The 144,179-nt window shown below is 45.9% G+C and overlaps 2 protein-coding genes across 3 annotated transcripts; both read left to right on the top strand.

The window, feature by feature from the left end:
- The first annotated feature begins 26,279 nt into the window (after positions 1-26,279).
- LOC119384913 (uncharacterized) lies at positions 26,280-35,114 on the top strand. Its single transcript, XM_037652547.2, has 6 exons — positions 26,280-26,389; positions 29,020-29,123; positions 30,060-30,199; positions 32,094-32,161; positions 33,155-33,235; positions 34,857-35,114. Exons 1-6 carry the CDS (start codon positions 26,368-26,370, stop codon positions 34,979-34,981), a joined length of 540 nt encoding a protein of 179 aa, XP_037508475.1. The 5' UTR covers positions 26,280-26,367; the 3' UTR covers positions 34,982-35,114.
- A 29,851-nt stretch (positions 35,115-64,965) lies between these two features.
- LOC119386633 (glutathione synthetase) lies at positions 64,966-139,648 on the top strand. Of its 2 annotated transcripts, XM_037653919.2 has the most exons (12): positions 64,966-65,180; positions 66,921-67,101; positions 73,135-73,210; positions 78,683-78,837; positions 86,799-86,841; positions 91,545-91,618; positions 106,085-106,243; positions 108,798-108,864; positions 116,924-117,115; positions 124,181-124,262; positions 127,352-127,541; positions 139,337-139,648. In XM_037653919.2, exons 1-12 carry the CDS (start codon positions 65,087-65,089, stop codon positions 139,458-139,460), a joined length of 1,437 nt encoding a protein of 478 aa, XP_037509847.1. In that variant the 5' UTR covers positions 64,966-65,086; the 3' UTR covers positions 139,461-139,648. The 2 variants fall into 2 exon arrangements, with proteins under 2 accessions (XP_037509847.1, XP_049269160.1); XM_049413203.1 differs by lacking the exon at positions 106,085-106,243.
- The last annotated feature ends 4,531 nt before the right edge of the window (positions 139,649-144,179 follow it).

Below are 144,179 nucleotides of genomic sequence, written 5' to 3'. Positions count from 1 at the left end.
GTGTGCGTTAAGAAATGCAATAAGCAACGCGATTCATAATGGGGAAATTGTGGCGCCTAAGCCAGTGGCATTTTTATATTTTTACCTCTGTTTATTATCACCTTTATATGTAATAAACAATATAAATTACTAACAAAAGGAACTGAAAATTATGTCCTGCGAATATAGTAACTCTTTTAATGCAGCAAATTCAGTTGGTTTGTATTGCCCCCTCAGCAAAACAATGCAATGGTGGGACTCAATTTCAAAAATAAAATTTCTCGACTAAAACAAAAACTACTTTGATTAAAATCTCTCTGGACAAAGGTGTTATGATTCTCAATCGTATGCGCTTTTCCGCTTATTTTTTCTTGGACCACATAAGGGTGCTACAGACGTCTTAGCATAGGCCAATGTAGCGTTTTTGCAAGTTCAGTATTTTATTTTTGAGCCTATGAACCGTACACAGGCAAAACAAAAAAAATTTAGGAGATAGTACGTTTTATGGTGAGTTTTATCAAAATAATTTCTGCGGTTGATAGATAATTGTCTTTTGCAAAAAGAAAATCCCGAAAACACGAAAATTCACTCAATTTTACCCACGCTCTAAGGAGTAAAAAATATAAAGCTACTATAAGGAACTGTTCTATAATGAAATCACGATGCTCGAAAAACAAAAAAAGCAAGTGTTGAAAGAATGCCTGTAACGGTCGATTTATAGCAAATTTTCTTTCGTACCTGGTTGTCCAACATGTCGTGAAATTTAAATGGCACTAACGTGCCCAAAAAATTTTTGTCGCTCAAATTATTTTGGGAAAATACCGTAGAACTAATGTCTAAATGTGTGTAATTTTCGCAGATTTTTTTCAGAGAAATTGGTTTTTCTCGAGCGCCACGACTGGGGCAGTTGGCGTGGAATGACCCATAAACAACCACTGAGCAGGAACTGAGTACCGACGCTGCGTCTTACTATACGCCGCCCTTTACGTATCAAACTGCAGACGATACGTCTTCTAAGCCTGCGTAGTGCATACCACGCGATTAAAGCTGGGTTCAGACTACAGACGCATCTGTCACAAGTGTCGTATCGCGTAACGCCTGCATCGTCCGTTTGCGTTGCTAACGACCTAGTATGTTCACACTGAGCTTTTCGGTAAGGTACGTTTTCTACGGCGCGCCAATCACCGTTTTGGAAGTTCGTTGCGTCCTCGCTACAATCGTTGCAGCCTACCAAGGTTCGCGTGTTTGGCCTTGGCTGGGCTGGCTGGGCTAAAGGGGATACGTGATGTGCACTCTCATTAATGCATGTCGCGTCTCCCCTCTGGTCCTGCCGAGGTGTGGCTAGAGCGGCCACTTTGGCTTCTGTGAACGCCTGTTCTTCCTTCATGAAGCAACTTCGAACATCGCTATACGAGTGCACAAAAAAATCACAGCATATCCACGGAGTGAATGATGATGAGTGGGCGAAGCTGCGGAGGTTCATCGGTAAACCGTGAATCTTCCGTGAATTCTGCCCAGTACATCATCACCGACGTGAGATCGGGCGCGTTTATACTAAAGGTTCGATCAGTTATGACGACTTGCAGCTCACTTTAATTTTACATGTACGCTGTGAATTTTCATTGTTTAGAAAACCATTGCTTTAGAAAACATCTGGCGTCTTTCGTTAAGCAGCTGGCGTCTTTTCATTTTGCTTTAGAAACATCTGGCGTTCTTTCGTTTTGCTTTTACAAAACATCTGGCGTCTTTCGTTGGTTTATTTCATCAATCAACGGCGTTTTGAACAAAATTTTTATTGTTTAATGACGCACAGGAGAAATCTCACCAGGCACTACCTTGGAGGTAAACAATGGCTGCTAATGGGAATGAGAGACAGAAGAAGTCGGCTTTTGGCTAACACTTACACTTCTACTTCTACTAACGTTTCCTACTGGAACATGCCAATGGCTGCTAATGGGGAATGAGAGACAGAAGAATTCGGCTTTTAGTTAACGCGCACGCTGCGAATTTTTTATTGTTCAACAACGCACAGGAAAAATCTCCCACCGGCACCACCTTGGAGGTCAAAGCGTAAGAATGGTTACGCACTACGACTACTACTACGATTACGAGGGACGAACGGGTGCCGCCTTAAGGAGCTTCGCCCCTAAAATAAATTCTAAATTGAGCGACAGCCAATAGATTTAGTTGGGCGTACGCAGCAGCCCTGCGTACGCAGGAAACGGGCCGAGGCGTAAGTGCGCATGCCCAGTACGCAGCACAACGCACGGTTTCTTGCGGGCATCCGTAGGTTCTGAGAAAAAAAAAAACTGCGTAGCGTCTGTTGCTGGCTCTGCGGGCTGTGCATGTTCTCGCGTCTTATCGCGTCTACAGTGGGCGTCCGCAGCAGCTCTGCGTACACAGGAAACCCGCGAAGGCGTCAGTGCGTATGCCCAGTACGCAAGACAACGCACGGTTTCTTGCGGACGTCCGTAGGTTTTCAAAAGCTGTGTAGCGTCGCTTGCGGGCTCTGCGGGCTGTGCGTGTTCTCGCGTCTTGTCACGTCTCCTCGCGAGCGCGAGGAGACGTGACATTTTTTTGTTCCTTCGATAAATCGTATTTTCAGTTAAAAGAACAACGCATAACGGTAAAACAACCAAGCGATGCTTAATTCAGTGCGAGCCTGCAAATGTTTCTTCTCTAAACATGGAAGCTGACGATAGACCACACTGTCCGCATAAACGCAAAACTGCGTTTCGTACGTGCGAGCACTGCTATCATTCTAGAAAAGTACTTCTTTCACTTGTTGCTATTCCTATCGATGTGGTCCCCTTGTGCACGAGCCACAAATACGAATACCTTGAGGTGATATTCGTAGAAATGTTTGTGGTAAAAATGCTTACGGGCTTATGTAATTATGTAACTGCAGCAGAAGGGAGAGTTGGGCTAGTTGGTTTGCGTTGGGCGTAGTTGGGCTTATGTAACGACTGCGCTATTGTTTATGTAGAAGACATGGCAAAGGTCGTTCATCCAATGGGTCATGCCATACGAGTGGCGTATCACCGTCGCAGGTGCAGTCGTCTTCATCGTTCACCTGATGGCGAACCAGACCTTATGTAAGTGACGTCGCACGCCATTATATTGCTTTCTTTAGTACTAACATAACGTGATTTTATTGAATTACTTGAGCAATAAAATTTCGCCTCGCTGACCCTAGGCCGTTAAAAACGTTGGGGTTCTTCATTGGCACACCTATTTTTACCACCGAACACTGCAACAGCGATAGTCTTAAAAATTCACTTCACTTGCGTGAACATATCAAAATGGAGGGGGGTGCGCTATAGGGGGATTAAGGAATCATTGCACTGCGTACGCAAACGCCTGCTTAAATATATTCCATCTCATGATAGCAGATATCTGCTTGCGAAGCATATGCTTGCGACTCATCCAATTTTCAACACTTGCAACGATAACTGTACCTGATCGCCATTCAGAACATTAATAAATTAAGCTACGTTGTGTCTCGTGTCAGAGACACGAGTGCACAATCACCGTTGTCTTTAGCACCATTTGCTTCATTAGCCGTTAGCGCGTTTCAGTAGAGCGCCAGTGCAAACGATTTCGGATAACTTTTGAATTAATGATACTAAGGTAACGCGAGCTCCAATGTTATGTGCACAATTAACGCTAATGCACAGCACACTATATCATCACTCATCATTCATCTGCCTTGACTTATCTAGCATTGAAACCCTATTTTCTAGCAAAACAAGGCGCGCATATCTCGAATGAGCTTCATAGTTAGCTAGTCCAGTTGTCATGACAACACTGGCAAAAGAAAAAGACGCAAAAGTAGTAGCGGTTCTGATGGTCAAAATAACTTATAGTGTGCACAACTCCACGACTAAACAGCACTCAAAGGGTGGACGAACTCATACGATGACACACACAAGAGCATCAGTACGTGTATGCGTCATCTTATGTATCTGTCTATTTTTTATGCGCTTTTTGCAAGATCGCCAACAACGGTCTAGCCCGAATTACCGCTATTTTTGTGATCTTCTCCGTGCGTGCACACCTAACTGGGTCTTGAACCGCTTTAATGTTGAGAGCAGGTTTGGAAACTGCTATGTATTCTAAATACGTACTGCCGATTATACATATCGAAAAACTGACTGGCTTGTACTCATTTGCAAAAAAGTCGACGCAGAATCGCCTTTGGGAGCTGTCTAAGAGGTGCGAAAGGTAGAGTATTACCACAGGAAAGCGTGTAGTCGTGGCGTTAGGCCGTGGGACGGCCTAACGAAAGGCCCATCCTACAGTCCAGTAATTGAAACGCGTGTTTCATTAAATTTCTGCTAGTTCGGCATTTTTCTCGTATGTGCGATGATCGATGTCGACCTTACACGTTTACATACCCAGGGAACGCACCGTCATGCATTATTTCGACTACAAAACTATAGGTAGACATACTATAGGTATGGGTGACTAGCCCAGTCGTGACGATATCACCTTTTGAGCTTGTGGGACTGGGTGCAAACGGCTGTCATGCAGCCGTCAGGCAATAAAGAGGGTGATATAGTGAAAATTAGCAGCCAGAAAAGGTAAATTTCTTCTGCGTTAATTTCTGATAATGCCAGCGTTGAAATTTAGCAGGCACAGTGTGTACATTTTTTTCTTTATAGCTACGATAGTCTTGCTCGGCAAAGGGACGAACGGACGAACAGTATTCTAGTCGGATTCTGCATACAATGCTTTTGACATGTGTTTTTTTTTCTTTGTGCAGGTCCTCTCGTTGCGATAGCCGAGGGGCTTCTTGCGGCTATCGACTTCGGCGTTATGATGTGCTGGGTTCAGTGCCATAATGGCTCGGACTCTAGCGGTGTTCGAATTTGTGAATAAACAAGTGTAACCGGCTAATTGGTATAGATCCATCTTTGTAAGAAGCGCAAAACTACACACAGTAACAGCAAGAAAGAAAGACACTACACAAGCGCTTGGTTGCAGTCAAGCGCTTGTGTAGTGTCTTTCTTTCTTGCTGTCCCTGTGTGTAGTTTTGCGCTTCTTACAAAGATGAGTCGCATTTCTGGCTGGCTCAGGCCACTACTCGCGAGTAAAATATTCAAATAAGCAAGGGCAAAGATGATTACGTTGTCTAGCTGTTCCGTGGCGAGCCTCGCGCCCACGTAGGTTGTACTTACCGCTGGACGCGTTCTTACGAAGACAAAACACAAGTAAGAACACACACCGGCGGAACACAACTTCAAAAATATTTTTCTTGCTTAAAACAAAAAGTAATTTGATAAAGCTTTCTCTGTCAGTAGACAACTAATGTTGCTAGTTAATGCGTTATTTAACATAATTTAACTAGGACCACCTCAATGTTAATTTTACGACTAAACACGTGCGAAGATGAAATTTTTTGTAACTTTCTCGCCAGCTGTACACACCATTTCACGCCATATACGTCTCAAACTATTTTTCGGCTAAAGTAAAACTTCCTGGCGATCAGGTTATACAAAATATACCATTTCATTGAATGTCGCCTTTCCATGAAAAAATCCTCAATATGGGCCATATTGTCTATATATAGAGCTGCATAAAAAAAAACCACGAAAGCGTAAACGTTCGGGAAACTTATTTTAACCCTTTATTGCAGAATTTTTTTTTCGTCATAATGTCATTCGTGGAGTAGCACGGAAGCATAAGAATAGCCGTACTATCATCGAAAAATGAATTTTATGGATTTTTACAGTTTGTACAAGCAGACAAAAAGTATGTTGCAAATTTGCAACAACGAGCAAGTAAAGAACAAGTTGAAGGGGAAAGATACTCAGTGCGATTCGAACTTAAATATTTTTTTGTACATGACAACGAGTGAGTGCACTCATGATGTAGTGTGGTACAAACGAAAGCACTTGCTCTTGCTTGTTAAACAAAGCTCGTTCCCACACTCCTATAGCAGTACGTCATGGAGATTTCCGTGCAAAAACTTGCAGCGCCTTTCCACATCAGGTTGAACATTTGAAGGAGAGAGAGTAAAACATCTTTATTATTAATATTGGAATCGAGCGAGGAGCATGGGATGAACCCCTAGTCCGGGGTCTCTAGGATGATTCCGGCGATGTGTCGAGGTCCGTTGTATTATGGCTTGGAGGACCTCGGGAGGCAAAAACAGATCGCAAGAAAGCGAATAAGATTTGTGGCAAAAAAGAGCTAAATGCAGCTACAGACTAAACAAAGCCAGAGCAGGCAGAGCTACTTTTATTACACGTCCCGGGCTCGGTCAAGGAACGAAGAGGCAGAGGATCGCGAGCACACGGGGACGCTCGGAACTGAGGGCAGAGTGGAACGTGTTATAAACACCACCACGAGGCACAGTGTTTTAGCGGTACGGCCTGAAATTTAGACCGTAGAAGCAGAGACCTGAGGGTACACTCAGGACGAAGCGGCACGGTATAGAGCTGAGAAAATTTGGATATACGAACTAAAAACATGCTGCGCACATGCTGAATCGAAGTGGATTTACACTCGCGGTCATCGTCAGTCACGGAAGGTCACCGTCTTCACTATCAGAAGGAACCACTCCTCCATAGAAGTATTTTGGGCTCATTTCCATTTCTCAGGATTATTGACCCCATGTACACGTTGTTGCATTTGCGCAACATAGCAACGTTCCGTTGACAGGAACAAACTCTTACGACATGGCAATGTTTTAGGGGCGAAGCTCCTCAAGGCGGCACCCGTTCGTCCCTCGTAGTCGTAGTCGTAGTGCGTAACCAGTCTTACGCTTTGACCTCCAAGGTGGTGCCGGTGGGAGATTTTTCCTGTGCGTTGTTGAACAATAAAAAATTCGCAGCGTGCGCGTTAACTAAAAGCCGAATTCTTCTGTCTCTCATTCCCCATTAGCAGCCATTGGCATGTTCCAGTAGGAAACGTTAGTAGAAGTAGAAGTGTAAGTGTTAGCTAAAGGCCGACTTCTTCTGTCTCTCATTCCCATTAGCAGCCATTGTTTACCTCCAAGGTAGTGCCTGGTGAGATTTCTCCTGTGCGTGATTAAACAATAAAAATTTTGTTCAAAACGCCGTTGATTGATGAAATAAACCAACGAAAGACGCCAGATGTTTTGTAAAAGCAAAACGAAAGAACGCCAGATGTTTCTAAAGCAAAACGAAAAGACGCCAGCTGCTTAACGAAAGACACCAGATGTTTTCTAAAGCAATGGTTTTCTAAACAATGAAAATTCACAGCGTACATGTAAAATTAAAGTGAGCTGCAAGTCGTCATAACTCATCGAACCTTTAGTATAAACGCGCCCGATCTCACGTCGGTGATGATGTACTGGGCAGAATTCACGGAAGATTCACGGTTTACCGATGAACCTCCGCAGCTTCGCCCACTCATCATCATTCACTCCGTGGATATGCTGTGATTTTTTTTGGAATCTTACACAATCAGGAGGATGTGTAGCAGAGCCTAAGAAATTTTTCCGCGCTTTATAGCGTTAAGCAATGCACTTATAGGTGGCAAAACTTGCTTGTATCACTGCACGCTGGCGCGTACAACGTCTGCCGCGGATGTTTTCGAAATAGCTGCGTGGGATTAGCACTGATGGCAACACAAGACGTCGCCTTTTTCAAGGCAATACTGCAGAAATGCAACAACGTGTACAGCGACTGAGCGGCGGGGCCCGCGGCGATCGAGCGGCACCAGGACGCTCGGACGCGGCTTCGTTTCACATGCACCGCTCTTGCGCGGCGCGCACCTCTGCGATGCGCAGTGATGGTTGTGGAAAGCGCCCGTTACCCGCGGGTTTCCTTTCTCCGGGTTCACTTGTTTTGGTGCGCTTGGGTTGAGAGTTTCACCAGCCTTCTACTTCGGTGCTCGATTTTAACGCACCTAAACTTTGAATGATGAAAATGTGCAGTGTATCAGAGCGCAATTAAACAACTTCAGTAGCCACGTTTATTTCTGTGCCAGCTTTCTTTTTTTACCACGCAAGTCATGTTGCACGGACATACACTTGGCCATGGAAAAGCAAAAGAAAGAATTTGTTTTTGGGGTTTTAAGCTTTCACAGGGCTTTCAGTGGCTTTTGCTCTCGAATGCCGCAAGGCGTTGGTGCGCCGTATGGGCCGGCAAGCGGATGCAAGCGGCCCAGTCGACGACATTGTGGGTTTGTGAAGAAGCTCGTCTCTTTCTTTTGCCTATGGGCGTTCTGCAGTAAAGAGGCGGCGGCATTTGTCGTCTTCGGGGTAAGTGACCACTAAAAAAAAAGAGAAAAAGAAAACAGTAAACTATTCGAACGTGCTGCACCAGAGTAGTAAAAAAACCTGAAACATCTGCTGCGAACAAGTGCGGAGTGTCGTAGGTTCCCCCTGTCCGGACCTATGTTGGTGTCACGATTCGATAAAAATGCAAAAGAACAAAATGACACGTGCAAACGATTTGTCTGCTTTGATGGAAGCGCAGTAGAGAACAACAAAAGGAAAAGAACGGCGTTTTCTACACTGATGATGATGATATATGATGTTTATTGGCGCAAGGGCCATTTGTTGGCCAAAGAGCGCCAGGACATGGCAAAGAATGTGGACAATGGTTATGGTAAGTGGCTGTAAATGGGCCTTAAAATTCGTCGCGCAAAACGCGGGTAAAACGTATAAGAATTAAAACCATGAGAGTGATGCGAAATGTGTGTTATGAAAATTAATGGCGAGTGGTCGTAATAATAAGATTGCGGGTATATGGCATGAGCACGAATGCCTCGTCAATGCCCTTGAGTCCAAGGGATGCGAGGAAGGTGCTTTTGTTAAGTGTAGCTACCGCAGCAGCAGCCTCTCTTAGGAGGTCATGCTACGTATACCTGGGTAAATGACGTAAAAGTTATCCACATCTTTTAAAAACGAAAACAATGACTGATGTTTAAACAGCGGCTCCCGACCTATGAACATCGACGGGTGGAGTGGTACTTGTTGCCGGTAGGGCAGTGGAAAGTGTTTCCTTCTTATAGCGTCTAATTCTTTGCATTGCATCAGAATATGAAGCACGGTAAGCGGTTCACCGCACCTCTCACACATGGGTGGATCATTACGGGACAAAAGGTATGAATGTGTGCTGTGTGTGTGTCCTATCCTTAATCTGCTAAGTGTGACTTCTGTGCGGCGTGACTTCGATGCTGGTGGCCAATTTCCAAGACACGGTTTTATTACATGTAGTTTATTGTGTATTTCACCGTCCCATAACCGCTGCCAGTGCGCCCTGAGTGTTTTCTTCAGCAGGGGTTTCAGGTCCATTACAGGAACAGCTATGGATGAATCGGTGTTGTTTCGAAGGGCGGATGCAGCCAGTTCGTCCGTTAACACATTACATTCAATCTCGCGTAGCCCTGGCACCCAGCACACCACCACATGCTGTTTAACTGCGTAGATTGTGCATAGTTATGAGTAGAGCGTGACGACGACAGGATTTTTGTGTGTTTTGAGAGTCCTCAAAGCTTTCACAACACTTAAGGAATCCGTGCATATAACTGCGTGGTGTAATTTGGATTCTTTAATGTGTTTAATAGCAGCAAGTATCGCATAGGCATCCACTGTGAAAATGCTCGTGTTGGGGTGGAGAACACCAGCATCTGAGAAGAATGGACCGACTGCGGCGTACGATACACCTTCGTCAGATTTTGAAGCGTCAGTAAAAAATGCAGGGTAAGGATATTTCTGTTGTAGTTCGATGAAGTACATGCGGATGTGTGTCACTGGTGCATGCTTCGTGACTTCCATAAAAGATACATCGCAGTCAATAATCTGCCACTGCCATGGCGGCAGCTGTACAGCGCGAGCCATCACGCGGTGCACAAGGAGTGGGACTCCCACTTCCTCGGCAAGACATCGTACGCGCAGTGAGTAGGGCTCTCTCAATGCAGGACGGCTACGAAAGAGACGAGAACTAGACAGATCATTTACAACACAATATGCGGGATGTTCACTGTTAGCATTGACTTTCAAAAAATATGCGGACGAAATGTAGGCTCTCTGCAAATGAAGCGACCACTCGTTTGATTCCAAGTATAGGCTTTCTACGGGGCTCGTCCTAAAAGCACCCGTAGGTAGGCGAATGCCTAGATGGTGGACAGGGTCAAGCATTTTTAAACTGGTTGGTGTCGCTGACTGATATACCATGGCCCCATAATCTAGCCGTGTGCGTATGAGGCTCTTGTATAAATTTATAAGACACTTTTTGTCACTACCCCATGTAGTGCGCGACACCTTTAAAACATTCATCGTTTTCATGCACTTTTCCTTAATGTATTTAATGTGTGGCACGAATGTCAGTTTGGCGTCTAATATTACCCCTAGGAATTTGTGTTCCATTTGGACAGGTAGCCGCTGACCATACAGGTTAATGTCCGGATCAGGGCGCAGACCTCTCTTTCTAGAGAACAGGACGCATGTACTTTTTCGTGGATTTATATTGAACCCGTTCTCGTCTGCCCATTTGGCCACCTTGTTCAAGCCAAGTTGAACCTGCCGCTCACACATTGGAAGATTACAGGATTTAAAACCTATCTGTACATCATCCACGTACACGCAGTAAAACATGGTACGCGGAATACACACACGCAGGGAATTCATTTTTATCAGGAAAAGTGTACAACTGAGGACACCACCCTGCGGCACTCCTGTTTCCTGAACAAATGTTCGTGATAAAACATTTCCCACTCGGACACGGAAAGTGCGATCGGACAAGTAGTTTTCTATTATAGTCAGCATTCTGCCTCGCACACCTAAATGTGAGAGATCTCTGAGTATTCCAAAGCGCCAAGTCGTATCGTAGGCCTTCTCCATGTCGAGGAATACTGAGAGAAAAAACTGCTTATGAGCAAATGCTTCACGAATTTCAGCCTCAATGCGTATTAAGTGGTCGGTTGTGGATCGACCTTCTCGGAAACTACACTGGTACGGGTCAAGTAATTTGTATGTTTCGAGGAAATGTATTAACCGGCAGTTTATCATTTTTTCGAAGACTTTACACAGGCAACTTGTCAGCGCGATGGGTCTGTAACCAGTCACCGAGGATGGATCCTTTCCCGCTTTCAGAATAGGTATCACAATAGCTTCTTTCCAGGAGGTAGGGATCTCGCCGGAAAACCATATAGTATTGTAGAGGGAAAGGAGTGTTTTTTGTGTTTCGTCCGAGAAGTGTTTTAACATATCGTATACAATACGATCAGAGCCTGGGGCAGACTTGTTGCAAAGGTTCAGTGCTGCCTGTAGCTCCGCTAGGCGGAACGGTGCATTGTATGCCTCATTTTGTATAGATTTTCTTTCCAGCCTCTCTCGTTCCAACCTTGTTTTGTGCCTTTGGAAGGTTTCAGAGTAATGTGTAGAACTCGATATGAATTCGAAGTGTGCTCCCAGGGAGTCAGCTTGGTCTTCCATGCTTTCCCCCTGGGTGTCCACTAAGGGTACCGAATAAGCTTGTAGACCTCGTACTTTCTTTACGCCATTCCATACCTTGGCCTCATCTCTATAGGAGTTTATGCCCGATATGAACTTCTGCCAGCTCTCCCGTCTAGCCTGCCGGCGCGTTCTGCGGCCTTGCGATTTCATCTGTTTAAAATTGATACGATTTTCTGCTGTGGGAGAATCGCGCAAAAGCCCCCACGCTTTATACTGTTGCCTCCGAGCCTTGCGGCACTCGTCGTTCCACCAGGGAACACGACGCTTGCTTGTTCCCCCAGTTATTTCTGGTATACATTTAAGAGCAGCGTTAATTACAAAAGCGGTAAAATACTCAACAGCAGCGTCAATACTAAAAGAAGAAATGTCTGCCCACGAGATTTTAGTAAGTTTGTGGAAGTCCTCCTAATTGGCTCTGTCAAGCTTCCATCGAGGAGCCTGGGGTGGAGCTTCATTTTGCTTGTGTGTTTTGAGGATGATTGGGAAGTGGTCACTCCCATAGGGGTTTTTTACCACTTCCCAGTTAAAATCAAGTAAAATGGATGGGGAGGTGATGCTGAGATCGATGGCTGAATAGGTTTTGCTCGCGAGGCTAAAAAACGTGGACTCCTTCTTATTGAGTAAACATGCGCCTGTGGAGTACAGGAAATTCTCAATGAGGCGGCCTCGCGCGTCGGTGCGGGAGTCGCCCCACAGGCTGCTGTGGGCATTGAAGTCTCCAAGGAGGAGGTAAGGCTCGGGAAACTCATCTATAAATGATTGGAATTCATGTCTGTGTAGCTGGTAGTGCGGGGGTATATATACAGAGCAGATAGTAATGAGTTTATTAGCGAGTATAGCTAGAACGGCTACTGCCTCCAGTGCTGTTCGAAGTGGAAAGTGCTGGCATGCTACGTTTCGGTCTATTATGATTGCTACACCGCCAGATGATGCGAGCCCATCCTGGCGGTCTTTCCGAAAAACAACATATTGACGTAGGAAATTTGCGTGTTTCGGATTTAAGTGTGTCTCCTGTACACACAGCACCTTTGGACACAATTTACTAAGGAGTACTTGTACATCGTCGAGGTTGTGTAAGAGCCCTCTGACGTTCCATTGTAATATTGTGTCCATGTTGGTAGTGTACGTGTGCTGTGTGTCACAAAGAAAGAGTCAATTATTTTACAGAGCCTTTGTCAGGCCCTGTGATTGGGGTTTCGTCTTTTTTGGAGCGGTCGAGCGATGCTCGCCGCTCCTTCGGCGCTGCCTGCGCCGGTGGACCAGTAATGTCCATCGCCTCTGGAGGGGCGACAGACAGTCGCTCTACCAAGCGGTGTTTGCTTAGTGAAGACTTCGCCACGGTTGACGAAGCCTTGGCCCCCACCAAGCCGGATGTCGATGGGACCCCCTTGGCCTCTTCGTTGCCCCGGCTGCTGCCAGAGCCTGTCGAGGCCACTGGTGTGGACTGATTGGGAGTGGGCGGGGCAGCACTGGCTGCTCCCACCGTAGGGGCAAGTGGCGTTAGCCTGGGCACGCTACGCGTGGTCCGGGCTACCGCCAGGGGCCGTTGTGGTGCTGCCCCTCGTTGCACCACTTCGGCGAAGGATGTTGTCTGTGGAAATAATAATGAAATCATCTGTCTAGCTTCGCGGAATGTTATGTTTTCCTTTACCTTTACAGTGATTATTTCTTTTTCCCTCTTCCAGGCCAGGCAAGCTCTGGAATATGCGGGGTGACTGCCATCGCAGTTTGCACAGTGGACCTCATCATTTCTGCAATCGTCAGTACTGTGGCCGGTGTTGCCACACTTAGCGCAAGTAAGCTGTCCTCGGCAGCTCTGAGAACCATGACCAAATCTCTGGCACTTAAAGCAACGTCTCGGGTTCGGGATATACGGTCGGACATTAAGTTTCACATAGCCGGTTTCAAGATTCTCGGGTAGTGTGGTGGAACTGAAAGTGAGTATTAAATGCTTCGTTGCATTTTCTGTGTTCTTAAGTCTGATAAGGATGCGCTGCACGTGCGTTACACCTTGGTCCTTCCATCCATCAAGGAGTTCGTCTTCATTCAACGCCATCAAGTCTTCGTCGGATACTACGCTCTTCACTGTATTCATGGCAGGGTGTGAACTCACCGAGACGGGAATGTTGCCAAACGCTACAACGTGTGAAAGTTTGTTGTATTGTTCCAGGTCCTTTAGCTCAAGGAGCAAATACCCACTTGCCATCTTTGTAGCCTTATAACCTGTTCCGATGGTCTCTTTCAGGCACTTAGTCACAAGGAAAGGTGAAATTGCTCTTGCTTTCATAGCAGATTGTTCACAGTGGAGGACATAGTATTTCGGGAAAGTTTCTTTGTTTTTAGGCAAAAAGAGAGAGGCTACGTCGGTGCGTACCCTTTTTGGGGCACGATCGGTTAGAGAAAGGTTCGGAGGTCCCATTAGAAGAGTGAGTTGTTCGGCAACGGCGCCTACCACCCACCACGGAGCCCAACAAGGGGACGTGGCAGAACATGTGAAAAGTCTGCACTACGCCAGCAGTACGCCGTTAATATGACCAAATATGGTTTATCCTAGGTAGGATAGCCACACAAGGTTAACCCTTCCCGCCAGGAAGAGGAGGAAGTAAACAGAAAAGAGAAGTAGACAGAAAGGATTTAATGCGGGAGGGAAAGACGAAGATGAGGGGAGAGAGAGATAGGAAAAGGCGACTGCCGATTTCCCTTGGGTGGGTCAGCCCAGGGGTGCCGTCTACGTGAAGCCAGGGCCAAAGGGGTGTGCTGCCTCAGCCGGGGCGCCTTATAGGTCCAATCACCCGGCGTCGGCTGAACCCCCAGGATCCCCTTTTCCCCGGACACGGCAAAGCCACGCACGGCTAGGCGTGGGAGGAGGTCGAAGCCCCCCCGTTAGCTCGGGTCCGTGATGTCGCTACACACCAAACGCCTGCTTCCGCAGACGCCCCTGCGGGGGTTTTCTACACTGCCAGCTCGTTACAGCAAATGTCGTCTGATAGGAAACCGAGTCGGAGCGAGTTCCTCCCGGCGCGCGCGGCTGCTCTCGTCTCCATCCCTACAGTCACGTGCTTCCCGCGTCACTGCTCCCCTATTGGTTGACCTTGGGCAGACGCTCTAGACGCTCTGCCGCGAGCGAATTTTTCCAAATGGAGCGAAGAAGATCGCAGCGTCTTTTGGTCGCCCTTAAAACCTGTTTTTGGGCTCCCGCGACAGCAGCAGCTCCGCTCTTGGAGCAAAATCGCTGCATGTGAAACAGGCTAAACAGGCTTAAAGCCTGTTTCACATGCGAGCGATTTTGCTCCGAGAGCGGAGCGGCTGCCGTCGCGGGAGCCCAAAAACAGGTTTTAAGAGCGACCAGTGGACGCTCGTAACGCCAGCGATCGAGATCGCCGGAGTTGGAAAAATTCGCTCGTGGCAGAGCGTCTGCCCAAGGTCACCCAATGGGAGAGCAGTGACGTGGGGAGCACGTGATTGCAGGGGCGGAGTCGAGGAGCGGGCGCGTGCTCCAGGGGGAACTCGGTTTCCTAGCAGACGACATTCGCTGTAACGAGCTGGCAGTGTAGAAACGCCGTTTTTTTTCTTTTTGTTGTTCTTTACTGCGCTTCCATCAAAGCAGACAAATCGTTTGCACGTGTCATTTTGTTCTTTTGTATCTTTATAGAACCGTGGCACCAACACAGGTCCGTACAGGGGGACCCCACGGCACTGCGCACTTGTTGGTCGCAGGACATGTTGCAGCTTTTTTTTTTTGCTACTCTGGCCCAGCACGTTCGAATCGTTTACTGTTTTCTTTTCTTTTTTTTTCAATGGTGACGTACCCCGAATACGACAAATGCGAGCCCCCCAGACGACGACATTGTGGGTTTGCAATGGTTGCCGGCCCAGACGGCGCACTAACGCCTTGCGGCATTCGAGAGCAAAAGCCACCGGAAGCACTGTGAAAGCTTAAAACCACAAAAACCAATTCTTTCTCTTGCATTTCCATGACCAAGTGTATGGGCGTGCAAGAAGACTTGCGTGGTAAAAAAAGAAAGCTGGAACAGAAATAAACGTGACTACTGAAGCTTAATTGCACTCTGATAAGCTGCACATTTTCGTCATTCAAGGTTTAGACGCGTGAAAATCGAGCACCGAAGTAGAAGGCTGGTGAAACTCGCAACCCAAGTGCACCAAAACAAGCGAACTCGGAGAAAGGAAACCCGCGGGTAACGGGCACTTTCCACAACCATCAGTGCTCATCGCAGAGGCGCGCGCCGCGCAAAAGCGGTGCATGTGAAACGAAGCCGCGTCCGAGAGTCCTGTCGCCGCTCAATCGCCGCGGGCCCCGCCGCTCAGTTGCTCGCATGTGAAACAGGCTTAAAACGTAACGAAACGCACCTGGCCCTAAAGTGAATAACGTGAATATAAAATTGTGTGCATAGATGCTCTTAGTTCATTAACCAATTAGGCGCAATATAAAAATACCCAACGAGCGCCACATTATGTTAAACCATATGTCGTTCAGATAGAACAGTCGTACAAAGATACAGTGCATCAAGATATCTCCTGTCGCGTAAAGGCTTGTTCTATTGCATCTGCAATCACCAACAGTGGTGCGATAGTTGTTACGATCTCATTTGCATATAAGTGTAAGTCAAACTTACATCCACGAGTTCTTTGCAATCGCTGATGTGTAAAAGCAGCGACGCGCAAAACAGCCCCATTCTTGCATTCTTCAGACTTCGTAACGAAGCACCACACAAGAGAAACTTCGATAACGACACTATAGACGTCAGACTCTGCCCAGGCGGCGCTGCGAAAAACACCGCCACCAGCGCCCTCGTCGTAGCCCTCGCCCTAACTGGGTAGTGCAAAGAGAGCCGCCCGCAAGCGAATGTGCATAGGCCGCAATATAACCCTCCTCTTTCGTTGGTGTCGAGGCGCGGTGTCCTGAAAATCAAGGACCTGGAAAGCTTCTTCCGCCAATCCACGCTTCAGAAACAAAGGAAGCTGATCAAAGCGAACTGCGAGTACGATGCAAAATAAGTTTTAGTTATTCCCGCGCGCTGCAACTCGCAAGTACAAGCGAGCATCACACGACACCGAGTTCGAGGCAAGCCCTCCGACATCCGTTCTCTAGAGCCTAAATGCGTTAAAATCGGGTATATACGTATGTCACAGCGATAAAGTACCTACATACACGATCAATTTACTTAGCTATGCATCTTACGATCAGTGGTACAAAACTCGGTTCATCAGGGGCGAATGGCCCCGGCGATTTTCGCCTTTTCAGTTGCATTCTCCCTTAATTCATCTCTCGCTTCCTGTGCATTGGAGTGTTTTATTACGCATCCTCAAATGGTCTCTTGATGGTCGTCTTCCGTTTGTATGTACTGCAAATGGGGATACGTGCGTGTCCACTTTCGCGGGGTGCAACCAAAGGCAAAACCGTGGCCTCCGAGATAGCTACGGCAACCGCGGAGGACACGGGCGAAACAAACCTGAAGGGGGTCACGACCAACATTCTGCGATTTACTTGTATGACGCACGTGGTGTTAGCTAGTTAGAACAAGAACTCTGAGCCTTCAAAACGTACATACGTCTGCGATGCTGTGTTGTGACGACCAACTCGTCGCGGTGTGCGTATCACGCGTCTCCAGTCTGCCTCTAGCTGCTCACTTCGTGTTACACGACAAGCACCGCGGTCAGAGCCTTTGCTGGGCTTCATAGTCAAGGTTACCACGGTTTTGAATCAGGGCTACGCAAAACAACAGCAGAGCCACACATTCATGCCACCGGCTGTGGAGAACGCGGGTACTTCGCTTACCCAACACGCTCGCAACGGCCCGTATCAAGCGCTCTCGCCTTTCTTCTTCGTACGGCAACTATGGAAATCGGTAAAACTGAACGTTGTTATTCAGTCTTTTACGTCCGTGGCAATTCACAACGCAACAGTGCGTCTTTTGCGGAGTTTCTTCGTAGCGTGCGGAGGGCTCTCTTCTGCTGCTGTTTTCGCCATCGTTCAGGCGAATTATCCAGCAAGCACTTCACGACGGTTCGGTGGCGCGTCCGACTAGCGGAGAGCAATTCACAGCTCTCGTTCTGAGTGCTAAATGCGCAAACACACGCGATATTAAGCTCAATCGTTGTTTCGCACTCGCTAGTTGCACCTGGTCCCATAGCAAACTATGCGAGAGAGTCGGTCTATGCACTACTCAATACTTCTCCGACAGGTGGCGCCACACATCTTGGAAACTCCAGAGTCTGACGTCTATAGCCGCATCAAAATTTGCGCGAAAGACGCCACACGCATTGGAGTATGCAGCACAGTACAGTGGTTATGAGCAAGTTTCATGGCACCGACATAACTAAAAAGAAAGAAAATATCTAGAAAAGAAAAGGTCGGCTGCGCTAGACATTCGCGAGCTTGTTTTTGTCGAGATGGCGCGAGCGCCACCACGTGACTCTGCTCCACTACAGGAGGCGTTGGCTCCACCATCAGGGACGCGCGGGCCTCATCGCCTGCCCTGGCTGCAGGACTCTGGCGAAAAGATAAAAGATAGTCACTGTCTTTAATTTTATTCAGGTGGCTCAGTGGCAGCAGTATCAACTTAAGAAGTGGAGTTCAGCCAACGTTTACTGTTTCGCACAGTGTATTTGTTATAGAAGTATCTTGTATCTCAAGATACACGATACATTATTGAATGTATCGGAAATGCAGATACTCCTTTTGCTAGAGGTATCGCGATACAGATACAAGATACCCAAGAAGTATCCAAGATAGTATTAAGATACATGTATCTTCGATACTGCCCAGCACTGCCGGACAGCGCCGACAGGCTGATACGGCCACATTTGATCGCAGGTTCGATAGCGACGTAGTCTGAGGTGCTGCTGCATGGTCTCTTAATCGCGATTTGGCTAACCTCCGCGCCAAACTCTATCGGTATCGGCCCCGATCACCTTCGAAAGTGCCCGTGCGATACCGGTATTATGGCGCCGTGTGAAAGCAAGCTCGACGGCACGCAGAAGTTCGAGCCGTCGGGGTGACGGCTGTTAGACGGTGGATACGCTGGTCGTTGGAGGCTCACGTAATATTTTTAAAGATCTTGTCGTGATCGATTTCAAACATAAGCCTCCTGTGTTCCCGAAGAATCTGTCTTGGAAAGCGGACACGCTTGAGTGCTGGCCAGACGTCAGCTTAGTTGAGTAACGAACTCCGGAATTGAAACTGCTGGACGACTTGCTGGGTGAGTGGAGTATTAGTTAATGCACGCTAAAGATGCTAGCATTTTAATTAGGCTGCGTCCAATGTCGACCACATCCTCGATTAAGCGTTGTATCTATACGACATGACCTTGGCTGTCGTTAAGTACCAGACAGTACTTGGTTGTTTTGATATAAAATACTGAAATGGTGGCCCGCGGGCTGGTCGTATGTCGTATCCATTCTTTACTCGCGCGTCGCAGGCACACGAACAATAAATCGAGCAATGTTGCAGGAACAAAAGCAAAAAACCGTGTATCATTGCCGTGTATCATTGTATCATTGCCACCGTAATCAGGGTTGCCAATGCTGGCTACTTTTCGCCAAATTGGCGAATTTGAGAGGCCCGTGGAGACCTAAAATTATGAATGGCGGCATGGCGAATTTTTTGGCGATTTTCGGCTTAGGTCTTCACTGAGTTATGCATCCTAAGCTCAGTGTCTTCCAAACGAATGAACGGCAACATTCTCCGTATTTTTCTTGGTTTTAGACCCATGAGTAGAATGTGCACATTACGCGTCATTCGGTATGTCCGTCCTGTAACTCGCGTGTATCTCCTCAATTCATCTGGATGCGGGAAGTACTGGAACGTCCCCCAGCGACATTCTAGCAAAATGTAAGTCAGCGGACTGCCTTGCAAACCGCGAGGGGGCAGGTTTGACTATAAGTTTATGTGGCTTTAGGTGCTTTAAGCTTCTCTAAAGTTTCGCTTCTGGAGGGGCTAGACGACAGGTTGGCCGCGTGTTCCAACCATTTGTTCCGCCAAAGCTCCAACTGTTCTGAATAGCTTGGCGACTTATTCACTGTGGCAGTAACCCCAATTCAGCTCGTAAAGACTGTTTTGAAATAGCGAAGCGAGCCGGATACGCGGCTATTCGTGCAATAAAAAAATATTTATTGAGGTATTTTCCACTGTTCTCGGTGAGCGTGTGCAATGAAAACAATTGCTATGTAACGTTTTACATTGTCTACCCGATCATTAATAACGCATCAGATTGACGGGTGTCGATATAGCTGACTTTAAGAAAGGGTCAGTGGCGTCCGGTATCATATTAGTTCACAATGAAAAGGTGTAATACTCACTAATGATCGGTTCCTGTAAGAATTCTGTCGTGTTACCTTCAATAAACATTTTAATCCTTTTACTTCATATAAGGGTACGTAAAGCTGTCTACAAACAACGCTTTCACGGTTTTCGTCCAAGGTTTATCACACTCTTACCTTTGAAACGAGCGGACAGGGAGGGAAGGATATCATGAGCGCTTCATTCATTCACCCTTGCGCCGCAACGCACATCTTGCGGTTAGTCGGAGAAGCAGCACCATACACTCCCATGGTGAAGCGGACGATACGACAGGCATTGAGAAACGTCAATATAATTTAAGGGTCTTGGATGGTACTGTGTTCTACGGGGCTATACTGGAGTGGAAATTTTTATTACTAGGTATGCCGCACATATCTAGAATTGCGACTTTTTGATGAAATTTGTAAAAAAATGGCTACTTTTTGCTCGTCGTTTGGCGACATTTACTCCAAAGTCAGTGGCAACCCTGGCTGTAGGCTACGTAGTTTTTGCCCACGCGTTTTTCTTCCCACGGAGACGGCACCGTTGGGGGGTAGAGGTATGCAGCTTCGCTATAAAACGGCGTTAGTAATATGCGATGGTTTAAAAGGACAGGCTGGTGGACTATTTGGTAGTGCACAACTCGGAACAGTAGCGCAAAAATTCACACAGAGGACGACAGACTCCCGTCTGCTCTGTCCCGGGACTGTGTCCCGTCTTGCTCTGTCGTCGTATGTGTGAATTTTCGCGCTATTGTACCGAGTAGTATGCGAAAAACCTCTTGAATTCAACATTACGCCATTCGACTTCTGCAACGCGCCCGCCACATTTGAACCACTCATGGACAGCATTCCGCGAGGTCCAAAATGGAAGAAATGTATGTGCTATCTCGATGAAGTTATTAATTTTTGTTGAACATCTGAGGAGAACTAAAGACGTTTCGGCATTGCCCTCAGCTGCGTACAGAAGGTTTGTTACATGCTCCACTCCAAGAAGTGCCTTTTCGGTTAGCGCCAAGCCTTGGTGTTGGGAAATCCCTTGGACAAAGACGACGTCAGGCCCGACGTCGTCTCGCTTTGCTGACGTCGCTATTACCTTGGCAAGTCTTCTGCACAAGAACACCCTTTTCGAATGGACGCACGAGTATTGTTTCCATTCGACAGCTGAAGTTTCTGCTGACGCCACAGCCGATACTCCATCACTTCAATCCTTCAGTTCCAACAGAGGTCCACAGAGACGCGAGTGGTGTAGGTGTTGGTACTGTACAGGTTCAACGCTTGGATAACAAAGAACACGTCATCGCCAACACAAGTCGCTCAACACGTAAACCCGAGCTTAACTACACAGTACTGAAAATGAATGTCTGGCTGTTATTTTCGCTGTACAGCGGTTTCTGTCGTACCTGTATGGGCGTCAGTTTACTATCGTCACCGACCATCACTCTCTGTGCTGGATCGTCAATCTTCGTGATTAGTCCGGACGCCTTGTTCGATGGGCCCTGCGTCTGCAAGATCGCTTCACAATCTCCTAGAATAGCGGCCGACGACATGCTCACGTCGGCTGCCTTTTCAACATGACCCTTCATGCAACAGAATGTGACGCTGACAGTTCAGACTACTTAGTCGCACGCCTACACCAGGGTTTTCGAGATGTCGCAGCCTTTGCCAGAGAACAGCGTGATGATACGAGTTTAGGACACTTTTCTCTACCGCGAAAGAGTCAACAGCATGTCGTTTTTGTGTTTGGGATGGGCTACTGTTTAAGAATTGCTACGAGACCGGTGCACAGCTTTTTTCTGGCAGTGCTGAAACCTTCCGCTCTTCCGTTTCGCGTGTCGTGCAAGACGGTCAACTTCAGGTTACTTGCAATCCACGCGGACACTCCATCGTGTCAAAGAAAAATTTTACTGGCCTCAATTACGCAAGAAAACCAGTTGTGCCGAGTGCAAACGTCACAAGAGACCTACAAAAGCCCCATTCGGTTAGCTAAAGCCTATGGCGCCTCCTAGCTCACCTTTTGAACTAGTAGGCATCGACGTGATAGGAACGTTCCCAAGTTCGTTGAAAGCCAAAAGCGGGATCATACGTGTAGTATGCGCTGACTGCCTCACTCGGTTCTGCGAGACGGCACCACCATCTGCAACTGCAGGCGAAGTGTGAATGTTCACGCTACATTCCATAATATTTCGTCATATTCCCCCTCACGTCCTAATTAGTGACCGATGCCACTAATTCACAGATCGTTTAGGTATTCTTGATTGTGGCGCAAAATACATTTCGGAAAAAAGGCGGGAAGAGAAAAGAAGAAAGTAAAGCGCTGACTACCGACTGTTTAATGACACTCCCAGGAACGTAGAAGGAAAAAGAAAGACATCTTCCGTGCATGCGTGAAGAGTTCACGTATGACGTAGAACGGCGTCGTCAAGATGGCATGTTATCAAGGAAGCGCATTTCTGATTAATACAAAGTTCTAGCTGTGTCACTGACACAGTCAGACCCTTTCTTTTAACAAAGGAGCTGTACTAGCTCGGCGCAATGTGTAAGCTGGAACACCTTTGCTGTTAAAACAGCACGTCTCCTTGGAATTTGAGACCGTGGAATTTGAGATTTCCTTGAGCACGGCGCGATAGAAATAGTTCTGCATGATACTTCGCACGCAAGGGTAAATCGATCCGCTGGTGCTAGTGGGGCGAATTGTCTTTTTGAAAGACAGGACACTGCCGCGACACGCCTTCATTCAAGGCTGCAACTTCGTCACGGGAAATTCCAGTCTGGCATAACGCAACAGCTGCCTCTCCTGAGCGCCTGGAGCGTTCGTTTTCAACATTGGAGCCTGAAATCTATTACTAATGTCCTAAATCACGTGCTCTATTTCGTAATACAATTCCTAGGGAATTGCGTGCCAAAACCATGATATGATTATGTGAGGGATGCCGTAATGGAGGACTACGGAGATTTCGTTTACCTGAGTTTATTTCACGTGCAACTCAATCGAACGAAGTACGCGGGCCTCTTGCACATCGTCTCTAGAACCGAAAATTTTTCGTGTTTCTAAAAAAGGTGTGTGGCGTATATTGTGACGGCCTACGACTTTTCTGTATAGCCACTGCCCTCAAGTTGCTTAGTTAGCAAGTTGTTAATTATTCGTTCCAGGTTATTTTAGCAGCAGCAAAATCTTTCCGCCTAGACGAAGGGTTCGTCTGGGAAGACCCCAGGTGCCTTAGTGTCACATTATTTCTGTTAAAAGTATGTGTTGTCTAAAAAAGTGTTCTGTAGGTTGTATATAGAGTCGTTACATTTCACTTGGATCACATTGTTTTTACGAAACTTGAAATAGTTTGTAAGTGGCGCCAAAAGTGGCAGATGACCAGGAACTTCGGTAAAACAGTTCTTTTGTCATTTTGAAAGCGTTATTATACGTCCGATTATACATACTCTCATTCCAACCACTCCTTGAACAACGTCGAGAATATAAAAATTTTACATTGGTCTTTTCGCATGATATGCCTTTGTCTTCGCGTAACAAGCTAACAATTAAAAACTCACAGGGTCCCTTATGCATTTTCCTAAGACGACTCGAAGGCGAAAGCCATCTTCTTCTCTCTTTCTTCTCAGTCCATGTATTCATCCTCCCCCGCCCCCTCCAAAACCTTTCTGCGCCTAACGTGGTTTGCACTGCTTCCGTGATCGGCCCACCTTTGACCAATCGACGGTATCATGTGATGACGTCGCATATTTTCTAATCTGGGACGTCATGATGACGCCATATGGTGACCTAATCACGTTATGATAGTTATTTGCATCACTTATGTTGACGCCGCCGACGGTCAATTTTCGTGTTTTATGAGGCATCTAAGGCTTTGGGCTTAATAAAGCGCCTCGGCGACTGTGTTATTTGCAGTGCGTTTTACTTCTCCAGAAAACACACTAAACTTTTAACCTATATAGCTATAATATTTGATTCGATATGTAACCATTCGGACAGATATTTCTTGCTCCCTTCAAACCTTCTCAACCTGAATTTAACTCCTTTTCATAATGTTGTCACTTTGAACATTGGCGTGATATTACCAATTTGACACAATGCTGTTCACTATATTCTACAATGTTCCTTCTTTCGGTACATTCAACGACTATACAATACTATACTGTCGATATTGTGCCGTATACTTCTGGACACGTTTCTTTTGTTAGACACAGCCTAATGAATCGAGTAGACAATTAATCCAAGAAATTGACAGGGGGACATTTATTAGTTATTTTTAACTGGAGTGTGGTAATTATGACATAAATGGGAATAAAATAAAGCAGACAAAAGAAGACCTTTGCCATCGGTGGGGCCCGAATCCACAACCTCTGAATTACGCGTCCGATGCTCCACGAATTGAGCTGCAGCGGCGATCGCTTGCCCATCCACTTTATTGGGTAATTATGTGCGTGTAATCTAGGAGTGCAGCCCAGCGAGGTTATTGACACAAGACAATTAGAGAAAAAAATTCAAGAATAGCTGAATCGGTGTGAAATATTCATGAATAAAAGCCCTTGAAACAAACATAAATCAGGAAAAAGATACGACAGGTAAAATTTAAAACAGGAAGGAACAACAAGGAAACAAATGAAATAAATATCATTATTCAAAGCGGGCTTGAAACGTTGATGGCCTGCTATATCTGCAGTGAAGGCAGGAAGGGGGTTGCAATCCTCACAGGTTCTGGGAAGAACTGACTGCGGCAAAGTGGCAGTACTGCAGATGGGATTCGTAACCATAGACGGAGATGCGTTTTTGGAATACGTAGCAAGCGACTGCGCATTGAAGCACGTCTTTTTAGTCACATCATTTCAACGTGTATGAGTCATTGCGAAATCGCACATCGTATGCTCACATGGCCATATATGTTATTTTCAAAACAGCAGCAAGTTGTAAGTAACGCTTCTCACCGCCGTCTTCTTTCTTTGGTCTCTTGTATCGCTTCGTGTTGTTCGAATTGTGCTTTGGTTCATGACGCCAAAGACATCATAGAGCGATGTAGGATTGCTGTTATACGCAACGACTTTCTGTGCAAGCGCACAGACACTCACGAGAACAATGTTCCTGAATGTGCGTTACTAAGTCAACTATTTTACACATGTTTCTGGTGGCTTGGGTTTCAGTTTACTAGCATGTTCAGCGCATTACCGTTATTTTATTCGTAAATGTCTTATGTGAGTTTTCTCGTTGTATCACACCAGATGGCAATTCTAATGTGTATAACTTTTATCAAATTTGAGAACAATCATTGATCATATTTATGAATGTGGCACTTACGGAGCAACTAACATTACCGCTCACGAAGCTGGACCTGTATTCACAAAAGTGCCTTGCGCTAACATTTTTGTGAGAAAATATTTCGGCCAGCCATGATGAGGAACATATTATTAGCGAAACCAGTTGACCAGTGTGAAAACGAATTCACGAAAGAGAACCCTTGTGAACTCGGCCACTGTTCTCTAAACCGCTTTACCTCAAGGTCTCCTCTGAGTTTACGCTTATCTTGCTCGTTGTTTACCGTAATGTGCAAAGATCCACAATGCATTATTGTTCTTGGCCAAGCGATATAATATTTTCAACTGCGAAGTGGCCCGGAAAGCACTTTTACTAATTAAGCAGTTTTATATCGAGGAATCGTGGGTCACCCTATAACTGCGCAATGAAAAATTCTTAGTAAAGAAAACCATTTCATAAATTTTACGGCTATACCAAATCGGCATTCTCGACTGCCCGCCTTTAGGTACGCAGCAACTTTCTCAGCAATTCCGCCGGGCTGGCAGCGGACCAGTCGACGTCTTCGGGCCGCAGCAATGCAGGCAAACGTCAACTACACTGTTTTTTAAGCATCATAAAGAACGCTCTGAGCCTTATTCTAGGGAATGTTTTCAACTACTACTGCGTAACATCAGTACAGGCAAGACGCTATGAACCGCGACGTAAGGAAACAACAGAGCAGCAAACGAAGTAAACTCCCTCCTTAATCCTGTGTAAGCCAGTGAAAACTGCCCACACAATACGTTTGGAGCTTGAAAGAGCCAGACGGTCATGCAGCCTTGACGAAACAAACTACCCGATAGGGTAATTATCCGTGAATTACAACCATGTAGACTTTCCCGTGGACTGCATTATTTGTTTTGACTGCATGCAGCTCCGAGACGACTTTCGCCAGACAGGGAAAGTCGTTCAAAAACTCACGGTGACACACTCCCCAGCCTCACGACCTTGGCGTTTCTCAGTCACTCAAGCAGCTATCAAAACGAACCGATCCGACTACCGGCCAAGAGGCAAGGAAAAAGGCGTGAAGTTTCCTTTCGAACCACCATTAACCACACCGGAAGAGCTAATCTGCCGCGGACAGGCATATGGGATGTCTCTGTTTCGCAAACTCCGAGATATTCCCCTTCGGTTCGGTGGCTCGAAAGCGATAACATGAGGTGTCACTGGCAGATCGTACGGGCGGATTCGCCGTCAGAACAAAAACACAAATAAAAACTGGCGCTTTCCGTCTTTAAAAGAAAGACTGAGCCCTGGGCGAATTCATACCTTACTCGATAAAACAGGGAGTCCTGTTCACCGCCGAACTGCTTACCCAGGCGACGCTTCGTGTCAGCAACCACAGCTACAGAAAATGGAAGCCAATCGCATCTACTGTAAGTTCATCATTCCTCGTTACTCCCTTAATTATAGATACTGCGGTCTCAATAGTAAGCTTATAGCAAGAGGTACAACTTATATTAAATGTAAAATAATGTGGAAATGACGTAAGTAATTGCAACTCACTTTGAAAAAGTATTTAAAATATACTTCATAACATTGTTATCAAGTTATACGAATAAACACTCAGACAGAACACTCAGACAGTACAAATCAACGAATCATTGCGCGCGGAAAGAAATATTATTTTTATAGCTGGATCATTTGCTTTAAAGGACTGATTGTGTTCGAGTACCTAATTCTTGGAGAACACCTTGTGGAGGAAAGGTTAAATATTGTACTTCATTGATATATCAGTGATGATTCTCGGTATATATATTGCTCGATCCCATAAGCACTATTTTTATACAAGTAAATTGTAGCAAAGGGCTCTTTGTGATTAAATTCCGCTCTAATAGAACTCAGGTCATACAAGCTATAAATGCACCTAGAGATTTTTCTTTATGCCTTCTCATTTCTTGATGTTGCATTAATAAACGCGTCGTAAATTAAAATACTACAAATACAAAAAGCTTTATTTCGTTTCACAGTATGCACTGCAGACCAAGGAAGATTGGTCTAGAATTGTTTTAATGCACATGACGAAGGTCAAGACCCTCTACAGCAGTTTAGGCACGTGCAGTTGCAGCATAAAATTGACACAAGTGTTACACAATGTGTTATACAGTGTGTCAGTTTACAATATTATGGAGTGAATACATGCAGTCATGTCTCATATAAATTATTATAGCATATTCTAAGATACGTCCTCCTTAAAATGAGCACCGCGTGAGGAATTAGCTACGACTCTGGCTATACGTCTATTCCAAATTAGCTGATTAGTAATCAACAATCCTAAATAGTTATTCTACGCTGCCTCAGAAAAAGTGAATCAAGTAACTTCCACGCATTAAAGTGAATGATGTACATGTGAACTTATATTTCTTTGCTGAACAAGCGCCCTAACCATTGTGCCATCATCTATTTCACGCGTGCCGTAGTCTATTTTCCTTACCTTTACCTCAACTCGTGTCCAGTCTTCGTGACTCGTGTACTGTTAGAAAGTGTTGTGTTTGCACATTTCGTGTTGTTCTGGGTGACATATTTGCATAGGTCGGCAAACTCACTCGTGAGTCGACTCACTCAGACTCAAATTGAGTCGTGACTCTGAGTCGCAGTGAGCCCAGGTGAGTAATATTTTGGTGAGATTGAGTCCGAGTGAGTTCGGTTGAGAAAATTTTTGTGACTCTGAGTCTCAGAAAGTCTGGTTGAGGGAAATTTTGGTGAGTCAGAGTCCGAGTGAGCCCTAAGCGCAAAATATATTTACTGAGTGAGTCTCAGTGAGCTCCGCTTTTTTTGCCGGCCTATGGTGCTATCTACTCAACTTGAGCATTTATTTCAGCCCTATGTCGGCTCAAGTCTATATATATATATATATATATATATATATATATATATATATATATATATATATATATATATATATATATATATATATATATATATATATATATATGTCCACGTCTACTCACACATATTCCTACGCACTAGCGCTGATATGCCAGCTCAATATTTATTCACCAGACGCGTCAATACGGCAGGGGGGAGGGGGTCCCTGAACCCTCCCCCACCCCCCGCAAACTATTTCGCGGTAAGTTCTTGATAAAATATCTCGTGCGAGTCATATGTCGTTCAATAAAAATGTGCTTACTGGATTGCAACTACTGATAACTCGTATTTGAAGGTACGAGACGTCATCACACAGTCATGCGACCTTGCAACTAAAGATTCTAACTTTGTAACGTGACTGTCGCATAACGCGACCACTTGGTCATGTGCTCGAATTGGATTAAGTCAAGTTGAAGGGCTGGCCACCCAAATTTCAATTGCGATACAAGTGAATTCTAGCATGGAAAAGGTCCGATTTGATCGTGGGTAAAATGAATTTTCTAATTTGGCCAAGTCAATTTCGGGAGTCACCCAAGGGAGTACTGCTAGTGATTCAGGTATGTTGTGAAAGTATGTCAACTCAGTTTTCGGATTCGGCGCCAAGACCGATGGGGCGTCATCATCTGGTCACGTGCGTTTCTTGCCACCAGGCCTTCATGTCTACGCTCACCGGGTGGACGCCTTATTTTTTGCTCCATGGGGCATATAATCATTTCCCATTAAAACCTACCTGCTTAATGAAGGATTACTCGCCGTCATGCTAGGCAACTCTAGCTGGCGCCATCGCCAGAAATATGTTTCCTTTGTAGTGTGTTTCATTTTCACACAAATGAGTGGCATGCTTTGTTTCCTGTGCGTGGAATTTTCACCTCTAAGATCGAAATATACCTACAGTTTACTTCGCCTCTTGGTTGAACGAGCCGCCATTGGTTATATCTCCTGCCACGGCGGCCGTATTTTCGATGGAGGGAAAAAATGCTAGTGGCCCGTGTACTTAGATTTCGGTGCACGTTAAAGAACCCCAGGTGGTCGAAATTTACTGAGCCCTCCACTATGGCGTCTCTCATAATCATACCGTGGTTTTGGGACGTTAAACCCCGACTACTATTATTATTATATTGGTTATATATCTTCGCAGTGGCGGCGCTCTTTGTCCTGTGCAACTCTGCAATGGTCTTTGGCCGCCTGGCTCCTCCTGCGGGACCAAGGAGGCTGCATCACGATGTGGCAGACAGCTTCAAGGTGCGTAAAAGCTTCACATTTTTTAGTGCGCAACTGCTAAGAACTCACCCAATTATTTCCCCAGCAACTGGCGAATCACTCTTGTGAATGGAACATTTGCCGAAGCAGCATTCTGGGCGACCTCGGATATACGTTTGTAGTTGAACTTATTTATAGTTATAACTAGCAGTAAAGCTATCGCAGTAAGAGTGTGCAGATTATGTCTAGATACAAGGCAGATAATTGCAAGACTGTTGCGCCATTAATCTCATAAGCCAGTTTAATAAGCTAAGCAGAGTGGAACTTGTTTACAAAAAGACGGTGGCGCCGGCCGCAGGTAAAGCTTTATACGGCCTGCTACTCTGCGTTGGAGAAGCGGGAAAGGAAAGCAGAGTGGTGATGACGTTGATGATGATAAGAAGTTTGTGTTTACAAAGGACCACACAGTGTAGAATATCTTAAGCCGTTGTCTAGCCTATAGTGTCTGGCGAGAAGGCTGGAGCAGTCTGTAAGCTGGGCTGCACTGTTTGCTTGAACTCAGAAAGGTGCATTTCTTTTCACTTAAAACGGAGACGGAGGATGACTAATTTCCAATCACATTTGAAAGAGCCTAGGCCCCCCTTGAAGCCGGTGGGGAAATTTTCAAAAATAACTTGGTTGGGACAGTATGTGTTTGTTAGCGTCGGCCACAAATACGATTGACAATATTAAGAGACCTAAAATTTTCATCCACATGTTAGTAGGCTTCGACTGAATGACAGTTGTTCCAGTTTATGAACCTTCCTCTAGTTTTCGTATTTGCTTAGAACTGATTTCGCATATTGCTCAATACTTGAGCGCTAAGATACCCATCGTTAACTATACAGATAGTAGGCAACCGATTGCCACACACGGACATTTTACAGAATTTGTATCCAAAATAAATACGCTAATATTATTGCGTATATCTTTCCCAAGGTAATCCAAAGCTTCTCGTATGCTGTGGCGGTCGTCGACTCTGACAACGACACCTTCTTCAACTGCTGGACAGCGGAGCGTAAGGCAATCAACAATGACGCAAGAACGGCAACATATGAGGCTCTTTTTCCAGTGGCTCGGTATGTTGCGTCGCAATATGGCTCTAACGTTATCGGACGGTATCAGACGTTTAACGTTATCTGCTTCAGAATTCACTTGTGTTTTCCTGCTCAAAAGGATGAATATGAATAATGCGTTATTTTCTCCCCAAACATGCAAGCAGCCTGGGGCAATGATCGCTTTTCAACATCGGCTCATTTTACCGGATGGCATATCATATTACAGGTCTGAAGGCACGTTTTCGTTAAAATATTTGCGTACGTAGAGTAGGCGACTTGACCCTGTACAGAGGGCACCCACTTTCTCCTAAAACTGCCTGTCGTGAAAGCGCATATTGCTCGCTCGACGCAGATATGGTGGTGCAGCACCGTGTGATATGTTGACAACTTGACGCTAAGTACAAAACTCCCAATATTTGAAGTGAACTTCACAACTGGTTTCTCCCTTCTGAAACATCTCTCTCTCTCTTTAGTGCACTTTTGTGCGTGAAAAACAGGCACAGCCTGCCGGTCTCACATAGTGTGGTACTCTAAATCATCACTTTTTTTTTTGCTAATCTCTCTCTCGCTCTCTCTCTCTCTCTCAAACACACACACACACACACACACACACACACACACAAGCCCACACACGCAAACAATTGTATTTCGTTGTCAACGACCGCATAACATCCTAAAACAAGCTAAAGTCAATTTCGCTTATTCGCAGAAATATGCCGAAAATCCTTCTGTAAAGTTTCGGACGGACACATCATCATCCCGGATTATTCAGTGATGATATTGTTCTCCAGCTATTTATTTAAAAACAGAAAGTAAAAGTGATTATTGTGTGAAGGGTAGCATACGCAACATAAAACGGAGGCCATTTGTGCCATTCATGACTGTTTATCTTAAAATTAACATGAATGTCTAAACGGTCGCTATAGCTGTGTCTTCCTTTAGAACAAAAAGCTGAGGTCAACAGTCAAAGTTTTTGTATGATAATAATAATTTCTGGGGTTTTACGTGCCAGAACCACAATATGATTACTACGCGCACTGTAGTGGGATATTCCGAATTAGTTTTCATCCCGTGGTGTGCTTAGACATGTACTTAAATCTATGTAAGTAAGTGATTTCACCCCTGTCGAACTACGGCTGCCGTGGCCGGGAATCAAACCCGTAACCTTGAGCTTAACAGTGCGGCACCACACTTTAATGCCAAGCTTCCACGACGAGTTGGCTTTTATATGCTTTAAGATCTCAAATATTTGCAAACATTCATCCCGCCAAAATAGTAGCGTATTTATTAACTATTCAACCTCAACCACCGTGCAAATTCTTGCGATGTACCTGCCCTTTGTATCTAACACGGGACACCCACCAATAATAAACGCGAGCAAAAAATTTGCAAATTTTCAGGTATTTTCCCGGCTCTTATATATATACTTCGAAAGCATTAGAGTAGAAAAAACTTACTGATATAACGCATTCGAAGTCATTGTAATATGCCGTTAAATCCCGAGCAAGCGCCACCCCTACTGTGAAATATATTCCGACAAGATTTGGAGGGGGGGGGGGGGCTTGGTCCCGGATCAAAATTCAAGATGGCGATTCAAGATGGGAATTGGTGGCTGCAGCCTCTGTGACTGGCAGGAATTACCAACGCGGCGAAATTCGCCAAGCAAATGCAACGAGGTAAAATTTCACAATGTCCATTTCTCAATGTCCGGAGCAGCACGACCTAATGCAAAAAGTACGCCCAGTGCTAACTGGCAAGCGTACTATGTCTATTACTGTAACTACATTTCCCAGTGCAGATGTGGAACTGTGGTGTGCTTCAGGTAGTTTGTTTGCGCTTAATCCACGAATATTTTTAGCACTCTTTCTAACATCAAGAGATCGTTCTCAGTCTTTCTTTGTCAATTTTTGTACAGAAGAGCCGTACCGTTCTACGTGAAGGCTGAACAGAACTCGCCGAAGTTCACTTTCACCCTCGACGATGGTGAGTTGAATTTCAGGAAATCCATGACACAAGATAATGTCATTTAAGGCATAGACACCTTCTATGCAAATTTTCGTAAGGAATTGATTCCTTTTGAAAATTTTATTCTTATAGCTGTTAAGCAGGACGATTTCACAATACACAAGTGGACAAGATTGCAGATAAAACCTATATAGTTAAGTACCATTATTGAAGAAAGAATAAAATATTATTAATTATCACTATTTCTAAGCATTAGTACCCGACATTTTGAGTTCTGCACTTTCTGACTACGTTCAACTTGGGCTTTCTATAATCATTGGAAGCAACAAAAATCGTCACTCTTCAGAAATTATCAGGGCAGCCGGTGGCTAAGAAGGTAGTGGGATCTAATCACATGACACTGCTGAGTGTCATTTGAATGAAATTTATTGTTCTTATTATGCAACTGTTAGGAAATACTTGAAGCCGGAGAAGGTACAATTTACAACGATTTAGGTCTTGGAGCACATTCCAACTTGTCTCAAATCGAACGAATTCATTTCCTCGAATACCACGCGCAATCTCATGAAGCAAAAGCCAAAAACAAGTTGCCAACAACAATGTATGACTCTTGAACAGGGGCTTGTACTGTTTGTAAGCTCAGATAGAACCTAGGCGTGCGCAGGGTTCCCCTTCAGGGGAGGGGGTGCGAAGGGCCATCGCAGCGCCTCCCCCCCCCCACCCCATTAATTCAAAGTATGAGGGACCTTTGCGACCCCCTCCCTCTTAGGTGGCTACGGGGGGCGCCCCCCCCTGCCCCCCCCCCTCCCCATGCGCACGCCTATGATAGAACGTTATGTTTGCGCTACAATCATGTTTCTCTTGCGACAGACTTAAGAGTATTGCACTCTACATGATGTAAAAGCTTTAGGGGTGCTTTTTACAAAAGTGCGCATAAAATACAGGTATTTGAAAACAGCTGTAAACTGCTCACGCTCAAAAGATTACCGTAATTGCTTACGCACCTTCCAGATCCGACTCCAAAGGAAGGTGTGTTCCACTACACCGATTACGAGAACTGTGTCGTCGAGGACATTGAATACCACAAGCATCGTAAGTTGAACAACAGCATTTATGTGTTCTGAGGTACAGATTATCTCGGAAATAACAGAGTCACGGCGACATGTGTGACGACTGAGACGCTGAACAAGGGGTATTTCCCAATATTTGGACATTAAAACGCACGTTTTTATAGACATGCGCTGTTGTGTGGAATATCATTCTGTTTGCTAAACCCAAAGCTTGCATATCGCCATAAGACGGAAAGGCGGGCTAGTTGGTTTGGCTGCATTGTGGAATATTTGCGCACACCACGCGAAGACACAACTAAAAAACTTCACAAGGACCAGCGCAGTTCGCAAGGACTGCGCTGTGAACTGTTGTGAACTGTTTTCGTTGTGTCTTCGCGTGGTTTGCGCAAATATTCCACATTGCATATCGCGTTAGTAAGCGAGGTTTTCGTCTGAATGACCATTCATTAACAAAAGATATAAGGACCACCGAATGAAATTTTTATGAGCTGAAGTGGGAAAGAACAATACTCTGGCATACCAGAACATGACGCTCAAACGAATTACTAATAGCAACGCAACACGAAAACTTATTCTGTTTCGTGCTTCAATATCTTGTGAAGTTCTTGTCTCATTAACAAAATTCTTATCACCGCCGTTATGATGAGTATGTCAGTGAACCCAATATGCTACGCATGTTGTATAGACGCTACTTTCATTAGATGCGGACGCTCCTATTTCACCATTGACAACTGTATCATATGCATCCCTAGATTGAAAGACTGAACACCAGAACGGGATAGTGAATAGATTTCAGTTATTTTGATGCAGACTCTGGAATGCTGATCAATCGTTCTTTCTTTTTGTGCTTCTTATGTACATCTGTGTATGTGCTCAGGGCCAAAAGACGGTTTCAGAGAGCGAAGTGGTCGCAGCGTTTTCATACACCATACGCAATATGTAAAGAGCGGAAGGAAATGTGATACCAATACAGCAAAGAAACCGCAGCTAGCTGGTGCTTCGAGTAGAAACTAAGTCTTTAATTGATTGGTGTAGGTTGGCGGAGCTGCTCATTTTGAGCACAGATTCCGCTCGGATACGGTTTTTTTTTCTGCTTCTTATGTGCATCTTTCTGTGTGCTCAGGGCCAAAAGACGGTTTCAGAGAGCGAAATCGTCGCAGTGTTTCCATATGCCATGTATGGCGTATACGCAACATGTAAAGAGCGGAAGGAAATGTAATACCTATAATGCAGACATTACTCTGCACCATCTTTTTTTTTTTTTTTTTTGATGCTCCAAGACGCTTAAAAATACCGCCTTATTATAATTTTCCCATCATTCACTCTATCTCGCCATGCTCTACACTAGTCATCTGCCGCCGCACCGTGGCCTACTGGTTACGGTACGGTTAGTAGGCAACGGTGCTCGCCTGCTGACCCGAAAGACGTGGGTTCATTCCTGCCCGTGACGGTAGCACTTCGATGGAGGCGGAAAGCTATAAGTCTGCGTGTTGCGCTATTTCCGTGCACGTTAAAGAACACCAGGTGGTCGAAATTTTCGAGAGCCTTCCCGTATGGCGTGACTCATAACCTGAGTCGCTTTGGAACGTCAAACCCCGTGAGCCCAAGTGTACTAACATATTTTTCTGACTTGTATATTTCAGAGTGCGTCCTCTGGGTCAGAAAAGAGCTGAAGAACTCGGTGCCTCAGAACTGCATTGACTACTACGTCGACATATGTGGTGTTGGCGTTCCTATACACAGCAGAGACCTTTGCAGGGACGAGTGACGTGGCTGCTGAAATCAAACGTATATCGGCTCAGGCCTTCAGAGTAACAGGCCGCTGGTAGTAAACATTTCCTTGTTCACCACTGGCGTCTCGTAAACTTGAATTCCCTTTTAAACCGATGCCTTTGCTCCACTGCTTTTATTTTCCAATAATATTTATTTCAGTCGCCTGAGTTGTAACCTTCTCACCTCTGCAAATACCATCACATGGTCGACAATAGATATTTGAACTAATCCTGCTTTTTTTTCCGAACATTGACAAGTGAATTCGCATCAGCTTTACAAAGGCGCTCATTGAGCTCACGGTATCGGTCCGTTTTAAACAATCGAGATATTAGGAAAGATGACAAGTATAAAGATTTTGGTGTGCACGTTTTCTGAAAATGGAACGTGGAAAAAGCAAATAAACAATGTCGTTAGCAGGGCCGAGAAATCAATTAGTTTAGTAAGCCAACATTTCAAGCGTGAGTGCAAAGAAGTAAAACAGACTGCGTACCAAACCTATGTGAAAGCTGTACTGCAACATGCTTCGCCTTGTGGGTCCGTTTCACGAGGCACGGGCTCGTCCGCCTTTAAAGGCACACTAAAGAGCAAAAAAGTTTTTCTCGTATTAGTAAACACTCCTCCACGATACCAAAAACACCGCGGCTGCTGCGAGAAGACGCTTAGTAAGGGAGAAATCGCGCAAAAGGGAAATGTGTGTGGCAACGCCACCTTGAAGTTTCCGCAACGATCTCCGTGATATCACATATTTTGACGGCGCCTACTAGGGCCTACGTACTTCCTAAACGGTAAAAACGAAGTACACTGTCCTCTGAAGGGGCCATGTAGTTAACATACCAAGTTTCAGGAAATTTTGTTGAGCCAATGCTCCAAAATACGATAAATACACTTTGAAATCCGTGACGTTAGGCGTGGAGGTTTTGGCGCGAAATTTCAGAATGAGACCTTGAGCTTCATTTTCTCCTCTAATAATACACCAATGATGGTGAAATTAACGACATTATAGTTCTCAAAGTATAATTTACCAATCTAAACCGATTCATTGTTTCTCTTTAGTGTCTCTTTAAGGTGCTAAATGAGTTTATTGCCTCATGAATTGACCATCACTAAAATTTTTAGAATCCGTCAAGCACGAGCGGAGTTACAGAGATTTGTGGCACGCTCTAATTGCTTTCTCTCTTCTCTCATCCCGACGAGCGCGCTGGAAGCTAAGCAAGGAGGGATGGCACGGGGGAAGAAGGTACGACCCGCACGCTTCACGACCTGGAGCATTTTCTCTTTTTTTAGATGCAAAGCAGCTTATGAACGAGGCCTGGAGCCGTGCTCCCAATTAGGGTTGCAGAAGTTGCGCCTTTTCCTTTCCTCAACCTCTCCTCCTCCTCCCCGGCGTGACCAGTGCCCCGCGTGCCACTAGATGCATGGAAGAAAGAAGAGAACGAAGTGCTGGCACGAGAGGAGAGCTCGCGCATGGTGTGCAGAAAGGAATGTTTGCCTGACATATGGACGTGCGATAGAGCGCTCGCTCCACTGCGGCGCGTGCTCTAGTATAAATCATGCAAGGTACCCACTACGCCATAAATCATCGTCATTCATGCAAGGTACCCACTACGCCATAAATCATGCAAGGTACCCTTAGGTGCGAAGCAGCTTATGAGCGAGGCCTGTCTCCCCGGCGTCGCGTCGACGTAGCCAGTGCCCCCGCCTATCCGGAGCGGCGGGCTCGCGAAGGCAAAGCGAAACGGGCGCGTTGACATCGCATTTTCAAACTTCAAGCTGCAATTTTTGCAGCAAGAGCCATTAACTTTATACTTTACGGACCGCAAGGCCGTTATACTCAAGGGAAAACGTTCCCCTGAGCTTAAAGTCATATATGACGAGTAACAACATCAGGGGAACCTCGAATAAAAGGACCATGAACAGTGATGAAGAAAATAAAACATTTGCAGAAATCTAAGTCGACTCATGGCTGCTTCGCATACTACTCAGGGTTCCCTTTACGGGGAGATGGCGGGAATTTTTTTCTTTGAACGCGCGGCTAATCTTCAGTGAGATCGCGAGAGTGCGCGCGGGCACGTGGCGGTCTCCCGCGGCGGGTGCAGTAACTATGCAGTCCAACGATCAAGTCAGCCAATGGCCGTGAATTTGGGTATATGGCGTGGTCATTTGGGTATATGACATCATTTTTAGAGAGAAGAGGGGGCGATTTTTAGCCGACTTTGAGAATTAATTGTAAATTCCAGGCCACATGCTGCGCTAAAATGTTTGGCTCACGTGTTTTCAGGAGCCTCGACTACCGTTTTCTGATCGTGCTGAAAAAGTGTTGCAGGGCCCCTTTAACAAAGCGCCGTCCTCTATAGTCCAGCGACTCCCGACGGCTGCTGGCGCGTTCGCGTTTAAGTGGCAGACAGTTTCACTATTTTCAGCCCAACGAAGTGCAATACTCCAATAAATATTCACGCTGGGCAAAAACTGTCTCCCTTTTGCTTATTTTATTTTATTAATACTGGACGCCTTCAGTGGCTCTTAGACAGCAGGGAACCAAGATAACAAAAAGTACAGTTGTTAACAATACATCCGATCCAAGAGCAAAACATCAATAAATAAGAATAAATAGGAAAATTGGGGCAGCTACGCACTAGTGGTGCGAAGACTGAGGAAACAGCGGAGCCGGTGGCCTTTTCCTCCTCCTCACTTTGACTTCCATTTCCCACCTCTTGCCATACTATACTGCACAAGACTATGGTATGCTCTACCCTCTATCCTCCTAGTTTCCCTCCTCCTCACCCTCACTTTCCTTTTCCACCCTTTTGCTATAGCATACTTTACATAGCCATGCTACGCTTTACCCTCTCCCCTTCTACTTTTCCTTCTCATCCACGCATCACTCTTACGCACCCTCACTGCCCTTTCCCACCCCCTTGCTGTACTATGGTATACAAGGCTACGCTATGCTTTACCATCTCCACCACCTCCTCACCTTCACATCACTCCTCACCCTCACATCCTTTCCTACCCCCTTGCTATACTATACTATGCTCCTTTCTTGGTTTTGCGTGCCTTTACAAATATACCTAGGCTGGGCTCCCTCCCTCCCTCAACACCTCCCTCAAGCAGTTAAAGGGGTATTCAGACGGGGGAGAAATGCTCGGGGGGTAAAGGCGGAGCCTAGTGACGTCAACTCGCGAGGAGAAGCCTCCACAAATGCCACCCACTCACACGGACGAGGCAAACGGAGGGGGAGACCAGTGTTACTAGACTACTCTGGTGGCTTGCACCAACCGTTTGACGAGCTGCTGACGACGAGCTGCAGACGACCACCCAGCTGCAGACTGGACACCCACTGCCGCTCTCTGCAGAAGCAAGTGCAACAATGTGGCCAAACAAGAGCCCGAAATTCCGCCATATCCCCCACCGCCGGGGCATTGTTTGTCCTTTCGGGGAAAACGTCCCCGTCTCCTCCGAGGAGGCGCGGGGGGGCCACGCCCACTCGCTAATCCGTGACGTCGCGGTCACGTGATACGTAATCCCAACGTCTCCCCCGAGCATTTCTCCCCCGTCTGAATACCCCTTAAGGCGGGATAAAAGTGGAGTTTTGGAAAGCTTAAACAGCTCCGCCGTTAAAAATCAAAACAGAGCATACCGTACCTAAACTGAAACGTAGGCTATTTGGTTGTGCTTCTAGATTGAACGGCAGCGCAGCAACACACAGAAAATGAAGAAAAGTGCCACGAACACACAGCGCCGACTGACTACAGATTTTTGTAGCTAAAGCTGATATGAGCTCACAAGAACAACCGATTTTGATGGCGTAGTTGTCCGCCACTAAAGCCGTCGCCGGTGTCCGTCGCAGCTATCGCGCACAACAAGAAAAAAAAAGTAGGGTTCAAGTGGGTTTTGAACCCGTACACTGCGGGACAGTCGAGTATTCTACAACATCAACCACGGCGGCGCTTGAAACTTTTTCGCAAAAAGACCCTATACAGGCGTCATGTCGGGCGAAGAATCCTCTTAACAGATGTAATATTCCGTGTCATAGGAGTAAAATTGCACCAAACGTCACACAATGTGAACTGCGTAACCAGTGGGTGGTTTAAAGCTTCACATCCATTACAAAAGGGTTAGCCATAATTCCTTATCATCATCAGCCACAGCATCAACAAAGTGTGCACACACATAAGAGCGTTTAATGCCTTATAAACGCGTCGTGGGTAGCTCTCTACTTCGCAAAATGAGGAATTACGGCATAGTGAGCACTTCCTTACTTCGCAAAAGGATCAAGATCTAGGGCGTAGTGGAACAGAATTTGCAGTAGTCGCCCAAAGAGAGTTTACAACGCGCTCTAGAAAGGCCACTCCTCCAACCTTTGCTGTGACCGGTCTGCGTGTTCACCCGCCGCGGGGGTGTAGCGGTACGGTGCTATAGGCTGCTGACAAGAAGGTCGCGGGTTCGATACCGGCCGCGGAGGTCGTATTTTGATGGAGGCGAAATGCTAGAGGCCAGTGTACTGTGCGATGTCAGTGCGCGTTAAAGAACGCCAGATGGTCAACATTTCCGGAGCCCTCCACTACGGCGTGCCTTTCAATCATATGGTGGTTTGGCGCGCAAAACCCCCTTTATTATCATTTTGCTGCGTGTTCTGCGCACGTCCGGCGTTTGTTTTTATTCGCGAAACAAAACAATGTGAACAAAAAAACACAAGTTACCCGCACACCAAACTGAAGGAAAGCAATCAACCACCATAAACCAACAAAAAACACAAAAACCTCTAACGCCACATGTACAGGCATGTTCAAAAGTTCCCAGGCCACTATCCAATGTAATCCTATGGTAGCATGCCCTGGGAACTTTTGAACATCCCTGGACAAATCCAAATATTCCAACTCACAATCATGCTTCACATCCATGGTTCACCGACATGCAAACCTGAGTGTTTTCTGACGTAGTACGCCTCATTTATTTATCTAGGGAACTGGTTCTTATGTCTCTTAAAAATGATGACCTCATTAAATTTTGGCACACACCCACATTTGGTGAGTTAAATGTGGCGTACTACATCAGGAAACTTTCAGGTTCGTATGTCAGTGAACAGTCGGTCCCGATGCATGATTCTGAATTTATATATTGTAAAGGAAAGACACAGAGAAATAGACACAACGTCTGTTCACAAGGCCGGCTGTTCTATTCTCTACCTTCGACTTCCACTGCCTCACGCTAGCTGCCCACGCGCCATAGCCCCGGTGTTCTTCGTCGTCACACACGGCCATGACTGCAAGCGTGCGGAGCTGCCGGCAGTGTCTCTGGAGGGCGACACTGGCCGATTTCGGCCACGTAACAACTTGGTTTGATGAGGTGTCAAACGTACGGCGGGCGGCATTGACTGTTCCGCGGTGGTCGTTGTTGTGTACGGCGCGGCTTGTCCTGCCGAGCTGCCGAGCATTCTGGTTGGCGACATTGCCTATGTCGGGGTGGTCGTTGAAGGCCTCGGTCACGCTGTGACCTAACGCGCCGAGCGGCAGCAAATGGCGCTGGTGGATGACCCTTGTTGCGCGACCTTAAAAGTAGGTTCAGCGCTGCTGAGTCGTCAATGTTCACAACTTTAGCGCCGCACAGAGGGGACAGATGCGTCTTGCATAGAACCTCTCGCGCTTTAGTTGTCGGAGACTGACACTTAAATCGCACAGGCATGTCTTCGATGTCTGCAGCTGTGTTGGTCTCCCAGGCCTCCATGAGCGAGACATTGTTGAACGGGATGGGAATATCTCTGCCAAAGCGTTCTGGTGGCCGTCTGCGAGATGCTGGAACCGTCGTATGAGGAGTCACGGTTGTGGAGACATGGCTTCAGAAGCCATCAATGAAGCCATCAGCACACATGGGCTCTACTGACAGTTCTCTTGTGTCAGCTGTTTGGTTCCCACTCAGCGCAAGGTGACCATCTGCTGTCATGGGCTCGTCCGATTTCTGGACTGCACGCGTGTCAGTCATTTGAGGAGCCAGCGTCCCCACGTGTCCAAGTGATGATGGCCCTGGGGTCCACGTCATCGGCTTCGATGACCCGCAGGTGGTCTTGGTCTCGAGCAAGGAATGCCGTGAGGTGGGTCCAGACGCGGAGTCGGAGGTCTGGAAGGCGAAGCCCGCCCTGCGGATTGTGTCTGGTCGATTCCACGAAAGATCGAAAAACGGTGTATATTTGATGTTTCCGATTTTCCTGATAATTTTGTATGTTGTGCACATATGACTGCACAGCACGAAATCGCAGTTCGTTTTCAAATAAAAATTTTTTTCAACACAGCAAAATTCGACAAGTGTCGCCGGTTGACGACGACCATTTTACGAAGAGTGCGTTTTCGTAAATTCGGAACCATGCTGGCAGCTACTCAAGCTCTATATTACAAATATCTTTCTTTTGAGCGGAAGTAGAAGTAAAGAGGAAATAGCTCTTATCATTTCATGGAATTCTGAGTAAATTATGTATTTTAAAAAATTCACGAAAAACGCTGCGTTTTTGAAAATTAGTCAAATTTGGGACGCTACTTCTGTGAACATCTTGGCTTGTTCATATTTGCAGTATGAATAGGCCTTTATGTGAATAATGAACCTCTGCATTTGTATTTCTCTAATAATTTTCAAAGTAGTAAATTTTCCTGCTCGAAACACCAAAAAGAGAAAAGTGCTCCTCAATTCGAAAATCTATAATAAAAAAACCCAATCTCAATTTTGTTCAAAGTCCCCCAAAATGTTCTCAAAGGACTGCAGAATGATATGATGAAAAAACATGTTGCATCATTTTTATTAGAACAAAAGCATAAAATGTCAAACATTGTGTTTCCAGAGCGTGGTGGCTACTGCGTAAAGGACATCTCTAGTAACAAGAAAACACGGTAACACGTCTTTTTTCTTCTCTGAGCTTCGCTAAACAACAGTAATGATCTATGGTCGGAAATTGGGAACTGTTTTGTAAAGAAAAAGACCGTTCCAATTAAATGCATTCGCGTGGTTTGCGACTTCACGCCAGTGTTAGACATCCCTCAGTCCACAGTAGGCACTTTCAGATGTAGCCTCCTTTTCTTTCATCTATTTCAGTTGAGTATAATTAATATCTTGAGTGCTAAAGGACGCATTCCCTCCATGCGTCTCTTATGATGATGTGCTGTGCCAGAATTGAGAGATTGGTATAAAAGGCAAGGTCTCTTCATGAATGGAAATGAATTTCTGGAGAGCGCGGTCGCCAAGAGGTGTGGTTTTTGTTGGCCCAAATGTGTACGTTGTCAAACCGTATGTGATCAATGCAGAGTTTAAAAAGAATCGATTACGTGAAGATTGGTGGCAGCAGTTCTGGCCACGGACAAAACACGTTTTGTTTGCATTGCATCTGCTTTGTTTTGCATCTCCTCGTATCTCTTGAAGCAGTGCTGGCAGATCTGGTCTCCCTCTTGAATTGAGCGCGCATTCTACTTCATGACCCTCCGCAAAAGAGTCTCGATCCGATATCTTCCACATAACGAAAATTCCACTGCAGCGGAATTTTCTTTTTGTGCACCATGAGACAGTCCGTACAAAATATCGGTCATGGCTATAACGCCTACCCATAGCCACCTTCAGAGCGTAGGACAGTGATGGCATCAAAGCGAAGCACAATTTGGATGCTTAACTTCTATCTCAGGTGGTGTTTGGCTGACTGGCACAGCCGTGCTCGTTGCTGTCGTCTGCTCACGCGGGCGTCTATCGCGCCGCCCTTTGCACCTGTCCGCGTAACGCATGCTACTCCGTTTACACGAAGGCGTGTAGCGTGGGCCACTCGATCCGCCGCCCGATCCGCACGGTGCGGATCCAGAGACCGGGCGGGAGATCGACGAGCGGTGAGAAATGTATCGTGTAACCAACGCAATCGACACCCCAGCATTTTCTCGTGCAGAGCGACAAAGCCTGGCAAACCATGTGTGGCTGTTGTGCTTATAGGTTGCACTGGGGTACTCGCCGTTCACCACTGTCGCCATTTGCGATTTCTCACATTCTTACAATGCATGATCGACTCAGCTACACAAATTTCGCGTTTAGCTTTGTTGCTTTTATATAAGTGCATTTACTCAAAAAAAATTATCTAGAGAAATCAAAATGTCTGTGCTGCCCGTCGACGAGGAATATAAGTGGTGTCGCAAATGCATTTAATTGGACCGCTCTTGTTTTCTTTACAAAACAGATCCCACTTTCCGACAATAGATCATTACTGTTGTTTAGCGAAGCTCAGAGAAAAAAAAAGACGTGTTACTGTATTTTCTTGTTACTAGAGATGTCCTTTAAGCAGTAGCCACCACGCTCTGGAAACACAATGATTGACATTTTCTGCTTTTGTTCTAATAAAAATGATGCAACATGCTTTTTCATAATATCATTCTGCAGTCCTTTGAGAACATTTTGGGGGACTTTGAACAAAATTGAGATTTGGTTTTTTTTATTATAGATTTTTGAATCGAGGAGCACTTTTCTCTTTTTGGTCTTTCGAGCATGAAAATTTACTACTTTGAAAATTATTAGAGAAATACAAAAGCAGAGGTTCATTATTTACATAAAGGCCTATTCATACTGCAAATATGAACAAGCCAAGATGTTCACAGAAGTAGCCATAGCGTCCCAAATTTGACTGATTTTCAAAAACGCAGCGTTTTTCGTGAATTTTTAAAAATACATAATTTACTCAGAATTCCATGAAATGATAAGAGCTATTTCCTCTTTACTTCTACTTCCGCTCAAAAGAAAGATATTTGTAATATATAGCTTGAGTAGCTGCCAGCATGGTTCCGAAGTTACGAAAACGCACTCTTCGTAAAATGGTCGTCGTCAACCGGCGACACTTGTCGAATTTTGCTGTGTTGAAAAAAAAAAATTTTTGAAAATGAACTGCAATTTCGTGCTGTGCAGTCATATGTGCACAACATACAAAATTATCAGGAAAATCGGAAACATCAAATATACACCCTTTTTTTGATCTTTCGTGGAATCGACCGTCTGTGTCTGTGGCGGTGCGTTCCGCGAAGCATGCTGTGAATAAGCTGCAAGACACAGCTGTACCAACGGTGGTTTCTTGGCGCGCGCTCGCTACAACTTGCACCGTCACGCGCGCCAACTGGCTGACGCGGGCCAAGAAACCACCGCCAACTTATCAGCCTACCGCTGTAACGGAGCCGGCGAACCGCGGCCGCAGCTGATTTCGTTCGCTCAAACCACGGCTGAGAGCAGCATGTTCTCTGCGCGCGAATGCGCTAGTCACGTGGTTCTTTTTATATTTCGTGGGCTTTCTTTGCAGCTTGGAAACAATGGTATACGTGAGACTTTCTTTGTCGCAAATAATGCAATGGGGGTTTCTAAAGATACTCTTGAACTTTGCAAGTCGCATTTCTTGCTTAAAGTCAATATTTAGCAATTTAGTTACATAACCCTAATTAACTATTTAATTCATTACAAAACAAAAATCGTCTGTAGTGTGCAAGGTGGCTGTCAGCAATTTGCAACTTATTGCACTCGCCTGCCTCTAGTATTGTATTTTTTAACCCTTGGCTAAAGATAGTGTGTGAAAAAATCCGCAAACAGGGGGTGTGGGCTCGAGCTGACGTTTCGACAAGTAAACTGTCTTCTTCAAGGTTCCAGCCTTCAAGACAAGTCCATTTGTCTAGACGTCGGCTCCAGCACACACCTCTTGTTCACGGATTTTTTCACCGCAAGCTTCATTTTTCCTTTCCTGCCGTTGTTTTTAGATATATACATTTCATTTTGATCTAGAATGTTTTTTTTTGTTATTTGTTGGTTTGTGATGATTGATTATTTCCCTTAGTTTGCGCATGCAGGAAACGTGATTTTTCTTCTTATATTATGTTATTTCTCGAATAAAAAAATACTGAGCTTGCACCGGAGGTGCAATGTTAAAGAGACAGCGGAGCTGATGAGCACCTAAGTAGTCCTGGCTGTTGCTGTTTTGCTAAGTTTCGCAAATGTTCTCTTCTTTTCTTCCTCTGTTTCTTTCCTTTCACAGCAGAGTTGTTATGGTCGAGGTTTGCCATGTGTCGTAGATTGAAAATTATCATCATCATGAACCGGCACGCGCTCAATCACCGCCCAAGCACTCTGTACAGATGCTTCACAAGAGAAGCTGAAACGTGCGTCCCTTAATCGGTGTTTGCCGCCCGTGTGTTCCCTTGATCCATAACAGCGAAAGCCGTCGTGAGATCACAACAACAGTGCCGTAGTTCTCCGCTGCCATCGTCCGTAACCGCTATCGCGCGAAATAAAAAAAAAAGTCAGTTTCGCCGCAAGGGCGAAGCAATGAATGCGACAGCAAGAAAAGCAGCCCGTGATGGACGCGCTGCTACGCTGCAGAAACATCTGCCCCCGGCAGCAACTACCGCGCGAGCAGACAGCGGAAGGGCAAGTTTCTCCCTGCGCAAATATTAGAAGAAGCGAGCGAGCTGGCCGACGACTTTTAAATGCGCCCGTTGCGCTCCTCGCGCCATCTCGATGGTAATGAAGAAACGCTTATAAGCGCCTGCCATCTCCGAGTCCTGCCAGCGGTAAAAGGTGTGTATATAACGCTCGCCGTAAGCTACCTAAAGAATCTGTGTTTTTTGGCGTAGTTGATAGCCCCACGCGCTGCGGAGCCAGAGGTCGCTGGTTCGATTCCGCGCTTCGGAAGCATTTTTCTGAATTATTTTTCTTTGGGACTTTTATATATATATATATATATATATATATATATATATATATATATATATATATATACATATATATATATATATATACATATATATATATACATACATACATACATACATACATACTTATACATATACAGTGCATGATGACGGCGACGGCAAAAACCAGCCGAGACTGTCCATATAATTGATAAAAAATGAAATAAATAACAATATCCAGGACTAGGTGGGATTTGAACCCGAGCCATCTGCGGGGCAGTAGAGTATTCTACCACAGGACCACGCTGTTTATTTTGTTTGTTTGTTTTTGCTTTGCTGACAGAGCATGCTGGTGCTTGCAACTCTTTTGAAGAAAGACCCTATATATACACAGGCGTCATGTTGGGCAAGGAATCGCGTTAACATATGTAATATAGCGTGGCAGAAGAGTAAAAAAAACAACCAGGCGTCACACAATGCTAATCGCGCGACGAGTATGTGGTTAAACCTTCCTACCAACTACAAAGTGCTCAGCCATAATTCTTCGTCGTCATCAGCCACATGCAGCATCAACAAAGTGCACATAATGCCTCACAGATGTGTATCGGGTACCTCATTTATCCACAGAAAGACGAAGAGTGGCGTAGTGGGTGCTTCCCTACTTCACAAAAAGCATGATTTATGGCTTAGTGGACACCTTGCATGTGTACTACATGCCTTGCATGATCCTTGCATGTGTACTATCACACCTTGCATGATCAGCGAGGCGCGCGCAGCCGCGCGCGCCTCGCCGATGTGCGCATTCCCGAGGAGTGACGTAATAGCCGCGGCAGACATACGGCGCTGGCGCGCGCCCAGCTGTGCGCCTCCGTTGCGCAGTGGCCGTCTGACGCTGCGCCGAGCGTTGGGGCCATGTACTACACTGACCACCGACCCGTGTTTGTGGCAATAGAGAAATGGCGTTGAGCAAAAAATAAATATACATGTGTCGCATAATGCGTATACCATGTGTGTGTCATTGAAGCAGCAGTAAGCATCATAATCAAGCTAATCCTAGACAACCAGGACAGCTAAGAATAATCAGCTGAGCCTTAGCTCACGCTACGTATATCCTGGCATAGCCGAGATAAGCCACTACAATTTTTTTCAGTGAACCACTGTGTTGAGTAGTGGACATTGCCCAATTTCTGTGGTACATACACGCTATAGGAGTTTTACAGCACAGCTGTTATGCTCGAGGTTTGCTTGCGTTACGGTAGAAAGAGATAGAAAGAGAAAGAAAGAGAAAATAGATAGAAAGAAAGGTATGAGCGAGACTCAGCCACAGCCCAAACTAGATCAAGGAACTCTCTTACGGTGATTGAATAGTTCCTCTCCGCTGCGCACAAAAGTCGGCTGGCGTATAGGCGATGACGCAGTCACGTCCGTGTTGACAATGAGCGAGAACCGCACCAATCCCATGGCCACTCGCTTCGGTGCGAACATTGGTCGGAGCGGTCGGATCAAAGTGGGCTAACACTGGAGATGCTAAGGGCAGCAATAAGCGCCGAAAAGGCAGCCGCTTGAGGCGAACCTCAAGTAAAGGTGACGTCGTTTTTTGAGCAGCTCTGTGAGAGGGCGCGGAATATCGGCGAAATTCCGGGTGAAGCGGTGCAAATACGAGCACAAACCGAGAAAGCTGCGGATGTATTTTGCCGAACATGGGACGACGACCAAAACGGCATTTGGAGGAGTTTAGCTGTAGACCAGCTTTGCGGAATGCCTCGAGAATAGTGGAGAGCCGCTCAATACGGCTTGTGAATGTTGGATAAAAAACCGTGGCATCATCCAGGTGGCACAAGCATTTAGACCATTTGAAGCCGTGTAGAAGGGAATCCATCATGTGCTCAAATGTGGCTGCTTTGCGCATTGCAAAGCCCAAGCGGCATGCCTTTCAATTGGTACGGCACATCTTGGGTTAAATTGCGGTTTTTTTCTCGGTCTTGTGGATCAACATGTAGCTATCTGCCGAAAACCACATTTAATGGATGAGAACAACTTGACGCCATGAAGGTAGTCGAGTGCGTCATCTTTTCGTGGCAAGGGGTAAACATCCTTCTTAGTGACCTCGTTGAGGTGCGTGTAATCAACGCAAAATCTACATGCATTGTCACTTTTCTTGACAAGCACGGCAGGAGATTCCGAAGGACTAGACTATTGTTCGACAACACCTTTGGCAAGCATCGTTTCGACTTCTTTCTGGATGACAGCGCTTGCGGCAGTGGTCACACGGTAAGGGCGCCGGTGAATTGGGTTGCCATCGCCGGTGTTGATGTGATGGGTCACAACCGGTGCCTGGCCTAAGGGCGATTGTCAAGATCGAATATATCGGCAGAGGATGTCAAGAGATTATACGTAGATCTTGTGCTTCTGTGGGCGAAAGATCGGGCGCTATCATTTTCTCAATGTCAGTGCGTGGAAGGTCGAGTACAGTGAGCGAGTTGACATGACGACTATGGCATTCTTGTAATGACGAGAGGACGCCGAGCTTAATACCTGCAGGCAGCACAAGGGTGATTCAAGGGGAAGTTCAAAAGAGGTAAACAATTCTGGTTGCGGCGTAATGTGACCACAGTGTGCGGAACGGCAGCGGAATGCTTCAAGGTGACGTCGGTAATCGGTGAAACAACATCGCAGGTCGACATGGTTGCAGTATTAGGCAGCCGCACGAAATGGCGGCTGACGCAGCAACTTTTGGTTTGCTCGAAGGGCTGACATACCTTGACAACAGCATCGACGGCGGCGCAGACCTTGACGATCGGTAGACTGAACGCGTCGTCGGCAGTCCCCTTCAATATATGTGCAATCTTGTCAACTTCGCTCATGCATGCTCACGTCAGGCTTTCGACGAAGGCCCAGTACATATCCTTACGTAGGAAACGCAAGATTCCATCGGCGTCTGAACGGGGGATTCCAAATCTTTTCTCGCGGCCTGCTGTCGACCAAATGGCCTACTGAACAACTCGAGGATCATAGATTTGTAAATGTCCCAGTTGGTCAACTCGGACGCATGCGTCTCGTACCAAACGAGTGCCGTCTCCCTCGGGTAAAAGATTACGTTGGCTAGTCATTAACGTGGGGTCCCATCTACAAACTCGCTGACGCGCTCGTTCATTGCGACCCAATCATCCACATTCACCTTGTTTTGTCGGCGCCCGAAAAAGTTTCTGGGTCTCGTGGTGGCAGGAGAACCACATGGAGCTGCTGCTGCTGCGCCGGTGATCCTTGTACATCTACTGCAGAAAAATGTTGCAGTGGCTTAGCTCGGCTATGCCAGGATAACGTAGCGTTAACAAAGGCTCAGCTAATTATTCTTAGCTTTCCTGATTGTCTAGGATTAGCTTGATTATCATGCTTATTGCTGCTCCAATGACACACACACGGTATACGTATTATGTGGCACATGTATATTTATTTTGCCAGGCAACTACTTCGGGATCCAATGAGTTAAGCTTCTCCGCTACTCTGCGCCGTTGAGCAGCATTTGCGCTTTCCTTCTCCATGGCTATACCACGCTGGCAAACGCCAGTCAGAGGCGCTATCAAGCGGCTCCAGCGTAGTGTCAGACGGCGACTGCACAGCGAAGGCGAATAGCTGCGCGCACGCCGGCGCCAATACGTCTGCCAAGGCTACGACGTCACTCCTCTGGAAAGCGAAGACCGGCGGCGGCGAGTCGCCGCCTCCGGAGTGCGCGGGAGGTGCCGGCTCCGGTGCGTGACATCACTGATCCTCGCGCATGCGCAGCACGGCTCTTGAGGATCTACGCGAAACTGGCTCGGCTAGGCCAGTGTAGCTAACGCTACATAAGGGGGCGGCGACCGCTCCGAAGTTTCGTGTAGGTTTTCCGAGGAAACACAGGCAGGCGTAACTCGCACCTCCACCAATAATGTTGCAAGAACACGTGTATCTACAGATATTTACAAGCAGAAACAATGGCGGACTGGAGCCTTTTCTTTCGACGCTTTCTCACAGAGCGGGTGCCGCTACTATAGCCTTGCGCCACTCACCTACTATATATTTGCTCATAAGCCCTGACGAAGACCGGTCCACCGGTCGAAACCGTTGGGAAATAAAATTAAGATAACCGCTTAGTTGTGTCTCTTCTCTTCCCAAGTACGTTTGGCCCATTGGAAAAGCTGCTTCAGCATATATATACACATGTATATACATCTATATATATATATATATATATATATATACACATCTTGATCCTATTGTCTCGTATCGTGCGAACAATCGAGGTCTTCCTGGTCCGATGAGCTCGTCGAAGTACATCGCGCACAAGAACAGCTGACAACCCCTCAACACCCCGCGCTGCAGCACGTGAACTGCGGTAGGTATTAAGGAAGGTACCCAGGAATCAACGGTTCTATAAACGCTGATCCCTATAAACAGGTTCTAGAAATCCCTATAAATAAGTTCTATAAACGTTGCCAGGGATTGCGGGAGACGACGAGTGTGGCGGAAGTGACGTCACATGAACTGTCTCTCTCTTTATATGGATTCCTTCGGGAGACGCGAAGTAGAGCGGACGTGCGTTCGATGGGCTCCGTCGCCTACGGCCGCTCGAGCACCAATTCGTTTCGTCGGTTTGTTGGACTCTAGCCCCAAGGTCAGGCCTTGACGAACAGACACCGAGGATATCATCTTTTTCGAGGTGGGTCCTCGTTTTTCTCGTCTTCTGGGTCTTCGAAGTGTGCGACGCGCCGCATGGTGAGCTCAGCCTAACCCTACCGCCCGGCCTATCGGCGAGCAGCCACCGCCGGCGGCTACGCCCGGAGACCGCGTTAGCCATGATGGAGACCGTGGAAGGTACGGACATCGATCCAGAAGAATTTAACGTGCCGGGACAGTGGTACGTTAGCAAAAAAAAGGGGAAAGCGGCCCCCCTAGAGAACAACGAGGCACGCCAAATGGAACGCCAGGCGGAACGCGACATCGAGCGGCAGCGCGCCGCTGACAAACGCGCAGGGAGAAAGATAGCGGCGAAGTCGGTTGAAAGGCAAGCTGCCCGAATTCCAGACGGTGCCGAAAAGATCATCATGAGACCTCGCGGTGGCCTCGTACGTCTGCTGAAATATGGAAGTGCCTATCTGGCTGACGCAATACTCTGCGCGGCGGGCGTCAGCATAGACGCGGCTGGAGAGGACGTCTTCTCGATGAACTCGAAACAGCATACCATTCTCGTCGCCACCATCAACGCAGAAAGGAAGAGAAAATACGCCGACTTAAAGCTCCTCATGTTCGAAGGGGAAAAGATCGAAGTGACTACGTACGTCGCTATGCCGGAGGACTGCGGAAAAGGCGTCGTGCATGAAGTCCCTTTGACGTACTCCGACGCCGATATCTTGCAGCGGCTGCGAACCTACGGGAATCCTCCGGTCCTGGGAGTAAGAAGACTTGGAAAAACATCGAGAACAGTTTTGATATTGTTTGAAGACAAAGAGGTGCCACGGTGGGTGCGACTCACACCCATGGCGCAACGCTGCGTAATTTACCGCAAGAAATACGAAGTTTGCATCGCCTGCGGACGGCTCGGACACCGCGATGACGTCTGCCCGGACCCCGCGAAAGTGAAATGTCGTGGCTGTGGCATGGAGCAACCGCCACAAGGCCATTCATGTGAGCCCAAGTGCCAACTGTGCGGGAAAGGACACTCGCTCGGTGACAGAAAATGCAGAGAACTTTACCGCGTCCCCTACGAGGTGAAGAAAAAGCAGTGGGAACGTAAGATCAACATGCGATAACAGCAGCAACTTCAGAAACAGCAGCCAGCTGGGGAGACCGCTGAGGGGACTCCCCGGGGTCGTTCTAAGGAGAGGCGCGACCACGAAGACTTTTGTGCCACAACGGACTCCTTCCCGAGGCTGGAGGAGACCACGGAGCAGCAGCATGGCCGCTCGAGCTCCCACACGCGGGGCCGCTCCGGATCCCGACCCAGGGAGAGATCGAGCTCCAGAGACCCGGCGCAACCGTGGCCAAGGAAGCGGAGCCAAAGCAAGGACCAAAACAGTGTAAGCTTTGGCAGTGGGGTTTCCCAGGCAAATGATAAGCAGGCCGAGGAGATCGATAAATTACGGAAAGAGGTTGGGGCGCTTAAAGAGGTCATCGAAAAGCTCACTCAGGAGCTTCATAGACCAAAAGTGCAGGCGCGCACGGGCTCCCCCTCCCCCCAAAATGTGCAACCCAAATTGGTATCTAAACCCATCCCCCCGGCCCCTGCGGCTGCACATCCTGCGCAACCTGCAGCACCGGAGGAGGAAAAGATGATCGTAGAATCAGCTAGACCACCCCCAATGAAACGCAAAGGGGAAGACGTTGATCCGTTGGTGGCACTAGAGAAACGATTAGAAGCTAAAATCGATGCTAAATTCGATTCTTTCATGGCCCAAATTATGGGAGCAATACGACAGACTCAAAGTCAGATTAACGGCCTTACCGGCGAAGCACAAAAGCACAGGGCAGAATTAGTTGCCATCGGAGAATGGCAATTAAAAGCGGAGGAAAATTTTGACCAGCTCCAACATGGCCAGAGGCGCACCAAGTGAGTCTTTGATCTGGCAGTGGAACTGTCGCGGCTTCCAGCGCAAGCGAGCGTTAGTGCAACAACACTTGACGCTATTAGATGAGAAACCGCTAGCTATAGCCCTACAGGAGTCGGGCAAGGCAGCAAAACTTTCGGGATATCAAGCGTTTTCCAGTGACAAGGGAGATAAATCTCGCGTCACAACGTTGATTAAGCGGAACATTGCGGCGATCGAGCACGAAGTCAACTCGAGAGAAATTGAGGCAGTACTCTTAGAAATTCTTACGGGCCGGAAATATGAACCGAGCGTATTCCTCTTAAATTTATACAGTACACCGCGGCAGAGAAAGGTGAGATTCAGGGCCCTGTTTCGCAAAGCGATTGAGGCAGCCGGGACGAACCCCTTGTTAATAGTGGGTGATTTTAATGCAGCGCACCCGGAATGGGGCTACTCTAAACAGGATCCAAAAGGCAGGCAGCTATGGGAGGACGCGCACGAGCTCGGCCTCACCCTACACACGGACCCTAGTAGTCCGTCAAGGGTGGGTAACAGCGTGTGCGCCGACACCTCCCCTGACCTGACCTTCTCCAAGAATGTGTCAGATCTGAAATGGACGAATTCGGAGTGCAATTTCGGTAGTGATCATTTCATTTTGGCCTTGATTCTTAAAAAGGGGGTGAAGACGCGTCGTGCGCGTCAACCGAGGATCACGGACTGGGAGTTATTTAGAGATAAGAGAGATCAATCTGCCACAGATAAGATCGAAAACATAGATAAGTGGACAGAGACCCTCGCGCGTCACGTTGAAGAGGCAACTAAGACGCTTGACGGAGACGATGCCCCTGAAATAGCCGATAGCAAACTCCTTCACATGTGGGAGGCGAAACGTTGTATGGAGCGCAAACTAAGCAACAAAATGGAACCGTAATCTTAGAAGGAGGATTGCCAGACATAACAAAATATTGAAAATTATGCGATCAAATTATGCGAACAGAATTGGTGCAGCAGATGCGATGAGATGGAGGGGGGCATGAGCCTTGCCAAAACGTGGGGTCTGCTGAGACACCTGTTAGACCCGACCAACTCGAAAACCCAATCGGGAATTAGACTGTCAAAAGCCAGGCACGCGTTTGAAGGAACAGACGCGGAATTTATGAACAAGCTAACCGCCCTGTACATTGGTGATACTCGCAGTACCGCCCTCCCGGAATATAACGGGGCTCCCAATGAGGAGCTCGACGCACCCTTCACGGAGGCGGAGGTTAGGGCTGAAATATTGGGACTAAAGACGAAATCCGCCCCGGGACCTGACGGGATAACGAACAAAATTTTAAGAAACCTCGACGACGCTTCCATCAGCGCTCTGACAGAGTACATGCAAGAAATTTGGACTAAAGGCGTGCTACCCAGCCAGTGGAAGTCGGCAACTGTAATTCTAATTCCAAAGCCAGGCAAACCGCCGACAATAGAAAATCTAAGACCTATTTCTCTAACCTCGTGCATAGGGAAACTGATGGAGCGCGTAGTTCAGACCCGACTGACGCACTTCATGGAAGAAAACGACCTGTGGCCGCACGAGATGGTTGGCTTCCGACCGGGCTTGTGCACACAGGACGTAATGCTCCGACTCAAACACGATATAATCGAATCGCGTTCCAGAGACGCTAAAGTAATTCTTGGCCTGGACTTGACCAAGGCCTTTGATAATGTTACACACGAAGCTATCCTCCGCGGTCTTCAAGAAATCGGGATAGGAGCACGAACATACGATTACATTAAGGATTTTTTGTCAGACAGAACTGCCTGCTTAAAGTTCCAAAACATTGAATCGCCACCAATTCACTTAGGGAGCAGGGGTACGCCGCAGGGCTCGGTTCTCTCTCCGTTCCTATTCAATGTGGCGATGCGGGGCCTCCCCGACGCATTGAAAAACATAGAGGGACTAAAATTTAGCATGTACGCGGATGACATCACCCTCTGGACTAACCAGGGGAGTGATGCAAGCATCGAGGAGCGCCTGCAGGTGGCGGCCGACACTGTCGTAAACTATGCTGCCAGTAGGGGTCTTTCATGCTCTCCGCAAAAATCGGAACTATTCGTCTATAACCCAAAGTCACTCCGTTGCAAGCACAGCTCGGAATTTGATATTAAAGTAGAGGGGAAACCCGTCCCAAAAGTGAACCAAATCAGAATCTTAGGACTATTCATTCAAGAGAATGGACATAATGATGGGATAATAAAAAAACTGGAGGGATTTGCAACGCAAGCCCTTGGATTATTTAGAAGGGTTGCGCTGAAAGGTCGTGGCCTGAAGGAAAGAAGCTTGCTCAAACTAACCCAAGCATACGTATTAAGCCGTGTGAGCTATGCCACGCCTTTCTTGGGCATCAGGTCTGAGGAGAAGAGGAAACTCGACTCGCTCATTCGACGGTGCATAAAAAGGGCCTTAGGCTTACCAATCAGCACCTCCACAGAGAAGCTTCTCTCTATGGGAGTGCACAATACTTGGGACGAAATAGCGGAGGCTGTTAAAATTTCACAGCTCGATCGCCTAAGCCGAACGACCACAGGCAGAGCTATCCTCGATATGGTAGGCCTTCAAACCGATAGGGGACCACGAGGCAAATCAAATATCCCGAAAGACTGCCGAGAAAATCTAATTATTCCCCCCTCCCTCGAAACATGCATCCCATATTCCACGCAGAGAGGAGGGAAAAGAGGGCGCAAACTCTAATCAAACGCTTTGGACCAATGGACCACAAGTTGGTTGCGTACGTGGACGCGGCAAGTGGCAAGTCGGGCGCGGCGGTCGCCTCGGTGGTCGACGGCCAAGGTGCCCCCGTATCGGCCGCCACCATTAGAAGCCGCAACACGGAGACGGCTGAAGAACTTGCAATAGCGCTCGCTTGCGTTGGAACGGAAGCTCATTTTATAATTAGCGATAGCAAAACGGCCATCTGGAATTTTGGAAAAGGTCGGATCTCGCCCGAAGCGGCAAGGGTTCTGTCCGGTAGACGGCTGAACAGAAAAATCAGCCTAATTTGGACCCCAGCACACACGTCCGTTCCTGGCAACGAGGCGGCCCACGAGTTAGCCCGAGCTCTCTACTTCCGGGTGACTGTGGAGCCGCCCGACTGCCAGAACATGGACGAGCGTCTGCAAAGTTACACCGAAATCGTTGAAAATTATCGGCTACTTCGCAGAGTGGTGCCACCACCGGATAAAAGCCTGAACAATAGGGAGGCAGTCGCATGGCGGCGCCTGCAAGCTGGCAATTTTGTAAACCCGGTCTGGGCATATCATATTCAGAAAGATGATAGGCCAAACGATAGGTGCAAGCACTGTGGCGCGAGAGGGACCCTCGACCACATAATCTGGGAGTGTGGTAGCTCCCCAGGGGCTAAATCAAATATCAATTGTAGAGAGGCCTGGGAAGCCCTGCTGCGGAGCGAGGAACCCGCTTCACAGCAACAAGCCATCCGCCTGGCGGAAGAAGCCGCGAGGAGTCAAGACCTCTTCGCCTGCTTCTAATCGCGGAGGTGCCGGCCCCCGTTGCCTAGGCCTGTGTGCCGAGGACGGGGAGTAGGGGGCCTCCTTTTCTGGCGGAACAATAAAGTTGTTATCATCATCATCATCTCTCTTTATATATATATATATATATATATATATATATATATATATATATATATATATATATATATATCTTGAAATAGGGGTGTTGTACGTCAAGAAAGGGTCAGACGTTGCTTTGCGAAAGGCTCTTTATCAGGCAGGTCTCGCTACTGGCGAGCGCGTGCGCGAGCGACAACCACGGGCCACCGATCGTCGTCGTCGTCTTCCGTAACAGCGGAGCGTCTGTCATTCACATTCAGTACAAGTATTCCCCGCGAAATAAGGAGCCATCCTGGCGACCTAGGGACCAGTAAACACGGGAGGGTCGTAGCACTGCTTGAGTCTGGACACGTGGACAATTTCCTGGCCACGGCGACGATGGTCAGAAGATGGTTCCATTGGCTCGATGAGGTAGTTCACCGGTGATGTTTTTTGGAGTATACGATATGGGCCGTGGTACTTGGGGACCAACTTGGTGGAAAGGCCAGGAGTAGCAGAAGGGACACGCAGCCAGACGAGAGAGCCTGGATCGTAGGAAGGAGCGTTAGTGGATGCGTCGTGGTGGTGCTTCTGGCGCCCTTGGTCTTGTGATGTGAATGACCGTGCCAGTTGGCGGCATTCTTCAGCGTATGTAGCGGCTTGGGATAGAGTCGTGGACTCGGAGGCGTCAGGTCTGTACAAAAGAATGGTGTCCATAGTGCAGGAAGGTTCACGTCCGTAAAGGAGAATGAAAGGGGAGAACCCAGTAGTGCTTTGAATGGCGGTGTTATAGGCGAACGTAATCAACGGTAGTACTCGGTCCCAATTTCAGTGGTCTGGCGAGATGAACATAGACAGCATGTCACCAAGGGTGCGGTTGAAGCGTTCTGTCATTCCATTGGTTTGGGGATGATAGGCGCTTGTGGTACGGTGGACGACGCGGCACGCACGCAGCAATGCTGTGATGACGTCGGAGAGGAACACGCGACCACGATCACTTAGCAACTCTCGAGGTGCTCCATGACGAAGGACGAGATTGTGCAGAATGAAACTAGCAACGTCTTTTGCTGTAGATGAAGGAAGAGGTGAACTTTCGGCGTACCGCGTGAGGGGGTCGACGGCAGCGATGATCCAACGGTTACCGTCTGCAGTGCTCCGAAGGGGACCGTAGATGTCAAGGCCGACGCGGTGGAACGGCCGGGAGGGGCACGGCAAAGGTATTAAGGTACCGCCGGCGTGTTGAGGGGGAGCCTTACGTCTCTGGCATGTGGAACAAGCCCGAACGTACTGTTGAATAAAACGGTACATGCCACGCCAGTAATATCGGAGCATGATCCGAGAATACGTCTTTAGGAAACCTGCGTGGCCACATTGGGGGTCATCATGGAACGTGGAACAAATTTCGGACCGCAGGTGACGTGGAATGACGAGTAGCCACTGACGGCCACCGGGTGTGTAGTTTCGTCGGTAAAGCACGTCATCGCGAGTGGTGAAGTGCTCGACTTGACGACGCAACGTGCGAGTAGTGGGAGAAGCGGCCCGACCAGCCAGGATGTCCAGAATGGATGCAAGCCACGTGTCCTAGCGCTGCTCGGATGGCATGTCGGCGATGGTGAGAGCAGTGGTATCACAGGGAGGACTTGTGCAGCAGGCAGGGTCAGAAGAAAGGGGCGAACGGGAGAGGGCATCTGCGTCCGAATGTTTGCGGCCGGAGCGATACACCACGCGGATATCGTACTCTTGTAGGCGTAACGCCCATCGGGCGAGCCGACCACTTGGATCCTTTAGCGACGACAACCAGCAAAGGGCGTGGTGATCAGTTACGATGTCAAAAGGGCGTCCATACACGTAAGGCCGAAATTTCTCTATCGCCCAAATAATGGCGAGGCACTCCTTTTCGGTGACCGAATAGTTGCTTTCGGCTTTACTAAGAGTTCGGCTTGCGTAGGCAACGACGTACTCTTGGAAGCCGCCTTTCCGCTGCGCAAGAATAGCGCCCAGCCCGACACCGCTAGCGTCTGTGTGGATCTCCGTGGGTGCAGATGGGTCATAGTGTCGCAGAATTGGCGGCGACGTAAGGAGGCGGCGCAGTTCGTTGCTTAAAACAGTTCGTTGAAAGCATCGTCACAAGGGGGAGACCATGCCGAAAGATCATGGAAGAGCTTGGTCAAAGGAGCGATGATGGTCGCGAAATTGCGAACGAAGCGCCGGAAATAAGAACAAAGACCAATGAAGCTTCGGAGCTGTTTCATGGTAGTCGGTTTGGGAAACGCTGAAACGGCTGTAAGTTTGGCTGGGTCAGGGAGACTGCCGTCCTTCGAAACCACGTGACCTAGGATCGTAAGCTTTCGAGCGGCGAAGTGGCACTTCTTCAAGTTCAGTTGCAGTCCAGCGGCGGAGAGGCAAGCGAGAACTTGCTCGAGGCGGGTTAAATGGGTCGAAAAATTGGTTGAAAAGACGACAATGTCGTCTAAGTAACAAAGGCAAATATTCCACTTGAGGCCTCGAAGGATCGTGTCCATCATTCGCTCGAATGTAGCTGGCGCGTTGCACAGGCCAAAGGGCATGACCGTGAATCGTAGAGCCCGTCGGGCGTGACGAAAGCTGTTTTTTCGCGATCGGCCTCCGCCATGGGTACCTGCCAGTATCCAGAGCGCAGATCTAAGGAAGAGAAGAATTATGCTCCCTGTAGGCAGTCTAAGGCATCGTCGATGCGCGGCAGAGGATAGACATCCTTTCGGGTGATTCGGTTGAGGCGCCGGTAATCCACGCCAGAATCTGATGGATCCGTCCTTCTTCTTCACCAGCACAACTGGAGAGGCCCAGGGACTGCTGGATGGTTGGACTATGCCACGTTTGAGCATGTCATCGACCTGGTCACTGATGACACGGCGTTCGGCAGTTGACACATGGTATGGACGCTGTCGCAATGGTGCCTGTTGACCGGTATCAATACGGTGAACAACAGCTGACGCTCGACCTTAGGAAGGCTGGTCGTGGTCGAAGGAGGCTCGAAAACGCTGGAGGAGCTTGACCAGCTGTTCCTGCTGCGAAACACGTCCATAGGACTTGGGTATCAGTTGCAGGTGTAATGGCACAAGTCGGTAGTGATGGCTTGTCTGGAAGCATTGGGTCTTCGAAAATGCAATTCAAGGTCTCGAGGGTCCCCAGACACTCGCAACGTAGTAGGATATACGGGCAAGCAGAGACGTTGCACGCGTAAAGGGCCGCGGAACCATTGGAAAAGTCGATGATGGCAAATGGGAGGAGGAAGGTTCGACGGCGCGCACTAGCTATAGATGGTTGAAACAGCTAGTAGGGTCGAATTAGTGGCAGCAGGCGAAAACACAGGTACTAGAACGGCGGACAAAGGCGCGATGTGGACGTCGGCTGCGGCAAATACTTAAGGCGCACTGCGGTCGTCGAGGTCGGGGCACGGAGTCGTCATGTCAGTTCAGCACGAGCGCAGTCGACGAGGGCCTGATGGGCAGAAAGGAAATCCCATCCTAGTATGACGTCGTAGGATGAGCGAGGAAGAACGACAAACTTGACGGGCATACCAAACATCTTGAATAACAACGCGAGCTGTGCACTGAGCCGTCGGTGATATGTAATGCGAGGTCGCCGTACGCAGGGCAAGATTGGTAAGAGGCGTTGTGACTTTTCTCAAATTGCGGCACAGTTTTTCACTAATTACAGAAACGACAGCGCCTGTGTCGACAAGTGCACGTACGGCGACACCTTCTACTTCTATGTCAATTTCGTTGGGCGGATAAAGAGGAGGTCTTGAAAAGTTCGATGACAACGCAGTTCTTGCCTCCGGAACTGCGGCTGTCAGTTTTCCTCTCGTGCGGGGCTAGGGCGGCGATGCATCGGGGAAACGGATCGGCGACGGGGCGATGATGTCCGGCGGGGGTCGAAAGGGCGTCGTCGGGAAAACGAGTCGGCGAGAGGAGAAAAAGGTCGTGGGAGAAACTGAGCAGCTTGATTTGTGGAATTCCCACCGTCCTGAGACTGCAGGGTGCGACGGCGACAGTAGCGTGCTATATGCCCCATAAAACCGCACGCAAAACATATGGGCCGATTGTCGAAGGCCCATATATATATATATATATATATATATATATATATATATATATATATATATATATATATATATATATATATATATATATATATATAGCTCGTAATAAGTTCACGTGCTACGTGACGCCAACAGGCAAACAAGAGTGTTCCACACTCGCCGTCATGGCTACTGGCGGCGCTGACTGACGCTCCCACGTTTAAATGTGCATATATACCCTATAAAGTAGACGGAGGGATGGCCGCCGCGGTAGCTCAGTTGGTAGAGCATCGGACGCGTTATTCGAAGGTCGCAGGTTCGGTCCCTGCCCGCGGCAAGCTATCTTTTCGTCCACTTTTCTTTCTTCACATTTACCTTACACTTACTACTAAAAACATCCCCTATACTTTCCTTGGCATTATTGTCTGTTAGTGCTCAATAATATTGTGTATAACAAAGAAAACGAGCCCTTAGAAATTAACACTTCTTTCCTTCATTCATAGCAAGGGTCTCGTTCTGGCAGACTTGATGCTTTCAGGTGGTATGCGAGGGATTATTGGTCAGCTGCCAGCTCGTAATAAGTTCACGTGCTACGTGACGCCAACAGGCAAACAAGAGTGTTCCACACTCGCCGTCATGGCTACTGGCGGCGCTGACTGACGCTCCCACGTTTAAATGTACATATATACCCTATAAAGTGGACGGAAGGATGGCCGCCGCGGTAGCTCAGTTGGTAGAGCATCGGACGCGTTATTCGAAGGTCGCAGGTTCGGTCCCTGCCCGCGGCAAGCTATCTTTTCGTCCACTTTTCTTTCTTCACATTTACCTTACACTTACTACTAAAAACATCCCCTATACTTTCCTTGGCATTATTGTCTGTTAGTGCTCAATAATATTGTGTATAACAAAGAAAACGAGCCCTTAGAAATTAACACTTCTTTCCTATATCTATATATATATATATATATATATATATATAGAGAGAGAGAGAGAGAGACCGTGATTGGGTCATTCTGACGAAGGCAGGGACCACGGCCTAAACGTCAAATAAAGCTTCGTTTCACTTTTGCGTCAAACAGCTTGTTTTTCCTATTACTCCCGGATCCGGCGACACCTTGTCCTCGATTATATATATATATATATATATATATATATATATATATATATATAGTTTTTTTTTCGAGGACGAGTGTTCCAGACGTGGCGCTCGCACATCGCAAATTTTGCTGATAAAGTTTGTGCCTTTTTCCTGTGCCACATGGAGTATTGTGGCAAAACATTTTTGCTGGAACAAAATTTTGACGATCGTGGCGCCCCCTCGAAGTTCGCTTGTATTTGTTAAACTGTGCCTAAGAAAAATGTGTATAAAATCTATTTTTCTGTGTGGAGCTTTGAAACCGCGCTTGAGATATTACAGAGATTTCTGTTTAGTTGTTCTACTTATTAATTCCAAAATTCTTGTGTTTCACGGCCAGCTACGTATTTTCAAAATTTCAAACATTACAAAGATCTTCAAAGTTCGTAATTTTTTCTTGAGCTATCTCCAACTCTCCCTAACCAATCTTAATGATAGTATGATTCTCAGGAAAGTGTCTTTTAGTACAAAAATGTTTGCGGGCAAAATAGACTTGAAATCTTCGCTAAAACATTTGTGCAATTTGAGAAAATATGCGATTTGTCGCATGTTTGACCGTATTTTTCATACTGATGCGGTCCAAGTAAGAATCCTCCTCATGCGGCGTTTGACAGAAGACTTCATCGTCAAGTAATGAAGGAAGCCTAATTAAGTCATTTTGTTTTTGTTTTAAGGAAGAAAATAATTTTTTAATTTGGCCCTCCGAACACGCCCTGCATTCCTTTTTGTTGCCACTTCGCCGCAAATCACGTTGTCGGCCTTGCAGCTGAAAATCATCACAGGCGGCGGCAAGATGGGGGATGCATGTCAGTGGCTCGTGAGTGCTCGAAAGTCTTGTCGCGTTGATGTCAGGGCGACGAGTAATGAACTCGCGTTACAATGTGAGCTTGCTTGCCAGGGCCAATGGACGCCCGAGAGCAGCTTACGGTATCGTTGGCATACTTGCTACAGGGCCGTCTGCACAATTAGCATACACATACTGAAAGAAATAATGCTCATTGTATACATTTTTTTTTTCGGGTATACGAACACATAGAACTTAAAAAAGTTTGTGTTATTCATCATTGTAACCCCACTCTGCAACGACTCCAATAGGAGTCAGCAGTATTGCCAAATAAATAAATAAATAAATAAATATATAAATAAATAAATAAATAAATAAATCTGTGAGCTACACTGCTTGGCTGGTCCATGGATATTTTGGACCATATGTTTGGACCTTACACGACCTTGAAACACACACATAGGCTTTCGCCTTGAAAGGGCTGTAAGAAATTTGCCGGATAATAACATACAATATTTAAGGCTTTGCACTTACGTGAAGCGATTTTAAAATTAGATTTCTAGTGAAGTGTATACCGAAGGCGTAAATAAAGGAATTCATTTCCTCTTTTCGACTCTACGTGAGCTTATCATCTTCACACCATACTTTAGCTAGGGTGGCTTTTAGCTATGCGGAAGTGCCACCCTCTCATCTTTGTATATTTGAGCAGTGTTGCCAGCACAAACAACGTTTTCTGAAGCCGCATGCGAATGGGCCGCACCCATGTGTAGCTGCACCCAGAACTTTTTTAAAGAATCTCGCCAAAAATTATATTTAAAGATTACTCTTGTATTACACCCACCTTTAATTACTGAGGCTAGCATACACTGATATCCGTGTTGAGGTGCGAGAATTCCGAAGCTTTTCTTTTTCTTTTTCGAGTGCAAGACATGGCAGCCATGTTGAGTTTTCGACGCATAAAGGTAGCAAAAGCACAGCCTGCGAAATTTAACGGCTGCCTCTGAGGTGCTATCGTCCATCAAACAACGCCGACTGGACCGACTGGACGGCATGCCTTGTGGTTGTGTGCCACTGGATTTTCGAAGCTTAATGTGGTTGGGTTTCCTTTAAAGGGACACTAAAGAGAAACAATGAATTGGTTTAGATTGATAAAGTGTGCTCGGGGAACTCTTGTGTAGTTTATTTCACCACCACGGGTTTATTATTAGAGGAGAAAACCAAGTTCGAAGTTTCATTTTTAAATTTCGCGCCGAACTTTGTAATTCGTGACGAAAGATTTCAAAGAGCATTTCACGTATTTTGGCGCCACTGGCTCTACGAAATTTCCACAAACTCGTTATGGCAAGTCTATGGCCCCCTCAGAGGACAATGTATTTCGATTTAACCGATTAGGAACTACATATAGGCCCAAGCAGAGGCCGTCAAAAATATGTGACGTCACGGCAAATGGTGCAGGAATTCCAAGGTGGCGTCGCCACCTGTATTTTCTTTTTGCGCGTTTTCTCGCCTATTAAGCGTCTTATCGCAGCAAGCATATGGTGCTTTTGGTATCGTGGAAGACTACTTTACTAATGCGAGAAAAATCGTTTGCTCTTTAGTGTCCCTTTAAGACGGTGGAGAAAAGCTTCAAGGTCGCGGAAATCTCGGATAAAATCGATGGAACGGAGGACGACCTCATCTGTGACAAAAGCGAAGGTGAGGATGCGACGAGTAAAGAGGAGGACAACGGGCAAATAAGAGGAAGAATGGTCGATGGCCATGTTGCAGCTGCATGTACAGCTAACCGCCGGTTTAACCTAACGTTCTCCCACCGATGCAGATCTCTCACTTGAGCTTCTCCTTCCGAGTCTTCTATTCTGAATGCTTTCACTTCATTAATCCCTAAACACTTGTGCACAGTGCAGTTGGTATGGGTACCAGGTCATCGTGGCATATTTTTAAACGAGATGGCTGATGCTCACGCACGGTGGTCTCTAGATGGTCCATGACCATTGTGCCTGATACAGCTTTTATTACTGAATCCAGATTCCGCACATATTCCTTACTTCAAGATTCCGTGAAAACTAAATTACCATGAATTCAAGAATATGGTCATCTTTCTTTTGCTTGGGATAATAAATGGTGTCCCACGCGCAAATTGGTAATATCACTTGTACTTATATAGGTCTGGTGCCATCTCCTTATGTTTTTACTGTCAAAAACCTGAAAACATCGATCACTTCTTGCCTTCGTTTCACTTGCATCAGGAAAAAACATTTCGAAATGTTATTCAGAAAATTAAGAATTGCTGTTAACTCTGAAAACATTCTTTCCCTTGGGGCATCTTCTCTGGGCCACAGTACGTTTGCTTAGCCGTATGCGAATTTCTTAGGGACACAAGAAGAATCCCTTGTTATTTATTCTCAATCAAAATTTGGCACATATACGACTTCCATCGCGTTATAATTCATTGTATTCGATATGAATGGCACATTCCTATTTTTATTAGTACATAAAATAATATTCATTCTAAAGAGATAGGGCGTGCAAACACGGCCACAACAAACAAGTCAGGACACCACAAACGCCGGCGTTTGTGGTGCGTTTGTGGTGCGTTTGTGGTGTCCTGACTTCTTTCTTGTGTCCGTGTTTGCACGCCCTATCTTTTCGGAATGAATACTTCTCAGCTCTCAGTTATTATAAAATAACAATTCTTCAATTTTTCTATATGCCCTACAGGGCCGATTAGTTCCTTTTCCTTCGTCTAAATTCTAAATTTCCCCACTTATATTACAAGAATGAAGGGTCAAGCAAGCAAGCAAGCAAACCGCGTGAAAGTGACAGAGGCTGTTTTTCGCTTCAGGGCAAGTAGCGCTGAAAATATGCACAAAAAATAAAACAAAAAGAATGTCTTTTACCCAAAATCTCTGGGGAAAAAACCTGCAGTCATTACACGAGTATATATTGTAGATGAGTTTGTCTGTGTTCAAATAAGCATTTCTTGAAAATTGACACTTGGGTTGTTCGCAGTCGGCGACAGACTCACTTTAGCACGAAAAACGTCACGGCCGCCACTTTCTCGGCACACCTGTTTACGAAACCGAAACTGCGTTACCACCACTTCCGCTCACATGACGAGCTTACCAGATGAAAGCGCGAGCGCGGCGTTATGGCGTTGCCGCTTGCGTGATATCGAGACGCTCGTTGTCTTCTGCAGGCGTGTCTCCTAATGTGAAAGTGTCCACCTCTAACGTAGCTGAAAACGCGCTCGTTTCTGAAACTGGATCCCGCACGCAGCCGATCATTATGGAGCGCTTAGAGTCATGTGTGGCAGCGCTGCAGGACGAGAACGTTCTGAAACGAGCTGTTCAGGACGCTAAAGAATACGCGATCTCTCGCGGTGAGTGTCGTCATTCTGTTGTAGTGCAACGAAGAAAGATATTCTGGTGGTTGTATAATACTGGCATTGATTACTGCAGTGATCGATATGCATGATCGCATCAAGAGCGGATTGTAATGTTGCTGTTGCAATGGATTGTAACGATGTTTCAACATTTGCGAAGGTAGATCTGAGTACACACCCCCTTTGTGGCGGCAGTGTATGTGTCTGTAGCATTAATCTGAGCACTAAAGAACATGATGTTAATGTCCAACAAGCAGCGCTCTCTAAAAAAAGAAACATTCACTCACACACAAAAAAAAGCACACGCAAAGGATTTGGTGGTGTATTGCAAGTGCGCCGTTTTTTCTCCATATGACCTAACTTCAAACCTCCTCTGAAACTAAATTTATGACTTTCAGACCATCTCAAAGTCTATATATTTACTCCTGCCGCTAACGATGAGTCCTAATATCATCTCTGCATGTGATTGTTTCCCTTCTTGGAGTGCGTTTAGACGTAATTCTTAAGTTCGGTCTACATATGACAGACATCAAGAAAAATATTGCTTTCGGTATTTATGCATTATTTAAAGCTAGGCCATATTTTCCCCTAATATGCATCCAAAGTCATTTGAACTATGGTATAGCTATCTGGGGGAGCACATATGCGAATCATACATTTCATCAGTACAGCACATCCAGAACCAAGTAATCTGTATTGCTACTTGCAGCCCTCACCTTTCAAATGCTCGCTCACTACTTAGGCAATGTAGTGCATTTTGTGTATTACAGTTGTTTCAATTTAATTGTACTGTTCTTTTTTAATATTAAATCGTCAGCTACCTTTCGACATTATCAACCATGACTATTAAAAAATTCTAACCATACACATTTTGCATGAGAAGGAATTTTATTATTACCGCGAGTTCGCACTAATGACAGCATTAAATCTTTGTCGTTTACAGCCATTTTATTATGTAACTCTTTGCCACTCTATCTAAAGCATCATCTGTATACTTTCAAAGAAATCTAAAAATCTTCCCTCTGTCATCATGATTGATTCTGCTATATCTATTATGTCCTTTTTAACTCGTATCACAGTTTTTGTAATAATTTCTTGTTTATTTATTGCTGTTTTCTATAGTTTAGTGTTTGCTTCGGTTGTTCTTTTTCACGACTTCATTAATGTTTGTTATTCATGCTGTGTCCCCATGCATTTTTTAATGAATGAATTTTTCATCATGCGTCTCACCAAAGCCTTCGTACTATGGGTCCCAAGTCTTTATGACTCCTCACATGTTCTCTATGGCTACTTCGCTAACAATAAACTTGAAACTTTTAAAGTTTGTGCATTATCGTCCAAGCTAGCACTGTTTTGACCACAAGCTATTGCAGTCCAAGTGTACGAATCACATATATCATCAAATTTTGAATTAATGTAGCAGTTAACTGCATGTAAGTCATAAATATACTGTGCAAGCAAGTGCTTTAACAGCAGGGATATGCTTTAGCAGAGTTCTGTGTTGGTGAGGTGACGCTGTGTCTGACTTCTCTTTTATGCCTTAAGTTGTTTTACATTGATTGTGCCACATTACCTTGTTTACGGTAGAGATTATGTGCACACCTCTGAGCTCTCCTTGGAGAAGTAATTCAAATGAGCTGCACGTGCGATGAAAATAGTTGGGTGTTCTGTTGCACATCAGTAGGCATGAGCTGCCGTTTCTATCCAGCACAATTTTTTCTGTACCTTTGTTTGCAGGTGTATGCATGAAGTCGAAGTCGCGTGAGCCAGATAGCTACACGTTCGTGCCGTTCTGCTTGCTGCCGTCGCCCTACCCACGCGAGGCCTTCCAACAAGTGAAGTCGTTGCAGGAGGATATCAACCTACTCATCCACCGTGTGGCGCATGACTACAGTTTTCTTCGTGATTGCCTGCAAAGGCAAGTTGACAACGATGAACTGACTGTCCCACACTTGCTACTTAAATCACGGCTACAGCTGTAACATTGATTGCGGGTGGGTGCACTTTCACCGAAAATGCAACCACCCCCCACAAGAAAGCATTTTAACACTGGAATTGTCAAACCCCCCTTAAATGTGCTTAATAGGAATGCAAAATACAAGATTGTGCTCTGAATGTAGTCAGGTTGACGCATGCTGCCTCCCTCGTTTCAGCATTGTGCCGTAACTTACTGTCCCTCTTTACAAGGCTGATGTTCATGCGAAGATAAAGGCTTGAAATGATCAGCTGCTGAACTAGGAATGTCACTAGAGACGACAGTTAACAACAACCTTCCTTATGACATCGCTGCTATCACCTGCTCATCTGCTTTCATGAAAGAGGTGTCTGCGTTTTTCTCACCTTAATAATGCTTTTACTATTATAATCCCGCCCCTTATGTAATACCCCTGAGTGGGGTCTTTAAGGAGTAATGAATGAATGAATGAATGAATGAATGAAGCAGTTGTGGCCCTGATGAAAAGTCTTTTTGTTGAAATGTTGGCTCCAGTGACATTCCTTCTTTGACAACTTCTCATCACTTCAACTGAAGAGCACGGGCTGTGCTTTGATTCAATCAGTTTCTGGTTTAGTAGTTTTAGTGTGTACCGATGAATACCATGTATGTTTTTGGGTGTAGACATACAAGTTCACTTGTTAGCTCATGATAGTTGCATTATGTTTTAAACGTGTGGTCAATGTAATAAAATGACAGATTTAAGTCTTTAGTGAAAACACATTCCAGCGTTCTGAAGCAACATACTGAAATAGCTGTGTTGATCTTATTAAGTATGATCACATTCACGTCCCGCCATTTTTTTGTGACGCAACAAACTGGCAGATTGTGTAGTACAAATGGCATAACATTAGTTTATTAACTATACATAAGCTTGCCCAAACACATTTCAAACTAAATCTATTTTTTACTGACAAGTATTCTGTAGTTTTCTACAGTATATCAATAAATATACCATTTCACTCAATTGTTGAATCAAATAGGCGTGCCTTAACATATCTGACAATGTATAATATGTAACCACTGCTCTCTGTCATGCCATTCGGCAATGAGAGTATTTTATATACATAAATAATAAGCTTCTTTTAGTGCTCAGCTGCTGATCCGAAAGGTGTGGTTCAGTCCCAGCTGGGGTGATTGCATTTTGATGGAGGCGAATAGCTGGAGGCCTGTGTACTCAGATTTAAATTCACATTAAAGAGCCCCAGGTGGTCAAAATTTTCTGAGCCCTCTACATTTGTGTGCCTCATAATTATATCGTGGTCTTAGCATTTGAAACCTCGGAAATCATCATTATAACTCCTTCTATACTTCCCATTAGGAGGTGATGTCACAACAGTGCGTTGTATAGTTATCGGTAGCTATAACCAGCAAAAGTTAAAAAGCTTTTCGAGCTTTCTCGGACTACTGATGTCAGCAAAGGGCAAAACTTCACCTGTGTAATACGTAGTCCCTGTATTTTAATATTTTTGTAGTCTACGGAGTTCGTCACGCCACAAGTAACAATGACATTTTGGTAAGGGACTACAGTGCCCCAAGTTCTTCACTTTGCAGGGTTTCTTCAACACATAGTCTCACGAAGGGACACCTGGGTAAACTAGTCCAGTGCTTTTGCTTGACTCTCCATCTTCTGTGTTGGTCTTTTTCTGGGGTCATCCCCCCCCCTCCTCCCTCTATTAGTTACATCTAAGCCTAGATGTGCATCTTGGGTGCAGCCATATTGTTCTGCTGGCGGGGTACTTTCTGATTTTCTTGGAACACCTAGGCGAAGAGTACACTCAGCATCTTTCGTCCCTACAGCTGTCATTGACGCGTTTCCTATGGGCACATACTGACCGACTAAACACACACATCATGCAGCTAAAAGAATGCACGAGGGAACTTTTCTCTACAGGAGCGGGGGGGGGGGACTTTGCTAAAGCTAGGTGGAATGTCTCCCCGCTGCTCTCTGTCACAAGCCTCATCTGGTTCTGTCTTGCTAAATACACTGAACTAGAATACACTTTACTGCAGCCATCCTCACTCTACTAACGCCACGTACAACAAGTTTAATTATTAAACACATTTTTCTTATGTTTCTCTTCGAAATCTGGGCATTTTCTGTGCACATTTCATGAGACATGAGATGCAAGAATTGATATTTTCTATGAGGGGGTGGGTTGGTTAACCCCTTTGCACTCCCACCCCCTCTGCTTCCGCCCATGTGACCACTACTGGTTAGTGTTTGCAATCTAACGTTTTGCACATAAAGCAGAAGATCATATAGTTTACTTATTGCTTTCTGTTCACTTTTCTGTCCTGTCAAAATTGTTTTAACATTTGTTTTCATCATACACCCAGCTTACTGTTCTTTGCTCTGCCACCTTTCTTACATTACTTGATAATTAGCTTCATCTACTTTTTTGTTTTATTTTAGTGGGCATGTCTGACTTACAAGTTATGAATGATGCACACTTGATTATTTTGATCAGTTACATATTTAGCTTTGTAGCTTAATGGTTACATACTCAGCTATGTTCACTGTAATCCACTTAATTGCTTCTAATCAGCTTTATTACTGATGAAACTAGCTGTTATGAGAGACGAGATTTAACCAGCAAAAGAAACCGAAAGCTTTTATTCAGATGAGTACAGGCGGAACTTCTTATAATTTGTTGACAGTTCTTGATTGACATCATTCAATCGGATGAAACGTGTACGTCAGTTTTCCCATATTCAACATCCTGCAGCTAGCCCTTTTATCACCTGCACATGGCTGGCTTGCACATTCGTACCCCTCTTTTGAAAGTCCTTTCAAGCCGTGTACAACTGCATTCGTTAGTAAAAGGTGCTGCTGAATTCTTCATTGTGTGCAGCCTGTGACATGTCTGACACAAACAGAAATGTATGACTCTGAAAGAAGGAATTTTTAGTCTGTCATGTACATGACACACATACACGTCTGATTCTGCATTTAAACGTGTACTGTGTGATTTCAGGGCACGTGAAAGAATGCCAGGTGGTCAAAATTATCTGGAGCCGCCCACTATGGCATCTCTCATAGTCTGAATTGCTTTGGGATGTAAAACCCCACAAACCCACCAACCAACATACAGGCAGCATGATTAGGGCCTACTAATGTGCATCTGTATTCGAAGTAGCATTACAATTTGGTCTACGTTTTCAAGAAACATTAAAATTTGCTAACGTCAGTTAGAATTCTTCATTTTAGTCTTAATGGCTTACTAGTGAAGGGCACTGTCAGTGTCGAGCTCCCCTAGATGTTGGCCCGCATATTCAAACAGCACATTTATAATTTGATAGTGATATCCAATTGAAATGTAGATTACAGAAAACCCTCTACAGATGATTTTTCAGCTTTTCACGGGTACTATCGGGAGTGCCTTCCCCTGGTCTCAGGAACAACAAAACACTCCACTTAAAGGGACCTTGAAACGGTTTTTTTAAGTTTTGTCAGCGTTTAGGCTAGAGCATCATCGAATCATTCGCACCACAAGTTAAGCAATGCACCGTGTACTAAGGCCGCTACGCATAGGCGTGTGCACAGGGGGGGCAGGGGGGGCGGCCGCCCCCCCTAATCACCTAAGAGGGGGGGGCACTGCGATGAACCTTTGCCCCCCCTGATAGGGAACCCTGCGCACGCCTATGCCGCTACGGGCAATTATATCTATATCCTCCTTCTCATCACTGCCTTGCCTCCTCAACTCATGAGACACGCTGGCATTGCTGGCAACCGCAGTGCTCTCATGAGCGCACTCGACGGTTTGAGATTCGCCCAGTCATGGCCTCTGATATTGCGCGCTGACAGGTTGAACGCAATCTCGGAGGCCATGGCCCACTGCGCCCAACAGCACGCCGCCTGGCAACAGAGACGAAGCTCGCGGAGTGGTTGATATCTGCTCCGACAGGTGCCGGCACACTACCAGCCGATCTTATTTTATTTCGTACGCATCCTGTACGGCGACAACCTGCAAAAGCATGCAGACAAACAAAAAGAATTCGAGAATGATTACCGATGAGCGTAAACTCGGGCAATGCGGTTGTGTCTTCAGGGGTGAAGTGACAGCCGCAGACACATGGATCGTGGCATTGACCGGATAGCGAGAGCGCGACGCTCCTTGCAGCGACGAGCTAAAGCGATTCCGCTCGCCAGATGCCTCACAAACATTAGACGATGTCGCAGCTTTACAGGTCACCAATTGCTAGATATGTGGTATACAACGCAGCTAGGGTAATTCATTGTGTCCAAGAAAAGAAGCCTCGAGATAAACACTGTCGCTCAGCTTACGTCAACACGGAGCACGTAACACAGGCAGACGACGCTTGCTGCCCACAGGAGGTACAGTGACGTGGACTGGACATATCCAGTCAGATCGGTCGCCGGTTGCTAGGAGTATTGGAACAATTCTACGTGTAAAAGGCGCCAGAAGTTAAAAGCTCGTTCGGCTGAGCCGCTGCGAACTGTAGCGATTCACATGTTTAAAATCTTGTAATAAATTACACAGTTGACACAGAAATTAAATCAGTCTTCAAATGATTCTTAGGACTTGCTTTACCAGCTCAATGCATTTATAAAAAATCATCAAAGCCATTTCAGGGTACCTTTAATAGATTACCCAGATGCAAGTACCACAGCATTGCTGTTTAGTGCACAAAGATTTGTGCAGTACAACACAGCCCTTTCCTTCGGCTTGTACACTGATCAACTTTCCATAGTTGCTTCTGCTAGCCGATAAAGATTTTGAAAACAGCTTGTGATGAAGAATAAACGGTGCGTGTAGAGGTGCGAACGATGCATTGAAAGAGCCAAGCCAGTATGTTTGATTTACTGTATTTGTGATGTGTTAATGAAAATTGGGAGGAAGGTGACCTAAAAGTGTTCACCTACTTTTGTGAGGAAGTAATTGGTAATTGTAATCGGTTACATTTTTTAATAAAGCAATTGCACTCCTTCACTTTTTTTCTTGATATTTTTATGTCTTAGAATGGGCACATTTCTAGTATATGTGGCAACTTTTTAACATGCACAGTTCTTGAAAATAAAGTCATGTTATGATGGGCCCACTCAGTGTAATATTATCTTTTCATGGTAATAGTACCTATCAGTTCAAGAGCACCCCACTTTCCCTTCTAGCTGTGTTATCAACAAGAACCAGCTATCACATTTTGTTGCTCGTGGTTAAAGCAACTTGATAAATGTTTCGAGCAATTGAAGCACAAATCGTCAATTCAGGCACAAGAGGTTAAAGATGGTGGGCATGGTGAGACCGTTTCGCCTTTAATGCTTGGCTTGTAAAAATTATCATTTGCAAAAAACATCACGGGAATTCAGTTCCTGGATTTCTATGCAAAAGCTGCAACCCCTGGAAAATCGGTCTGTTGATAAAGGCCTTAATGTATTTGAGCAGTTTTTATGTCGGTCAGTCATAAGTTACTTAGCAATGTGATAATCTTGAATTGGCTTAAAAACTTAAAACTTGTGCTGAATTACTGCTCCCTCAACGACTGCTCCCTCGAGTCCCTCAACAACACGGGGAGCTCGCTCATCTTTCTTTTTATTTATACTACTTTGCGAAGTTGTAGCTCACATTACCACAAGCCTACTTCCAGCTCATAGGCGGACGTGTTCATAATAAGAAGGAGCACCATATGGATAGGGTACTGATGGAAACAGGCGCACTGACATTCACACACTGCATGCTCAAAAAAACAAGCACGGATCTCTTGGCTGGTGAATCAGTCTTCTCTCAGTTCTCTACGTGATTATTTTTTATCGTGCATTACAAACTGGCCCTGTCACACAACTTGTGTCACTAATCGTGAAATCTAGCTCAACTCTGGTATTTTTCATTCGTTTAGCTTTCTTTTTTCCATTCAAGCTGTTGCTTCCTGTAGCTGAGAAGTGTGACCAAAACCCCTTTATCAGAAATCATGACGATGGTTCTGTTCTCTTTGCAGTACCATTGAGACTGACGAGTTCACAGCTTCCATTTTCAACATCTACCAAAAGGTTTGGGAGGCTGAGTTCCCACAGGTAATGTGCCTTGTTACTGCTTTTCATAGTTGTACTTACCACGTTGCTGATCATAGTTGTACTTACCACGTTGCCAACACGATGCTGATCCCAGTCAGGATTTATGTGAGACATTATTATTTATGCTTGATATGATATTGCACTCTTGAAGTTTTATTCACTTAGTGTCTACTGCTTGCAATGAGCTGATGTGATAGCATAGCAGCCAAGTGGTTGTGTTTCTAATGTTGAATTCCAATGGCAGAGTCGGAGCAGCCGATACACTCTGCGAGCGAGCACTTGACTCTGGCGTAGAGCAGCGCCTTCCAATCCGCGATTGGAACACAATCTGCGCCACTGGAGCAAGGAGAAAACGGAAGTGCTTGAGGTGCCCAGAATACCTTGCGTGTAGTTATTTCATTCTGCTAATCCCGCTGTCGAATTCCCGCTCGTATGCAGCAGTTTCAGCATCGCTGTCACTATCCAATGAATCGCTCGTGCAGGAACTGGAGTTCTGACTCGGAGCTGTCGCTATCGATCAGCGGAAGCAATGCCGCACGATTTTTCCAGACGCCCATGTCGTGCGCCATTACTGTCAAAACATGCGACACCGGCAGCGCCCCCAAGCAGGCAAACGTGTTAAAGGAAGTATGTCACGCCGAGTTCCAGTCCACTCCGCCAATTTTCGCGAAGCAACTTTTCCTGCTCCACGGACTGACTCCTGCTCTGAATCCACTCTGACTCTTCCATTGAAACGCTTGACTCCCGCCCTCACTCGGCCATTGGAACACACTTGCTTCAAAAGGAGCAGAAAAGCTTGCTCCGACTCCGCCATTGGAATTCAACATAAGCTCGAGGATGTGTGCTCTGTTCCTGGCAATGGCAGCTACATTTCGATGGGAGCGAAATTCAAGAACGCCCATTTAAATATATAAACAGCTTCATTTGACACCAACCAAATACATATTTTAAATACCCTACGTTTTAGACTCGGACTACTCCTCCTTTGAGTGTGCAGTCGGCTGTCCTAATGTCACTCTTATAGCCTGTCCTTTCATCTCCCCACCAGACATTCACTGGCACTGTGGAGACCTTGTGCCTACAAAAGTTGCGGGAGTGCGTGTTCACCATTTCAAATTCATCTTTGTTGTCTCTGTGTGCCACAACTTCAAAAAGAGACATTCAGCCGAATTCCTTTGAACCTCCAAGATGACTTTCAAACCTGGGTCAAATTGGTAGTCATGTGTCTGCAAGTGTTCCCTAACCCTTCTGTGTAGATTGAAATTATGCAGGTTGTTTTCATGCTGATGGAGGTGACCTAGAAGGTACTTTCTCCTGCCAATTTAGGAAAATTCACATTCAGAACAAAGAATCTTGTAAGCACTTCACCATGCCTTGTTTATGGAGGACGGTATTTTCTTTGTCCTTGAAGGTAATGGATGATCAAGTAAAATGGTTTGTAGGGGACATGTATTCCCTCCTTCTATTTACTTTTGAGTGACTTTCCAACCAGGAAGATGTCTTCCGAGTATTTACCTTTGAAGAATACCCATGTACTTCTTAGGTTCTGGTGCACATTAAAGGGACCTTATAGGCAAATATTAAGTCGACGTTGATTGTTGAAATAGCGGTCCAGAAACCTCGTAGTGCTGCTTTTGTGCCAAGGAAGTGCTTATTTTGAAATAAAATCACGTTTTTATTGGTCCGCATCGCGTTAGCGCGCTTCAAATCTCCCGCCTGAAAATACGACTTTCATACGTCACTGCTGCCGTGCCCAACGTTGCCCGCTTTTACTGCGCGGCCGCCGACACTAGTAGCAGCCGAGCGGAAGTAGCGGGACCCACAGTAGCAACAACTAAAGTCCCTAGATTTTTCCTTTTTACTTAAGTACCGACAACTGCCTCCTTTCACGGCCCCCTCTCACGCGCAGCTGGCGTCCGACGCCATTTTCTTCCTAACTTAGAAGATTTACAAAGCCATGTGCGTCTATGTACATTAGCCACGCATCTTTCAGCGGACAATATGCTACCGCGACGCGCCTTTCTCCTCCCGTCAACCCCCTGTCATTAGTGAATGGGGAACGCGTTTCACCAGGTGCTGGAAAAGAGTTAGGAAGAACATGGCTACCGAAAACGAGCGTTAGCCAATGAGATTCGTCGCCGGCGCTTCAATGGTTGTCGGTACTTAAGAAAGAAGAGGGAAAAATCTAGGGACTTTAGCAACAACGGCGCTGCGGCAAAGACTTGCTGGGCACATTCAAAGCCTTCACCAAGTTGCGGTTGGTCTCGTAATCCTCAGTACGAAAGTGCAGCAAGCACACACGCAGAGGTTTTGACTGTTTAGCACACTGGCGCAATGGCATGACACTAAGCCACTTCGAGCGTAAGGGTTCATTCCGCGGCACCCAGTGAAAAGACACACCGGTTTCCTTGCTGCAGCACTGGCGTTGTGCACCATTCGGGCATCCGGCAATATCAGACGCATGCGGCATTTTGTCGAACTTTCTGTCAGAGTGACTTTCACGAGCGCGCAAAACACGCACGGCAGTACGCGATCCCGAAACTACCACTGAGACGGGCGAGGCGCAGTTCGGCGAAAACGCAACCTTTGAACCACGCGCGCCGTTCGTTCCCCATGGCAACGCCACGGAGGTTTTGTTTTCCATGAATCAAGCGGAAACGAACAAACAGCATTTTATTATGTCTTTTGATGCTCGGGATGTTCTTTTCTTACTGCTGCTAGTTTGATTACTAGTGATTTATTGTAGGCCGACTTCCATACGTCATCGGTATCACTTCGAAAATGTCCCACTCGTGGCGCTCATCATGTGATACACTTAGCTTAATTTCTCGGTAAGTAGGGCACTGCTGTTGATAATATTGCCGTTTCAGAAGTTGTCATACATTGGGCTTTCACTCTGACATAAATTGTTATTTGCCTTTAGTGTCCCTTTAAAGAACCCCCAAAATTGATGCAGATTGATGCTGCCATTACTGCACATCTCAATCATATTGTGGTTTGCGCAATTAAAACCCAGGAAGTTCAATTTATTTATGCTGTGGTTTTGGGGAAACATATCTTTGCAGCAGTTTACTATTAGAATGCTCAAATTGAGGTTTATTCTGAACCATGTAGCAGCCTTCCCTTTCAAATAAGGGGTCAAGGAAGGGTCAAAGTCAAAGAAGAGCACAGGTCTGGCGGCCTCAAAAGGCAGGGAAGATAGATGGGCACATTCATTGTGTTGCACATCGGCCCGTAAAGGCTGACGAAAGAGCTTTGAACAACCAGACCAGTTCACTGTCTTTTACTTGCATGTCCACCATTGTGTTTAGCAGCGGTGAAAGTGTGCTTTACGTTAAAATGAGCAGTCATGCTTTAATTGCACTGACAACAGCTGCAAAGCCTGGAAGTTTCATCACTGATGGGATGGCAGTGCTCTCTGGCCAAAATGCTGTTTTCCCATAGCAGTGGTGGCAGGTGAACCCAGACGTATGCAAGACTGCTACTGCAGGATGATGAGCATGGCAGTGATGTGTAGTGGCAACCAACTAACATGGCAGTGGAGGGGTTTCACCATTGGTGGAGCTCCCTGAAGCGAGGCAGAGCCACAAGTGGAGTGGATGTCAATGTGTACCATAGGAGCCCATCGTGACACAAGCTAAGAAGTTGTTATGCCTTTGAAGGAAGTTCCTCCCTAGTCTGGGCTTTGGTATCATAAAGCATAGCATGTACTCCTCGTACATGGGACCCAGATATCCCCATCTATTTTCTAGAAATTATTCTACAAAGTAAATACAATCAAAGCCACTACATTTCGAGCTGGTACAATGCTCCTTGGTCTGTAAAGCATTCCTTTCACTACCGGCTTATTGATTGCGGGTGTCGACACCCACTTCTAACCAGGGCCATCTGCCGAACTTACACATGATCACAGGAAAGTGTGTGTGAATACACCACAGAAGCGTGACATGGGACATTTCTTTTAACATGCCTCACTTGACAGCCAACTTTCTGGGCCTTCCACTTTCTCGTGATTAGCCATTTGACCTTTGCACGAAGCATACCCGACTCATTGAGGGCAGAAATGAAAACCTGAACACCATTTTCAGCAGAGGCGCGCCAGGATTTTTTTTAATGGGGTGCACTCACGACAACGAAGTTCCTTTAGGGGGCAGGGAGGCAGGGACCTTATGTGTTGTGTTTTAAATATATTTCCTCTTAGGGGGGCAAAGGGGGGACAGGCAGAAATTTTGGGGGGGCTGCCGCCACCGGCTACTTTCTAAAGGCAATGGATCGATTTATGTGTGTAAGAAGTACAGCTATATTTTTATGCTCCTGTTGCTTCACCCATGCGCCCCCGCCCCCCGCCTCCCCGACCCCCCCGCCCACCTTTCTTAATGACCTGTACTAGATTTCCTTCTGCAAAAGAAAGCCTTCCCTCGCGAAAGCCAGCCTCTGTCATTTTCATTTCCTCTGCATTGAGGCTGTCATCCAACTCATGTGGACATGATTTTTCCAGCACAGAGTGAAAACAAGATGAGACTGTCACATTTTTTCTACCTTCGTGTGACCCAAGGTACAATTCAAAAGTGGCTTGACTGACCTCGGGGCATGTTTCCAACTCGTGACCAGGGGAGAACATCAAGGACAATTTAAAAGACTAGAAACAGTCTTCATTCATGCACTGAGATGGCAATTTTAAGCCAATGCCTTCCTTTTAAAGAATGACAGTGTCTCTTCAATCTGTGAATCCTGACAGCTGTCATTTATCAAAACTAAGCAACCATCCATGTACTGAAAAAGATTTCATTGCTAACCTGTGCATGCTTTCCAGCTTGTCAACTTTGCTACATACATAGCTAAAAATAGAGACGTCAGAGCCAATGCAAGTTCCTGCCTTTCGCTGATAATGTTTGCCATCAAAGCGAATGTACATGCAACTTAAATATGAGGGTGAAGGTTCAAGGAAAGCTTTTACTGACTGGGAGAGATACCACTTCCTAATCTGAACGCAAGCTCATCATCGTTCATAGTGGTGTAGTATTTGGGAGCAAGCATGAGCTGCTGGCACCCCCTCCTTAACTTTGCCTACAGCCCCTCCCCCTTCCGAGTCGCAAACCTAAGCAGCACCAATGGCCGACTGCATTTTGTTCTCGACACGTATTATACTGCTGGACTGAGCCTCACAGAAATGAAGTTGTAAGTTTTTATTACAACAATGACAGGTTTACATTGTTTTCTCTTTATGGTGAAATGACTATAGAATTGTGTTACTAAGCACATGTCTGCAGATTCAATTCTGGCCCCAATGGTCACTCTCTAAAGGGTGCATCGTGCAAAGACGCTCATGTACTGTGCCTCGGTTGCATGTTGGAAAACCCCACATGGCCACAATTTATTCCAAGCCCACCCACTATGATGTGTGTCATACTTGGTTGGTGGCTCTCTGGCATGTAAAACCCAGAAATGCAATTAATTTCCTGCTGTTTGCAGCCATTAAGCCTGGGCCTGCTGAGGAGTGACTACATGCTTGACCTGAAATCGGGTGACACCAAGGAACTGCACAAGGCCCGCCCCAAGCAGGTGGAGGTGAACACCATTGCCTCCTCGTTCGGTGGGATCACACCTCCACTTTGCAAGCTGCAGAAGTACGCACTTCCATCTTTCGCTCTTTCTCTGGCACTCTAATGGCAGTGTGCCAGGTCAACGTGTATTATTTGTACATTTTGCTTGTCTGAAGTAAGCTTAAAGTGTACAAAAAATGAACGGAATGGCTTACACAGGGTGATTCTTTTAGAAGTGACCTATTTCATTTGGCTGTAGTTTTGTGACAAAGTATCCGATTGTAATACGGTTTGCTGGAAAACATCCAGGAAGGAGTCAAAATTTAATGGCCTGTCCCGTTTTTTGATTTACAGCACTGAAAAAAAAAAGATTAAATAAGAAATGATGAAAACCACGAAATGCTATACAAGGAGGTATGGCTAGTCTGGTGCAGCGTTCGCATCAGTCAGCGTGCAGGAAGTTAGCGACGCAAGGTTCATCATGTTACGTTGACACAAAAACCAAGAACTCGAGACTCCCACCCACGCGCTACGCTACGTTCGCATGCGAATTTGCACACGTCGGGCGTCACTCTTGTATGGAATTTCGCGGAATGTTGCGGTTTTTGTTATTTCTTACTTATTCTTTCTTTTTTTCCTCGTTGCACATCAAAAAACGAAACAGAGCATTAAATTTTCGTCCTTCCTGAGTCTTTTGCCGCAAACCGCATCATTGAAATCGGATAATTTGTAACAAAACTACAGCCTAATAAAATAGGTCAGTTCTAAAAGAATAACCCTGTATATAATCACCGTTTAAACACACCCTGCAGTGGCTATCACTATTGAGGGGTGTAGTAGTTTTTAAACATAAAGTGTTTTATTATTTAAGCTAGAATGATGAAAACTTAAGTGATTATGTGTTTTCATGTGGTGATATGAAATATGAACTCATCTGCAGCTATGCTATACCATTAATTTTGAAATTAATTATTTATGAGCACATCTTTTGATCACATTTTGATTAGTCTAGCTGCAGAGATCTTGCCGAATTAAATGTCATTGGATTCCACACACATAAAGGAGCGCCACATGTGTAATTTATGGTTCTGGCTTTCCTAGAATAAAAGTCATCAAGTGTCAACACTCTAATTTGAATAACTGAAAAAAAGTGCTTTCCTTGTTTAACCCTTAAAACATTTATAAGTTCTAAGTAATAGCTGACACCCTTTTATACTCTCTAATCTTTTCAGCACAACAAAAATGATCACAGTTAAGTGCGCTGAAGCTGAGAGAATAGCAAAAAACAAAACTCCATCTGTCGTTGATGTGATACAAAATGCTCTTGTGGCCAAAAGAATGATCTAGGATGCATGAGAAATAGTGAAGTTATGCATCAGTAATGGCAGAATCCAAATATATATTTCTGAAAAATATATTTTTTTGCAATTTTCATTTCCAAAAAGCAGCTTCTGCCTTGAACTGGTGATGATGTTTGATAATTTATAAGTTGCTGGTTAGATGTTTTCCTCAGTGCGCAGCGAACTGTCTGGGAGAACATAAATTTGTGTTAAAGTGCTGTCACTGGCATCCGTTTACTCGTGGTGTTACCAAGAGTCACCAGGGACTTGGTGGCACTTAACAGCAACAAATAAAACAGGCAAGCCCTGCGTGCCATTCCAAAAGAGGCTGTGTTAAGCTAGTTTCTTTTTTCCTTATTTCCTTGCTTTCATTTTTTTTTTCTTTAATGGCGTAGCTGTTGACACGATGGCTATGGCGTAGGGTTGCCACTGGCCTGGTTTTAGACCGGCCCGGCCGGTTTTTTAGACAGTGGGCCGGTTGCCCATCAACACCTAAGACCGGCCATCATTGGCTGGTTTTTTCAGCCATCCTGACGCGATTATTCATTTTATTTTATTTTTTGCATTTTATAAGTGTGAATTCAGCAACTTCGAAGATATTACATATTTTTCGTCAGTCACTAAAACTCACGCATTTTCAACCAATTTCTATCTTGTGCCCATAAAAATGTGAAGTAATTGATCCCTCTTGTTATACCGATCGTTTAACTGAAGTGAAAAATGAACATCAGTGGTTACGTGCTTGCATCATGAGCTTATATTCTGTGCATTCAAAGCAGCAAAAATTACGTCAATGTCTGTTTCTTCGGCCATCGTAATGCGATTATTCGTTTTATTTGTTTTAAGACAGGAGATCTCAACCTGAGAACGAAAGCTGGCTCCTCGCCGGGAACGACATGTAGTAATAATAATTGCTGGGGCTTTACATCCCAAACGACTTGTATTTTTATGATCGTGGCATTGTTTTCTGTTTTCAGCAGAAATTAAACCACCTTTATAAGTACCCCGCTCACCCGAACAGTCAGTTTTTTCTAGTGGTAAGGTGGCAACCCTACTATGGCGTGAGCCCTTATTTCTCACTGCAGTGATTTAGAAACACACTTACACTTAAAGTGCAGCACAGCTGTGGATATGAAGCAGATTACGTCATGGATGTCAGAGCTGGTGATTATGTCATCTGACAAAACGTGGACACACACACCAGTCAGCATGGGGCTTTGTTCAAAAACCACTTCGTGACTGTGCTGCTGAAAGCTGGATGCATTGAACAGTTATGAAACTTAGATGACAGGAGGGATAAAAGGGACGCAGTGCATTCCCGTAGCTTTGGCAGCTGCACTTGGGGCTTCTCTGTTGTTGGATATGAAGACACACACACTCAGAAATAATTAAAGGTCAGTTTGGTGAAGTTCACCACACTTTTGGTGACACCGTTGTAATGTGACTTTTGACAGTCACGCTGAGTTCACTAGTGTAAGCATCTGCAGTTTGTGATTCAGTATACGGCCTGTTTAATACAGAAAGCTACACCATACATGACTCAAGTTTTAAACCAACTGCGCTTAAAAATCTGAGCAAATATTCACTGCACAGTTGAAGAAAAGGGGCCACCGACAAATCCGCTAGTACAGTCAAACCTCGTTACAACGAACCCCACATTAACGAACATTTCAAATTAACGAACTTTTAAGAAATCCCGTGCCGACTGCTTATAGTTTCAATGTAAAAATATTTCACTACTACGAACTTCAGAATAACGAACACTTCAGAATAACGATCGTTATTTAATTCCCGTGCAACCTTAACAACACCTCAGTACTACGAACTTGCATCCCGAAATGCGAGGATTCTTAGATTTCAGTATATCGGTCATGGCAGTCGGAGCTGTAAGGTAGCAGACGACGCAACGCGAAGAGCGGACGCCCTCCCGCTAAAACCTGAGATGGCACGGGAGGAGAAAGACGCGGACGGAGAACTTTCCCTTCGTTGCGGAGGCGACAACGCATGAGGTTTTGTAAAGGCCCAACCGCATGCATAGCACGCGACTTTCGAGCGAAGGCGACTGCGACAAACGGGCTCCGTCGCGCTGCTCGATTGAAAACTATTGCGCGCACGCAGGCAAATTACGAAAAAGAATTACAGAGTAGATGAATGACAACATGCCAAATTTATTATTGTCTTGTTTGAGATAAGGATGCCATAAAAGCGTTTCGTGACTTTCTTTTTTCGCAATCTTATGTTTAACCGCGACAGTAGTATCTGCTGTGATCCCATGGGGCGCCCGGAAGCGTACGCTGCCTACGCTACGTCGCACTTTGCAAACTGCGTTATGTTGGGGTTAGTCCATGAGGCGCATCTCGACAACGTTTCCTCTTGCCGTCATAGAACGTTTAAGAAAAGCCGCAGCGCCTCACATCGTTGCTTCGCAGGGAGAAGGGCTACCTCACACGACGACGATGTTGACATTGCAGCAAGCTACCACCAATGCAGCAAGCTACCACCGAAACATCAAAACGAACCGTCGATCATAATAACGACAAAATACGGCCGCTGCCTCGCTCTCCGCGTGAGATGGGGCTGTAAAGAAGGTAGTCCATAACTTGCATTCTTTGAAGTACGCGCCGATTGGAAGCATCACGAGCAAATTACAACCGAAGCGAGGGTCAGAGATGCTGCCACGTTGTCGGATATCGTCATGCTCACTTCCGGGCGACAAACGATGTTTTCTGGCTTTCCAGAAACGTGGGGTGCTATCGCGGAACGATTCTATTTCAGATTCCAATGCCTTTCGTGCTTTTCGCGCTTGGCCAGTGGTCAGAACGACGGTCCGTCCGCGTTATCAGCGCGATCAGCCAGCCGTGTGGAATCGGAAATAGCATCGTTTCGCGATTGCACCCCTGCGACAAGCGACGGCGATGGATGGCCCTCCGCGACAGCAAATCTTGTCGGCCGTCGCTCAAAACTCGCGTGCATGCAGTTGGGCCTTAAAGGATTGCAGCGATGACATGGACGACGATGTCACGGTAGCACCCGAAGATCGCGACGAGTCCGTGTCGGCCACAGATGCGTTGGACTACTTGAGGAAACTCCGCATATTCATAGAAAAAAGCGGAACAGCGACTGAAGCGGCACACAAAAATGCGGACGGTCTAGAATCGTTCGTGACGCAGAGTTTGTGCTGCACCCGTCAAAAAACGATCACGGACTGTTTCAAATAAACGTGCCTTGTCCGACGTTCACGTGTGCATTGTTGTGAGAAACGAGTTCAAGGACGTACCGTTGCAAAGGTAGGACGTTTGCGTTACTGAAATTCTATTGTTATGGTAAATTTTTGGGCTTTCACTATAACGACCTTTCAGAATAACGAACATTTTTCCGCGGTCCCCTGAAGTTCGTTATACCGAGATTTCACTGTACAACTTATCACTGACAGTCCTATCACTACTTCAACTATCATTTTTTGGCAGTGCATGTGGCGGACGCCACGTACTTGGTATGTGATAACCCAAGCATACCATGCCACCATTCGCTGCAACCGCCTTGTGTGGCGCCACAGGGGAACCCCGGCAATTTCTTGATGCTCACTAATCTCAGTAAAATCTTGAACATACCGTATATAGTACTTCTGTAATGGCTGCAGGTTTTTTTTTTTAGATCTGGGGTGAAAATTGTGGGTGCGGCTGTTAGACGAAGAAAGAGACACAACATCTTTTTTTGTGAATATTCTTGCCTGTACTACTTGTCTTTATTGAACTGCAATACTCGCTTGTACTAGGAGAAGCGGAAAAGAAAAGAAAGCAGCAGACTTCTTTTTTTTTTGTTTCGTTTCGAGGCAGACGTTCTCACATTTTGTGCGACAGCAGAAAGAAGGGTTCTTCCACTTCATGAAGCGCCGGATCCACCCATTGCTGGGTTTAGACGCTCTAACAATAATGCCTTTGTCTTGTGTGATGTCGAGCGCTTTCACATGCAGCATCTCCGTCGAAAGTGTATAGCTGTTGCTGCTCATCTCCATTACGTACTCTACAAGTGAGTCTTTTATCTCTAGGAACTTGCCTTTTTTTTTTTGCCTCGGGAAGCGCACCTCTGTGCACTTGTTTTTCTAAGCACCTCCTTGGGAGCACCACCATCACACATTTTTCACCAACCTCGAACACCCGACCAACCGGTCCGATGTTTCGGAAAAAAACTTTGGAATTATCGCACCACACTACAGATAACACTGCTAACCTTTTCAAAAATGAAAGGTGTGGCGAATACATGCGGAATTTTAAATATATTTTTGGAGAAACTTTTTTAATGAAGTTCTGGGTGCAGCTTTTACATGGCGCGGCCATTGCACGAGTACATACGGTATGTTCTCTTTGATACTCAGATGATATGGGCCCAACAATACAGCTTCAAGTGATTTAGTTTGTCTGAAGATGAATTTTAAAGATTGGTAGTAAATTCCAGAATCGTATCTTTGAATGCAGGCTACCGTGTGTTTATAATGTTTCTATATCCTCCCTAGTATGCTACCTCGCTTTGCGCAGCAGTGGGTCATAAGCAAACGGTGATCCTTGTGCGCTCAAATAGTTGAAGTGGTGACTGTCAAGTTCCAAAAAGCTTTCACAGCTCAATCCAGTGTCTGGTGACATTACCAGCTTCTCTACTCTAGCGCTAGAGTCGCATGTGCTATGTTTTTACTATGACAGGGTATAATGCGATGTCATTGACTTTGTGCGAAGCAGCTACCCATTTTTGTACCAGTTCGGGCACCTCGTTTTTTCATTATTTAAAATAATTGACGAGTTTCTAAGCAAATTGAGGCACCATAGCTGGAACAGGACTGTCAATACTGTTTGGATAGTATTTGTCAATACTATTTAAATACTATTTGCTTGATTACACCAGAGCTCCCCTTTAAATGTGTCACCTGGACAAATGAAAGCAGCGTCACTGTCATCACACTTGCCTGACAGAATGCGCACTGCACTCATGCACAATAGGAAGAGGCAAAGGCAAGAGGAAGGAAACCTTACTATTTCACACACACTCTCTTACATGCAGCCAAGCAAGGGACAAGGCACTGTGCTAGCATAGTAAGTGACGCAGTGCACACAATTAGCTAGAAGCATTGAAACACGGCTCCACACAACAGCAGAAGTACTACCTGCTGTTACTTGTAGCCGTGTTTCAGTGATGCCACGGAGCGTGGAGTTGCGTATTACGTTTCAGTGAAGCTTTTTTTTTCCCATGAAGGTTTTTGTTCAGTCAGCAGATCGCTGTACGAAGGAGTCCCTGAGATTCCTTCTTCGTGAGCGTCACTTTGCATTGTGGACAGCAAAAGAAGTTGCAGGGTACTAAATCCAGCAAGTGAGAAGGCTTTTCTAGAGCAGTGGTAAAATGTTATGTCAAAAACTCGCTCACTATCAATGCATAGCGTCATGGGGCAATAGTGTGGTGCAAGATCCAGTGACCTTTCTTCGACAAATTTGGTCTCGCTCGTCACACGCGATCTTTCATGTGCTGTGGGACCTCCCCATGGAGAGCCACATTCCAGTTTTGCTTTCATGGAGCACTAATTTATGACAGTTCGAAGACATGATCAACACAATTAATTTTGCTTTATTCTACCACGCTCTCTTTCTCTTTCCACTTCTTTGTCTGCAACTTCACCTCGATGTCCTAATTTTGGGTAAATTCAAATTTTGTCACAATGATAACTCTGCGAGAATTCATCGCCTTTGTGTAAAGCTTTTCATCACAACTTCTGCTTAGGAGTCGGCAGTTTTGACACCATCTCAGTGATAGCCTGCATTTCCCCACTTTTGTAGTTGTTCAGTGAACAGGCAACTTTTCCAAAACAGGGGGCTTCTGATATTATTCTGATCGTTGTTAAGCATAAGATACAGACAGGATTGATGTTTTCATTTTCACGCAAAATGGAAAGAGCGTCATAATTTTCTATTTTCCTTCGGATGTTCGCGGCTTTCCTTAAAATGTTGGACCTAGTTCATTGGTATTACCACGCTATCATTTTATAGCAAGTAAGCCAGGATTTCTTTGGACCGCTTTTCAGGCATCAAAAAACATTTTCCAAATTGGAAAGAAAACAAAGCCTCTAGTGAAGCAGAACAGGACATAAAACCAGTAGTGAGAGGAAAACATGTTCTGGACTATTATGAGGCACACAAGTTTGTCTGAAGGCTCCTGTCTGAAGATTACTGCATTTACTTCCACAGTGTCTGCCCTACCTAATGTTGACTAAGTGTTGGCTATAGGGATGTCCTAACTGTTGGCAAATACTGTGTGATGTTGTCTGTTCACTCTTATAATAATGTAATGAATAGCAGTGTGTTATTATATGCCCTTGCCTCAGTCCATAAGATGCTTCACAAACTACAGTTCCCCTTAGAGATATTTGCTGCAAATTATCTTGCCTGAAGTTCAGTGTTGCTACTTTGTCGTGCCTCTTTGTCGATATTGATTTGACAAATACCAAGAACGGGTTGCACAAAAAGTGCACGTATAAAATCCTGCCTTTTGGTACAGCAGACCAGCTTAAATAATATTAAAGGTCGGCTGGTCAGCTGGCTGACATATAAGCTCTTCATTACGGTATTCACAAATTGCTTTACAAAACACTCATTTAGTGCTAATTCTTTATCTTTATATAACTGAATTTTTCTTTATGCCTTTGTCAATTGATTTTTTTAACAGGTACATAATGAGGAACCTGGGTGTCGTAGCTACGGAAGCAGAGGTGAGCATCTTCAACATCTGTAACCATAGAGGTCGAGGCAGTGAATTTCTTCAGACAGGTTTCGTGGACTCTTTTGAGGATGGAAATGGGAATAGCTTAGCAAATCTGTTCACGGTACCGCATCATAAGCTTAACACTAGTACATTAAGTCTATGCCATGCGACGTAAACTGTATTTTCTTTACCAAAAAGTTACCTTATGAGAGTTTAGCCAGAGGGAATTTAGTGCATAGTACTACATGGTCGGCTGTAACTGTGAAAACAGTGCTCCTCAAGCATTCCGACACTGTGTCCAAGTGAAGAGCTGATTTATGGTCAGAGATGCTTTTTTGTTATTGAAGCTTCACGAAGCTTGTTTTTGGACAGGTTGGTGTGCTTTGCATAAATAGTAGAATGTTTTCAACATGTTTTTATGTTTCTGATGTATTCTGTCTTTTGGAGTGGTGAAACATCACTGTTAGTGTTGAGCATTGTCTCGTTCATATTCACCCAAAGGCAGTGTCAAAATCTGGACGCGCCATTGGCCAAAATCGCCGTAGTCTCCTGACTGTAGTGCCACCTGTACATGGCAAAACAAGCTAATAATTTTATTTTTGATTCGTTGCGCAAGCAGTGTGCATGAATTCTTTTGATAACAGCAGATTCTTTTCATTGCAAAGGCACTTTAATTTACTTATAAAGTAACTTCATGAAACAAGAAGACTTGACTTGTGTCAAACAGGATTGCTGCTTTGTAATAAGGCTGTGACAGAAAAATGACACTCTGCCCGGGATAAATTGGTTGGCACAGCAGGGAGGTCTCTTGGGTCATTTCAATAAAAAAACACTAAACAAAAAACATGGAGCTGTTATCAACAGGAGATCATTAAAATAAGCGAACATCTAGTAGTCGCATGAGAACAGCTACCAGTCAGCTGCAGCGACCACTGGTGGACATATTATGTGCAGTGCTCATGGGTTGGTAAGTGACATCAAAACTCCAAGTATAACCTCTGGTATGTGCAATTGCTCAAAATAATCGTGTTGTGTTGCTACAATGTGGACACTAAAGGTGATGCTGGCCCTAGTGTAAGTGCAGGACCCAATTATTACAACGATGGGCACGAGCTGAACATGGTGGCAATGACAGTATGTGCATTGCTTAGCCTTAAATTGTCGCATTTCAATTTATGAGCATTGTACATGAGTATGTCACTCATTGCCTGATGATAGCGTGGCATCTGCTCTAGAGCACTGCACGGGCCTGATTTTCCGGCCCGGGCCCGCTTTATGAAGCCAGAGCCCAGTCCGGGCCCGGGCGTACATGACCGAACCGAGCCCGGCCCGAGCCCGTGGTTCCAAGACCGGGCCCGGGCGTTCATTACTAAACTTATCCAGGGTGCGCGTGTTCATGGCCAGGCCCGGCCCGGGCCCGCTGGCGGATACTAGTTGTTGATGATGATTGTTAATGATGCCTTGCACTTTGTAGCGGGCGATAGGATGGAAAATCCGATGTGTACATGCATCGAAATGTTGCTTTGCCAGCTGTGGTAGCTCAGTGGTTAAGCTGTTTTGCTGTTAAGTCCTAGGATGTGGGTGCGGTTCCCGTGGCTACGGCAGCCGCTTTTTTTGATGGGGGCGAAATGCAAGAACACTCGTGTACTTATCTTTCGGTGCACGTTAAAGAACTCCAGGTGGTCGAAATTAATCCGGCATGCAATGCATAACGTTCACAGGTGCTCGAAGGCCCGACGCAGACTTTTTAATGAGCGGGCCCAAGTCTGGCCCGGCCTGCAACCTCAAGCCTGGGCCCGGCCCAGGCCCACACTTTCAAGCCCGAGCCCAGCCCGGGCCCGCCGGAAAATGCTTCAGACGGCCCGGCCCAGGCTTTCCGGTCGGCCCGGGCCCGTGCAGTGCTCTAATCTGCTCAGTCCTAAAAACCGAATGCATTGCACGTCGCCATTGATGAGTGATGGGATGTCATAAGCACACTCGCCATCCCTAGAAGAAACTGCTGACATTTCACACGCGATTTTTGCCTTGATGACAAATGAGCATATCGACTGTATGAAATTTGTTTGGTAGTTCCCAACATTGAAGTTGTTTTCTTAAATTTGTTCACCTCGTTTGCCAGGGTTCAAATGAGATTCTGCATCGACCTTCATTCACGTCATTACAGCTGCTTCAACTTAGTTGCGATGAAAGTCGCATGTCTGTTAAAATGAGCGCAAAGCTTCCTGCACAGTCAAGTACTGCTACAATTAAATAAATGGATCGTACTAGTGAGGAAATTCATGATGAATGCGTAGTGAGCATATCCCCAGCTTAAAGGGCCCCTAAACCACTTTTAGGTCAAAATTTAGGTGGTGTTTCAGTTGTGCACGAGTCTGCAATGAACACGTAATCGTGAGAATTTTTTTGAAACAGTGCCGTAATAGCGGAGTTACACGCGTTTGATGATGCAAAAGAGGCCCTCGCTCGTTTCACTCTTTCCTTCACTATGCTCCGTTCGTCGGCTCGTCTCTCCTCCTGGCCGAGTGCTCCCCCTCGCCATACAAGGAGGAAGATCAGCTAGAGCGAGTACCTGCAAGCGTACAAACAGGTGTTGTAAATGACGACAGATGACATGTTGACGTCACGGCGAACGCTGAGGGGATGAGGAATGCCGAAAGGCACGGAGAGGAGAAGGGATTGTTTCTTAGAATTTGTGGGGCGCCCGCGGCGCGTAGCGCTGCTGTGCTTGGCATTGTTGATTGTGACAGCATTCTGACTCGATGCGTGCGTTTACTTGAAATGCTGAAAAAAAATTATCGGAGTTGGTTTAGGGGCCCTTTAATGGTATTTTTTAAATCTGGGTGCGCACAAGTAGTGAAAGGCACATTTGAAGTGAAGACAGGGTTCTTGTACCACAGCCATTCTGGAAAGGAAATCACAAGGCCTTGCGAAATTGTCCACCTGTCGTGGGGCAGTGTCGAGTAAGCATTCCTTCCCTATCCAGTTACAGTGCTAAAACTTTGTTGAAGCTGAAATATCTGCAGGAAAATTGGTTGTTGTGATGAGACATTATCATGCTATTTTCTTTGGGCAACTGACAGCGTATCAAAAGTTCTTCATTGTGGCTGAAATTTCTTTGTAGCAGCATTCCTTGTAGCAGGATTCTACTGTATTCTCCTTCAAATTGCTCATTCAACCGGATGCAGCTCCACTCACATGGTCAAATGCTTTACAAAATGCCTCACATTCTCTTGGCTTCAAAAACTAGCACTTTAAGTAACGTTAGTCCACGGCTAGCAGTTAGTACACTCTCGTGCACTAACTGCAAGTGCACGCAAGCTTGGACGAGTTTGTAAGGCACAACAGAATTACCACATAGTGCCTAAGAAAGCATGCGCACATGTGCACTAGACTATTGGGGGTTTTCCTCTTCGACTGCTGTTTTTTAAAGGGGCCCTCCAACACTCTTCAACCCCCCATTTTTTACTCGTGGATTGCGTAGACTGAAGTACGGACGAACTAGTGCAGCAAGAACGGCAGCGATAGCGGCACGCAGTACGAAGTTATTCAATTTAGAAAATTCAAAATACAAGAAAAAAAATGCCTACCCTCAACTCGATTTTCGCGGGGTCACGTGACCACATTTCACTCTCTGCTGTGACGTCGGATGGCGCTCCAATGAAATGGGCTGAAAGCTCTTACGTAGGGGAAGCTCGCACACCATTGTTGCTTCTCCTTTCCAACGCATTGTTGACGTCGTTGCCATAGTAGCAAACGTGGTTCCTGAAACCTGACTTGTCAGAACTTGAGCGGGCGCTACTGCTTCGAAGCGAGGCTGGGGAGGCTTTGTCTGCTGTTCCTTACAACGACATTCCGTGTCATTCCCTCTTCTCATTCTGAGAAGGGAATTTGTGGAGCGGCATGGGCGGTTAAACACGGTCGCCCCTACGTGGGTTGTTCGGTGAGCAGCCCGACGAGTTACAAGTGTGCAGCGACAACAATTCAACGAAAAGGATTACTTGCACCGTTTCAACAACAATCATGAGCCTACCGCACATGCGGAAAGAGGCAGCTCGCAAACCTACAGACGCAAAAAGAAGGAAGAGGGGCAAGCGTTTCATATGGACATCCGACCGGCGCAGGCAAAAAAAAAAAAAAGAAAGCCAGAGCAACCAGAGGCGAAATGGCAACCGGCGCCTCTGTCGTACTTTGTGGGTGTAGTGATATTTTTTGTTGCGACGGCGGCTATTTGGAGTTCATTGAAAAAGCACAGAAAAGAAAAACGAAACACAATAGTAATCTCAACTTTGATGCAACGCCGTTATTACTTCTAACGTTACATTTATCCAATCATAGGCCAGCGCTCATCTTCGTCATTTCCGCCCGCAATAGTTCTGGCAAGCGCCACTACGCGCTGATGCGGTCAGCAGCGATGTAGCGACTTCAACGCGTGATTAAAATACTAAATAATTTGATATCGGTGCTTAAACTTATGCTAAAATTATCCCCAGCCATCAGTCTACGCAACCCGCAAGTAAAAAATGGGGGGTTGAATAGTGTTGGAGGGCCCCTTTAATAAATTCAATATAAAGATGACACTCATCCTGTTTGATCTTTTTGTATGTCCTCGTCCTTCAGTGCTAAGAAGTTACTATATCATCTTTTAAGCGGGTTAAGGAGCAAACATCCCTGCCATTTTGCAAGGCATTGCTTATCACTCCATCCTTGCAGATGCCAAAGTGCAGAACCGACAAGCTCCTTGGCAAAGGTCTGCTAGCAGGCTGGAAGGCTTACAAGAACGACAAGTGAGTGGATGGTGTAAATTTTACCTTTTGACGTTGCAGTCATGCTATGCAGCTGTTTGCCCAACAGCGGCCCACAATTTTCTCCGGACTGTAGACCCTTTTCATAATCAAGTGCGCTTTCCTGTGCTGCATATTCGCCCAGCTAATGGCGGCGCCTGCCGTGCTTCAAGTGGAGACGAGGTCCTAGTTGCGCGTACTGGGGCTTTTCTATTACGCGTGTTTATGTCAAGAGAGCTGATTCTACATTTCCTATGTCCTAGCTTAAAGGGACACTAAAGAGAAACAATGAATTGGTTTAGATTGATAAAGTGTGCTCGGAGAACTCTTGTGTAGTTTATTTCACCACCATAGGTTTATTATTAGAGGAGAAAACCAAGTTCAAAGTTTCATTTTTAAATTTCGCGCCGAACTTTGTAATTCGTGACGTAAAAGGTTTCAAAGAGCATTTAACGTATTTTGGCGCCACTGGCTCAACGAAATTTCCACAAACTCGTTATGTCAAATCTCTGGCCCCCTCAAAGGACAATGTACTTCGAATTAACCGATTAGGAACTACGTAGGCCCAAGTAGGCGCCGTCAAAAATATGTGACGTCACGGCAAATGGTGCGGGAATTCCAAGGTGGCATCGCCACCTGTATTTTCTTTTTGCGCGTTTTTTCGCTTATTAAGCGTCTTCTCGCAGCAAGCGTGGTGTTTTTAGTATCGTGGAAGACTACTTTACTAATGCGAGAAAAATCGTTTTGATCTTTAGTGTCCCTTTAAGCAAACTGCACTTGAATACTCTGTTTGCAGTAAGTGACCAGCCGCCATTACTTGGGCAAACTGCATAGCAGGAAGGCCAGCTTTACAATTATGAAAAGGGTCTATTGCATGCAGTTCTGCAAATTTTCCTACTGCCAACTTCAGAGAAACATCATAAGGACCGACAGCAGGCCAGGACATGTCACAGGACACTGGTGGCACTGCAGATATTAAATTATTGGGACAGAATTGAGCATTCATTTCCCTATTTGAGTAGGACTTTTATCTTTAAATTGCATTTAATAGTAGAGCTGCGCGAATAGCAAAATTTTGGGTGCAAAGCGAATTCGAATATTGAAGTGTGAGTGCGAATCGAATCGAATATTTTTCGAATATTTCTCGAATATTTCTAGAATATTTTTCTAATACTTCGAAGCGAAATTGCAGAAAAAAAAGTTAGAGGGGATTTGTCTTATCAAGAATGAGGCAATGTAGAGGCCGAATTCTATTTATATACATGATTTGGTTCAACCAAAGCGTTGCCAACAACACTTTACACGTGATAGGCAAAGATGCCATTTCCTCAGCCTCTCCTCCTCTTTCAACTTCTGTGGAAGCCCAACTGATATTGCAGACAAGGGTGTGCTCCCTTGAAATCCGGAGTTCCAAATCTGCCTCGTAGACGTCGATATATAAGAACATCTGAAATTTTGTATGCTAAAAAGCTTCGGCTTCCTATTTTTCGGACTTCCTGTGCAAATTTCAGGTCCAAAACAGCATTAATTGAGCCATCACCTCTGCCACATCTTTCATCTCCATGTTGGAACCAGCGTTTTCTTGAGTTAATACATTTCCGACCGTACCGGAGCTTGAAAGGCAGCTTTGCCACAATACCGGGGTGTGATGAAGTGAAGCATATTGAAAATCTAGAGACCACTTCCAATCGGACGTTGACTGTGTCTTGGCCACGACCTCCTCTATAAACTTACGACCTGCTCACCGGCGCCATCCCTACGGAGGCGTGTGGAGCTAAAAATTGGCGTGTAGGGACCGGAGGTACCGCCAGGTGCCGCCACAACTTTCCCCCATAGCAGACGACGCACGACCGTTGCGGTGCACTCGTGTGTGCGCGTTCCTCTCATTGTTTTTCTAGTCTCTAACGCGTGGATCGAGCAATACACTGATTTAACGTTTCGAAGCAACATTCTGGCTGTGAGACGCACTGTGTTGGATGGCTCCGGGAAGTTCGTTACCGGATCTCAATCTCTGTGCGAGCGCTTTTGCGTCCCCATCTAGGTGCAGGCAAACGAAAGCAATATGCGACACATAACCCAGAGTACGTAAGCCTTATTTCCTCACTTTTTTTTTGTGCAGCGGCGCCTTACCTAGCCGCTGTCTAGCAGCCGCAAAAATAATTCGTTCGTGGGCGAGACGGTGCGATCTTGTAACAAGTTGAAACCGAAGTTTCTACGACGCAAATGAAGACGACATACGGTACGAACGTTGCATGCGATGACCCGTGTAAGTTTTCATGACCTGCCCATCGCCCTTCAAGTATATCGTTGTCATACCGTGCACGGATGACGACAGAAGTGTGCAGTTGTGCTATCGTCAGGGTGCTGTGGGTCTAGCGAACGTCTAACGATGGAAGCGTGCGACAAAACCAGCAGATTATCATAACGTTGTTACAGCAATTTCTCGCACATACAAATATTAAAATAAGGCGTTTAGGAGTAGCACTGGTTTATAAAACAGGGGAACAGTTAAGACAAGTTACGTGCTAATGGCGGAACCAGCCTAAGCGCCGAGACAACCAAACGTCTTCTTCTTTTCCACCTGAGTGGTACCCTCTGCCTTTCCGAGTAGCACTCATCTTCTTCACTACATTTTCTTCCCCTCCGGAAAAGAGCCATCCTGGCGACTTAGGGGCAGGAGACGACAGAGGGGTCGTAATACGGTTTCAGGCGGTCTATGTGAACAGTCTCACGTCCACGGCGTCGTTGATCAGAGGACTGCGCAAGCGGCTCCACTACGTAATTCACAGGTGATGTTTGTTTGACCACACGGTAAGGGCCGTGATACTTGGAGAGAAGTTTCGTTGACAGACCAGGGCTGGTTGATGGGATCCAAAGCCATACAAGTTGATCAGGGGCATAAGAGGCCGGAGGCGTCGAGCTATCGCGATGGTGTTTCTGGCGTTGCTGGTCAGCAGTAGTGAGGGAGCGGGCAAGCTGGCGACACTCTTCCGCGTATTTAGCAGCTTGTGACACCGTCGTCGACTCAGCCACATCAGGGCGGTAAGGGAGGATGGTGTCTAGCGTGCAGGAGGGCTCGCGTCCGTAAAGGAGGAAGTATGGAGAGAATCCAGTGGTTGTCTGTACTGCAGTATTATGCGCGTACGTCACAAAAGTGAGAACACGGTCCCAGTTGGAGTGGTCGGAAGCGACGTACATTGACAGCATATCCCCTAATGTTCGGTTGAATCGTTCTGTCATGCCGTTTGTTTGAGGGTGGTACGCGGTGGTGGTCCGATGAATGACACGGCATTCCTTTAGAAGTGATTCGACTGCGTCCGACAAAAACACGCGTCCTCGGTCGCTGAGCAGCTCACGCGGTGCACCATGACGTAGAATGATTCGATGCAATATGAAAGAACCGACGTCACTTGCCGATGCAGATGGCAACGGTGAAGTTTCTGCATACCGCGTAAGGTGATCAATGGCGACGATTATCCAGCGATTTCCAGCAGGTGTGATTGGAAGAGGTCCGTAGAGATCTATACCAACACGGTCGAATGGTCTGGCAGGACAAGGCAAGGGCTGTAGTGGAGCTGGAGAACGGGAAGCTGGATTCTTCCGGCGCTGGCAAGCAATACAGGAACGGACGTAGCGGCGAACGAACCGATACATTCCGCGCCAGTAAAAGCGTTGTGATAGGCGGGTGTAAGTTTTTAACACTCCCGCATGCGCGCAATGTGGGTCGGCGTGAAAGGAGGCGCATATGTCCGAGCGGAGATGTGTGGGAATAACCAGGAGCCATCGGCGTCCTTCAGGGAGATAATTTCGTCGGTATAGCAAACCATCCCGGATAACGAAGTGCTGTATTTGACGGCGCATACCTCTAGGGATGGGTTGTGAGGGAGGCCGACGCAACAAGTTAAGAATTGAAGCAACCCAGGGATCCTTCCTTTGCTCCAGAAACATGTCGTTGACACCAAGTGCAGATACGTCGTGTGTAGGCGGAGGCGGCGACTCGTCACTAGATGGTAGGGGTGATCGGGACAGAGCATCTGCGTCGGAATGTCTTCGGCCAGATCGGTAAATGACGTGAATGTCGTACTCCTGGAGCCGGAGTGCCCAACGGGCGAGCCGGCCGGAAGGATCTTTTAAAGAGGAAAGCCAACATAATGCATGGTGGTCTGTAACCACGCTAAATGGGCGCCCGTAAAGATAGGGTCGGAATTTGCCTATTGCCCATATAATGGCCAGACACTCTTTTTCTGTAACGGAATAGTTGGCTTCCGCTTTTGTGAGCGCACGGCTGGCGTAGGAGACGACGTACTCATCAAATCCAGGCTTACGCTGGGCGAGCACAGCACCGAGACCGATACCGCTGGCGTCCGTGTGGATTTCTGTCGGAGCAAGTGGATCAAAATGTCGCAATATTGGAGGTGATGTAAGAAGGTGACGGAGTGTGGCAAATGCATCATCACACGCCGATGACCATCCCGAAAGATCGCGGTTGCCGCGAAGAAGTTCAGTCAAGGGCGATATGATGCAGGCAAAGTTGCGGATAAAACGACGAAAATAGGAACATAGGCCGAGGAAGCTGCGAAGTTCTTTCATCGTCTTTGGCTTAGGGAACTCGGCAACGGCACGAAGTTTCGTCGGATCCGGACGAACACCATCTCTAGAGACGACATGGCCCAAAATTAGGAGTTGTCGGGCGCCAAAGCAGCACTTCTTTAAATTGAGCTGTAGACCGGCGGAACTGAGGCAAGTCAGCACGGCTTCGAGGCGCTGAAGATGTGTTGAAAAGTCACGGGAAAATATGACAATGTCGTCTAAATAGCACAGGCAGGTTTGCCATTTCAGGCCACGGAGGATGTTGTCGATCATGCGCTCGAAGGTGGCAGGCGCATTGCATAGCCCGAATGGCATGACGTTAAATTCGTATAAACCATCGGGGGTAACGAAAGCCGTTTTTGGGCGATCAGCCTCGGCCATCGGAACCTGCCAATAACCGGAGCGCAGGTCTAGCGACGAGAAGAACTCGGCGCCTTGTAAGCAGTCGAGTGCATCGTCTATGCGAGGTAACGGGTAAACATCTTTGCGTGTGATCTTGTTCAACCGGCGGTAGTCGACGCAAAATCTTATTGAGCCATCTTTTTTCTTTACTAGAACAACCGGCGAGGCCCATGGGCTGTTAGAGGGCTCAATAACGCCGCGCTTCAGCATGTCGTCAACTTGTTCTGCGATGACACGGCGTTCAGATGCCGACACACGATGCGGACGCTGACGTAAAGGTGCGTGAATGCCAGTGTCGATTTGATGACATACAGTGGAAGCACGGCCCAAAGTTGGTTGCTGGTGGTCGAAGCTTGTGCGGAAGCACTCGAGGAGGGCGATGATGTCGGCGCGCTGCTGGGCCGTAAGGTTGCTGTCGATGCATCGCGAAAGTGCTTCGGTGAACGATGGCTGAGAGGGTAACGTGGAGCAATCAACGGCGTCGATATGAAGCGGGTTCGAGTGATCAGGAACGACATGTGCACACAAGGGATCAATGTCATCTACAAGGCCTAGCCACTCTCCGCGCAGTAATTTGGAAGGCGAGGGAAACGGATTAGAGACATAAATTGCACTTGATCCATCGTGAATAGTGAGAACGGCGAAAGGAATCAGGAAGCACTTGCGCCGGACAGCGGTTTCAGAAGGCGTAAAAAGAACAGGTGAGCCAGTAGAGATGTCGCAGGAAAGCGGTACTAGCGCGGATGAGAATCATCTTCTTCACTACAATATTATCAAACACAGTTTATTGTAGTTATGGCCTCTGTTCGAACGTCGCTGGCATTGCCGCGTCTCACACCGGCGATGCGACCACGCTTTTACTACTGGAGCACTCACATACAAAGCGTTACGAGACAACAGCTCTTGCGTGCTCTATTTCCATCATAGGAATAACGATGTATAGAAACGCGAGTTTCATTTATAATCTAAAGCATGCTTTTTAACTGGCTAAATCACTTTGCACTGTCCCTAGTTATATTCCACGAACCTTTAGTATTAACCCACATGGTATTTCCCAATTCCCACCAATAATGTAGCTATTCCTGATGCTGCCTGAGGCTTCAGCTGCCAATTGTTTCCTTCACATCACCATAGGCGTGCGCAGAGGGAGGGCAGGGAGGCGCCCCCCCCCCCCTAGTCACCTAAGAAGAGGGGACGCAAAATCTGCCCAATACATTGACTTAATAGGGAGGGGGGGGAACCGCGATGAGCCTTCGCCACCCCCCCCCCCCAGGGAACCCTGCGCACGCCAGTGCACATCATGCGTGTGATGCATGATGTACCGACCGATGCCTTCACCCTTACAATAAAATGCTTAGCAGACAAGTCCCTTATGACCGCTATAATGCATAAATTGCTTGCTCAGTGCTAAAAATAGGAATTTTCCTACAAGTTTAACGCTCAAAAACATTTGTAAGTGGCTGTATTCACACTTTACAATGGCAAGAAACAGATAAGTAAGCTTATGGTTCAAACGAATGTCTTATTCCCAGAATCAATGGTACACTGCAGCACCAGTAGTAAATAATAATCTAGTCCAATACATTGCTTTTGAAGCATCAGATACCAATACAGGAAAATCTAATCTGCAACGAAAATGTTGATACCTGCAAAATGCAATTTCTTAGTGCACATAAACATTAACAGTGCAATCAACAATACCTCTAGTAAAAAAGTGAGCAGGACATCCAAGGACATAAAGGAATATACATATGCACATTCTACCTAGCACCCCACGCTTTTCCTACAGTCCATCAGCATTCAATCTGCAATAACTATTGGCATAACTAAAATTCAGCCCTGCTCAAAGCAAAGTACTGCCCGAGGATCCAGTAAACACTGCTTTTGGGACCAGACAAAATCTCCCAGATATCCAACAACTGGTCGATTCCACGAAAGATCGAAAAAGGGTGTATATTCGATGTTTCCGATTTTCCTGATAATTTTGTATGTTGTGCACATATGACTGCACAGCACGAAATCGCAGTTCGTTTTCAAATAAAAATTTTTTTCAACTCAGGAAATTTCGACAAGTGTCGCCGGTTGACGACGACCATTTTACGAAGAGTGCGTTTTCGTAAATTCGCAATCATGGTGGCAGCCACTGAAGCTATATATTACAAATATCTTTCTTTTTGGCGGAAGTAGAAGTAAAGAGGAAATAGGTCTTATCATTTCATGGAATTCTGAATAAATTATGTATTTTTAAAAATTCACGAAAAACGCTGCGTTTTTGAAAATCAGTCAAATTTGGGACGCTATGGCTACTTCTGTGAACATCTTAGCTTGTTCATATTTGCAGTATGAATAGGCCTTTATGTGAATAATGAACCTCTGCATTTGTATTTCTCTAATAATTTTCAAAGTAGTAAATTTTCATGCTCGAAACACCAAAAAGAGAAAAGTGCTCCTCCATTCAAAAATCTATAATAAAAAAAACCCAATCTCAATTTTGTTCAAAGTCCCCCAAAATGTTCTCAAAGGACTGCAGAATGATATTATGAAAAAACATGTTGCATCATTTTTATTACAACAAAAGCAGAAAATGTCAAACATTGTGTTTCCAGAGCGTGGTGGCTACTGCGCAAAGGACATCTCTAGTAACAAGAAAATACAGTAACACGTCTTTTTTCTTTTCTGAGCTTCGCTAAACAACAGTAATGATCTATGGTCGGAAATTGGGAACTGTTTGGTAAAGAAAAACACCGTTCCAATTAAATGCATTCGCGTGGTTTGCGACTTCACGCCAGTGTTACACATCCCTCAGTCCACAGTATGCACTTTCAGTTGTAGCCTCCTTTTCTTTCATCTATTTCAGTTGAGTAAAATTCATATCTTGAGTGCTAAAGAACGCATTCCCTCCATGCGTCTCTTATGATGAATTGCTGTGCCAGAATTGAGAGATTGGTATAAAAGCCAAGGTCTCTTCATGAATGGAAATGAATTTCTGGAGAGCGGTCGCCAAGAGGTGTGGTTTTTGTTCGCCCCAAATGTGTACGTTGTCAAACCTTATGTGATCAATGCAGAGTTTAAAAAGAATCGATCACGTGAAGATTGGTGGCAGCAGTTCTGGCCACGGACAAAACACGTTTTGTTTGCATTGCATCTGCTTTGTTTTGCATATCCTTCTTTCTCTTGAAGGAGTGCTGGCAGATCTGGTTTCCCTCTTGAATTGAGCGCGCATCCTGCTTCATGACCCTCCGCAAAAGAGTATCGATCCGATATCTTCTACGTAACGAAAATTCTGCTGCAGCGGAATTTTCTTTTTGTGCACCATGAGGCAGTCCGTACAAAATCTCGGCCATGGCTATAACGCCTACCCATAGCCACCTTCAGAGCGTAGGATAGTGATCGCATCAAAATGAAGCACAATTTGGATGCTTAACTTCTATCTCAGGTGGTGTTTGGCTGACTGGCACAGCCGTACTCGTTGCTGTCGTCTGCTCAGGCGGGCGTCCATCGCGCCGCCCTTTGCACCTGTCCGCCTAACGCATGCTACTCCGTTTACACGAGTGCTTGTAGCGCGGGCCACACGATCCGCACTGTGCGGATCCAGAGACCGGGCGGGAGGGCGACGAGCGGTGAAAAATGTATCGTGTAACCAACGCAATCGACACCCCAGCTTTTTCTCGTGCATAGCGACAAAGCCTGGCAAACAATGTGTGGCTGCTGTGCTTAGGTTGCACTGCGGTACTCGCCGTTCACCACTGCCGCCATTTGCGATTTCTCACATTCTTACAATGCATGATCGACTCAGCTACACATATTTCGCGTTTAGCTTCGTTACTTTTATATAAGCGCATTTACTAAAAAAAATTATCCAGAGGAATGAAAATGTCCTTGCTGCCCGTCGACGAGGAATGTAAGTGGTGTCGCAAATGCATTTAATTGGAACGATCTTTTTTTTTCTTTACAAAACAGTTCCCACTTTCCAACAATAGATCATTACTGCTGTTTAGCGAAGCTCACAGAAGAAAGAAGATGTGTTACTGTATTTTCTTGTTACTAGAGATGTCCTTTACGCAGTGGCCACCACGCTCTGGAAACACAATGTTTGACATTTTCTGCTTTTGTTGTAATAAAAATGATGCAACATGTTTTTTCATAATATCATTCTGCAGTCCTTTGAGAACATTTTGGGGGACTTTGAACAAAATTGAGATTGGGTTTTTTTTATTATAGATTTTTGAATGGAGGAGCATTTTTCTCTTTTTGGTGTTTCGAGCATGAAAATTTACTACTTTGAATATTATTAGAGAAATACAAATGCAGAGGTTCATTATTCACATAAAGGCCTATTCATACTGCAAATATGAACAAGCTAAGGTGTTCACAGAAGTAGCCATAGCGTCCCAAATTTGACTGATTTTCAAAAACGCAGCGTTTTTCGTGAATTTTTAAAAATACATAATTTATTCAGAATTCCATGAAATGATAAGACCTATTTCCTCTTTACTTCTACTTCCGCCAAAAAGAAAGATATTTGTAATATATAGCTTGAGTAGCTGCCAGCACGGTTCCGAAGTTACGAAAACGCATTCTTCGTAAAATGGTCGTCGTCAACCGGCGACACTTGTCGAATTTTGCTGTGTTGAAAAAAAATTTTATTTGAAAACGAACTGCGATTCCGTGCTCTGCAATCATATGTGCACAACATACAAAATTATCAGGAAAATCGGAAACATCAAATATACACCCTTTTTCGATCTTTCGTGGAATCGACCAACTTTCAAATATCTCAATGCAGGGGTGAAATATCCGATGTCATTATCATGACCCGACTATTCTGTGTCCACTGCAGGGTAAAGGCCTCTCGCAATGATCTCTTGCCCAGTCTTGCACACGCCAATTCCGTTTTATTCCTCAATTATCAATTTGAATTTCATCAAGCCACCTAACTCGGCTGTTTACCTCGGCTGCGCTAGCCATCCCTCGATATCCACTCCGTCGCTCTCACTACACGTTGGTTATAGGTCCTGTGCACTACGTTGCTTGCCCAGCTCTACTTTTTTTCTATTAAAGATAGATGTGACAAGCGATGGCCTTCGAGTGCCACAACGTCAAGCGAACGCACGCACGCACCTAGCAGAACAGCGGCTTGGCGGCTGCAGCGATGGGGGTAAGTTGTGGCGCCAAGGCGTGCTGCGGCACTTTGGAGAACTAAAAAAAAGCAAACAAGTAAAAGCAAATCTGGCGACACGGGGAGCGGCGGCATGAGCAGGTCGTAAGTTTATAGAGGAGGTCGTGGTCTTGGCTAAGTTCGACCGTAACGGAGCTTGAAAGGCAGCTTTGCCGCAATACCGGGTTGTCATGAGGCGAAGCATACTGAAAATCTAGGGACCACTTCCAATCGGACGTTGACTGTCTCTTGTCCAAGTTCGACAGTAACGGAGCTTGAAAAGCAGCTTTGCCGCAATACGAGAGTGTAATGAGGTGAAGCATATTGAAAATCTGAAGGGGTCACTTTCAATTGGACGTTGACTGTATTTGTTTTGGGGAAGTTCGAATAGTTCGAATAGTAAAATTCCAGTGCGAATCGAATCGAATAGCAAACACTATTCGAAAAATATTTGAAATTTCGAATATTCGCACACCCCTATTTGATAGTCTAAAAATATGGCACGTTGCATCGCCTGGCAGCAAGCCTTGGTGCTGCGCAAATGAGTCATTTGGATTGCTGTACGTAGTAGTCTTCTGTTGTTTAGGCGCACCATAATTTGTGCCTAAAATTGAGGTCTGTATATTATTAGGCATCCCTATTTTATTCTATTTTGATTACGAAGTACGAGCAGTTGACGCTGAGAAGCAGCGCTGCCTTCGCGGCAACTAGAGCCATGTCAAGCCACAGTGCATGTGCACGGCATGCACACATGTGCAGGGAAGCGCAGTGAGCCAAGAACAATGCGGGTAGGTGCAGTTAACATTAGTGTACAAATTAAGTTGGCAAGTGTGGTCTCTGGTCACACATGAAGGTGAACACATCTCATTCAATGAGCCCGAAAATTTGCTTTCACAATGCTGGAATGCTGAATAGTGAAAAAGAAAAGTATGCGGATGCATTGAGTTGTTTCTTGCTTCCTCGGGATTAATGGAAACCAAATTCTGGGGACAGACAGAATGTTTCTAAACAGTCTGCTGGCTTGGGAAAACTGAGATTTCTGCTGCCCCTCGTGCGAGCTCCGAGCAACCTTCTCTCACTCTAGCACAACATCACAGGGCAGAAGTGGGGTTGGTCAGTACCACCAGAGAGGAAGAGAAGACTGGTCCCGGTTGGGGACGCACTCTTTCGACCTCACGGAGTGAAACATCACTGAAATTTTTAGCCCTACAGTCAAAGCCTGCGCATATCAAACTCAAAGGAGACCGCTCTTGCTTGTTGTGCAGTAACAAGCGAGATGGTAAGCGTTATTCACCCACCATTACGAGTTCCTGACCCTTATTGACTTTCTTTCTTTCTCTTAACATGTGATATAGGTCCTTGAGGGTGTCCTTCAGCGTACTTGTGTAGTATGTACGCCCTTGCAATGTTTTAATAATATCGCACGAGTACTAACCCCAGTATTGTAGTGTCTAATGTTCGCGAAAAGCAATGAGATCAGTGATATCACCACAGTCAGCTTCACGCCAGCTTTCTGACCATACGATTGCACAGGTGACGTTGAAAGGGTGTATGCACATACATGTAAACAGCGTAGCAGATGGTGCTTGCACTTGAGTGTGCTTTGTACGCTTGCGCATCGTGCATCAGATCTTAGTACTTTTTATCGATATTAGGCACTACCATGTCCTGGGGTCAGTGCTTGCACGATATTGAAAAATTGCATGGGTGTACATTTAAGGCGTAGAGTCTTTGCAGGGTCTTTTTAAGTGCGACTAGCTTAATCATGTATGTATATTCAATTCTGGAGTTTATTTGGTGCCGCAGTGTCTATGGGAGTTTCAGGGTTAAGCTTGCCTCTACTGAGTGCATCCTCCAGCCAGGCATCTTGATGTCATCTGTTTTGATATCCTGTTGTACCACAAGGTCAGGTTAGTGGAGAGTGCTCTGATGAACTATACTTTGCCATTTCCAATTTATTGATCTGCAACTATACTGCCAAGCTTCAAGGGAGTAACTTACGATTAAGGAATTGCGAGGGGCGTTCAATAAAGATTTCCCCTGACCCACTTCCTGTGGACGGAGAGCAACAAAACTTTGCATATTTATTAGTCCTTCTCTACATAGGTGACACCCCGGGACACACACTTCTCCCATCTTTTTATGGAACTATAAACACCTCACTTGTAGAAGTCGACAGGTTGCTCCAAAAGCCATGTTGTAACTTCAGAAATCAGAGTCTCATCATCTGGAAAATGCTTGCCCTTCGAATATGACTTCAATGTTGGAACGAGGTGGAAGTCCGATGGTGCGAGGTCGGGTGAATAAGGGGAATGCGGTAGAATTTCGAAGACGCAGGAGCGTGCTTCCGTCTGGGCAACATGTGAGTTGTGAACTGAGGTATGGTCTCGCAGAAGGCGGACGCCTTTGGTGAGCATGCCACGTCTCTTGTTTTTGATGGTCTCTCGCAGTTTCCGCAGCAGTGAAGCATAGCATGCCCTAGTAATCGTGGAACCCTTTGCTAGGAAATCCATCAAGACTACTCCGTGCTGGTCCCAAAAGACTGTGAGCATGACCTTGCCCGTCGAGGGCTGGGTGCGTGCTTTCTTTGGAGGCGGTGAGTCCAAGTGCTTCCATTGCATCGACTGGACTTTAGTCTCCGGATCATAGTGATGGACCCAGCATTCATCCTGTGTAATCAGTCTGTTGAAAAAGTCCTGCTGGTTTCCATGGCACATGGTCAAAAGAGCCTGGGAGCATTCGACTCGTACCTGCTTATGGAAAGGTGTGAGCAGCCGGCGAACCCAGCGATCGGATACCTTACGCATATGAAGATGGTCCTGAATGATTTTTTCCATGGACCCCACACTAATCTTGACATGTTGGGCTAGGTCTCGAACGCTAATGCGGCCATTTTCCAAAATGGCGGCTTTCACTTGCTGGATGGTGTGTTCATTGACAGCGTAGTGTGGTCGCCCTGCAATCGTAGCCGCTTCCACGGAAATCAGACCATATTTGAATTGGCGATGCCAGTTATTCACTACATCATATGATGGAGAATCCTCCTCATAAACCTCTTTTATCTCATCGAACGTCTTCCTTGGAGTGCGGCCTTTCAAGTACGGGAACTTGACGGCTGCTCTGTATTCCACTGCATCCATTATCACACCTCACACCACTTCAGCACCTCTAAAAGAAAGACGGCTATTAGTTTAGAGTTGCAAATTGGCACGTGACCTACAGTGACTTATGTCATTACACATGCGCAGTTTCAGCATGCTGCAATAAATGGAAGTTAGTCAGGGGAAATCTTTATTGAACGCCCCTCGTAAGTCACCCGCTGTTTACTCTTTGCTGTCATACTTTCCATCTTGGCTTCTGCAAATATCATTCATCTTGGCTTGTCTAATGGAATACCTTGACTTCTTTCTTCTCACTTCTTCCCTGTCCTTTTGGAGCACAGATATGCATTGGCTGAGCTCATTACCCTTGGGAGTAGTCTCCTGCCTTAGTTTTTGTATGACTGCCTCAACGGTGGCAGGCATCGACATAACTATGGTGTCAACTGCCTGATCCCAGTTGGTATGCAACTTACTTCACAGTTCAGCCTTGTCTTTGACTTAGGCCTTGTTCATCTTGGACTCTATTCTGGCTTCATGGTCATCTGTAGGAGGAGTTTATTCTGTCAGCAATGTTAGTGTTGCCGGTTACTCTTGTCTTTGCATTTATTCTGTAAGTTGTTAGAAGGCTTTCAGCTGATTAGGTTTGTTCATACTTATTGGTTTCCCATGGCAGAGCAACACAGCCAAAAGATCACTTATCATTATATGTCTAAAACGCATGTGCTTTGGCAAAGATTCCCATTTTTTTATGCTCATGTTCTTCATTCTTATGCAGATGTTGCATATACGAAATGGTGCTGTTGACCCTCTCACATGTAAACAGCTCTGACATACTGTGTATGGTGATACAACACAGAACAGCTTGCAACTAGTGATTAGGTTATGTTGTTTATAAACATTCGGTGCTCTTTGTATGTACAAGAGAACGTTAGCAATTGTAAATTTCAGGAAGGGACCTTTGTTGTGGAATGCACATACCTAGTTAAGATTATGGGGAGAGCTAGCATATGCTCAAATGTACTTTGTAACTTGTTTATTGTGATGTAGGTGAAGCAGCCCACTTCTAACTAGTCCGACATGGAGACGTAGCTGACCGCAGCTCTTTGCACTGCTGTGAACACGTAGCTGTCCCATGTTGACGTAAAGTGATGATAGCTTTAATTTAGAGGTGCAGTTTTAAAATGTGGTAATGTTGCATGTCCGCACTGCTGCTTGCAGGGCAGCCATCCTGTTTGTGGTGGAAGAGGAAACGTACAACGTGTGCGACCAGCGCAACTTGGAGTATGCCATCCATGAGATGCATGCATCCGTCAAGGTGATGCGACGGAAGTTCTCCGAATTATACAACTGCACCATCGAGGAGGGAAATCTCATCGTGTGAGTAATGCATCTGTAACAACACCTACAAGGCATATGTCTCTCTAAATGCAGAAGCTGTCCCTCAAGCTATGTCTACTCAAGTGTTTGTACCCAGCAATCTGCTTTCACTAAAGATTCTTTCTTTTTCCAAAATTTAAAGGGGCCCTGCAACACGCTCTTCCAAGTACCGTACCGTCCTGGTGTATGAGAACGCACCTTTTTTCCGATATTTTTCACTGGTACGTCTCTATACAACGGCGCATCTTATATTAGCAAAAAATCATGCGATTCTACGAGACCAGTATGTCCATATTCAATTCGTGAGTACGGTAAACTGAGCATGAGAGCGTTCGTAAAAATATATCTAATTTTGTTATAACAATGAAGCAACTGTGGTCTTAAATGTCAGCTACTTGCTGTTCAAGCAGTGCGGTGACCACGGCGAATACGAGCACAATAAAAGCCACCACCATCGCGTGCCCCATTGTACTAGTTCAAATTGTTTCTTCATAAACAAGCATTAAACCACGGAAACTAAGGCAATAAATAAAAGAGGGCACCACAAGGTTCATTCTAATGTTGTAGTGCCCACAATATCAGTTACAAAAGCGAAAGTACCACTTCGTTATCATCATCATCAGTTTCCGTGTGAGACGTCACTGCAGTCCAGCAGTAGTCGCAGCTTCCGGCTTCCGGTCACCATTTACATTTTGTATGCATGTGTGTAGGCGGTAACCGTGCGACACGCTCGTTGTTATGTGTTCCCGCCAAGTCTCGTAATGCGGTAGAGGTATGGTAGCCACCATAGTAGAGGCAACGCCAACGATGTGCTTCAAGGTGCTTACAACGCCGCGTAAAAGTTACTCGGAGGCCGACAACGGCAACCCAGTGATGCTGCCAACCGAGGCGGAAGAACTTTTGACAGTGCGCCGGAGGATGTGGCTTCAAATCCAGTGGAATAAATAGTCGTTTTCTGCGCCTTAAGACAGCGTTATATACAAGTTTTATACTGCTGCTCACAGATATTCAGTGCCGTGCATGACTACACATTTCGCAATGAATCTACTCTATGTGCGTCATTGTGTCTTGTCATGTTGACAGAGTTAAAAATAGATGCATCTTATACAAAGGGTGTCATTTGACAGAGTTAAAAATAGATGCATCTGATACAAAGGTGCATCTTATAGTAGTATATAAATTTTTCCTGCGAAAGTCGTGAAAAGTAGGGGGTGCGACTTAGACACCGGAAAATGCGGTAATCATCGAACAACGTTGCTATCGAAGTTTATTGCCTCACGAATCGACTGCCGCAAAAATTTTTAGAATCGGTCAAGTACGAATGGAGTTACAGGAACTTGTCACACGCTTTGAGTGCTTTCTCTCCTTTCGTCCCAGGAAGTGGGCTTAAAGCTACACAAGGGGGGTGACAAGTGGCTACGTTCATATCTTGGTGCGCACCATGACCTTGAGCACTTTCTTTTTTTGTTTTCTTTGAACGTGTGGCCCACTTTGAGTGTGATCACGAGCACGCTGGTGTGGAGTGCGGTGCGGACACATTGCACCACACAGAGGCAGCTGCAGTAACTATGCAGCTCACGATGCTGAAATCAGCCACTGGACGTGGCCATATGCCTTTGGGTATGTGACGCAGTTGATTTTGGGTACATGACATAATAAGTTGCGAGATGAGCGAGTGATTTCTAGCTGACATTTAAGTTTAGTTGTAGATTTCATGCCGCATGCAGTGCTGTAATGTTTGGCTCTCATGTTTGCAGGAGCCTCAACTACAATTCGGCAGCATTTTCAGACTAACGTATATTCAAGGTGTTGCAGGGCTGTTTTAATCAATGTGATGATACGTCTTGACCATTTTTGTTAAGTTGAGTAGCAGTCACAGTTTGCTTGATAATTAGATAAAACGAGTTGATGAACTTTTTATTACTGCTTTTAACACCAGCATCGCAATTCGAATGTTGGCAACCCTGTCGCGATCAGCTCAGAAAGCACAAGAGGCATCCATAGGAGGACAAAGCCACTTTCTTTTGTGTACGCACACTATTGTGACAAGCACTGTGTATTGCATTGTGGAAACAGTTAAGCCAAGTGGTGCTAAAGGCGCTGGTTTGTATTACAATAGCATCAGTTCTAGGAGAGGGAAGGTGAATGTGCTTAGTTACCTCAATGTGTGCGGTTCTGCATTTCCCTCTTTGAACATTTCTTTCTCCTTTTTCTTTGTACCATTTTTTTTCTTCCTCCAGTATAGTGCAGCAAAAAGTTGTATTGACACTCTTGCTGCAGCCTTGTTGTTAAGAAGGCCTGATTTGCATCTTCTCCCAATCAGAATGCCCTTGTATCCCGGGACATGCCCAGAATTCAGCACTGCCCTAATACTCTGTTCCTGCGACGTCCTTGCGAATACTTGATAGCTCTCCAAGAGCACATCTGAGTTAGCTCAATAGGTATTAGATATTTTCACACTAATTTTCAAGCATTTTGCTTCACAGAGAACCTAATGCAGATTATCAAAGAAGTGGTGTAATATGCGAGCCAATTAAATGAATTTCCTCTGCAGTGATGGTGTGGAAATTGCTGTGGTGTACTACCGGACGGCCTATGCTCCACAGCAAATGAATGCCCAGGTAGGCTAAATGTTCACAGTTGGCAGAAATTGCTTATTTTTTATAATATGCAGAAGTACTAACATCGTAAATAAGGTCTACATAGATACTTTTCTTGGGTAAAGACCCTGAAGCCACTATGTGACTATATTCAGACTATACTAGTTTCGTGCTAGAAGACACGGATATACAGTCAACTGCCGATTTTTCGAACATGCTCGAAAATTCGAACACTTTCACGACACCGTCACCAGCCCCAAGACGTCAATGTTTAAGAACGTCCAAAATTTCGGATGCTGAAACTCTTCTGCGTCTGATTTTTCGGACTTTCTGCCCAAATTGCAGGTCCGAAAGGCATTAACTGAAGCACCCCCCCCCCCCTCTGCCGCGTCTATCATCTCGTAGGTTCGAACCAGCGCTTTCGAGAGTCAATCTGTTTGCGACAGTAGCAGAGTTCGAAAGTCAGCTTTGCCACAATGTCAAAGTATTGTGGGGTGAAGCAGACCATAAATTCAAAGGGGCCACTATCACGGCGCCTGCGGCGATATCTTTATAAGAAACCCAAATGCACGGAGGCGTGATAGTGGCAGGTGGCAAACGCGCCAGTATGGCTTAATCGCTGACAACCCTTACGATAAGCATCATCAGTAAACTGCTCGGTAGTGCATGTGGCAGTAGCGCAGTTGCATGCGTACAGCACGCAGTTAATAGGTGAGAACCCAAACACGCCGCGCCGCGCCGCCATTCATGCTGCCTCTTTGTGCGAGACCGCTAAATGCGCCGCACAGACGCGTTGCTTTCATGAACGAAACCAGCGGGTGCAGTGAGGAACGGAGTGGGCATCATGAATTCTTTCATGACAAATGCGTGCGTATGGTACAGCAACAGTACAGTGACAGCATCAGCTTAGTTGGCAATGTGCTGCACACAACTAGAAACAATCGGCCTCACGTGGCAGCAAATGCTGCTTATCGGCAGGGACGTGCACACACACATCGGGGAAAATCGGACGAGTCATTCGCTCTTCCGCCACAGTCTTTGTGTTCCGCGTCATCGTTTCCAAACGCTCCATGCGAGAGAGCCGTAATCTATTCCGCGCTTTGCTGGTCTCAGCAGCACTCATCATGAGACACAAATTTGCAAGTGGTGGTTGGCGCGTAGTTAAGTGGGGTTCGCGGCAGGTACTGAACGTACTTTCAAGAGCCTGGGCGTGCACTAAAATGCCGGATAAGTGTACTGGGAGGCATTAAAGCTATTTCAAACGTGCCTGTGGCAATTCGACCGCTTGTGCGAAAAAAAAAAAGAATGAATTTGTTTTTTTTTTCAAACTGCCCACTTTTTCAGACTCCTTAGGGATCGTGAAACCAATGAAATTTTATCTGATCTACAAGCATTAGGGCTCATTATAATGAACCCATGTGAGCTTGTTTTAGATATGCAAACTTTTTGGCCCTAGACATGTTTTTTTTTACTTATACTGCACATCATTGTGGCAGTCTACAGTATCATGGTAGGCACAAGCAACTCTCCCTCACAATTGCAAACCACCAGCGCAATATCATGACGAGGGTAAGAAGGAAGAACACTGCACCTTCTTGTCCTCGTGATTGTGCACTGGTAGTTAGCAGTGCCGCACCAACAAGCCCAGGTTTTCAATATTTTGAATCTCCCTCACACGTATGCGTCAAATTTTCACCAAGGATGTGCCAACTGTGCCGCAAGGCATAATGTCATAAAGGCCCTATGGTGAGGTCAGCCTTGGCAGGTGGCCTTTGAGATTATCAATGCACCCACACACACTGCCCTATTTTGGAGGTCCTGTATGAGCTTCTGGTTATGTGTAACAATGTTTCTATGTTGTTCCCAAGACAATGTGTATTAGTGTTTCAGTCTACTCTCCCAATACAGTAGGTACTCAACAGCAAGTTGTTGTCTACATGACCATTCAGCAGCCAGCACATACACTTTGGTTTAGAGGGACACTAAAGAGAAACAATGAATTGGTTTAGATTGATAAAGTGTGCTCGGAGAACTCTTGTGTAGTTTATTTCACCACCATAGGTTTATTATTAGAGGAGAAAACCAAGTTCAAAGTTTCATTTTTAAATTTCGCACCGAACTTTGTAATTTGTGACGTAAAAGACTTCAAAGAGCATTTAACGTATTTTGGCGCCACTGGCTCGACGAAATTTCCACAAACTGGTTATGTCAAGTCTCTGGCCCCCTCAGAGGACAATGTACTTTGATTTAACCGATTAGGAACTACGTAGGCCCAAGCAGGCGCCATCAAAAATATGTGACGTCACGGCAAATGGTGCGGGAATTCCAAGGTGGCGTCGCCACCTGTATTTTCTTTTTACGCGTTTTCTCGCTTATTAAGCATCTTCGTGTAGAAAGCGTGGTGTTTTTGGTATCGTGGAAGACTACTTTACTAATGCGAGAAAAATCGTTTTGCTCTTTAGTGTCCCTTTAAGTTGTCTGTACATCCACAATTCAGCAATAGAACAATGGTTAATGCCAAAGACGAGGAAAGAGACAAAGAAAAAATTGCACCAATTTAACTTGTGGTACATTCGATTGGGTGGCGTGGCGCTGCGACCCAGACTGCAACAATTTGAAGCCCGCTTTTGATCCAAACCAAACGTGCACCCGCTCGCCGGAGCAATTGGCGGCCAGAAGAGGATACACGTCACCACTTCTGTTGCAAACAGACGATGTGCAGGAGTCACATGATCAGAGTCGGTTGCACTCCAAGGTCAAAGTGAGAGCACTTCAGAGTGCTCCGAGTTGGAGCACAGTGCTCTGAAAGAACCAACCGAACGTGTTTAGAGCACTCAGTTTTGACCAGCTGAATGTGACGCATGTTGCCAGAGTGCTCCAAAGCGCTTGAAAACAACTAGTTGAATGTACCGTATGTTGACGCAGCGAAACTGTTCATCTATTATAGTGGCCGTAGCATGAAGACTGCAAAGGCCCAAATCAAGACTCCTCCGATGTCGTCATATACACTTCAGTTTTCTTCTTGCATCCTTAATTCATTGCTTCATAGCAGCAATGGGGAGAAAAGATGCACAAAAGGAAAAAAATGAGCGCGAAGCCTAACATTTCACATTAAGGGAGTGGTGACAGAAAATCTGTGAACCTCTGTTTCTTGCTCTTAATCAGTGGCTACAAACTCGTTAATAGCAGCAACGAAACTCGGTTGCCCCGGCACGAGAAAATTATATGCTCGTATGTTACGACCGGAGGCAGTTTTGATTTCGAAGAGTACTCGTGGGTCCTGTGACATAGTCAGCCTATTAGTTAACACATATACTATCAGGTGACCGCAAGAGCCAGTGACGTCACTGACCAGCTTCTGCCATGTTGTCAGCGCTGCTCTTTCGTCTGCTCTGTTGAGCGTTGTGAGTGCTCGTTTCCTCGATCGTCAAACTACGTTGCTTATCCTGCAACGATGGACGAAAGAGTTGGGAGGAGTGTAAAAATCAGTCAGAAAAGCTCGATTCACTTCGCGAATCTCGCTGGTGGCTGCGATTTTGTTGTTGTCGTCGTCGTCCAACTGAGGCAACGTTTTCCGTGAGGTTCGGAGCAGCCGCAGCATTAGACGTTCTAAAACACTTTCGCTCCGATCATTTGTAAAGTAGCAGGTCGAGAAGTTACGAAGGAAGCAGTGAAATCACAACATTAGCGCTCTGTAACAGTGTTTATGTGTAACATGTAAGTGACGTCATGCACGCTTTACTGACTTGTATTTAGATCGAGCAACGCTGCGTTTTCAAGGCATACCAGTTCCACGTACGCACATCAGAGCACTGAAGCAGTTATCTGTCCACTACGCAATATGATCCCGGCAGTAGAGAGCTTTAGTTTGTCTGTAGACTTCCTAACGCTTGCGGATACCTGGTTACCGGAGCTGTTGACGTCTGCAGCAGTAGCAGCAGCCATGGAGCCGGTAGTGACATTGTGTGGCGTTTTGTCCAACTACAATAATTTTTTTTGTCTGTTTTTTCAGTCGCGTTGCTGTTCCTTGCCGAAAAATAAAGCGATGAGAAAACTGTGAGTTGTTAATTATCTCACTGCCAATGCTTTACACAGAGTCAGTAAGCGGATAAGCTGCTGCAATTTTATGTTTGTAGGTTTCCGGTTAGGTTCTGCATCATCAGGTGTTGCTACCAGTGTTGTTCGTCTCGTACAAGCCTCCGGTAACCCGGCCAGAACTAGTAACGTCCGTTGTTTACAAAACAGCGCCGCTCGATGACATCATCGCTTTTTGCTTCTATTTCCGATTCGGCACTTTCACAAACTTCAAAACTCTATTAAAATACTGTTTAAGCTGTATTTGTGACTGATATTGTACAGATGGCACCTATATGTACCTATTAGTATGATGCAACAGTCAAATTGGGTCCGAATTTTTGTGTCGCCACTCCTTTAAGCTTGCCAGGCTCCTTGCATTAGGGCACACACATATGTGTGCTTATTGCCACATTGGCTCTCATGGTGATTCTGCCTATACTCAGCTTTCTTTTTTAGTGAAATGAAATTCTGGGGGAAAGGATTCTGCATATTATTGTTTATAGCAAAAAGTCTGAACGTCAGCCTAAAGCATGCATGCAGTAAGGTCATGCATCCTTCAAAATATTGTGGGTTAATTTTATTGTACTTATACAGTCGCAGGTCAACCTATTTTATTTAAATTAAAAAGTCTGAAGTAAGTTAGAGGGTCGTCTTACAATCGAAACAAGAATGTGCACCAGTAATGGCAAGACAAATGAGACACCATGGCATGGTTACAGCATTACGTTTGCTTTCCGTAGGTCATTCTGCATGCTTGTTCAGAAGATTTTTATGTCTCAACTTTTACTGCATGCGTCATAGAGTCGATATGCGGCAGGCATGGCTCTTGCAAAAGTGTCAGTCATTTATAGAAAAGCTGCTGTTTCAATCAGTGATGGCACCCGTTATGGCGAACAGGGGCCTTATTCTGAGACTATCACCTTTGGCAACAGTGCCACATTGTGTGACATAAAATGTGCAATATCTGAAGCGACTATTTGGCCTCCTTTCTCAGCCAGCTAATCGGCTAAAGCGACATCATGGAGATACCTCCGACTCACTATATGGCCCGAGCAGTGATTTGTGGGGTACTGGTAGTTGATGGAATAGCTTTTCTTTTTGGCTCTGTGACACATTGTAAGCTACCATTGTCTGCAGCCTTCAAGTGACCTAGAACCACAATAATAGGTCATGGTACTAGTGAAATAGGAGACGGGGACGAGATGAAGAAACACGGGACACGCTTGTCCCGTGTTTCACTTCATCTCATGCCCGTCTCCTATTTCGCTAGTACCACGACCTATGATTCTCGAAACCAACTAGCCCAACTTCGCGCCTTAACCTGAACCACAAGCCAGCGTTGTTATCTGGGCACTCAAACAAGATCATTCAGGTATCTCATCCAGGAATCGTTGTGAGAATGAAATGATACATCGGGGAAACCAGCGAAAATGTAAAAATTTCAATTATTGGCAGTCAACACTTCATACAGGACCGCATTACATATGCTTGTTACAGTCCAAATTATACAAGAAAATATTGCTTCAGAGTTCTTAGTGTTTGTTTACACTATTACTGAAACTGAAGGAAGGAAGACGACATTTAAAAGGCCAGTAAACAGGCTCCGACTTTTTTTTTACACCCCCCAAACAAGCTCGCCAATTCGTACAGTAGACCGCGGCGATCACATTTTCTGAATGTTACAGCGCTGCACGCCGCGCAGACCCTCCATTTCGAAAAACAATTCTTGCGCTTCTTTCCTTCTCCTGACCAATCCTCCTCATACGCGCAGTGATGCAAACTTGCCCATGGGCAACTTAACGTACCACTGAACTCATTGATTGGTCTAAACCAGGTCTCAACAAACAGTTGTCAAGTTAACGTCAGTTCCTGTTCCCACCCACTGCTGCGAAACTGCGCCTTGTTTCTTGGTCCTGCGGTGATGCGGTTTTGGCCACGCTAGTTGTCGGGTTGTCGCGCGTATATTCCTCGCACTGCATAGCACCTGCACGCACTTGGCCTTCGACATGAGCAACACGTGGAGGAAGCGTTGTCGGCTGCAAATCGAGTGGAGAGGGGGAATCTCCGGTAGCTCGGACAGGTCGTGCTTTCTTGGTTTTCCCATTGCACGCGCGGCAAGTGGGGTTCTCCACACTTTTCTCTCACGCCCCTTTGTCGTCTTGGAAAGCAAGCACACATTCCTGCTGCATTGTGAACTGACACAAAGGTTTAAAAATACCGAACAGCCGAAAACTGCCCGTCAAGTTATGGAGCACGTGCGACAACGTAAACAATAAACAACCAGGAGCCGCAGCAAGGGGAAAAGCATTGCGACTGATCGAGCTCGCCGATGACGTCAATTGCTGACATCGTGTCACGTTGCCGAAGTGGGCGGAGTCACGACGACGGGCTGCGCCTTCCCCTCCCTGTGGCGGAGAAGGGTGGCGAGGCCACGCAAAAATTTGAAACCAGCTGAAACGGATGTTCTAACCCCTGTAACTTCCTCATTATAGCACATACTCGCAAAATTCTTGCGGCAGCATGTTCACATGGCAAAAGTGTGCATATTTCTCTTATTACAATTTTTGGACTTCATAGTTGTTTACTTGCCCTTTAAGGGCTCGTTTATCTTTGTTAGACACAATAATAATGAGAGCTAACAGACAATAATGTCAAGGAAAGTGTAGGGGATGTTATTTATAGTAATTAGGATATATAAATATGAAGAAAGTAAAGTGGTTGAAAAGATAACTTGCCGCCGGCAGGGACCGAACCTGTGACCATCGAATAACGCGTTTATGCTCGTGAACATTTTGATCGCTCATGACCATTTTGAGTGCTCATGACCAATTTGATCTGTTTCCGAGAACTGTTCTCAAGTTCTTCGAAAGGCTTAGCACGAGTGGCTGCATCGGTCATATAAGGGATCTCAAAGATTTGCAGCGATGAGTGCTACCGCAATTTCAGAGGCCACAGATTATGAGTTTGCTGGCTCTTTTCAATCTCAATAGTGGATGCCACAAGTAGAGTAAAGTAAGAAATAGATCTTTCAATGGCAGAGTGTTTCTTAAACCGAAGCAGATAAGGCATATTCCTTGGATTTGTACAGCATGAACTTTTTGTCAGATGGACACGTGAAGGGACGGATACACAAGTGCTGCTACACTCATTGGGCAACATTATATGACTAGGACCACCCATGCTTTTGAATGCGCTGGCTCCAGGCTTTTTTGCATCTCATCAACAACAAAGGATTGTGAATATTGCATGTATAATGCTATTGCATTAAAGCTAATCCACTGTCACTTTGCCATGTCCACTGCACATTTAGTATGTGCATTCCAAAACTTGTTTTTTCACATTTTGAAGTGCAGCGGATGCTGGACTCATGCAGGTCCTAACCTATGTTGAACATGGTGAAGGGGACTTCACTTTTGGTTGTGATTGTCACTTTTTAATATTTTATAGTGATTGTGTTGGACCAAACAATTTGTTGCCAAAGTGTCAGCCATTTCAAAAGAACCATCTTCATTAAAGCTTATTTCCCGATGCCTTTTTCGTTAACGTGCATAGCATTTCTTTGGCTATCCCGACATGTTTCAAATGGGTGGGCGATCGAAATTCAGATGTGTCATTACTCGCACACGTGGGCGCATGAGTGACACCAGTGCAGCCTACATGTACACCATCATAAATAAAGATGTTCTGAATGCAGGATTTAAACACTGGTCATCTAGCACCAATGCCCAATGTTCTAATTCCTACACCACAGGCGCATGCTCATCAGATGGAATAGAACGCACTTAAGAAGGTCCTGCATGTAAGCAGACACGTCCAGACACTTGGCGCATTTTTTGCAATGCTCATTGTTTCCTGTAGAAATCCTCTGTTCAAGATAGCACATTGAGGCTTTTGGCTCATTTTCACAACATTGACCGAGTGTCATCAAGTCGCCTTTATGCTATTCGCATTGATAATGATGAAACCACTTAATTTCCACCATGATTTTGTTTTCTATTTGCAGTGTTGGGACACGCGTCTCCGGATAGAGCTGTCTCGCGCCATCAAGTGCCCCTCGGTGCAGTACCATTTGGCAGGCACCAAGAAGGTGCAGCAGGTGCTGGCACAACCAGATGTCCTCGAACGCTTCTTCACCAACAAGGTGATCGCCGACAGCATACGTGCCACCTTCACGGGGCTCTACTCCCTCGACCTGGTGAGCACCTTCGAGCATTACTTTTACTGTGATAACACTCAAGAGCTCGAAGCTAAGTTCGCCTTATATGCCAGTTCAGTGTTGTCACAGTCTGTCAAATAGTCACGCCATGACGTGTCTGGTGACGTGTCGGTGTCACATCATCCTTCCCTACATAGTCATACCACTATTGCAGTGTTAAAACAAAAACATTCTATAACTTCGTTCCCCTCTGGTACTGCCAATCACACACTGTGGTCGACAAACACGTGGGCTTGCAACCTCATGCGTCCATCGCGTCAAATTTAGCACTTATATTGTTTTTGTAAAATTTTGCTTAAGGAAACACTCATTTTATATGTTTTGTTTTTATTTCGCCATCAATTTTAACATAACTGTGCAGGTAAGTGGAGTTTTTTCTGCTGATTTGAAATAAGTATAGACCGCTTATAACGTAAGTCGCCGGAGTCGCGAATATCCGCACTATAAGCGGTACCGCACTATAACCAAAACAACCTTCTTCAAAGGCTGCACTTGCGCAAAACGTGTTGAGCATGTAGCCTCGCGTGTCCGATAATCGACATATGCGATTTGGGGCGCTAACCACCACTTAAATCTCCGAATGCATGTTCAAAAATTAACCGCCAAAGACCCGCATTGCCAACGAAATGAACACGGGGGAAAAAAGCAAACAAAACAAAGTGCCATCGCGGAAATTCGCCGACTACGTTTCAGGCCACCTCGAGGTATGCGCAGTACACAGAAACCATGTCGAATCGCGACCGAAATTTCACGTGCTGAGCGCGGTACCGATCGTTCGATTTCACGGGCGCGCATGCGATGTCCAAGACATTGCAATCGAATCCGGAACCACCATTCGAGAGTTGCATGTGCCAACCACGCCCTCGTTTTCATTAACGATATGATTCCCTTCCCTTCAAGTGCAGCCATCGCAAAAAGTTTTGTTGATTCCGCACCAAACCGCAACTTTTATCGCCCGCGACCGCTACCGAAAAGCAACCAACGCTGATTAGGCCTAGCCTGCGGTTCAGCATGTTGTCGCGGGAAGTTTGTCCAAGACAACATGAAGGTCGGACGTCGAAAAGATCGCACTCAAGCACTAACTCAAGAACAGCGCGCGTGATACGAAGTTTGTGTTCGCGGCCGGGAGACCAACGGCGACAAAAGCCCGCCAAGCTCGTTTAAGTCCGCGCACTGGCAGAAAAGGCGAAAGCTCGCGCCATGAAGCCGCAAAACTTTTCAATTTGCGGACGAGGTAGCAAACGCGATATCTGTAGCAAGTGTGATAACGACGACGCTTTTCCCGACAGGAAAACTGAGGACGCGATCGTACGTTCCACGCATTCCACGCGGAACGCGCTGCCGGCAAGCGGCCGCGGAGCCTTGCCGCCGCCGGTGCAAAGGCTACTCCGTCGCCTAGGCAACCACCATCCTTCCCCACTCGGCGAGCCCGCACAGCGCTGCCGCGGTCTTTTTCCTCCTTCCGCCCCTCGTTCGTTTACTGTGCGTGCCCTCGCCCTTCGTAACGACCTCGTCGCTCCCTCCCCAGCGGCGTACCACCTTTGAGAACCGCACTCGCTGCCGCGTTTGTTAGAAATATTTTCCCGCAACCGCATTATAAACGGTATTTCATCTTGGAGGACTGCACAATAAGCGGTATGCGTATACATGCGGTTCTATGGGAGGGTAAACGGGAGTCGAAAAAGACCGCATTATAACCGGTCCCGCACTATATGCGGTTACGTTATAAGTGGTCTGCACTTACTATGTAATTGCTTTTCCTGTTGGTCATTTTATTCCTGAGATAGCTAAGCTTCCCCTTTCATTGTTTAAAGGGACCGACAACTGCCCAGAACATGAAATGAGATGACTCCACTGATGGAAAGATTGTCCGTCGTATTGACTCAAACCAACCCTCTTCTTTTCGTGAGAGGTGGATTTATATTTTTATTTTTTAATTGAAAGTCACGAAAAATGACCTGTGGCGCCTCTGGCGGCAAAGACATGAACGATCTGATAAACCCGGCCATGTGACCGTTGATTGCTGTAGGCGGTCGACGATTTTTGTGTTAATATTGAAATATTGTTTGTGTATTACTGCATAAAAATGTACATAGAGGCCTGCGTTAGTAGTATGCATTAAAGTGACGCTGCCTTTGCGTGACGTAATGATGCCATGCCCGTCAGCGCGACTTTCAGCATGCTCATGCAACCGTGCACGCAGTTTCCAAGTCGGCAAGATTTTAGAGCGACATAGTTTTGCTACCTACACCGTCTCAGAAATGATGCGTGCTGCTACTCGGCACGGCTGCGCATATGCATAGTGACGTTTTCGATGACTTGGCTTGGCTCGTGCATCGAGAGAGTAACAACGCCGGGACAAGCCACCCATGACACAGGCACTGGCAACCTTGGACGCATGCGCACACAATGCGGTTCAAATACAGGGAAGGTGTATAACACCACACCATCTCATTGTAAAGCCTGTTATTTTCAAAAATAGTTGGAAAGCTATAAATAAAGGTGGTTAAGCATAGTTACAGAAACTCCTGCAAAAGCAGAACGATAGCTTTTACAAATCGCGAGAAGGGCTGGCAGCGTCGCCATCAATTTTCAGCGTTGCTGGAGGAAAGGTGCATCCGTGTTTAGAGCCTTCCAGTTCAAAAAATACTGCTTGTAAAATAACTACGTGCTTTTGGGATTAACTACTGCAGTTACAAACACTGTGAAGGGTGAGCTTCCTATCGCGCCGTAAAAAAAGGGGTTGAGAAAAATCAGTTGTCGGTCCCTTCAAGCACAGCAAGGAAAAGTATTTATTGTAAAATTTCGAGCAAGTGCCCCCACCCGAAGAAGCACCCTTCCAATTTCACTGCTAGTTTCAAGTTTTCGCACTGTTCCAGCAAAGCCCTTTCACGCTCTGATCACGCACCAAGTCCAGGCCCGATCTCTAAGCGCCTGAATTTCTCCGCAAAATTTAATTTTTCTTTCTTTTCCTTAAATGATGGCACCCAGAACTGGGCACACGACACCCATGACGGATTTTCAGGTTTCTGCGAGCAGAAGCACGGCCTTTGAGATTTGTGCTTGCAATTAAATGGTGGTGTCTGTGACACACTAGTTAGCAAAGGTAAGGCCTCATAGATCTGTGTCTGTTGCCCAGAGCTGTTGCATTAGTGTTAGCTCATCATCGGAGGGGCTTACGCGCTATGCTTCCTGCGTTCTGATTGCATCGCCTTTGTGTTTCTTGGGTATTTATAATCATTGTAATGCGCCGTGCCATGAGCAAGAGCTAGAATACTTCTGAGGAAGTACAGGGGTGGTCAAAAGTTCCCAGGTCGCAACGCCCGGCCGAGGAGCAGCAGCTCGCTGCTATCGGGGCGCTGCCATCGCAGTCATGCCTTGGCGCACGCTGGCATCAAGCGTGTGTGTGGTTGGTGGGTGTGCATCCCTCTTCCTTTCTTGCTTTCCTTGATAAGAAAGCGAGGTATAAACTTGGTGCGTCATGTTCCCTCACTGTCCGCTCTTCGATGTTTTACTACTGTGCAGCGTGTAGTGAGGCGGCAGTCTTCCAGTAAAATTACGTATTATTGCGGCCACATTTAGCTAGACACCGTATACATTACCGTGGTTTTGGGCTTCCTGGAAAACAATATCATGCGTTTCACTTTCCATTGGCACTGCGGTGGCTCTCTCAGCCGTCTGTGCAGGTCAATTCGCTGCATACGAACATGGTCGGAGCACAAAATGTATTCGGAAGAGCTTGTGTTGGGGCTAGTTGGAACATCTTAGTGGAATAAGCAGTGCTGCACAGCAGTACTATATACCTCGCTTTCTTATCAAGGAGAGCAACCAAGAGAGAGGGATACACCCCCCCCCCCCCGCCCCGCTCCACGCACACGCTGGACAGCAATGTGCGCCAAGGCATAATTGCAATGGCAGCGCCCCGATAGCAGCGAGCTGCTGCTCTGTGGCCAGGCATTGCAGCCCGGGAACTTTTGACCACCCCTTTATATGTGGACGCTGTTTCTTTTTCTGGAGGGAGGAGAGTTGTTGAAGGGGGGTGCTTTCTTGGAATTTTAGAGTACTTAAAAAGGATATTTAATGTATGGTTATACAGATAAATGACTAAAGATTGCCATAACTGCAGCAGCTTTCTTTATTTCACCATTCTTAGTCAGTGAACCTTATACTTTGAGAAGAACTTGCCTTGGAGTTAAAATTTTAACCAATGCTTAATTAAACATGCCTGTGCTCAAAATTCTGCTCTCCTCCTTGGATCTTCTACACATTTAGGTTTCCATTGCAAAAAGTTGTACTTGTCCCGTGTGCTGAGATATCTGGGGCTCAATATTGAACAGAGTCATAAATTTACATTTTAAGAAAAATCTGCAAAAGAGAAATACCGCAGTTTATTTTAAAAATAACAGGTAGAATGTGCACATTTTGCAATGTTGATGTTAATAGCCACCATGAAAGAGCCAGACATGTACAGCCGTCATAAACTGGTGGGTATTTAACAGTGTGGCATGACTTATACATTTCTCACAACAAGTTGGGCATCCTACTGACCGTGCCTCTGAAGTGATTCTTGTTTAGTTTAGTTTTGCAACAAGTGTTTACAGTGATTTACATTTAGGAGTTAAAAGCAGATCATTAGTTCGACACACTATTCCCATTGCTTATCCATATGGGCGTTGCTGCGCTTGCCAAAAAGGTGGAAGATCTCCTGCGGCACATTGTGGCATCGGCCGCATCATGAGTTGGGGGGGGGGTGCAGTTAACTTCAACGTAAGAAAAAATTATAGTGATATCAGTGGCAGATCCAGAGGGGAGGCGGTAGGGGCGATGGCCCCGCCCCCCTCCAAAGCCTGTCTCAGCCTCCGCTTCCTTCAGTGCCTGTCGTCCACCTCCTTTGTCAGGTTGATTCGGCTACCACTGCCCATATAGGGGAAGAAGAATCTTGTCCCCGTCTACCTCTCTCCATCCCTACCCACCCCCTCGTTCCTATAAAGGAACTGCACTCCCCCCCCCAAAATCTGCACCTGGATTTGGATCTGCCCCTGAGGGGTGATATGCACTAACCAGAAGGCATATGATGAGCCACGTTGGCTTGAGCAGCTAGCAAATACATTAGGCTTCACGAATACTGGGTCAGAGACTTGTTGCAACTACATCTTAACTATTAATATGCTTAAAATTTGTACTAGATATCAAAACAGTGCAAAAGACAGAGCACCAGTAAAAAAAGTTTCAGGAGCCCTTCCTCTATCAGGAAAATGGGGGCAAGCGAAGCTTTGCATGTGTGTGCCTGACCTTCTGCTTTTCTTTCTTTCTTTCTTTCTGTCATTGTGTCTTTCTATTCCCTGGTGAAGTGAAACGGCCCTGATTGGTTGCGGGCGTGATGTGAAGGCACGCCTGCACAGTTGGCACCATGCCTAATGACTGACGTTCCAGTGTCGGCGTTGGAACATTAGGTCATGTGTTGATATCCAAGCAAAAGTGAAGTGTGGCAACTTGGAATGACAAGTGACTTTGATAAAAGATCAGAGTGCCATATCAGAAATGGCTATACGCCGACGAGCCCACGATCGAGAGAGCATCAATTATTGAAAAATAGTGCATGTGGCCAGCACACCTTGCCTGCGCCTGTTTTTTCATGTAAGACAGCGCTACCACCAAAATCTGTAATTCATAATCAGGTTCACTTGAAAAATAAGGAAACCCAGCATTATTGTGAATTAACTTACGATGAAACACTTCCAATGAACATCATGCCAATTAGTTGTCATTGCATCTCCCAATAGAGAGAGCGTGCTTAAAGGATTAAACTCTGATAAGCTAAACCACATCAGTACTAGGGTGTCTAATGAGTGGCTGTTTGCAGTGTCTGGAGGAATCGTGACATCCACAATGCTGTCGCTGCTCCTCAGACATACCAAGCAGCTGTCCTTCCTTCATGACAACATTAAACTACTGCAGATGTGGTACTGTGTCAGTCATTAGTTTTGCACAATGCATAATTTTCCTGTAGAATACTTGCTGTGCAGAAAACTTGCTTTTTCATATCTGGTTGGCAAAAAAAAAAGATTTCTTTGCGAAACTCAATACTGGTACTATACACATTCAAAAAGATTCTAAAAATATTCTATTCAATTTGAGCTTGGATTTCATTATTTGGATTCAATTCGAAGTTGAAAATTATATTCACACACTCCTAATGTTTACCTTTAAAACCACATGCGAGTTAGCCTTTTGAGGCAGTTGTCATGCTTTCATTTCACCGCGAGGGTGTGAACTTCACCATCTCGACTATATGTCTGCATCTCGTGCTGCGATAATTCGTGCAGTGATTCACACATTGGTGATGCCATCTTGGTTCACAGGTGGATAATGCAATCTATGAGCCATGTTATCAGAACCGACATTACGCTTAGGCACTTGACCAGTGAAGAATTCCTATCTTTGTCTTATTTGGATCTGTATTGTGCGGGTGCTTTGTAGTAAGAACATTGAGCCAGTCACTGACATTTGCTTTATTCTTCTTCGGATAATCGCTAGCTTCAAACAGTGCAACTTGTATGTTCTCAGTCGTTAGCATTATCGTCCATTTGGTTGGAGCAACTGCATAGCAAAGGTGTCAACAGATTTGCTGCATTTTTGCGGTGGGCCCTGTTGCAGGCCTTGTCTGCAGAGCTGTCATGTGATCCCATTTTTTAACATTTTGTATTGATAATAAGTAGAAAAATAAACATTTCAAAATAACCAATTCAAAGCTCCATATGTGGAAGGTATGCCCCGTGCCTGCATATTTCTGCACTTATCATGTAGGAGCTTCTAGTATGTCAGTGAAACTGAGCAGGTTCATTGAGTCATCAGGATTTCGCTTATTGGTACAACGATTACATAGTGATAATATACAGAAGGAGGTCCCGAAGTCAAAGACTGCAATGGGGCCTGCTTTTCAAAATAAATGTTTGCTTAGCAGCAAACAATTTGAACGGTGTTTGCGAATGCATTCGCGAGAGGTGTTTCATGTCATGTTATTGTTGTCTCTGACCCTGACAGACTCCAGAAGGGCACAAGGCAGCTGAGGAAGCCATTGCAAACCCTCGCAACTACGTGCTGAAGCCACAGAGGGAAGGTGGAGGTACATCACACATTTCTCCTTCGTGCGGTGGACTGTGGAATCAGTTTATGCAGACAAGTTTCGGTCTTTTAGTAAACTTTGAATGACCTCAATTAAAGAAGAACGGATGACCACATTTGTTAGCTTCACAAGGGGCTGATTTAATGGACCCTGTTAATACCCTGTTCATCCCTATACTAATCTTAGTTTGTGGCTACAACTAAAAGTGGAGGACCAGATATGCTTAGTCAGACAAAAACTTTGCTTTAACTCAAAATTTCAAAACCTCAAAGTTTCACTGTTGAGGCGCTGCCTGCGAACTCATACCGCTGACAACAACCACAAGTTTGGCAGGCACTGTTTGACATCAGGAATTGAAGAGCCATGTATTTGTCGTCTGCTTTAAAAAACTGCATGATACATACGACGCTGGATGTATTTTTTGCTAATGCTCTGGTACCCAAAGGCGCAGCAAGGGCATTGCCAGCACAAAACTCATCACTTGAAAACTGTGATGTCATCAGCAGGACTGTTTTGAGAAAACAAGAGAACTTACTTCTAGGGGTGTGCAAATACCAAATAGTAGCTATCAAATTGAATACCGAATCGAATTGAGAAAGAAAAGCCTTATGTCGAATATACAAAATTTTATTTTCAAAGGCCTCAATTTTTACAAGTTTTCATGCAAAAAGAATAGCAGCGTCGCAAGCGAGTTCGGGAGTCAGCTTCTCTCCAAAAACGCTTGTGACACATTCACAGCAGTGTTCATGAGCACTGCTATTATCCATGCCTAAAAAACTAAAGTGCACAGCAAGACGCAAATTTGGAGTTTCTGTACAGTTGATGTGGCAACGGCGATTGCAGCATGACAAAACAACCAAACGCTTAGGTGGTGCCAAGCTCCGAGGTTTTCGCCGGCAGAAGTCGGGATGCTTTACGGAGCTTGCGGCATTCATGACCGAACTATGCTATCAATCTTTGTTGGTGACATGTGACATGGTCATGCAAGGAGTGGGTGTGTTTTCCTTGAAAGAGGGAATATCAAAGACGCACTGAAAAACGAGGAGGGCCTGGCCATCAGAGTTCATGAAGAGGACAATAATGACTCAAGTAAAGACGAGTATTCATTCGGGCAACTATACGTTAATCTAATTTTCATGGTGGAATGCGGTCGTGTGAGCATAGCTTTTTTTGTTTGTTTGTTTGTTCGCTTGATGTGTGGTATTTGGGGGAGGAGGTGGGTAGAGTTGTATAAGTTACTCTACTGTGTGCTTGTTTAAGTTACTGAAACAGCACGTTATCATGAAAACGGAGTAGAAGTATCATTTTTTTCTTGAATGTCATCGTGTGGCGATGTCGCGATGCTGTTGGAATGATCGAATGATCAAGTGCGACTATTTGCATATTGAATTATTTGCAGAGCTACTGTTCTAGTATTTGTATTCGAGTATTCACACACTCTTACCTATTTCTTAACACATTCACAGAGATTATGGCAAAGAATGAATTAATATTATGGTGTGCGAATATTCGACTTTCGAATAGCTAGTGTTCGAAATTTCAAATAATTTGACAGGATGAATATCTCAAATGCAACAAAGGCCAGTGGTTTCACTTGTTTAGGGTGAGGTGGCTAAAACTAATGCCAACGTTGTTGCAGTAGGCTTTTCGTTAAAACTGTCGCCGATAACCTGGCTCAAAGGCGAGCGCATATTTATTGCAAAGGAGACTGTGTCATTTCTGCACGTCATGGCACCAAAGAAGGCCAGGGAACAGTCCGGGAGACTGTCGAACTGCTAGCATAAAAAAAAATGATCAACAGGTCCAAAAATACTTCAGTGAGCCCCTGATACCAACAAAGGATTATCCTTTGAAATACTGGAAAGAGCATGAAGCTGCACTTTATCCAGGTATCATCACCAAAATTTCTCTGTGATAACTTCTCATCCCTGCTACTGAGGTGCCCAGTGAGTGCATGTTTTCAACTGCAGGAATCACCGCAACATCGCGGCGAAAGAGCCTGAAGTCAGGGCACGTGGAACATCTTTTGTTTCTGCGTGACAATTTGTAGTCTTTCGGTAGCAGTCACTCACTGCGTTATGCACTCAAGGACATGAGCAGATTTCATTTCTTTATTCTTTCTGTCAATAGTCAATGAAATATTTTATATTCGATATTTGATGTTCTTGGTCACTATTCGGCACTATTCAATTCGAGATAAAATTGCATGATGAAGGCTTCTTGTGCAACCTTTACAAAAAAGAACTGAAGGCAGTGATGAAGGAAATAAAAAACACATCAGCGCAGTGCATCCTTGTACGTCCTTCATCGCTGTCTTCAGTTTTTTTTTGTAAAGTTTGTGCAAGAAACGTTGATAATATCTAACCAACTAGCCCATTTTCATGTTTTTCTTATGAAATTTCACTATTCGCACACCCCAAATTAATATTGCCACGTGCATTTTTTTCATTACTTAAGTGTGACCGGGTTTCACCCACAAAAACTGTTACACATGTTACACTTGGGGCAGGTAACACCTGAATGCAGGGGAACCTCCTTGAGTATACACTCAAACCTCGTTATAACGAACACGGATATAACGAATTATCGGTTACATCGAAGTAAATGAAGAATAGTCTTGTCATAGCTACAGTGTTACAAATAAACGTTTATAACGAATTTTCGGATATAACGAAGTTATTTTCTTGGCAGATGCAACTTTGTTATAATGAGGTTTGAGTGTATTCGGATCTTCTGTTCAAATTGTGCACACAGCACGTGTGATGGAGTTCATTCCATAACTAATGCTGGAATGTACAGTCACAGATGTATGAAAGTTGTGTTTCACTAACGATCACATTATTGATAACCGATGATCGTGCTTGCCGCTATCATTGTAACAAGAGTGTTACTTACTTATGCTGTGTGTGTCACATCCTTGTGACAATATAAGGGTCCAATCAAGGTGCCTTCAGCACATACCAACACTTATAAGGCTGTCAAAGTCTGCACAAATTAAGTCACCTTGATTCCTTGACCCGTACAACAATATGTGCCTTATCCTGTCTCCTTAAGAAATACAGGCATAGTGCACGTGTGCTTACCTGCAGGCAACAACGTGTATGGTGATGACGTGCGGAATAAGCTGCAGGCACTGGGCCGCACAAAGGAGCGCGAAGGCTACATTCTCATGGACCTGATCCAGCCACCCATCACTACCAACTACATTGTACGGCTGGGTGATGAGGTCAGCAAGTGCAACGTCGTCAGCGAGCTTGGCATCTTCGGTGTTATCCTTGGGTGAGTGTGGTACATAGGTATTTATACTAACAGGATGGTCTCTTCGTTTTGAGTCATCCTTACGTTTTTCTCACACCTTTCTTTTCTGAGGAATGAAGCCTTAGTAGTATGACTGAAATACTCATTTCACTTTTCATCATGGTGCCTGGCTAGGTGTTCTTCCATCTGATGGTTACATGTAGTCATGAATATAGGGCAGACATAGAGATGTGCCGTAGACGAATGGAGCAGGAAAGATCTTTAAGGGCTGTGCAAAACCCCAGAAGGACTACGAGTAATGTCAGCTATGAGATTTAGCTTTAATGGGGTGATGAGACTGTTCTACGAAGCTGTCACTTGGGGGAAGGCAGGACGTGGCAGAGTCCTTCAATACTTTTCTGACCTTTCCTCATGCGGAAGAAGCCATGTAGTCATTTCACAAAACACCTGTCTAGTTAAATGGCCATCGATTTCTCATCCATCTACCACTTCTCATTTGTCTGGACCAGGGGCGTAGCCAGGGGGGGGGGCTTATGGGGCTTCAGCCCCCCCCGAAATTTTTCGGGCTCTCATACACCACCAACCAGCGGCGTCACCCGGGTGGTGGGATTTATTGGGCTTCAGCCTGATTATCATTTATTTAATTATTTATCTTTTTATGACCCTCAAAATGTTAGCAGAAGCAAGTTTGATATTGGGCTCTACACAGATGGCTCAAAAGTGGATGATGACACAAAACATCAACTGCTAGCTTCTCCTTGGATTCCTCCGCCATGCTATATGTTTAAGTCTATGAACGATTTTAAGCAGAAACGAATGTTTACGTGGCTTGGCTGGACAGGTACCGATGGCTTAGCTTCTCAGCACTTCAAGAGGGTGCGTTTTGCCGAGTGTGTGTCCTTTTTAGCAGAAGTGAGATTGGCAAGGGCCAACATGCGCGCACTAAGGCCCTCGTATCCAAGCCATTTCAAAAGTGGAAGCACGCCCTCGAAGTCTTCGGTGCACATGAAGTCACTAAATATCACACTGACGCTCATCTGGTAGCCGATAGTTTTCTTCAAACCTTCTCAGGATGTGTGCCCAGTGTTGTTGATCAGCTGGACCATGGCAGGCAAATTCAAATAAGAGAGATCCGAAGGAAGTTACAGCCTATTGTTGAGACAGTTCTCTTTTGCGGGTGGCAAGGTGTGGCTCTCCGTGGACATAGAGACAGTGGTCCCATGGATTCAAGCACAGCCTCCTCTACAAATACAGGCAACTTCAAAGAGCTGCTTCGCATGTGCGCGGATTGTGGCGACACAGATAAAAAAAAGCATTTGGAAAGTTGCCCAAATAAGGCCTCATATTTTAGTTTATATGTACAAAACCACATTATAGAAATCTCTGCTGCAATCATCAAGGAAAGCCTAGTCGCAAAAGTAAACGCTGCAGGCGGCTTCTCCGTACTTGCTGATGAAACGACGGATGTTGCGGGTATCGAGCGGCTTACTGTTTGTGCAAGGTACCTTAATAAGGATGCGAACGGAATCGAAGAAGTGTTCTTAGGCTTTGTGCCAATTCACGACCAAATGGCCGGGCCCTGGCCGACACCATCATAAGGCTCCTTATAGAAATGGGAATTAACATGCAGCATCTCCGTGGTCAAGGCTACGGTGGTGCAAGTTCGATGGCCGACAAAAGGAATGGTGTTCAAGCTGCTGTCCGTGAGAAATATCCAGCCGCACTCTATGTACTCACTGCGCGTGTCACTCCCTTTATCTAGCTGTGTGTGCAGCATGCTCCATCACAGACATTCGAAACTGCTTTGGGACTCTGAAGGCTACGTCAGCCTTTTTCCGTAAATCTTCTAGCCGCTCACACGTTTTGCGAAAAGTGATAAGTTTGAGCTGTCCTGAGCCTACAAGGCAGCGCCTTTTGGGACTATACGAAACGCGCTGGGCCGAGAAGCACGATGCAGTGCTTTCATTTGTAAGCCTCTGAGCCATTGATCGCAGCACTAGAGGAGATAAAGTTTAACGGAAATGGCGAAAGTCCAGTGCAGGCAAACAGTCTAATGTTGGCACTCTTTTCACCAGCGTTCCTTGTAAGCCTGCATGTGACGGAACACGTGTTAGCACTGACTTTGCCCATGTCAAAGAAGCTGCAGACGAGGAGTATCGACATGAGCGCTGCCATTGACGACATAGAAGTGATACAGCAGACAATTGAAAGTGACCGCAAGAACACGAATGTTTCTTTCTCAAAAATATTTGCACAAATGCAGGCATTGGCAGAAAAACTGAATGTGGAGATCACCAGCTGTCGAGCCGGTGTCCGGAAGCAAAACCTTGGGAGCAATGCATTCGAAAGTGCGGAAGAATATTTTCGCAGAACCCTGTTCATTCCGTTCATGAACCACGTACTAGCCCAGTTAAACCAACGGTTCGAAAAGCACAGGACACTTCTAAAGGACTTTTCATTAATTGTATCATCCGCAATACCACCAATGCAAGATGATCGGGAGAAAGGAGCAGAAAATCTCCTGACCGTTTTTGCGCATGACGTCGAAACGAGGGCTGGTTTTGGAGAACTGCGACTATGGTGGACAAAGTGGGCGAACAAAGCAGCAAACCAGAGCCCCGGTACAGGAACCGATGCCCTCTCTCATTGCGACAGCAGGTTCTGTGCGAATGTGTACAAACTAGTACTCCGGATTCTAGTCACCCTTCCAGTGACCACTGCCAGCGCAGAGGGAACGTTTTCAAGCATGGGGTTACTTAAGAACTACTTACGCTCCACGATGTCTGAGGAACGCATGGTTGGCCAGGCACTTCTGTACGCCCACAGAAATGTCGACATCAGCGTGTCGGAAGTCATTGACCGCTTCGCTAAGCTTCCTCACCGGGTCAACGTTGTCCTTTGATACCGAGCAGGACAAAAATCAGCGCAAACGAAAGGAAAAGACACTACTGTTCCAGAGTTCAGGTCAATGAGCCCGTAATTCTGACGCAATATTATTGTTCACCACTTTTTAAAGCCGTGAGGATTTTGTACCTTTTAGCAGTTAACACTGTGACCTAATATAAACATAAGAATACGGTAATCAGGTGGACATTACCAGCCAATCGACAGCTTCACCTTGTTCACTGAGAGGTCGGCGTACGCGGCGTTACCAAACAAATTCAACTATTGGGAAGCCGTACAAACAGCATTGTTTGTTACTTTCATTTGTCGTTTTTGTTCTTCATTGCTTTTTGAACTAGAAGCGGCAACCTTCCTTTAAATTGAGTGCACAATAGTGGTTCGCACTTTTAAAACAGTTTTGAAGTAGTTTCTTTCGTTATTTCTGCGCTCTTCCTTTATAGTTCTGTTTACATGGTGCGTCCGAGACAGCAGCTTGGCCCAAGGACATATCAGTTGGCCATTATGTATAGTGATCATTGCTTAGTTCCGTTTATTGATTGCATATTTAAATGTACATTTGTGAAGTTTCGCGCAAGCATACTGCGCACTGTTTCCGGTGACTTATATTTTGCCCGTATTCGAGGTGTACTTTCCCATTCTTGCTCTTCCCTGGCCGCATCATTTGTGCAAAAAGATGAACATTTTGCGTAAACAATCTGCATTAAAATCCTGGTTATTTCGTGGACTTCATTTTTTTGTTATCAGGCACCTCTTCAGTTCAAAGCTGATGCAGGTCCGAAGTTTACGTGATATTTGCCGTACCTGTTACACACACACACAAACACAAATATTGAAAACATTGAAGACAGTTATTCCTGGAAAGATTTTGCGGGCATGCCAACATAATATTTTTACGAAAAAACACATTTCTTACTCGTTCTTAACAGAGGGCAGCATTCAAGAAGTGATTTGCAGCATCTAATACAAACTGTCACTGGTAATACATATTAATGGTAATACCAGTGACAATGTATGTACATGGTAATACATGTACATACCCATGCCGCTTTTGGAAAATTATGAAACCGGACGACAAAACCACAGTCTCTCTTTGTGACACTTCTGGATCCCCCGTTGCCGACTGCGACGTTCCATCCGTCAACTCTGCATTTTGTTCCGTCTTTACTAACGAACCTAACAACGAACTTCCTGATTTTCCGCATTTTGCTTTTCCGCCAATGCCAAATATTGCATTCAATTCAGAGGGAATTGTAAAAGTTATTAACCAATTAAAGAACTCTTCGTCATGCGGTATAGATGGCATAAACGCCAAAATTCTGAAAAATACTAAACATGTATGCAGTTCCATATTGTCAATCATTTTTCAGCAGTCACCCGACACAGGTGAAGTCCCATTAGACTGGAGAGTTGGGAAGGTCTTTCCGGTCTTCAAGAAAGGTGACCGCTCATTTGCAGGTTACTACCGACCAATCTCGCTCACTAGTGTTTGTTCAAAGATCATGGAACACGTCATCTTTTCGCATGTTGCTACATTTTTATCATCCGTAAACTTCTTTCACCCAAACCAACATGGCTTTCGTAAAGATCACTCATGCGAGACCCAACTAACATTATTCCTGCACGACATTAACCTTCATATGGACCGTAACATCCCAATTGACACACTGTTCTTAGATTTTGAAAAAGCCTTCGATAAGGTACCCCACTCTCGTCTCCTTCAAAAAACCTCGCGTCTAAACCTTCATCGGCATGTTTTTAACTGGATTAAAGCATTCCTAACAAACCGTAAACAATTCGTGCATGTTAATGATCACTCCTCCGACCTCTCGCATGTCTTGTCCAGCGTGCCCCAGGGTATCGTCCTAGGGCCTCTTTTATTCCTAATATACATTAACGATATTCCGCTTTCCGTTGAATCTAACATCCGTCTTTTTGCTGATGATTGTGTCCTCTACCGCCCTCTAAATAACCCCACCGATGTCTCCTCTCTACAGCATGACCTCTCACGCATTCAGCAGTGGTGTACCACCTGGTTGATGTCCCTTAATGCGAAAAAAACATTACTAATTTCTTTCCATCGTCGCCGAAACCACACGCCGGCTACTTACACAATCAACAACTGTCATATACAGTGAAACCTCGATTATACGACTTTCAGGGGACCACGCAAAACCGTCGTATAATGCGGGCGTCGTATAATCCAAAAACTAAGGATATAAGCAGTGACGATCATTGCTGCCCCACAACAGTCAGTACATAATGCCTGAGCAAGTCCGCAACGCAATACGGCGCTACTCCGGTAAACGTAGATTAAATTACTTGAAAAAATGACAACCACGCATTTTATCGGAGGCGTGAACGAACCTTTATTCTCACCTCTTAAAAAAATCTGTAATTTTTTTCTGCGAGTTGGCCCAGCCACGACGCATCAGTTTCCTTTCGAGAGCTGCGACATCTTGCAGCAAGTCGCCGACCTCGTCGTATGCGCACGCAAACCGCCGAATGTTGTCGACGTAATCCAACACGTCCGTGTAAGTCGGTACGGAAGCGCTTGCCTCTGCGGTATCGTCCATCTCTTCTTCGTCGGAAGTTTCCGCAGAGTCGGGACGCACAGTTTCAATAATGTCATCCAGCGACACTGCACTGCACACAGCGACATCGTCGTCGGCACCAACATAGTCCGCGAACGATCCAGGCAGCTCCAGGTGCCCAAACTCGGGTTCGTCATCATCAAGCACTGCAGCCTCACTGAAACAGCCGCCACTTCTCGTAAAACCGCAGTGCCTGAAAAAGTTGGCGATAGTTTCCTGCGTGACCGCGTCCCATGCACTAGCGATGTAGTGCATTGCATCGAGCACCGAGAGCTTCGTGGCCATCTGCTTGCGTTCCATGCCCGCTAGCCGACGCTGAACCAGAAACTTCCTGTATTTCTGCTTCATGCATTTGATGACGCCGGCGTCAAGTGGCTGCAGCTGACTTGTGCAATTCGGGGGCAGAAATGCGACTTTTACATTCCTCAAATGCGACGTATCCGTTGGATGGCACGGCGCATTGTCCAGCAGAAGAAGAATTTTTCTGTCTTTAGCCCCCATTCTCGAGTCTAGCTGCTGCAGATATGCAGCAAACTTGGCAGCAGTCATCCAGGCTTTGCGGTTAAACGTGTATTGGCATGGCAGCCTTTTCAAATTTTTGAAGCATCGCGGCTTCTCAAACTTGCCAATCACGAGGGCAGGAAGCAGCGTTGCCATCTGGTGAAACTCGCCACCAGATTTTGGAAATTTGGTGAAATTCTGGAGCTTTTGGTGGCCAGGCCGGCAAACTTCTACACCAGCCAACATCTGGTGAAATCTGGGGAAAATCACTCTACCGAACCACCGCCCACCATCGATGCTCATCCAAACTATATGACTATATCCAAACTTTTAACACTAGTTAGAGTTAGAGTGCACGGTGAACGAAAGCTTCTTTCTGCAACGCATGTCTAGTTATAAGAGGCTTCAGTAGACGGCGCCAGCTGTTATAAACTTCTCGCCAAGTGTATGCCGAACGTCGCACGTGTGTTTACGCTCAAGGAAATTAGTGTGATCCTGTCAGCCATCAAATTTGCTTTGTATAACGCTGTGTGTCATTGCATTAATGACAACAAAATACATTTGATATTTTAAAGCAAGTTGGCATCGAGCCTGGCCTCTACACTGCAAGTGCTTGCCGCGCAAGTGATTGGCACTGCATCGTGAAAATATCCCGTCACGGCGCTCATGCAGCAAGGCAATCGGGAAAAAAGAAATGGCGGGTTCGCGGTCAAGCAAAGGCACACAAGAGTATAGGGTCCAGGATGGTACCGGCTATAAATATCGAGATTTTTAGCGCTCCTGATCCCCTTGTGTAAGCGCTGCACCTGCACCTGTGTCCAATCCTTTTTTTTTATTTTCTCAGAACCTATATATCTGGTATTTTTCCATACGCGAACAATCATAACTCTTTGCTAATGAAGATTTTTCATTAAAACTTGGCACACTTCCTTATCACGTATGAGTGAGTGTGCAATGAACTTCGATAAGCAAAATCATGCGACAAGATTTATTATGCCTGCCTGTCATACGAAGGTGCCACTAGTACTAGTGCATACTATTTTGGTTATTTAATCACTATGTTTTATTGTTCATCAGATTTTATTTGTTTTGGTTCATTGCACACGTCGAAACTTCTCTTATTTCTCTAGAAAAAAAATTTGTTTTTTTTAGTTGAATCTCAGGTGTGTTTGCGTAAATCCCATTTTTAATGAAATTCCTAATTAAGAAAAATTAACAAAAAGGAATTTGCGTTGTGATGCTCACATGTGCCTAGAAAGGTGTTTTTAATGTAGACTAATAATTTCTAGTGCTTATTGCTTTCTAAAAATTTTTTTCCGACACTTGGCCTCATACCTCATCATGACTTTGTGAAAAATAAAATGAGTTCTTCACAAATGTTGATTTTGTAGTACAGGGGTTCGACGGAACACCGTCTGGCGAGGGGCATAAACATTTCTTCCCAATAAACACACTGGCCCTAGTTGCAACGTAAAAAAAAAAAAAAAACTTTAGCGAATGTTTGTTTATTTGCTAGAAATGTTGATTTTGGGTCGTTTTTATGAATTTCGTAACAATTTTAATTTCTGGTGAAATCTGGGGAAATTTTAGCGAGTGTCTGGTGTCGTGCCCACTTTACAATCTGGCAACGCTGGCAGGAAGCTTTTCCGAGCCGTCTTCATTAGCGCAAAGCAACACAGTAAGACGCTCTTTGCTCCGCTTACCGCCGTGACAACCCTCTCCTTTGAACGTCAAAGTCTGGTCTGGCTGCATATTGTAAAATAATCCAGTTTCGTCTGCGTTGAATACGTCGCAAGGCTTGTACTGCCGTATCAGTTCCGGCAGCAATGCGGTCCATTGTTCAACAGTGGAGGAGCTGACAGACGAGCTCTCTCCGCAGCAGCGGCTGTAAACAACTCCATTTCGTTTTTTAAAACGATCTAACCAGCCGTTGGAGGCTTTAAAGTCGTCAATGCCGCAGCGCAACGCAATCATGTCTGCCTTCTCCTTCAAAATTGCGCCATCCACGGCAATAGCTGCACTGCGTGCCTGACGCAACCACTCTACGAGGGCCTTCTCCATGGCAGCGTATTTGCCATCTTTCGCGGCCTTCCTGTTCAGGCCGAACTTTGACGCATTCAGCAGGATGCTGTCCTTCTTCGCGAGGATCGTTTTCAGCGACGACTCGGGAATGTTCAGGTCGCGGGCAATGCTGGCCTTTGTTGATCCGGTCCGCTTCTCCGCCTCCTCAATAACTCGAAGCTTTTCGCCGAGCGTCAGCGGTTTTCGGTTTCGCGACATCGCGAGACGCAGAAGTCACAACCAAGAGTACTAATGTCAGAATGCACAAATGTGGCACGTGGACTCAGCAGCTGCGGCGCACAATCTATCAACGATGCACACACGTGAAGGAATGGCCACAGAACACCCACCAGTTTGAATGGCAAAATGGCAGTGGGCCTATTCAATTTTTGCAAGCGCATACCTCAGCGCAAGCTTTGACCAATCGCGTGTGGTTAAAACGCCCCAGCCCTCTAGTAGCTAAACACCATGGCCGGTTCCCGTGGCTGTCAACAATCGCCGATCAACATGTCTGGTGCAACCCGTGCAACAATGCGAAATCTAGTGAACGTTATCGCACGCTCGAAAGTGATCGCGAAATTATCTGCCTTGTTACCTGCTCAATCACTCCCGAACCACAAAAAAAAAAAGAGGGGGAAAGAAAAACAAAACAAGACCGCAACAAAAGTGCGCAGTGCACTGCGACAAAATGAATGCGCTCCGGCTGGCTTTGGCCGACGTTGGCTTTGGCTAGCTAGCCTAGGCCGACCGCGACTGCGTTGCGTGCCGAAAAATTGAAGCGGCTCCGTGAATGCAGCGCCGCGGAAAGAGAATGCAGCATGGAATGCAGAAACGAGCTCGGTTTCTCGACTTTAATCCGGCCGCGCTGCCGGAGTGTGCCTGCGTGGCAGTCTGCGTCGTCGTCTCTGTTTTTTTTTTTACTCGGTCAGTCCAGGGAAGCGTCGTACGAGGCGGGGCCGGCGTAAAATTGCGTCGTACAATTGAGGTTTTTAATACATTGCTTCTATGGGAGTTTTGCCGGGACCGAGCCAATTCGTCGTAAAACACGGGTCGTCGTAGGACCGGGGGATGTATAATCGAAGTTCCACTGTAGCTGCTACTGACTCGATTAAATACCTGCGTGTCCATCTTTCGAGTAACCTATCTTGGGGCGACCATATAAATCACATAATTCACTTCGATAACCGCGCTCTCGGGTACACACGCCGTAACATTTCCATGACACCACCTTCCGTTAAACTACTCGCTTATAACACCATTGTCAGACCAAAACTTGAGTATGCAGCTGCTGTCTTTGACCCCCACCAAACTAATCATATCGAAATACTTGAGTCAGTACAGAACCGAGCAACCAGATTTATTGTTTCAGATTATTCCCGCTACTCGAGCGTCTCCGTCCTCAAATCCCAGTTAAATCTTTCTACCCTCGCTCTTCGTCGTCGTATTGCACGTCTCTGCCTTTTTCACAGATTCTTTTATTCAACCCCGCGTGACAACCACCTCATCCAGCCGGTCCATCGAGGTCATCGCACAAGTCATCCAAATGCTGTGATTCCGCCATGTGCCCACACCACCTCATTTCAGCAGCCCTTCTTTTTGCGCACCACCCGAGACTGGAATGACCTTCCGAACGAAGCAGCAGTCATCCGCGATTTTGCGCGCTTCAGAAATGCCATCCAGTAAGCAGACTCAACCACATCCTAACATACACCTTCATCGATACCGCCATTTTATGACGCCCACCCCTCATGTAAAGTCCCATATGGGACCTTTGAGGATATAATAAATAAATAAATAAATAAATAAATGAATAAATAAATAAATAAATGTTATTCATATACTTAGTCGTTCTAAAAATTCAATGAGGAGGTCGCGCTGCAACGTGAGCCCCCCCCGAACAAAATTCCTGGCTACGCCACTGGTCTGGACGATGACACCCAAGGGCCAAGTGTTTTGTACTTACACATATGCATTAGTAGTCCCATCTGCGCAGCAAGCAAAAATGGTTGTAATGTGTTATTTTCATACCCTCTTGTTTGCAGCGGTGTTGTCTTGTTGCCCTTCGGTGCTGTAATTTAAATTAAGTAGAATTTCATCCAAATTGAAGATGTGGTTTCTTGAGATCTCATTTTCCTCAACTTTATTTACCACGAATTCTTTGAAGTTCTCCAGCACTTCTCCAAAGCCTCCTGGCAGCTTCTGGCACGTGCTTCTGTGCACTCTGATGGTCAGGCCCATTGTGCCTCATAAACTGGAGTGGCAAGACAGTCCACCAGCGAAACAACTTCCACTTCTGCCCATGTGCGTGGTTCCAGGTGCCACGGCACCATCGACAGTCCCCTGCATTCTGCATGTTGTTCCAAGACCCACGCACGCTGACAGTCTTTAGTGGTGTAGCTTTTCTGTGATTACTGAGGTGCCATAGTAATGAACAAGCAGGACAAGGTGGACGTAACGACTGAACACAGAAAGGTGTGCTAGGCAAGGGGCAGAGAACGGCCCGACTCGGATTGGCATAGACTTAGATTGTACCTGCCCCAGTCAAATGCAACAGCTCCTTGGGTGCAACATGTGCAGATGTTTGAGGCCTTCTTTCTTCTTTTATTAAAGGCACTGAACATCATTCTAAGGTCTTGAAAACATCGTGGCCCATTATTTTAAATGGAATTGTACGAAATGTGTTTACATGTGCAAAAAACGAAGCATGGCGACCAGTGACATGTTCAGTTTCTTTCTGTTGCGATTGCACTTGCTGCTTTGAGTTCGCAACGCTCATTGTGCTGGAATCTCAAAGGCCACACAAATGGTGACGCCACGTTGCAAACATTATTTAGGGGTTCTACCTGTTTGCACATAGAACCCTGCAGTCTGACATCTGTCACCAGAATCACTTCGCTATTTTTAAAAAACTTTTAGCAGCATAAATTCGGCAGTCAGTGTTGTGTGCACTCACACAGTGAAAGGAAATGGGGGGAATATATATATATATATATATATATATATATATATATATATATATATATATATGTTGCACCTTTGCATAAACACAGCAACAAAAGATTGAAAAAACAAGAACATATTATATACCCTGGAAAATACAGTATACTACTTGGTGATGAGTGTCTTCGTATTGTGTAATAGTAGTGCTTCCAACAGAAAATTCTGTTGCTGGTGCTAGGGCTGTGTTTGTCTTCCTTATTCCTTCTTCATGTTTGGCATATGTTTGGCTGTTCACCAAAAGAAAATGGATTGCCAACTATACTCCATTTCGTACGTCAGGTGCAACACTGTAGAGGCTAGTGAGACTTCTTGCAGTCAATGCCTTCACACCTACTAAGAGTTCAATGTTTTTACCGCCCAGAATGTGATTTCTTTTCCTTTTTTAGGCTAAGGAATACATGAAGATGTTTTGTGCCTTAGAAACAAACTCCGTTATATGGCTATAAATATGTTGTTTCACGTCACTTTGCGTTTTGTTGTTTTCGGTTTCTCGCATTTTCATTGCAGACAGTCGCCACATCTCACACACGGGCTTGTGCTCGGTTCGCGCATTTACAACCACGGAAGCCGGCCATGAGGCGCGTGGAGTTGCACATTTTGCTGACCAAACTTCTCGCATAGCTTCAACAGCGTTGCACCTGATGTGTGAAATGGAGTGTGGCTCAGCGAGCCATTCTTCTGATTGCACCTTGTGTTGATTTAGGATTTTAAACTCGATCGGTCTATTAAGTAACCGGCCACTCTTTTCTTCAAATGCAGGGACCAATATGAGCTCATCGAGAACTACGAGGCTGGCCACATTGTCCGTACAAAAATGACTGGCATGAGTGAAGGAGGCATCTGTGCCGGTTTTGCCTCCCTGGACAGCGTCTTTCTAGTCTGATTGATGCATATTGCCTAGTATGTTGCCACGATATGATGTTCCACATACGTTCCTATAGCCAATCTTTAGGTGATAATTATGACGCAATCTTTTTTTATACAGATGGAATATATTTGTACTTTTGGAAAGAAAATCGTTATTTGATTTTATGCGAGCTCACAGGAAATAAAAAGAATTTACTATTTGTTTTTATGTGTTCTTTCATTGAAATGTTTGTATATGTAATTTCTGCATTTAAAAGCAACACATGTTTGGAGTGCATTATTTATTTGAAGACTTGCATTAGCATTCTGCAGTCAATTTAAGTACGCACTTAAGAAATGTTAAAATAGTGCATAAAAGAACACCCATAAACACACACAGACATAGGCGTATCTACCGGGGGGGCAACGGGGCCGCTAGCCCCCCCAGTGAGAAAAGTTAGAAGTTAGGGGGCGGAGCCCCCCCCACTTTCAGCAGTGGTCACTGTCGGCTACGCACTGGGAAATCAGCTGAGATGAAGTTTTCCTTCAACACTGCAGTCACGTAATCATATAATTAAATTTGTCCTTCGCTTCTGCTGTGAAGATTGTCCTCCGTGTCTCACGACCAAGCCCTGTAGGCTCTCACGGTGCAGGCCGCTAATGCGGCTCTTTCGCGTCTTTCGCTCTAGCATTACAGAGGCGGCCACCGCTGAGCAGGGGTTCTACAACGTTAGAGTACTCTGTCATGCTTCTCTTCTGTTCTGCCTGGCCTGAAATTTACATAATCGACGACCAGGGGCGTAGCCAAGGGGGGGTTGGCGGGGGTTCAGCCTCCCCCCCCGAAAATTTTCAATTTTGCTTGCGTATATATACATGCACACATACAAACACACGCAGGAACATAAAGTATTGTTGAACCCTCCCCCCCCCCCCCCCCCCCCCCGAAAAATATTTCTGGCTACGCCCCTGTCGACGACGCAAATATGGGACGGAACCAGTGGACCTTGTATGGACCGATCAAATATTCTTCCTGTTTCAGGGAATTCGTTTTCTTTATTCGAAAAGGAGCAGCTTTGAGCTGCCTTGAGTCAATGAATGTGCAGAAGTGTTGAGTGTTTTAGTTGGGCCGAACTGGGAAAGCTAAAAAAGGTTTCAGCTTTAGTCTCCGATCAACCTGCTTTGCCTTACATATCGCATGGCAGCTTGCAGCGATCGTGGCGGCTTGCAACAAGGCGACGAATAAGACAGTGGACTCGAGCACATTAGGATCCCATCTTTCAAGCTTGCCTCTCAACTTGATCTGCCGGACCAGGGAGATGGTCAATGTCCACGGTTTTCTGGACTAAGGAGTCTGATTCGACAGTCAGAATAGTTGGTCTTGGTTCATCTTGAACTGCCTTGTACAGCGCAAAATACAACTTTGACTGCAAAGAAGCTGTAGCGGAGAGGTAGAAGAAGAACGATGCTGCTACATTGACGTACGAAAACCAACTCTTTATTCCAGGGCCCACGCGCTCGCCTTGCACGCGCCACCGCTGACTTCGTCGTCGTCGGTGCCTCGGCACGCCAGCACGCGACAGGGCCCCCCGCCGTATAGATGGAGTCGTAGGCAAAGAATGTCCATTATACAGTCCTGGTCGGTAAAACGGAGTGGCGAAAGGGTGCTCAGTTTTCTTTTCAGGGGGTCGGGGCTGAGAGTGGCGCAGAGGACGGGTGGTGAAACCTAGTGGATATTGCGAGCCGTTCCGCTGACGGGCGGCGCTGCGAAGAGACGCTCCAGGAGGGCCGAGTGGGTCCGCGAGAGAGCGGTGGCACCGGGCGCGGTCGTCTACGTGGGCGTGACCGTCGTGGCCACCAGTCCCGGGGAGGGTGCCGGCGCAGTCATGGAGGACAGGGTGCTGCCGTGAGGGTGCAGTACGACGCTGCCGTCGTGCGCCAGCAAAACCTGTATGCGCTGCTGGGGAGACACTGCCGCAGTCTGCGAAGCCTTGCTCACCACGACCTGCACGATCTCTGTGACTGGTGCGGGCGCAACGAGAACCTCGACTGATATGTTTTCTTGATTGAATGTAGTTGATGGTGGGGGCGTAGACTACGGCATGATTCCATGCTCCTTCAGCTACTCGGTCAGGTCTGCCATCGTCGCTTTCGCGGGCTTCTCCGCGGCTGGTGGCGCCGTTGTAGTAGGCGCCTGTGGCTGGTGGTGTATCGTCGCCGACGTCATGGGCGCCGAGACAGACACGGGGAGATGTTGCGGCGGCGCCGGATGCAACACCGTCGTGGTGGTCATGACGGAATGGTGGGTGACGATGTTGGCAGCGGTCGCTGGGGACACCATACTGCCGCCCGTCGAGATGAGGGGCGCCGACAGGGTGCCATGATGGTGGTCCTGCGCCAGTATCCGCGGCTGGGTGAACGTCGGTATCTACACCAGGGACTGCTACTGGTCTGTCTGGAACGCACCCAGCGTGGGCTGGGCCAGCATGGCCTGTAGCTGTTGCAGCGTCAGGGGCTGTCCCGGGACTATGGCAAACGAGGGGGGCGGCATCATGCGCGGCGGCGCCAAGATGATGGTGGGCCTTGGCCCCAGATTCTGCGGGATGACCAGGAGTGGGGTGCCAGGTGTGGCCTTGTGCTGGTCCGCCCGGGGAGACTATAGGACCGGGTGGTCGCGGTCGGTGCGGGCGTCATCATGTTTGCGCTGCCGCTCGACAGCTTGGGCAGGATCTGCGGTCGGGACAGTCTGAGGTGGCTCGGTTAGGGACACCCGTGGTGTCAGCGAACACGTGACAGGCAGCGCTGGTTTGGGTGTCGCACACAGGATCAGTAGGCGCTGATGCCGTCAGGCTCACGAGGTGTCCACAGGCGTTGACCACTCTACCAAAGGCTGTTCGTCGGCGATGGCAGCAGTGGCAGGAAAAACAGTTGGCGGCGGACGACACTCAGTCGTGGCAGTGTGTCGTCCTGGGCGCCGCGTCGAAAGCGATGTCTTGCGATGGCTCTGTGGTTACGTTTAGCGCGGCAGGAAGTATGTGACGTGGCGCTGCCGGTTGCGGTAGGGCTAGAACGAACCCTCGAAGTTGGTCGTATGCCTGCGGCCCAGGAGGAGGCACAACGCATCGCAGAGCAGGAGGAAGCATAGATACCGTGATGGCGTACTTGTCCTGCTGCGAGACGATGTTACGCAGGTAGAAACCAGCCTCCATCTTCATAAGCCAGATGGCTGGACATCGCGGCCAAAAATCGGGGAATGGCGGTGGTAACAAGATGCAGTGCGCCGCAGCTTCATCTGGTAGTCGCGCCATGGTGATAGGCGGATCAGAGGTTGGTCGACTCGGTGTGAGTTCCCGGTGGAAGCTTCTGGAATGTTCCATGGTCCGGGTCACCACTGTAGCGGAGAGGTAGAAGAAGAACGCTGCTGCTACATTGACGTACGAAAACCAACTCTTTATTCCAGGGCCCACGCGCTCGCCTTGCACGCGCCACCGCTGACTTCGTCGTCGTCGGTGCCTCGGCACGCCAGCACGCGACAAAGCACACACGCACAGCGCTGTCTCTTTGTCTCTCTCTCGGCAAGGATGAGTTCATGGTTTTATACACGCACAAACAGTTCAACGTCGTTATACTACAACTGAAAGTGTTTATTATACACATACTGCCACGTGCGCTTCTCTTGCTATTTTTATGTAACTGCTCCGTTACACGTATAATCACTGTCATGCGCAACTCGCGCCCGAATATCAGGGAACTTTCCAGCTTATTTCAGAATCTTCTGATAGGCGAAAACGCGAACAGTTGAGTTTATTCTGCAACTAGCGCGGCCACCAGCAATAAGACTCGAATGTTCGATGCAGCATGTATAATTGCCGACGCGCGTAATCGCAGATCAGATTACTCGACTACCGACGCTGTGCTCGCCGCTATCAGTGTACACCAAGGGCTCCGGAAGCGGGGTGGCGGGGTACACTCTAAACCGGGTAACCCTTACTATAGGTGCACATTTTCAAATCCTGGTATACCTATATTTTAAAGGTTAAAAAGTAACTTATATGCGTGTAACCCTTATTATAAGTATACAGGAAAATATGTAACCCTTAGTAGAGTACGTGTTAGATACTTATTTTAAAGGTTACTTGTCGGCCTTTCACCCCTCAAAACGTTGGAATAATCTACTTAAAAAACAAAGGTCCTCTGTGAAAATCTGTGCTACGTTTTTTCGGCATGCGTGGTAGGTTCTATACCGTTCACACACACACACTATATATATATATATATATATATATATATATATATATATATATATATATATGTGTATATATATATAATTGGTGTAGAAGCTGTCACGCAGCTATCCTGTATATAGTGACGATTTTCACACACGACCAAGGTTTTTGCAGTATATTCCAATGTTTTGGGCAGCGATCGGCCCAAACATTGGCGCAGTTTCAAGCGCCAATTTCGAGCGTAAAATTTTACATGATCTTTTCAATCTTCTACCAACCTTCGTAAAAACGGCAGGTAGTACACAGAACACAAATAATGTGCGATATTGCCAAGAAGTCGCATCTTGTCATTTCTATGGCGAAAACATGGTGAGGTGTGGGCACTGCTTCGAGATATAATTTTCGAAAATCCCGTTCAATCAATTCCTTTGGTGTTTTGCCGAAGTGCTGATATATAAACCTGGCGGGCATGTCTTTCGTACAAAAACACACATTCCTTTGTTTCAGACTTCACAAATTACAACATGAGTCCC

This window comes from Rhipicephalus sanguineus, chromosome 3, assembly GCF_013339695.2.
Source record: "Rhipicephalus sanguineus isolate Rsan-2018 chromosome 3, BIME_Rsan_1.4, whole genome shotgun sequence".
NCBI classification, from domain to species: Eukaryota; Metazoa; Arthropoda; class Arachnida; order Ixodida; family Ixodidae; genus Rhipicephalus; species Rhipicephalus sanguineus.
This window is presented reverse-complemented; position numbering and strand designations above follow the sequence as displayed.

Coding starts and splice junctions, on each gene's coding strand:
- LOC119384913 (XM_037652547.2), top strand. CDS start 26,368: ATGGAAGCCAATCGCATCTACT. Junction 26,390..29,019: donor GGAAGCCAATCGCATCTACT/GTAAGTTCATCA, acceptor ATATCTTCGCAG/TGGCGGCGCTCTTTGTCCTG. Junction 30,200..32,093: donor GCTCTTTTTCCAGTGGCTCG/GTATGTTGCGTC, acceptor ATTTTTGTACAG/AAGAGCCGTACCGTTCTACG.
- LOC119386633 (XM_037653919.2), top strand. CDS start 65,087: ATGGAGCGCTTAGAGTCATGTGTGGCAGCGCTGCAGGACGAGAACGTT. Junction 78,838..86,798: donor CCACTTTGCAAGCTGCAGAA/GTACGCACTTCC, acceptor TTTTTTTAACAG/GTACATAATGAGGAACCTGG. Junction 86,842..91,544: donor TCGTAGCTACGGAAGCAGAG/GTGAGCATCTTC, acceptor CCATCCTTGCAG/ATGCCAAAGTGCAGAACCGA.